Below are 144,179 nucleotides of genomic sequence, written 5' to 3' on the forward strand. Positions count from 1 at the left end.
CAATGCAAGAAAGCGAAAAGCAATGTAGTAAAATTTGCAGGAGGACATATGCAAACCACAAGTTGAAGTCATCTAAAGGTGTTAAAGCTTCCCTTTCATTCTGTGTTTGTCGCACATTATGTTGAGTGCATGACACTTGTACAACATTTATCTGTGTCCTGCAGAAGTAGAGGACAGATAGGAGATGTGTATCTGTTAGGACATTTATATCACTGATCTTTATTGATGTTAATTTAAATATACAAACTTTCTTATTGGCTGTGGCTTTTGTGATGTGCAGAGTGAGCCTGAAGAAATGCCACCGGAGGCAAAGATGCGGATGAAAAATATTGGAAGGTAATTTATCTGTCATATGTCTGGAATACTACACCCCTTCCTTTTCAGAAAATGTGTGACTTAATGATAGATCATTGTACAATACGGTAGACATCTTTTCTAGTATGTATGATTTGGGACTAAAATTTATTGAGGAGGAATATTTGGACTTCTGCCCTAGGGCTAATTGATTAGTGATTCTGTATTATAAAATGTTATAAATGGCTTGTAGTAATGTTATATGTATGTATACTATAGTACAATTCTCATGTTAAAGGAAAAACTTCTTTTTAAAATAGTGCAAGCTGCCCTTTACTTCTATTTATGAAATCAAAAATGTCATACTGGCTGGCATGAGTGTTACATTCTTAGCCGTTGCTGACTTGCTGTTCACATAATATTTCCCCATAGTACGCAATATTGTTCTGTTACTATTGAGAATAGAGTAGTTTTTGGTGTACTACAGGCTCTATCTTGTTATGTTTACTGAACCTGGCTATAAAGCAGTTTAAATACATCACTTTTATAAATATTAACTTATAAAGCTGGGGAATAAGAATTAGTAGAAAGTACATCAACTGTACATAAGAAAAGTAACTGCACTGTACATTTAGTCAGTATTGAAAATTAGGCACTTTTCCAAGGACAAACATTTCTAAGGATACATGGATACATTTTCAAAACCTGGGACAGAACTTGGAATTGAGAGGAAATTGTTTTTTTTTGTTTTTTTTACACATGCAAATGGATATGACTTTAAAAATCATAGTTCCAAGTGAGTCCATATCCATTTGCATTCTTACTTGTGTTGCAGATGGTTGTGTTTTTTTGAACACTAGCTATATCGTTTTCATGTGTTTTGCTGCTTTTCAGCGCATTTGAAAGCATACAATTATCTCTACAATGCCAGTATACACACAAGTAAAAATGCATAATAACCCCATACATGTCTGAAATGTTTCTACTAGCGTTAAAAAAACAAAAAAACGCATATCAGACACCAGTGGGTGTGTAGGCTAACAGTATTTACAGTTTCTACAAACAGTAGATTTAACATGGACACAGTTATATGTTCATCAGGAGGTAAAGGTAGAGCTTTTCAAAATGGTGAACATAGCGCAGTGTAAACTGCCTGTGACTATGTACCCTTAAGTTGTCTTATTTGAAATGGGTATTAATAAGGTACACAAATGTTTCACAAACCCAACTGAAAATAGATATCTCTGTGGGTGGATTGTGATTTTTTCCTATAATCATAATACGTCTGGTCTTTGACCATATAAAATTACAGTAAGGGGCATTTACAGAACTGCAGGCCTGCTCTACAATTTTGTTCACGTCATGCACCTATATTTATGCAGATGCACCAGATTTTACACAACATGCATAAAGCTTTGTAATCAAAATGGCTTTGTTTGAAGACATCCAAAATTTTGCACATTCTCCAAAAGAAGTTGAAGAGAGTGGATAACTTATCCATCCTCACCCCCACTCTCCTGCAAAATATATTTTTGTCAGCAGCCAAATAACCTGTCAGTGTGTTTTTGGACTGCAGAAGGATGCTGGAGCACCAACGCAACTCGGGGTGAACATACAAACTCAATATGGATGGTATCCTGGTTAAAATTTAACCAATGGTCACAGTGCTGTGAGACAGCAATAACTAACCACTCTACCACCATGCTGCATCACATTGCTAGTGACTGCCTGTATTCATATCTTACATCTGCACAATATTCACTATATATTCTGTTACTTTCACAGTAGGGGCATTTATGAAAACTGGTCAGCAGATAACTTAAAAAATGCTGTAGTCCATAGCAACACAACAGATTATTTATTTTCTCCATTTGCAGTAGGGGAACACAAATAATGGCTTATAGTCCACCCCATTTAATTCTGCCACAAAATTCAATTACCTTAGTGGTCCATATTTGTATGTGCAAAATGACAACCAAATCTCCTGTAGGACCATCCAACCTCCTCTGTTGCACCTTCTGGGGGAAAGACCTAAGTGATGCTAGGGCCTGAATCATTGCTCAATATATAGACAGGTTTTTTTCTACCTCCGCATGCTTGCACAGGAGATTCCATGAGTGCAGCAAATGCATGCATCCCAATAGCCACCATGGGCCAGATTCCCCTGTTGGTCCATTGAAGGCCTTCAGGACTTACACTCTTTAAAGCTCAAGCTCCCTTCCTCCTCCAATTAATCTCTTCAGGAGTCTTTCAGATAAGTCAATGGAGGATCTTTCCTTAGGAGAGTGAGACTATGGATGATGACAATGGGGCAGAAAATAAGTCTGCACCATTGGAATCCAACAAGTCTTTTCCAGCCATGAAATCTGTTGACTATATTATTTGGACAGAGCTTCCTTTTCTGAACTCTTCAGTATGTTGTGATCTGGTTAAAGCAAATTTTATGTGAAATAGTTTTATGATTTCTTAGTGCCTTTCTACCACTAATGTTTGCTAATTTCATGGACTTTCCAGAGATACACCGACGTCTGCGGGACCAAATTCATTCAATAAAGGCAAGCATGGCTTTTCAGACAGCCAGAAACTGTGGGAGCGGAATATTAAATCTCAGCTAGAACGTGTTCCAGATGACTGAAATATTTAAAGGGCATATGGGATGATCTGACATTTTTTTCTTCCTTTTTATGGATGGATACCTTTGCAATTGGAACAAGTTATGGTGTTTTTGTTTTTTTGTTTTGGAGGTTTTTTCTTTTTTTTAAGGAACTTCTATGGCACAGAAATAAATTTGACAGAAATTATTATTGTTTTGTTTCCAGTTTCCAGGTATTATGCTGTTTTTGTCTGTAGTTTTTAATTACCGTAAGTGAGAATAAACGCAATTGATTTGTCCATGGAGGTGTGTACACTTGTTTTTAGCCACAATTTTCCTTGACAAATTTGGAGAGATTTCTGTTTTGTGGAAAAATACTTTTTTATCAAATTTTGAAACAAGATTATTATGGATCAAATTTAAAAATTCTGCAGTATTTTCCATATTGTAGTTCAGTGTCATTCATATCTGCTGCAGTATGTCATTAAAGGCACAGGACATTGTCTGAAAATCCTGTTGCGTGTGTGTGTGGTTCTTAAAGTGCATTTTGACTAGTGTCTGAGCCGTTTATTGTATTCAGTCATCTCCTGCTTGTCGAGGTGGTCTTCGCTTTGAAGGGTACAATAGTAGAACCTGCAAGCAATGCAACTAATCAGAATAGTCACAGCAGTGGGAAATCTTGCGGTAGGCAGTGACCTTTCCACTGTTATGTTATAAGGGTAGTGTCATTAAGCAAACTAGGCAACATAAAAACACAAACTTGGAGGTAGTAGAAGTAGCTGGTCCCAAATAGTACAGAGTAGTGATGTGAGACTCCTATCACAGTGATGCAGGAAGACTTCAAAGTGGTTCCCTCTTATGTGTAGTCAACAATGCTTATATTGGGGTGTTTGTATTTACCTCCACTAAGGTGACATCCATTGTAAACCAGCTCCCCACTACTAATCTATTAAGAATTCAAGTATATAAATATACAGGGTTGTCCAAAAAAAATGTTTGCACTTCAATTTCTGCATGATTGTATATCTTCCATAGGGTATATGGTTAGATCTTTTTGTGGGTTGAAGGGGAGTAGAAGTATGTGAAAGAAAACAAAGGTGCTTCTTTAATTCGTGTGACATGTAAGGTAATCAAACATGTAATCGGCAGGTTCTAAAATAATATTATCTTCTTCAGGACAAAAGTAGGCAACTGTGGGCCCCATAGCAAAATTTTGTAAGCGGCTTTGTTGGGAGGCGGGCTCCATGGCAGCAATACACCCTGCAACTAGAGCGGTCATCAATTACACTGATGACATTGTCCACCTCTCTACACAGTGCAAGTGTCAGCATTTAGTGTGCTGATATTTACACTGTCTGAATAATGACTGCCACCAAAAGAACAAAGGGTCAGTTATTTGTAGACTTTGACTGACAATCAGACCTGAGTTAAGACAGCCCTGCCCAGCTGACTAATGTAGTATCAGTATGGAGTTGGCACACAGGATTTTCTTGCACATCATGTCAGGATCAAAATAACTTTCTGAAGGTTTCACTTGTTTAATAGTTTATAAAGATTTACAATGTTCTGGGATTATACCAGACCCTAATCTGAACCAATTCTTCCAAAAGAAGAAAGCTTGGAACAATAGTTGGGCTTCTCAAGAAGAGTAGCTCTCCTGTCAGCATCTCTTCAAAAGCAAGGTCTGCAGAACTCTTTTGCCTTGACTAAGGTCAATATTCAGGAAAGAGATCCATGGCAGTGTAACACGCATGCTTGCCTTAAGTTTCTCAAAATGTGCCTGGATACTAAGAGTTTTAGAGCAATGTTTCTATGCAGAGATGATTGAAAACTATAACATTTCAGTCACCATAGCCCTAGTTATGGGTGGAGAAAAGCTAAACGTTTATTTCACAGCAAGAAGCCTCACACCTGTGGTCAAGCATGTCAACGCCATTGTTTGGATATGCTTTCCTGCATCAGGACCTGTACAGCATGCCATAACTGAAAGAACCATCTTCATCACAGGAGAAAGTCAGTCCATGTATGTCACAGCTAATGCCATGCAGCATGCCCGTAATTCAAAACACAAAAGCAGGTCTACTTCAGAATGACTGAAAACGTATAAATGGTGCACATATAAATTAACACGACTTTTCCTTAAGTGGCTGCCGAACTTAAGGAAGTGTTTTGTGGTGTTCAATATATGAACTCTTTCTAGACCTGATCTTTGAGTTGAGCACCTGCATTTTTGTATGACAATAAATTTTATATATATACAATGTATAAAGTTTTGGGTTTACTTAGGTTAGAGCGTGTTGCCAATGATCAAGTTGAATGGACCTACCTGTAGCAGTGCTTAATCACAAACCTAGGCCCATATATATATATATATATATATATATATATAAAAAATTTTTTTTTTTTTTTTAAATGGATCCAATTTCTACACTTTAAGGTCCAATAGTAACTACTCCACCTTCCGTAGCAACAGTATCTGTGTTGTTTGCAGTATGACCCACAGCTAGTCTTGTTCAACAGGCTAGGGAGGGGGAGGAAGTACTAGTCATCTCAAATTTTATCCCCCTAAATCTAACTTGTTTTCTCCGTAGTGCTAATCTCAAATGCCATTTTCAAAATGGTCCACCTATCAACGTATGTTTTCATATGTTGTCTATGCATTCCCAGTGCTAAGCCCATGCTCCTATTTTAAAACCCTTGACAAGCTATTCAGACCCAGAGTGTGGCATTTGTACTAGCTGCTGCACCGATTGGCTCTAACATAGCACTTGCTGAATTATATGTTTAGGTACCAAGTAGGTAAGAGATAAATGCTTCCCCTTTGATGCCATTGCACATGCCTGGACACAACTGAATCCATTTCACAACCAGCAGTCTACCCTAAAGTAACCCAGTTGGTAATATAACATTTTTTCACATTTGTTTTAATTTTCTTGGGTTAGGACAGGCATCAAAATATGTTGAACCTATTTTTATTAATTATGTCAATTTTCATGTTTAAGGATGTATGTAAATTGTCTAATGCTGCTTTTTCTTCATTATCTGAAATGGAGACGTACAATTAGACCAGAATCTAACTCCCTGCACTACTTGGTGGGGTTTACCTATCTAGAGGACCGGTAATCTAGTGAAAGTTCTTACACACGTGTATGCTGTCCTCCAGGATTTACTCCCCAACCACTTTGCTAGAAGCTTTCAGAAATGGCAAGTGGATGTGTACGTTTTACCTGAAAGGACTTGGAAAAAATAACAGAATCCTTCACTGCATGGCAAATCATCTCCAAAGATCTGTATTAATAAAAAATGTATTAACAGGACATCTACTCACTTGCGACTTTTTTTGTGTACACCTAGCATCTTCCTTGTACCTCAGAACAGCCTGAATTATTTGTGCCATTGATTAAACAAGGTGCTGAAAACATTTCTTAGAGATTCTGGTCCATGTTGACATGATAGCATCACGGAGGTACTATAGATTTGCAAATCTCCCGTTCCAACACATCCCAAAGCTGTGCTTTGACATGGTGCATTAGAAAATGGGTAGACTGGCCATAAATGGATGCACATGATCAGCAACAAACCTCAGGTAGGCTGTGGTATTTAAACGCTGGTCATTTGGTATTAAAGGGCCCCATGTGTGCCAAGAAATATTTCCTCACACCATTATACAACCAGCAGCCTGCACCATTTCGGACAAAGCAGGATGGATCCATGTTTATGCCAAATCCTGACCCTCCCATCTGCATGTCTCAGCAGAGATTTGTCACACAGGCAACATTTTTCCAGTTTTGTACCATCTAGTTTTATTTAGCCTGTGCCCACTGTAGCCTGTTTACTGGTGTTAGCTGACAAGAGTGAAATCCAGTGTGGTCTGCTGCTGCTGCAGCCTTTCCACTACAAGGTTGGACATGCTGTGCATTCAGATAGGTTTTGTTTTTTTTGCATACCACTGTTGCAACGCAAGGGTTATACAAGTTACTGCAATCTTCCTTTCAGTTTAAACCAGTCTGGCCATTCCCCCTGACCTCTCATTAACAAGGCGTTTTCACCCACAGAACCACAGCTCAATGAATGTTTTTTGTTCTGTGCACCATTCTCTATAAACTATAGAGAATGTGGTGTATGAAAAGAGATCAGCAGTTTCTGAAATAGTGCCAGATGGATGGTTTGACTAACAAGCATTCCATGCTCAGTCACGTAGATCATGTAAATTCTGGTTTGGTCATTGAGTTGCTGTCGCATGATTAACTTATTGAAATATTTGCATAATGGGGTATACCTAGTAAAGTGTATATATTACATACCAGTACACAGATACAAAGTGGGACTTGTTTTGTGTATCAACTCTACTTTAGTTGCTATGGGGAGACTTTAAAATATATTTTGCGTCTGTTCTAAAATGATTTTCTTCTGGTCAAAGACTCACCTTTACTAGAATCATTACTAGCACCATCCTCACTGGCGAGTGTTAATGTTCTTCTACACAATAAGCTATGTATTATTCAGGACATCAGTATGAAACCTGCTAAGTATTCCCTGGAGAATTGTTATTCCAAAAATGGAAAAGTAAAAAACAAAAAAATGATAATACAGTATATACTGCTCTTGTGGTAGCACAATATCCCACAACGCTGTATGTTCAGCCATGTGCTCTTGATGGCACCTGTGATCAGTTTATCAAATCTAACACATTTACTTCCCTCAGAGTTTGCTCAACATACTCCTATTATGGCATTCTGGAGTACTTGTCCCTTGCTCAGGCCCACAGCTGTCAATCAAAGCAACATTTAATAATCTTTAAATAACCACAATTTGCAGTTCAATAACTTCTATACATTTAGGTTTAATTGATTATTCGCATTTTATTGCCAAGTTTCTTTCTATGTGAGGTATATGAAGGCTTCATATACATTTTTCCAAGACAGTGACTGAACATCTAACTGGATGAACTCAAGTTATTCTTTGTGACTCACTAAGGCGCTAGAAAGTTTGTGAACCCTTTAGAGTTTTCTGAATTTTTGCATAAATGTGACCTTAAAATGGATTCAGATCTTCTTCTAAGTTATAAAAATAGAGAAAGCAAACCAAATACATCAAACACCCCCCAAATTACATACTTTTCCATTCATTTATTGATCAAAGTGATCAACATTAAATTATTTTGTCAGAAATAGAATGTGAATCTCTAGGATTATCAGTTCAGTTAAGGTTATAAATTAGAGTGTCAGTCAACGGGGTGACAATCAGATGAGAGTTTAGGTGGCCCTGCCCTGCCCTATTTTAAAAAACATAAATCCGAGTCTTCACTAACAAAGGCTGGTTTTCACCACACAGGTTTGTGAAGGCAGACCATGCCTCAATCAAAGAAAATTTCTGAGGACTTCAGAAAAACAGTTGTTGATGCCCATCACACTGGACAAAATAGCAAACAGATTTCTAAAGACTGGGCATCACCAATCCATTGTGAGGCAGATAGTGTACAAATGGACAAAAGTAGTGGTCGTCCAACAATCATCACTCCAAGAGAAAGACATATAGTATTCCAGGAGATAACATAAGACCCCCGGGTAACATCAAGGATCTCTCTATTAGACCGACTAATGTCAGAGTTCATCATCATGCAGTCACTGAACAAGAACAGTGTACATGGGAGGATAGCAAAGAGGAAGCCACTACTCTTTATAAAAGAACATTGGTGCCTGTTTAAAGGTTCCTAAAGACCACCTGGATGATCCAGAAGACTATTAGAAGAATGTTCTGTGGACGGATGAGTCAGAAATGTTGTTTTGGGAAAACCAAACCTTTCTATTTTAAAGTTAAACCAATCACTGCATTCCAACAAAGAACCACATGCCAACTGTGAAACACACTGGTGGCAGTATCATGGTTTAGGGCTGTTTTGCTGCCAAGGGCCTAGGATGGCTTGTCATCATTGATAAGGGATTGATACCCTGACATTTTCCTGTACAATTTGCTGGTACAGTCTGTGAAGTGAAGCTCAAGAGAAGGTGGTTCAAAACAACCATGCCAAACACAGAGGAGTCCGTTTACAAAAGAATGGTTAAAGCAGAAGAAATTTCACTTTTTGAGAAGCACAGACCTTAATCTAGGCTAAATGAAGTGGCAGGACTTAAAGCGGGATGTTCACCGCCATCCATGAGTTTATATACACATACACTATAATTTGGATAAACAATATTTTCTATATTCTGTTCTTTGTTTTAGAAAAGGAAATGCAAGCCAAATGCAAAAAAAGGAAACTACATTTATTTCCATTATGTCCAACGAATCATCTAAAAAGAAATATTACAACTTGTACAGTATGTTTTGTAATCACAACTATAAGGGTGACACTGCAAATAGGGATATATGCATACACAAAATAAACAAACAAACCATAAAAGTATTTGGTTACACATAAGCGTTGCATACTTTATTGGCATGGAGTAAGTGCTACAATATATACAGCTCCAGCTAATTGCACATTTATGTCATAGGACCTCTGACACATGACCAACTTCCACTTCCACAGTCTCTAGGTTATCAGTCCCTTCTGGAAGTTTAGCCCCTTGTTGGGCCAGTACATAATTTACCACCTGCATGATGCTTTGGTCAGTAAGTGAAGACACAGAAGCGCCATCCTGGCTGCCAGTAACTGCTTCAACTGAATCAACCACATCTCCCGATACTAAAACAGTCTCAATTTCTTCAGTTATAATCTCCGATTGCGACTCTTCAAGCTCATTTGGCACAAAGCTCACAGCATGTTCAACCTGGGTTCCTTGGTGGTGGAACTGTAGACTGTCTTTCTCCAACATAATTTTGCAAGGTATATAGTTGCTATGATACTTTGTCATGTGTTTGCGTAAATTGCGAGCATCGATGTAGGCTTCATTGCACACAGGGCAGACATAAGGCCTCTCCCCCGTGTGCGTCCTCACATGGCGTTTCAAAGAACGGGCATCTGCCCATGCTACTCCACATGTCAAGCATTCAAATGGCTTTACCCCTTTAAAAAAAAAAAAAAAAAATTAAAGATTATTATTATTTTCAGCAAGCAACTGAACCATTGAATATTACAAGTGCCATATCTGAATTATTCCCAGGTCTGACATTTAAACAAAACATAACTAATTATTTGAACAACAACATAGCTAGTAACATAGAATGATACCTAGGCCCCTGAGCCTATATAAAAACAAATAAACCTCAAAATCAATATTTTCATTTTTGAGCAAGAAGGTATAATATATTGTTCAGTTTTACCCCAAGTGTCCACTGCAGCCCTCTTAAAAAAGTACATTGGGATTGTGCAATTGCTCCTCCTTCAGATAAGCGTTTCTTTTTAGGCTTCCCTTGGGTTCATTGATAGATGGCACCATTTGGATTATTAATTAGCTGGGCAAGCAGTTAATATCCAAAAGCATTATACAAGTACTCTAAAAATAGTCTCCTCTTTTCACTATTTTAACTTAAGCACAGACAGACATCACGTGCATTCACAACCCTCAGTGAAAGTACACACATCTTCTTGTTAACAAAAGTAGGACATAGTAAAGACCATGAATATTTCCTATTTCATACAGAAATCTATGTAATGGAGGAAAATGTATGTAACAGATATGAAGCGGTGTCTGCGACAATGGGCAGTGCATTATGAACAGAGGAACGGCGTTTATGTAAACAAGGAAGCATTATAGATGTGATTACATGCTACAACATGGTGAATGAGGAAAACTTAACGTATCTGATTAAAGTGTACAGGTCATGCAGTTTTGGAAAGTCTAAGGGGTATATTTACCAAACTGCGAGTTTGAAAAAGTGGAGATGTTGCCTATAGCTACCAATCAGATTCTAGTTATTTATTTTGTACAAAATGACAGCTAGAATCTGATTGGTTGCCTAAGTGTGCCTGAATCATATAGCAAAAAAAATTATAGAAATTTGTTTAAATTAGTGGCACAAGCACCAATTTATATCATTGCAAGTATACGGATTTTTGATATGGTGTTCAAAATGTACTTATTTCTGTGGTAATGGGCATATGTGTAGAGGAAATGTGTTTTCTGCACTGTCTAAAGGCAGGTAATATCATGTTAATTAGACCTTTTCATCTCAGTGACCAACATATCCTTTAGCCTGAAGGCACAGGAGAGGGTAATATACTTGCTGTTGGGTTTCCTATCTCTGTAAGACTAAGGATACAAGTGATTCAGAAAATCAGATTGATGTGAATTTTGCAAGTTAAATTGTGTTAAATGCAAGATTACAGATTCTCTCTTATACTGATGGTAAACATTTAATGTAAAATCTCAGATATTACGGCACCAGCTAAGGCAGGTGCTGGGTTACCTCCTGCCAGGCTAGGACTACAAAACTGTATAAAAAGAGCACTGTTTTACCATGTAATGTATCATTCATTCTGTAACTTCTGGATGATCACCAGCACCTCAAACTGGTGTGTAAAAGTCCTTGAGCAATAAAACATCACTGCTTGAAGATTCTGCCTGAGACTATTGCCTGCTGGATCCTGTGACCAACAGATAAAAGCCAGTACGTTCCACGACTGTCCTGTGTTGAACCAAGCGTCTGTGTCAACGCTCGGTCTGCTACCCAGCAGTCCTGGTCCATAGTAAGAAGTCAGGTGGTACCAGCCAGCCCACAGCAAAGATGCATTACAGCAGCTATACCAGCTTCCCAGCAGTGGGAGCCTACAGCTATTGCGCAGTTAGCATTTGCAGTCAGTGAGTGGTGGCAAGGTGACAATACTAGCAGTGGTCGGTAACAGTCGGTTACCGACGGTGAGAAGGAAACAGAGAAACTATGCAGGAAGAACATCCCTCAGTTTACTCTTGCCCCTACAGACAGGGTGTCGAAGTAAGCTCATTCAGTCACACAAACATTAAATAGTACAGCCTCAGTAAAAGCCTTACAGCAATGTACAGTGCAGATAAATCAGCTATAAAAACATCCATGTCAGATGCCTTTGAAATTATTAAAATGATCTGTTGTGTGGGAAATAGTTCCTGTGATAGTGAGCACATGTGCTCCTTCCCTTATACTGAAAGCAGGCAGCTTGATAACATCACAGGCTGTATATCTGGAGTAACCATTTCTAAACAAATGCAATTGATTTAAAATATCCACAGTGGGCACAATATTCAGAATACAACACACTAACAAGATACATTTAAGTAAAAAAAAAAATAAAAAAAAAAATAAATTTTAAAAGATCAGTCCTAATAGGATCCTATATAGAAATAATGTTATACAGCAAATCATAGCAGGCCAGGTATGGTTACTGTGACATTAGCGGCCATGCCCCTCTGTACGTATTCATCAATCTGAAGCCTGTACAGAACACTTCTCTACATTGGAGACTTCATAGCTTTGACCTTGCACTGCTGGGTTGTAGAGAACTACTTCCCAAGCAATTGTGGACAACTTAGTTAACTGGAAACACATTAATTAGTTTGAGTATATTAGTTATTCCACCAATATAAAATTATATTGTTTGTATTATATACATACATAGATTCACACATACTCAAGAAGTGTATGAACTCTAGGCAGAGAGTCAACTGTAATATGACAGAATAGCTAGGATAGATTCACAGGAACAGTTTCCTAGATAGCAGGGTTAAAAGGAGGACTAAGCTTTGAACTTTCCTTAAATGTGAATAGTACTGGGGAATGTGGATGCCTACAGGTTTGTTTTTTTATTATCCCGCTGTAGGCTATGAGCAAACTCAGAGGTTGTGTCTGCAACCTCTTTGCCCACACTGGGCACGTGGGTAGAGGACTGAAAATGTAAAAATGATATTATACCCAATAAATTCAGAAATCCTTTGCAACTAGGTCATGTCCTCAAGCTATTGTATTGAAGAAGATCTAGTTTTGATGTGACTAAGAGGAAAGCTCTGGTAAAAATTAAAGCAATTATGGTGGGTGGGTGGGGATTAAATAAATTATGGGACTGTAATAAATGATGAGACCTACAAACACAATCATAGAAACTAGGTAAAGTACTGTAACAATAGTTTCATAGTCATCCCTTAATATTTACATTTGACAAATCCAAGAGACAATGTTAAAGAAATAAATCAAGAATCCATTTAAAGGTTCAGACATCAGTCTCTCAAATTCCAATGGGATCAGTACAATAGATTGCTTTATTTCTTTATCTTCTACAGTAAAAATGTTAGTTTACCAAGATTTTATATTTACAAAGGTTATATATATTTACCTTCATGATTGTTAACATGTCTTCTAAATTCTCTCAACTGGGTGAAAGTTTTTCCACAATGGTCACAAACTCGTTCAATATTTCTCTTTATTCGTCCTTTCTTGCCATGGGTGGCTTTATTCACATGTCTCCTAAATAGTGACTTCTCATAGAATTCCTTTCCACAAATATTACACCTAAAATAATTTAAATGGTTACACAATACACATATTGATCTCTACATAACACATACATCTATATATGTTTTTGTGCTTTTCTTAAGACCAATTGCTTCCATCTCTCATTGCCCAATGTCAGATGTGTCTTTAGGAATTTTCTATAGCTGGTTCTCTGCAACTCTGCCTTACCCTAGACTCTTCTCCTTATTGTTAACCTTTAAGGACGTCACCTAAAAATCACATTTGTAGAAAGCCTGCTTGATTATTAGCAGCTAGTGATTCCATCCCCCCTCTGTCCAATTAACAAAAAAACAGTCCACCCCCACATTTTATGTTGCTCTTGTTCCCTTACACTGTTAGATTGTAAGCTCTAAAGAACAGTGACCCTGTTATAATTTCTCTTCCCATTTGTACTTGTATGAAATGCTTATACATATTTTACCAATTGTATAACTACATTAAATACTGGATGATATTTATATTGAAATCATAAACATCTGTTGTATAAAACTAAATATAATTTCCCTCTGTATGCGATTTAGATCTGACGACTATACCTTTCATCATATGCATCATAGTTTTATTCACCAAGTAAAAGCCTTGTGTGTATTTTACACAATCAATTGAAACATGCATTTTTAAGAGTCTTTTTGTGCAGAATGCACAGTAATATCCTGCTAGAAAAAGGAACAATGTGCTCTCTTCACTTTTATCGCACACACACACACACACAAGAATGTCCTCACCTGTACGGCTCTGTGACAGAATGAGATTTTACATGTGAATACCAATCTTTCTTCCAACTGTAGCACTTTCCACAAATCTCACACTCAAAAGGCTTCACTCCAAGGTGTTTGTTCATGTGCTGTTGCAGATCCCGAGCTTCACTGAAACTTCTTTCACACCTGTATTCAATATGAATTATATGCATGTTACAAACTTCAAAGACTGTCCACCTAAATATCAGTGATTTCTTTGCTTCCAGCAATTATGTTAGTACTAAATCTGGCTACCTATAAGCAGGACCTAAAACAAATTATATATATAAGGTGTTAAAAAGGTTCTTGTCATGCATTTGGGCCATAGCCCAGGCCTCTACCACCAACCACTCCCAACTGTCACTTCTCCTTCAAGAAATATATATATATATTTTTTTTAAATCTTTATAAACACTTTTAAACAATTAACAAATTAAATTAACAAATTAAAAACATCTTAGTATACCAAATTTCAGCCCTTTCTGAATTTTTTTTCACACACACACACACACAGACAGACTAACACACGCCACTAAACATTTATAATATATATATATATATATATATATATATGTCCTCTCTACCGAACCCCTACCCACCACCCCCTCTCTTCCTCCTCCCTTTATATAAAGCACAATAAAAAACATAACATTTTTATAATTTATTAATTAATTTTATTATATCCACTGTAGCCCAAATTAAAATATTTTATTATTCTTGCTTGATTTGCTATAGACCAAATAAATAAAAAAAATGCCCAGTAAAATAAAATGATTGCATCTGTCATTCAATGTATTCTGTGGTTATCACTGCACATGTACACACTGTCTGTAAATAGAGGTAAAGGCATTCTACAATAAACGAGAAAGTGCTGGTCTTCATTTCTCGTGACACTTATGTGCAGTATATATAAACAAAAAGACCAAGGTAGGGTATTGTATTTCAAAAACAACATTTCAATATATAGGCAATGGGGGAAGAGAGGAATATAATGGAGTGAGCTGCAGCTGCAACATGAAATGTCAGAATATATATTTGTAGTGCACTTACTGTGTGCAATGATATTCCCGAACTTCAGCTTTGGGTCTGTGCTTCTTCAGGTGCTTACTAAGTCCTGATGCTCTATGAAAAGTCTTGCCACAGATTGTGCAAAGATACTTTGTTTCACCTTAAAAACCATTGAAAAAATATGTTAAATACAAATGAACTTTGAAAGATGCAGAAAATAAAACTACAGGAAATGGGTAAAATATTTAAAAATAGTGATCATGATCATCATCCATTTATTTATATAGCGCCACGAATTCTCATTGGCACATAAAATCCTTGGGGGGGGGGCGCTTGGGGGCGGTTGGATGGGGACACCCCGATCTGGCACAATACTGCATCGCCTGAACTAAACAAACTGAGCAGTGACAGCTTTTGGTGTCGTCTCTGGGGTGTCTGCGTTGGGGCACCTCTATGAAGAGAATATGTTTGAAAATCTTGCTGAAGCTGCGATAAAGACTCAAATTCCTCATAATGCATTTTATCGCTACTTGCAGCTTAGGCATGCCACACAGTCGCAATTTGGCAGCTCCCCTCCCACACTTTTAGTTTCCCCCATTAGAACACTTTTGAGAACCATGGACAAATGTAGTCATCTCCATAGTATACACAGAGCTTAAACTACCACTATGCCACTAATAGCTAGTTACCACTTAAAGCTAAATGGGAATCCAATGTTGGCATGCTAGTGGAGGAGGACTGGTGTCATATCCTGAAAAGCATAAGAGATGCCACCTCATGCATAGGGTGTAACACTACCCAACCATTGATTGGAATCGGTGGGAGACAAAATACTGACTGCCATGAGTGGTTTGTTGGGTTGTGACTTTTGGCACCTGTTGTGGGAGTGTCGGGGGGTAGGTGCCTTCTGGGCTAAAGTGTGGGAATGTGTTGATGATATTGTCCCTAGGATCATCTCCCCCCCCCACCACCACCTTTGACATGTCTATTTGGTATATCCCTGGAGGATAGTTGGAATAAACCACTTTACAAACTTGATTTTAACCTTATAACCTTAGCAAAAGTTAGCACTTGGCTCGCAGATGTAAACCCAGATTTCAATAAATGGAGGACACTGGTAAATGATACTAATGATACTAAGAATCATCATCATTTATATAGCGCCAACATATTCCATCGCGCTATGAGGGGTATATGTACAATGAGAGGAGGGCGAAACACAATTGTCACAAAATATGGTCTCCATGGTATGAATCAAGACACAGATTAAACGTATCAGGACATGATCGCAGTCATCCCCACCTCACATTAGATTCGTCCTCTCTCTCTCCCCCCATGGTGACGCCTCTTAGCCTTGGAGCTAGTACCCCTTGCTTTTGCTTTTACTCTTGTTCAAACTCCATTCTCATCCGTGTAGTGAGGACTAGTGTATTAACCAATCTATGCTTATCACAAGTGTTGCTATATTTTATTCTGTAGGTTTGTATAATCTGAGACTGCATTTTGTATTGGTCAATGTTGCCATGTACTCATCTAATATACCCGAGACAATAACAACGGCTTTGTATTGATCCCACAGTAACCAATTGTTTATGGCTATTCTTTCTTTGTATTTTTCTTTTTATCTAGTCTGTCTTGTGTATCTATGTCACTTGTGTATGTTTTAAAAAATGAATAAAAATTTACTTGATTACAAAAAAAAAAAAAAAAAAAAGGTGATCTCATTACACATTTGGCCACAACCACATCACTCAGCAGAATAAACTGACCGTTGTCATCCCAACTTTATGGAATCTATTCATAGTGTATCTCCAGAACCTTGCATAAGCCTCTTCTGCCACCCTACTGTATTCGCACAAAATTTCACCACAATGTCACTGGCGACTACCAACCGTATAATCTGATGTTGTTTTAATGCCAATAAAGAGTAGAATTGTAACTAACAGACCAAAAGGTAGATAAGCAAGTTCAATAGCAAGTTACCTGTATGTGTGCTCACATGTTCCTGCAGACTGCGGTTTGTCACAAACGATTTATCACACATATCACATTTGAACTGTTTGTGTGTTTCATGTAAGGCCTGGTGCATCTTTAAACCATGCTTGTGGGTAAAGGTCTTCTCACATAGCTGAGAACGAGCAAACACACGATAAAACATACAAAAGAAAATAGTTTAACACTTAATACAGTCTTTCTAAAGTTCTAGATATATGTTATTTGCTAATCTAATTAAATGTAGAGTCAGTTCTATAGAAAACCTTTTTTGGCAGAATGATCACTTGATATATACACAAGATATGGACATTATTATGTACAACATTACCCCATTCCCAGAAATACTATGCACACCAATGCACCCTCACAACTGTCCCAATCTCCACTCTAAGCCACACTCGCTCCTCTTCTTTAACTGTGCTCTCTTCCACTTAGAATAATGAGCAGGGTCCTCCATACCCTTTGTTTTGAGGTCTGCATTTATTTTGTCTACCTTGTATGTCCCTGTTTTATATAGTGTGTGTGTGTGTGTGTGTGTGTGTGTGTGTGTGTGTGTGTGTGTGTGTGTGTGTGTGTGTGTGTGTGTTTATGTACTGTGGTGATTTACAATTTATTATTATTATTATTAACAGCATACAAGCCGCCATGTGCTTTACATTGTGCCAAAATTGTATCTGTTCAGTGGTAGATCCGTTCCCAGGAACATCCACTGCCCTGCATATGGGCACCAGGCTGCGAGACTCTGCAGGACAGAAGGACTCTATGGGACAGGAGATTCAGATTTGTATGGATGTGGAGGATGTGCAAGTTATTGTGACTTAGACATTGTTCTCTTTCTGGCACAAAATTCGGTGTGGCATTACCATCCAAAGTGCAAACTTCCTGCAGGGTCGAAGACCCTTCTTTCCTGCTTTGTAAGTTACCCAAAATAATAGACAACACACTTACCTGGCACGCATGTGGCTTCACACCAGTATGTTTGAGCATATGTAATCTCAAAGAGCACATTTTAGGCAGAGTTCTTCCACAAATATCACAAATATATTGCCGTTTGGTCCTTCCTTTGGTCATTTCGAAGCCTGCTTCTACAGCAGCTGGTTCTGTTTTACGAGAGTGTCTGATCAGATGAGCACGTAAGGATGCTCTGTATTGAAACTCCTTCTTGCACAACTACAAGATACAAAGCAAATGGTCAGTAACTGGAAATAGACGTATACATCTGGTTAATAAGCTATATGCCTATCTATTGCTCACAAACATTACATACACATGCTTGCCGACTCAAGATATTTTTGCAGTATTGCCAGGTCAATATATGGCAGTTTACATCGCACCTTCCTAAATAGGAAATAGCTGTTATAGTCATTGCAAAACAATACTTACTAAGAACATAATTGGTTTACTTTAATATTGAGAACAATCTTATTTTAATCCAAGCTGTTTCAAATAAAAAAGTAACTATTGCTTTATATTGACCACATTTATTTCACTTAAAACTTCTGCATTCTAGCAGCAGAAAATGTAGTGTGATTTTGATTGTGAATATCCTTAGCCCATGACAAGAACACCTTTCCAAAAACTGAGATTTACCGGACACTTGAATTCCTTGACGCGGTCATGCTTCACACTGTGCATGATCAGGGCATATTTGCGCTGAAACACCATTCCACATTCTTTACATGTGTGCTCCTCCTCTTCTACCTTTGCAACTTCTTTTTTGGGAGGCAACATTCTTTTTTTGCCTCTCTGCACCAGTTTCCTAGCAGCCTTTTAAGAAAAAGAAAAAAAATAAGACATCATTGATATAATCACACAAACTTAGGGAGTTGTGTATTACTGGACTTTTCCGGCTTTCTTACATTTCCTAACCCCGGCCAGCCCCCCCATGACATCAGAACCACCCCTTCCACAAAACCAAGCTGTTCTATAACCAAAGGATCATCACATCTGAAGACAGACAGGTGTCCTTACGAATAGATAAATGGGTTATGGACAGAGACAAAAATGATGTCAGTCTGATGACTGGGAAGCTCTGCCAGCAGTTCTTCCCACATTACTAATTTTTTTTTTTTTAGAAATTAAATCTGGTATTATCTACATTAAATACATTAGATAAATAGTATAAGTATGCCTTAACATAGCAAGTATGCACCTGTTGAACTGCAGACATAGGATTTGACTGTCTATTTAAATGCTTCTTTTCTTTTCCTCTGTGCATCTGGATGTATCCACCCTCTCCCACAGAGCGCTCTCGCAGCTTGCTTTTATAAGGGCCCACATTTGAAGAGGCTGGAATCTCTGGTGTGGACATACTCATTCCGACAGATTGAGACCCCGCAACTGATGTACTCTCTTCAATGGCAGTAGTCTCCTGGGCTGATGAGCTAGCGTCACCAGCTAGAATTCCCAAAGCAGATGCGTCTCCCCCAAGAGCTGGTGACTTTGGAGACTTAGGGAGTCTACCACGCTTCCTTTTCAAGGATTCTCTAGTTTTTTCTTTGGGTTCTTTTTCCACAATGTCCACGTTAACATCCATATCCATATCCTCAACATTTGGTGAGCCTGGAAGAACAGCAGAATTTGTTAGTCCTGTCTCCAAGGTATCTCCACTTAAACTTGTCTCTTCTGGCCTTTTGTAATGTCTTGTGCCTTCCCCTTCAGTTTCACAGCCTGTCCTCGGTGACTCAGGTGCATGTGCATTAACAACGGATGACATGGAATTTGAACATTCAGTAGCAGATGTACTAACTTCTGGCGTTAATGCTACAGCTTGTTGAGGCTCTGTCTCAACTTGGGCAACTTCGATAACTGCAGGAACAAGTACTACAGGCTGCAGGTCTGAATCTGCATTTGCAATGTATATAGTTGTGGTGCCATCAACAGAGCTGGATGGAATATCACTGTCACTAGTTAGCTGTATTGTGGGCTCCACAGACAAATGTGTTGAAATAGTTCTTGGCTGTGAAGTTGACTTTGCAGTTATGTCCTTTCCAGATTCGATTCCTTCTGCAGCCTGACACTCCACGTTGTCTTGATTTAAAATCTGTTGGCCGATAATTACTTCTTCCACCAAGGACAATGTTTTATTCCCTACATTTGCTGGCTCTTCCATATGGACATTATGCAACTTCTTTTCCGAAGCTACAGTTTGAACATCCCCCTTTTGATATAAAGTAAGCTGCTTTTCCTCCATCTGTTTATGAACAGTTTCACAGATTTCCAACACTTCATGCATGTAGAGATGTCGAGCAAGCATTGCAAGTTCAGCCATACTGCAGAAATCAAAGCTAAGATCCGAGGTGTATGCAAATTCCAGTAGTGGCAGGAAACTGGCCTTGCAGAATCCTACCAATCAAGACATTGAAGAAAAATTATACAAGAGAACCCATATAATCTGTGGCATCATAGTACTTGTTAATACTCACTAACAGAAAATACAATCTTGAAAGAACAGTAGCAAAGTAAGTTGTTGGATATGAAAAATAACTTGAGGATAATGGTCGGCGAAACGCTGCATATGTGAAACACTGTTACAATAGTGTAATTATAAAACAAACCTATTAACTTATTTCATTAAGTTATTCTAAATTCTATTTTGGGTGCTAACCACTCAGATGCATTCAGGAAGCTGGGCAGAAGATGAGCTAATGCCATTATATTCTGTTAACGTAAGTAACTAAAGATTGAAATCTACATCTAATTTAATCAAGACTAAAAGTAACTAAATATGGCTCTTACCGGAGAGATCTACAAATGCTTCATGGCTAGAGACTGCTCCTTTTTCAATGAAAAGCTCTCTGAAGTACTCGCTGCTGGCCGCCAGGACTGACTTGTGTGCCTTATATTCCTCGCCTTCAATGAGCAGTGTCACATCACAGAACTGATTAGCAAGTCTTTGTTGGTTCAACTGATCCAGCACTGCCTGGCCATGCTTCAGAGAAGACTGCTTCACTATGCCTTTACTATCAACCTGAAGGATTAAGAGGAAAACATGTCTACAGACTTATAGGTCCTGAAAGGCGACACATTTTATAAGAATGTGGCTTTTAAAAAGAACTCTGTAGAGATGTTTAGAAAAGAGACAACAGCAAACTATAGCTATGATAATAAATAATAATTAAATCTGATAACAAATAATTATGATGAAACAAGCATGTAAAATTAAGTTAATAAAATCAGAACACATACAAAAACCAATTCATGTTTTGCCACTGGCTTCTTTCTAGTAGGCTTAAGAGTCAAATTTGCACTGGATACAGGGTTACTGCATTCATCATCTGTCTCATTGCTGTCTGATCGCACTTCAAGCCCAAACTCCTCCAACATGTCTGAGGGATCTGTCACAGAACGTGAACGGTCTGTCTTCTCCTGGCATTTACTGCACTCCTTGATGTAATCTTTCATGTGTTTCAAAATACCTGATTGAATGAAAAAGAAACAAAATCATTGATGCAGACTGTTTTCCCTTCCATCTGTTATCTATGTATTATTGGTGTGATTGTAACATATTTAATTAAATTATTTACAGTAAAGTAGTAAATTTAGTAAAACTCGTTATTAGCAATGCCTGTGCAAATAGGGGAGGAGGTTTTGCCAAAAAAGAGCAGATCTCATCAACAGCCCCAGTGACTTGTTAACTATAGATGGGGTTTTTTTTCACTTAAAAACCAATGAGATTAAGGCACTTGTCATATGCTCTGTCAGACCTGGTGTAATGAAGACTGACGAAAACATTTTGACAAATGTAGAGGATTCTTCACAACCTAACTGATCCACAGTTCATTTTTGATAAAAGTGTGCAACAGTTTTTTTTAATGAAGGTCCCATAGAGTGCTTGTACATGTGCATAGTGAGTGAATGTCATTCACAGTGACATTTTACACACAGAGATGGCGAATCACTTTCCTCACTACACATGTTCATTTTCCAAGAAGCACTGACACTGTATCTATACTATCTCTATCTGGAATTATTTATAATTGCATGTGTGTGGGTCCAAAATATGTGGTGCTCAATAATAATCTGACCAAATCGATCACATTATATTTTGGCATGTTGGGTAAATCTGGTCGGATGAGGACTCAGGCCAAAAGCCGACATCTTCCGACAGTAGTTAAAAGCTCAGTTAAGCCTTTATCCAGCCAACAAGTGTCGCAAAACTGGACACTGATCCTGTCGAATGGACCTACCAGCAGGTTTGGCCCACTTGTGTCTGGCCTATAATATATGTATATAGAAGTGTTAGGAGCTTGTCTGAAATGCATAAACTTGAGTTAACATACTGATCATAAGGGATATCTTTTTATACAGATGGTAGACTTCTTGATGGTAATCCAATTGAATGACACTGCAATTTCCTTCTTATAGCCACCTTTAGCCAAATATGGCTGATTAACGATAGCTGGTGCTTAGCTAAATAGAAAATGTAAATACAATGTCGGGTATCTCAAGTTCTATCATGGTATAGGTACTTTTACACACACATTTACCAAACCCACCACAGCACAATTTAAGACTACGGCTCCATCAAACAAAACAGTTTCAATAACAAGTGAAACATAGTTCACAATATTATGAAAACACATGCAAAGCATGAACATTGTAACATAATGGATGTATCTTCTCAAACGATTCTAAAAATCATCTAGTTGTAGAAAAGGGCTAACTCAATAGACAATGCTAGACTATGATAAATCAGTCAGCAAAATTTTGCAGAAATTAATGTTACTATATAAAAAGACATGGAGAGTTGTGATTGAGGGACAGTGCTGTGTGTCTGAATATATTTATGCAATTCCTGTTATTAAACAATATTAATGATCAGAAATTATAGTCTTGCAAAATGTACTAACAGGAGTACAGCATAGTTATATTAGGCTGTGCAAACAAATCATTGTAGAAAACAAGGCTGGACAAGTCCTAAGAGCCAGGCATCCAATGAGTCTACAAAATTACTACAGGAGCCCAATGTTAATAATTTGTATTGATGCCAATGGATACTAAGGGGCATATTCAATTCTGTTTTCCGCCGTGCAAAAACTATTACCGTTATTACGGTAACTACAGCAGGATTTCAGCTCGCAGCTCCCTGAGCCGCGAGCTGAAATCCGGCGAGAATAGTACCGTAATAACGGTATTTACGCGCACTATTGCCGTAATGACGGTAATAGTGCGTGGGGCACGTTACGGCTGTAACGCCAACAATTGAATATGCCCCTATGAGAGTACCTGGATATCAAAATAAAATTGGACATGTTATCAGCTTTACTACATTAGCTAGTTAAAAAGGTATCCCTTTCTGGCATATACATTTTTCACCATGATATCTTAGCAGCTTTGTGGACCATCTCTTAGCATCAGCGAGGTCAAATCTAGATTGGATAGTATTGTGATTAATGAGAAAATAGCCCATATTACACTCCCTAACAATGTTTTTCTAATCTGTAGACTCTGGATGAATCAGAAAAGTAGTGTAGCATATCTTATACCAGCCAGGGGGTGTCAGCGTTCTTATAAGATTTGCCATGTTTAGGGTGATCCCTTTTTCCAAAACACTATACAAACACCCTGGGACGATAATCACAGATTTTCCTTGGTATAACAAGCACCCTGCAGTGATGCATCAAACCATTAACAGCAATAAACATGTGCAATTACAGCACATACACAATTTGATTGTATTAACATAAAAAAATCCCAAGTCAACCTATTGGACTCCATACAACTGCATGCCTTGTACACGCCAAAATATTTATGTACAATTTTTTTTTTATTATTATTATTATTATTTTATTTTTTTTAAAAAAAAATAAAACAACCTGCATCTCCCAATTGAAACATGAGGAGATCTACATTTTCCTCCAGCATCAAATTTAAGGGTTTTTTTTGTTTTCTTTTTTTAAATACAGGCAAAAACTAATTGAGGTTTTTACTCTGTGTTACATATTTATGTTAAGGTACCCAAAAAAGTAATCAATAATTTTTAAAATAAATGTTTGAAACAGCTTTTGACAAATTATTTTTTCATTGAAAGATTTGTACAAATCTAATAAATCGTGTTAAATTGAGCATGCACAGAAAAGAGATAACTTAAATATGATTTGACTGCAGAAATAAACTATAGGTTCATACAGTCAGACCCTTTTATATGTGCTTTTTATTAAAATTTCTAAGTCTAGTCAATATTTCCCATCTTTCTTCTCCAATTTGAAAGTGTCCAGTTGTAGAAATCCTATAATATATACACGCATACACTGAAAAAGCAATCTCATTTTAAAAGGAGGACTTTTCTTGTTTTTAACATAAATCATTGTGGCATTTGTCCTTGCTACTATTCATGATTTATAATTCTGCACAGTATCATGGAAAACCATGGCATCCATAGTCACATGATGTAGTGAGCAGAAGGGCATTACATGTGGGGAGCCATGAGCCTGTGTGTGATAGGCAGCCATACTTTGTTCCCTGTAGAGATATTTTACAATAGGACAGAATGATTTGGAGGATAGCCAGGAAAAATGACAGATTAATTGCTTTAAAAGTGTACTTAACTTGTTATATAAAGCAAAAATTAACATAAGCCTTCTATTTGGGATTGCAGATGTAATACTTTTTATATCTTATTTTAATGTTCCTATCATATAATCTCTGTTTCTTTCCTAATAAGTATTGCTGTGTCTGCCATTCGTGGAATTGTTTCTATTGTATTTATGCATTCTTTTAGACTGGGCTTCTCTGTACACAGTACTCAAGGTGAATTGTTACCAGTGATCCATAAAACAACAAGACCTCCCTCTTCCTTCTACAAATACCTTTTCTTATACAAACAAGTATTGTTCTGCTTGATTAACTTCACATTTGAAATCACTCCATGATTACATTACCATTGATTTTGTATTCTGCTTTTGGCTTTGTGTGTGCAACATGTATTATTTTACTGTGATTATTTCAATTTAAAATTAAAAAACAAAAAAAGAAAACAAAATGTAAAGCCACCCTTGAAGCAGAGCAGAGTTGGACAAGCGGAACCTTCATGGGGACCACAGGATTGCCTTAGAGATGAGCGCATTTGGATTTCAGAAATCCGAGCCCACCCGAACGTTGCGGATCCGAGCCGGATCCGAGACAGATCCGGGTATTCCCGCCAATTGCAAAACTGAAACCGAGGCTCTGAGTCATAATCCCGCTGTCGGATCTCGCGATACTCGGATCCTATAAATTCCCCGCCATCTTCACTCGGGCATTGATCAGGGTAGAGGGAGGGTGTGTTAGGTGGTCCTCTGTCCTGCTATATCTTGTGCTGTTCAGTTCTGTGCTGTGCTCTGCTCAGTCCAGTGGTGCTGTGTCCTGTCCTTCTGAGTTCAGTGGTGCTGCTGGGTCCTGTGCTGTGTCCTGTTCAGTCCAGTAGTGCTGTGTCCTGTGCTCTGTCCTTCTAAGGGCATTGTTATTTCCCCATTATTCCCAAATTATAAAAAAATAACAAAAAAAGTAATTATACAAAAAAAAAAATCCCAAAACAATCCTGCAGTATAAGTCCATTGGTACTGCTATATTACAAAGTTCACTGATTCAGCAGTATAAGTTTAGTGGTACTGCAATATTACAAAGTTCACTCATTCTGCAGTATAAGTCCAGTGGTACTGCAATATTACAAAGTTCACTCATTCTGCAGTATAAGTCCATTGTTGTTACTGCCATATTACAAATTTCACTGATTCTGCAGTATAAGTCCAGTGGTACTGCTGTATAACTCCAGTCCAGTGGTACTCTCCTGTGCCGCATATAATTTTTAAAGGCTTTGCCGAGTGTGTGTGGCTTCGGGGTACACTCTTGTGCTACATATAATGCAGAACAAAAATTTGAAGGATAAAGTAGGGAAAGATCAAGACCCACTTCCTCCTAATGCTGAAGCTGCTGCCACTAGTCATGACAGACGATGAAATGCCATCAACGTCGTCTGGCAAGCCCGATGCCCAATCTCCTAGTACAGGGCATGTAAAATCCAAAAAGCCCAAGTTCAGTAAAAGTAGCAAAAAGAGAAACTTAAAATCTGAGGAGAAACGTAAATGGCATATTGCCAACTTTACGACACGTAGTGGCAAGGAACGGCTTAGGCCCTGGCCCGTGTTCATGACTAGTGGTTCAGCTTCACCCAAGGAACTAAGCCCTCCTCCCCCCCCTACAAAAAATTTAAGAGAGTTATGCTGTCAGTAACAACACAGCAAACAACTCTACGTTCTAAAGAGAAATTATCACAAATCCCCAAGGCGAGTCCAAGGGTGTTGGTGGTTGCGAAGCCTGACCTTCCCATCACTGTACAGGAAGAGGTGGCTCCTTCCACCATTTGCAGCACGCCCTCTGCATATGCTGGAAGGATCACCCACAGTCCAGTTACAGATTTAACTAATGAAGGTGTGAATGTTGTACACCGGGAGGAGGATATTGATGTAGCTGGTACTGAGGAGGATGTTGATGATTATGATACAGACAGATACCAAATTGCCTTTCTGAATTTCTATTTATATTCTAGATTATATAACGGCTGAATAGTTTTCTATTTTACTCCTAGTGGAGAGGGGATCTGATGCAGGCAGATACCAAACTGCCTTTGTCCATTTCTTTGTATATTTGAATTTCTAGTTCTACAGTCTATGCAGGCTGCTTTTTTTATATTCAACTACAAGTGTAGGGCGGGGGGGCATAGATAGCCACCAAAGTAACGTGGTTTATTTAATTTCACGTTCTAGCTCCAGTGTCTGTGCAGCCTGCTTTTTTTTATCTTCAAAGTATTTACAAGCCTTGCAATCTAAATTAACAAGAGGTAGTGACGTGCTAGAACTCCACCCTCTATATGCTGCAGAGGATGGAGGAGCATCAAAAGGCCATTCAAGCCTACACTGCCACCTACGACATAGGAAAAGGAGTGGGGATGCGCCTGAGTCAAGCGCACTGGAGAATGATTTCCGTGTTGTGCAAGGTTCTGCAGCCATTTGAACTTGCCACACGAGAAGTCAGTTCCGACACTGCCAGCTTGAGTCAGGTGATTCCCCTGATCAGGCTTTTGCAGAAACAGCTGGAGAAAGTGAGGGAGGAGCTGGTACACCATTGCGATTCCACCAAGCATGTAGCTCTTGTGGATGAAGCCCTTCGTACACTTTGCCAGGATCCGAGGGTGGTCAGTCTTTTAAAGTCAGAGGAATACATTCTGGCCACCGTTCTCGATCCTCGGTTTAAAGCGTATGTTGTGTCTCTGTTTCCGGCAGACACAAGTCTACAGCGGTGCAAAGACCTGCTGGTCAGGAGATTGTCCTCTGAAAAGGACCGTGACATGCCACCAGCTCCACCTTCATCACTGTTTGTGCGGTTCCAAAAAAGAGGAACTGCCATTTCTATTGCTACCTTCTTTCTTTCTGTATTTCCTGTGTCCTGTGGTCTGTTCTGCTAAGGGCATTGTTATTTCCAAGTTATTCAAAAGTTCTAAAAAAACAAATTTAAATTTATAAAAAATTATAAAAAATTAATTTAAAAAAAAAAAAAAAAAAAAATTTCCAAAAATAATTGGAAAAAAATATTACAAAATTTTTAAAAAATCTAGCTTGTACTGCTATTTAAAAGTCTAACTACGATCATTCACTGTTGCTGTACCCAAAAATAATAGGTACTGCTATTAAAGTACAGTCCAGTAGTACTCTCCTGTGCCGCAGATAATTTGTAAAAGCTTTGCCGAGTGTGTGTAGTTATGTATCACAGGTTTTAAGAAGAGGCACAACACTGACAACCTGTTAGAGAAACTGAGGGAAATAATCTCTCTGTGGCTCACCCCACTTAGAGTCTCCTGGGGATTCGAATAACTGCCATTTTTATTACTACCTTCTTTCTTTCTCTATTTAAAAAAAAAAAAACTGTCATTTCTATTACTACGTTAATTGTTTGTGCAGTCACAAAAAAGAGGAACTGCGCCCTTAACTGCTATGTTGGTTTTAGACGTCCATCCGGTGTCCGCCATCTGTGCACTGGAATTCAGACCAGTTGAGGGTTTTATTATTATATTGTGGCCCCGGTACCAAATTGGGTACCAGGGCCACTCCACTACGCAGTCCAGATACTTTTTTGGTGGAATTCAGACCAGTTGAGGGTTTTTTTATTATATTGTGGAGACCACTCCACTACGCAGTCCAGATACTTTTTTGGTGGAATTCCGACCAGTTGAGGGTTTTTTTATTATATTGTGGAGACCACTCCACTACGCAGTCCAGATACTTTTTTGGTTGAATTCAGACCAGTTGAGGGATTTTTTATTATATTGTGGGGACCACTCCACTACGCAGTCCAGATACTTTTTTGGTGGAATTCAGAACAATTGAGGGTGATATATTGTGGCCCCGATACCAAATTGGGTACCGGGGCCACTCCACTACGCAGTCCAGATACTTTTTTGGTGGAATTGAGACCAGTTGAGGGTGATATATTGTGGCCCCGATACCAAATTGGGTACCGGGACCACTCCACTATGCAGTCCAGAAAGCTACCTCGGTGAAACGTTTTGGACTAAAAACAATATTGTGAGGTGTGAGGGTGATCAGAATAGACTGGAACTTAGTGGAAATGATTGTTATTGAATGTTATTGAGGTTAATAATAGAGTAGGAGTGATTTGTCCGACCATTATGTACAAGTTTTTAGGCAGGTAGAATGAAAAATACATGACATAAGATTCTGATCATGGCTGGAAGGTGCGGTAGTTTTATTACACTTAGCAGACAGAGGCAGATTCAATAAAAAGTGTGCTTGCCAAAATTGCAATCAGCCCCTCCTGAAGTGGTGTGGGTGTGTGAAGCGATTGCATCACGGAGGCCATGCCCCCTTCTGTGCAATGCAAATTGCATTGTCAACCATCTACTCTCACTTCAATAGAAGCGGTGGGATCCAGGAGAAGAAGAGTAAGCGAGTGTTATCAGCAATGTACTGTCAGAGGCAAGTTCAGACTGAACATTGCTTGTAACTAAGGCTGGGTACACAATACAGGCTTGAGTCGATTATCGTGCCGATCACACGATAAACAACTGTTCGACCTGATATTGCACTAGTGTGTACACGGAAACGATGATCAATCCAAAGCTCATAGTACTGTTTCATGTGATTTTTAAACCAGACTAAAAATCTTGTTCAATGATGGAACGATTCTGCAGTGTGTATTCACTCACAATCAGGATTCTCCAGAAAGTTTAGAGTCATGATCTTTTCAGCTGGTGGCTATCAGATCCGAAGATAAATCTTTTAAAACATATATGGTGTGTACACACGAATTGGCACTTTTTATTTTTTTTCAGTTGTTTGTAAAATCGTTACGGATATGACATCGAGAAATTTTTCGTATAATGTACCCAGCCTTAATCTGCTCCATGTCAGTAATCCTGCTGAAAAGATAATGCAGATAACCTCTTTAGTGATACCCAGAAATCTGCTGGGCACTAGGACCCAGTGGAACAGGACTGTCTCACAACATGATATAGGCGAGACTCTAAGACCCAGAAAAAGTTCAGTCTGTAAGACTGCTGGAATGTTCCAGGGTTTTGTGGCAGAGATTGTTGAAAGGAGGAGCCTCAAAGTGAATAAAGACTGAGGAGACATTTTTTGAAAAGAGATGTTTTTATGCTATACTGTTGTAAGGAAAAGTAAGGCAAGTTTTGCTGAGAGATAGAGTGCTGCAGAGGGCTGAGGTGTGTGGTCAGCCAGAATACTGCATGTAAAAAGACTTGAAGACAAGGGCAAATACCAGCGAGTCAGATTGGAGCTGACAACTATCTACACAACAGGAAACAGGTCTGTGTAATCACACCAACTATATATTCTCTCTCACTACCCATTATATCCTACATTTTAAAGAGCTGCGAGCTAGATTTACAGTGACATTTGCTTAACAAGTGGAGTACCTCAACCATCCTTCCAGTACCACCTGCAGCACATGATCCCAGTTATAACTGAATTACAGATTTAATCACCAGTGCCCACTCTGATAGTAACCTGATATCTTCAGCATCCTGCAACCCATCATAACCAGTATATGCTAGCAAAGTAAAGGCATTATTCGCGACTCTTCTCCTGCAAGATCAGATTAAAGCAGTGATAATAGCCTTGACAACACATTGCAGTGTGTTATACGTGTAATATAGTTACAAGACTGCTATTATAATTGTGTGCCTCCATTATAATAAAAGTGCCTCCTATCCAGTTCTAACAGTCCCAAGGAAACATTTACGCTAATATATATGCTAATTTGCTCTACTGAGGATGGACTTTGTTTAAAAGGGGATTCATTAACTCTGATATTATTTGCTTGTGATGTATTGTTTGAAATGAATGTTCTTTATGATAGTAGGGAATATTTTAGTGACGTATTGTTCCTGTATATTAAATCTGATGTCACTTCATTCATTTGGTGTCCTTAGTTTTCAAGAAAGACAACTATGCCTGTATGATATTACATTAGCTTCTTGATGGCAACAATTTTCCTATACCCAGCCCTGTAGAACAGGAAGTCCTATTGTCAAGCACAGCAGGAAACCACTGTGCCGATAATGTTATCAGAAAAAGAACTAAAGCTGCCACACTCAAAGCTATTTATTTACTTTAATCGTTTTATTTATAACAGCAGAGTACAATTAAGTACTGGTCACAACGAATAACTATACAAAATGTATGAAATGTACACAGGTTATAGTAGCTAAAAAAACATATTAGGGCTAATATACAAGATGTGTCCAAATGATATGGGACTAATTTTGAAAAACTGCTGTTTAAAAAAAATAATAATAATAATTATAGATGGGTGGGAGTGAGAAGGGTGCTGGGACTCAGGTAAACAAACAATAGGCAAAAATAAAGAAAGAGGAGTAGGAAAGGATGGTTGAATTGTCTCTGTAGCTAGTGGGGAGGGAGGAGAGTGCTGTAAATTATTCTGAGGGGCGGCACTTGTATACGGTTGAGCCATGTCAAACATGCGGCCCAAATGCATTTTTGTGGCCCCGCCGTGGCTCCTCTCTGTGCAGTGAGGAGCACCCGGAGTGGAGCCACAAGAAGAAGACAACAAAACAGAAGAGAAGAAACAAGGCAATAGAAAGGCAAGTGAAGGGGAACTAAAGCAGTATGGAGGGTATAGTGTAAAACAGGAGACAGGTGAAGAAGAGCAAAAGCAGCATGGAGGGCACAGTGTAAAATTTTATTTTTTCTTAATATACCTTACAAAGCTGCATAGGAGACTCTCTTGTTCTAGCGGCCCACACAATCTTAAGCTGGGTACACACTGAAGAATTTTTTCCGACCAAGGTGTTATCTCAAACGATTATACCTATGACTGAAGGTCCGATCAGTCTGGCGATTCATGCATATACACTGACACCATTTACCTTCAGATCTGTGCTCTTCATCTGGTCCTCTAGTCTGGAGAATGACAGCACAATATTCATTCATTCACTACTGTCACACTGATTAAAACCGCCTTATTATATCCAGCCACATGTCCTAACGAATTTCGTTAGCTTCTGTGACTCTAAAACAAAATATTCTGTCTCAGAACGAACAAATGAATTATTCCTTCTACAGCACTTTCTACATTTATTTACTCTGACATTCAGTGCTAACATCAGCTAAAAAGAGCCCAACTCTGTAAACCCTATGGAGATCGTCAGCATGAGTCCTTACACACTACATGATCGTTAGGCGATTGATCAGAAAATATTAAACGGAACGACCAACCAAATGCAACGATGATCAGCACATTTACAGACCAGCCATGTAAATCAAGACACACATGAAATACACATGATGTATGGCTTCATTGCTATTAGTTCACTTGTTCAACAGAAAAAGAAAGTTTATGTCATAAACAGGAATGCTTGCCACCATAATTGCCATTTCATCAGTTTAACAAGGGCATTGCACCACTAGTCTGTTTTTAGGAATCCTTCTTCCTTCACATTTGTTCTGTGGCTTCCCACTTTACTCCGTTCCCCTCCTCACAGCAACACTATCCCTATCACATGCATCCCTGTCCTCACTAACAATCACATAAGTCAGGTCATTGCCTCTGACAAGATCAGCACACTCCTGTCCTGAACATCTTTACTGTTGTGAGCATTATCATTTGGCTACATATTGTTCTAGTGCACCAACAATAAGATATTCAGACTAGTAAAATACACCTTAAAAAACAACATACAGGTGAACTAATGGCCTTGCAGCATGTGTACTTCACACAAATCCACATTTACATGGCTGATCTTGTAGCCTTGGTGAGTGTGGCCAAATTACGAAAAACGTTTAAGTAGTCTGGAGTCCATGCTAGATAACATCATGTCAGCAACTTGATAGTTAACGATTTATAATATTCTATATTATTACGGATTATATATACTATAAAACACATGTTTAACCTAGAGTAAAATATTATATTGCATTTCATTACTGAGGGGATAGAGGGGACTTTTCTTCTATCCACATCAAAACTTTTGACACCAAGCCAAGAAACTGACTTGGTGACACAATACATGGAACATTTTAGAGCCTGAAATGGCGGAGAATAGAAAAAAAAGTTTGCAGTGAAGTAGACAGCAAGGCCACACGCACCGTCAGACAGCAAGGCCACACGCACCGTCAGACAGCAAGGCCACACGCACCGTCAGACAGCAAGGCCACACGCACCGTCAGACAGCAAGGCCACACGCACCGTCAGACAGCAAGGCCACACGCACCGTCAGACAGCAAGGCCACACGCACCGTCAGACAGCAAGGCCACACGCACCGTCAGACAGCAAGGCCACACGCACCGTCAGACAGCAAGGCCACACGCACCGTCAGACAGCAAGGCCACACGCACCGTCAGACAGCAAGGCCACACGCACCGTCAGACAGCAAGGCCACACGCACCGTCAGACAGCAAGGCCACACGCACCGTCAGACAGCAAGGCCACACGCACCGTCAGACAGCAAGGCCACACGCACCGTCAGACAGCAAGGCCACACGCACCGTCAGACAGCAAGGCCACACGCACCGTCAGACAGCAAGGCCACACGCACCGTCAGACAGCAAGGCCACACGCACCGTCAGACAGCAAGGCCACACGCACCGTCAGACAGCAAGGCCACACGCACCGTCAGACAGCAAGGCCACACGCACCGTCAGACAGCAAGGCCACACGCACCGTCAGACAGCAAGGCCACACGCACCGTCAGACAGCAAGGCCACGCGCACCGTCAGACAGCAAGGCCACGCGCACCGTCAGACAGCAAGGCCACACGCACCGTCAGACAGCAAGGCCACACGCACCGTCAGACAGCAAGGCCACACGCACCGTCAGACAGCAAGGCCACACGCACCGTCAGACAGCAAGGCCACACGCACCGTCAGACAGCAAGGCCACATTCATTGTCAGACAGCAAGGCCACACGCACCGTCAGACAGCAAGGCCACACGCACCGTCAGACAGCAAGGCCACACGCACCGTCAGACAGCAAGGCCACACGCACCGTCAGACAGCAAGGCCACACGCACCGTCAGACAGCAAGGCCACACGCACCGTCAGACAGCAAGGCCACATTCATTGTCAAGTTTCCTAAACGTTTATGCAAGTTTCAGGAACTTGTCACCACTGAAAAAAGAACACTTGGTGAAAACTATTATTATAATTACTCATCAGACATCTTGTGTGAAAGTAAACTGAAAGAAACTGCAGGAAGATGCTCAAATCCTCCAAAGGCTAATGATATAATGTGTACTCAGCAAGATAATGTGATTACACATACATGGCCTGATTTAAGCTTGGACGTAGGTCCGTTTGCGTATTGTAGCTAGCATGAAATAGCTCTGCGCATGCTCAGGAACCGATGTAATGCCAATAAACGCATTTGCATGCAATTCATGTCTGAACAAGTTACACTTACGAATGCCTACGACTGGCACGGGGAGGAAGGGTAAGGATGAAGGTAGGCCATGTACAGTAAGGGTGTGTTGATGCAGATGTGGCTAATTCAAGTCGTGTTTCTCCCAAGCACGCTTGATTTCAGCTGTATCACTTGCACCAGTTACAGAGCCATAAGTGCTGAATGGTAGTGATGAGTGGCATGGCACATTCTTTGTATTAAAAACTACACGTATGTGTGCCACTAACTAGCAGAGAACATGTGTATGAAAGGAAGACTGATCATATAGACTCACCATATTTACGGTATGCATTAAAAGCATCTTGATTAGTTAATGTAAAAAAAAAAAAAAAAAACAACAAAATTATATTTTTTTAAATCCACATTTTATTATACTATTAAGAGTTATTCACTTATTTTATTCTTGTTTTTAAGGTTTTCTGATGTGACCTTTAAGTGAACAGATGTTTGTGCGTATACTGTAGTCTATTGTGTGTGTCCTACATATGGCAAGATCATTTAGGCAGAGCATACTTACACCCAGATTCAAATGCAAACATATCTTGAGATACACTTGGATTTGAATACAGGCGAATTTCCGCACAAGTTCCATGCTCTTTTATATTTATTTAAATGCAATTTGCTTCTGAACATGAATCAAGACTATAGAGGTTTTAATGTACTACAGAACCTAGTAGTAGTACTACTAGTAATAACACACACAAATATTGTGGCAATGGAAGAAAAAGTAAAAACTAGACTGCATATGAGGAGGATTTATATAAATCGGGATATTATAGAATTATAAATACTTATATATATTATATATTCTTGGGAGAGCACGCTATGCATTGGGTCAAAGTAATTTCACCTTAAAGCTATGTACCCAATGGCATTCAAAATTATGTGTTTAACAAGTGTTTTTAATGTAAATGGATGTAACAAATAAATAAAATAATTGTATCAAATAAGACAATGGTACCAAATAAAACACATATGTGTTTTTATGTGCATATAATTTGCTTTGCCTTATTCTGAACACTTCTTGTTCCATTGTAGTGCATCTGATGCAGTCGAAAACTTACATTCCTCTCTAAAAACGCATATCAGATGTACATAAATGCAGTGTGCTTTCAATGTATTTTTACTTGCATTATAACATGCATAAAAAAATGTATTTTTATAACCAGTGTGTACAAAAACCTTAGCATCACAATTACCAGATTTTTTTCTTCTTCCATGCACAGCAGACTTCCTGTTTATTAAAAGTACCCAGACAATGGGCAACTATCGGTCAGACATGGCTGATAATTGTTGTGTGTGTAAATGTTATTAGTAACTCTTTTACATAAAGCCAGATTAAAAGGACAAATAAAATACAAGCTGTCATTTAGATAAACCCTACTAATAGCATTTACATTTACAAATATACCTGTAAAACGCCCCCATTCCTTGATAGCACATGCCATTGTCTTTACATTTCCTATGCAGTACAAGCTTTTGTTTATGTTATCAACCTTTTACTGCATGAGGTACCAACTCCAATGTCCTTCAATGGGATTACAGACAAGAAGTCGGCCATGTATAGAACCATTCTCCCTACATGCACAACTTTACGTCATATTTACAGTTTTCATTAGATTCTGAAACTTTTCCATATCTTATTGTCAATGTTATTAGCAGCTCTTTTATAGTAGGCAACTAGTTGCTTCAAAGGGCCTAAAATACAGGTGGATTGAAAAAAAATTTTTTTATATATATATATATATATATATATATATATATATATATATATACACATATATACATACACACACACACACCTAGATATCTATATAGCATCATCACCATTTATTTATATAGCGCCACTGATTCCGCAGTACAGAGAGCTCATTCACATCAGTCCCTGTCCCATTGGAGCTTACAGTCTACATTCCCATATCCCCACTGAAGAACACTGCAGCCAACAACTGTTAACCACTTTTATAAAAGTTGTTTAAAAGTAATAGTGGTTCTTTTATTATTAGTATTTCAACAGTCTATGAACTAAAAAAAATTCTAATAATTTTATATGCTATGAAACAATGGGTAGTATGATCTTACCCTACCTTATACCTGTACAAAAGGTGCTTAATTCCATGCTCATGAAAGTTAATGCTTATAGATATACAAACAATAAAATAATGGTTATTGTGCACATAGTATAAACAGATATTTTAAAATATAAGATAACCCAGGATTCAACTTTAGTATAAAAACACATGTATAAAACATGTCTGCAACTGCAAAAAAAGATGCTGACTGTAACCCATGGTAACCAATCAGACGTCTGCTCTCATCTTCTAAGCTGCAGAAAAAGGAGTTGTGATCTGATTGGTTCCCATGGAACCAGGCTCATTTTTGCAGTTACCTGAGCACCGCTGTCCATGACGCTGCCCCAGTATATCAGTGATCTCACCTCTCCACCAGTAGCGCTGGGACAGGAGGTGCCATGTCTGGTGCCGGGTCAGATGCTCCCCTCCCGCCCCGATGTGCGCCTCCTCTATCAGCCCCTTCCTGCGCTCGGGCTGCAGCACCACCTCCAGCTCGGTGAAGCGCTCTTTGTCCCGGTGTCTGCGCTGATAGAACAGGGTACCCGACCTCACCACATAGCAGGCGGCGGCCTTGCGGATCTTGCGTTTGACATTACCCTCGGTACCCGGGGCATAGGGCTCTCGTTCGTTGGTCAGATAGCGAAGGATCGCCAGGTAGCTCTCCTCACTTGACATCTTCCCCGGGTAGCTGTCCTGACAACACCCACTCCTTCCCAGTCATCGGCTATGAAACCCACGGACCAGACCCCAGCTTTCCCGTGCACCGCTGCCAATGACAGCTCCACGAGGAACTGCAGATATCGGAACGTCTGGCGAAGTCACTTCTCACGGAAAGTCAACATGGCTGCTGCACCACCGGAAGTGACGTACGATGCGAGAGGCCGGTCCTCTATTGACAAGGGATTGTACGGACAAACTGATCATTTTCAGAAAACACATTTAAAAACTGTCTAATGTGTAGGTTCAGGAATATTCGACTGCGGCCATTTTATCAAAGACCAACTATGTGATTGAGAATGAATTATCTGGCTCCGATATAATGAGTCCTTTAGTGGTTAGAGCCTGTACTCCGTTTGACCTCTTGTTTCACAAACTGTGATGAAGTGCAAACAGGAAACAGATAACTGAGCCTTGTGTTGGTAATTATGCAGATATAGTACGCTGAAGGCAAGGTAAATTTCAAATAATGTGTGTTTATGGTTGTATAAAGGAAGTGTAATGCTGACTTTTATTTTCTTAGTTTTCAATTATTATTAACTTGCATGTAGTAATTAATGTGCAATATCTGTCTGGATCAATTTTTAATAGCTAAAATAACAGTTAATTAAATACTGATATCTTTTTTTTGGGGATTTTTCATTTTAATACTGCTGTTCCTTTTTGGATTATAATTTTATATGTTTGTTTTCAGAAAATTGTATTGTCAAATTTTAGTTATTGATCTTTTCCCAGTAGCTGTACATTTTTTTTTTTTAAAGTTTTTATTAACTTTAAGCATAATCAGAAAGGTACAAATACAATACACTATAATAGTATCAGATATTCAACGAAGGGATATATTACAGAGAGTTTGTTATATAGACTAATCTTCCTCGTCCAACGTCCAATCCCAAACTTTAACATGAGAGGAGATAAGACCCTTGGACAAAGAACTGCCAAGACAATATTGTTCAAAAGTAGAAAGTGAGTTGGCAGAGATTATAGGGAAGCTATTTGAAGAAACTGATGGAAGGCAGTAGAGGGGAGTATATACATGTCCTGGAGAGTCACAAAAGTGGGAAATACTTCTTTGCCAGGCAGTTTGTTAAGCAAATGGAGGCCTGATGCTAGTCAAGAGGAGAAAGGGTGTGGATTAAGGCCTGGAGGAAAGTCAGGATTGTATCAGAGCTGGACCAGAGGAGAAAGGGAAGGAGCCTGTTTGTAGACGCGGTTGCTCAAGTCCATATGGTGAGAGAGAAGTGAATGACCAAATGCAAGCGGGCTTCAGGCGGCTAGGAGGCTTGCTTGGACCAGAGGAGCACTTGGAAATAGAGTGAGAGGAGAGCGAATTTGATTCTATATCAACCCAGCTCCTGAAGCCGGGAGGGGAATGCCAATGGATACGTTGTATCCGCTGACCCACATGAAAGTATTGCCTAAGGTTAAGGACCACCGACCAGCCAGGAATGTTGCATAATCTGTAAATTAACTTGAGGTTTCTTATCAACCCAGATAAATTTGAACATCTGCTGTAGGTTGGAAAAGGTCCTAGGAGGGATGTGTATGGACATTGAAATAAATACGACAATCTGGGAAGTATGTTCATCTTTACGGAGGTTATGCAGCCAATCCAAGAAATAAGGAAAATAGACCAGAATGATGAGTCATGTTTGATAGTAGCCAGAATAGGTAAGTAATTCACCATAAAAAGAGAGTCCAGGGTCTAGATTTACTAAGCTGCGGGTTTGAAAAAGTGGGGATGTTGCCTATAGCAACCAATCAGATTCTAGCTGTCATTTTGCAGAAGGTACTAAATAAATGAAAGCTAGAATCTGATTGGTTGTTATAGGCAACATCCCCACTTTTTCAAACCCGCAGCTTAGTAAATCTAGCCCCAAGTGTCTAGTAATAACTATACCCACGCAACAAAATTTTTGAGGTTGCCATTGAAACTGGAAATTAATTTCCAACAATTCTTTTTTTTTTTTTAACTGAGGGGTTTTGGAAAAAAATCAATGCTCTCCATTTTATCCGTATTGATTGTAAAGTGTGTCCCAAACTGTTGTAGTTTGTCAAAAAGATTGGGAAGAGTGGTTGAGGATAGAGAAATAGAGAGAAAACAGTGCTGCCTACAAATTCGGTACAGAGTGGAAACACTAGATCAAAAGACTACAAGAAGCGCATCATGAAGGACCAAACAATGCAACCAAAGGCTTTTTCAGGATCCAAAGCCATCATTAATGCAGGAGTCTTGGTGGCATTAATATGGTGGATCAGATCGATTGCTCTCTTGATGTTGTTCAGGACCTAGCGCCCAGGGATAAACCCACGAATATGTATCTTTTATCGAAAGGAAGTTAATGTTTAATGCCCTGCGATATTCTGTAGGAATTAACCTCAAGTTGTATCCATATTCTGATAAATCAGTTGACATTAGCAGTGCTGACAATGTTTTTTGTTCAATGTGTATGGTTATCTTTTATTTATATTTTGCCAAAAATGTAACTAAAACCAGAGGAATGATATGAAAGACACAAATGCATGTGAATGTATAGAGCTGAACAATGTTAATAGCTCAGGAGTAGTGAATTGATCAACTACACAGCTGGTTTCTGTTGATAAAGAAATAGTGATTTTAGGATGGCATCAGAGGCACTATAAGATCAAGGACACAGTACAAACAAGTTTGGTGGAGGTATTCTGTGCTGTATGTGTTCATGGTATTGTTGCCTCTCTCTGCGGTTATATTTTGGACCTAATAATATGATTTATTGATCACTATGATGAACACTTTGTACTTATTGTCCCTCTATTACTCTCCACATTGTGCATAGAAACACCCACCTCTTCTCATTTGGTAGCTGTATTTCGCAGAGAAAGACCCACCTTATTGCTAGTCATATTTAGTAGAAAAACTGTCTGCTTTATATTGCAGGGGATGTACAATGTGGGTTTGTATGTATCTGTGTTGTTTTTAAAGTGGGGTGTGTTTTTTTTTTTTATCTGATCACTGATTGATAAAAAATAATCCATAATAACAGCCGAAGATAACACATCCTTAGGACATTATACACACTATTACCACAATAATACGCAATTAAGATGAAGGTTATATCTGCTAGCTATGGATCACAGAACAACATAGTGACAATATAATGATTAATTGATGTTAAGTTGATGTCACCTTATCTAGGTACAATTTGTTAAATAGTAGATGTCTGGTCTTTTTATGTTTTATATGTAATGCGTTATGGATCGTTGCTCTCTGTATTTTATACTGCTGTAAATTTCATGTACAGCACTGCAGACCTTTTTGTGGTGCATTTCTAAATACAAGGATAATAATAAATATTCACAGTATGATCGTCATTGTGACAAGTGTGACCAATACAGATTAGAATTTGCTATCCAAAACATTTAATTGGGCAAAACAAGTTACCATCTGGTTGTGATGTGCACAGTTGCTACAAGGGGCTAAGAAGGGGAATATACTGGGTTTAGGTTTTGGATTAAGTACAACCATGTGTACAGCTAACTGACACTGTGGTTAGACCTTTTTGTTTTAATTTTTTTTGTGGATGAGGTTAGAACAATCTGTAGCTTTCACATTGTTCATGTCATCGAGGCAAAGTATTTCAGTTGATATCGTGGGAAGCCATGATCTATTCCTTCAACTGATTGTTTTAAAAAACATGTCTGCTTGTGTCATGGTCAGTTTCAAGATGTGGGGAGGGGATTGAAGGGAACCTAAATCCAGAGGTGAAGATATAGTTAGCTCAGAGTAGTGATGTAAGGTTTGGCTAAAACTGATGCAGGAAGAGTGTTTAATGTCGCTGTGTTTGATAACGCAAATTTCATACATTCAAGTTGTTGAGTGATGATCTAATTTTCCCTACAGTTTTGTGAACTCAACATCTGCTCTGACACCTAGATAAAATGTCACAACTAATGTCCTTTCATACGTGTGCCTAAAAATAAAAACTTACCGTAAAATACTGTAGTATTCTGGATAACTAAACTATGCTGTTTTGTCTGATTGTAGAACATGGCACATCAAATTAAGGACAAAGAAGCTTTTCAACGACTCAACTTTCTTTACCAGGTGGTATTTTCTTTAAACCTGTTCTACCATGCTAAAACAGTAACAGGCCCATTGCGGAAAAGCACTGCCAGCCACATAATGGCCACAATGTAACATTTGATTTAAACATTCATCACGTTCACATCAGTTCATGTCCCATTAGAGCTTGGTCTAAATTCCCTACGACACTCCAAGAGTAGGGTACACGTTGTCAGAAGCCAGTTAACCAACCAGTATGTTTTTATACTGAGGGAGGAAATCTGAGCATCTGGAGGAAAGCCACACAGGCACTAGGTGACCATGCATACAAACTCCACGCAGATAGGGCCCTGGTCAGAACTCGCGATCCATCGCTGTGAGCCAGTAGTGCTAACCACTGTGCCACCCACAATAAAAATACTAATTATGCTTGATTGTCATTAATGTGTACAGTACAATTTTAACTATTTTGTGCTACAAGAGCTCTTACAACAGTGCTAAAACTAAATGTGGGAATAAGTAGTCTTTTTATTCACAGAATGACTGTTGTAAGGAAAAGTCTTGCTGGTTTCAATGAGCATTGTTATGTTAACCAACATAAGATTTTTCAATGAACACCACCATGTCTTGAATACATTTTTTTTTTTAACATATATTCCATGATAAAACATGCACAATGTTGCTTTTGAGACATTGAGTGAGCAAGCATTATGACAACAACTGATGCCTGATGATAATCAAATTCTATTCGTATTGGGATGGTGTTAAATGCGTTGAGAAGATGACCACAAATCACAGCTATCAGCCTGTGTGTACAGTCCTCTTTCAGCCATATTATTGGGCCCCAATTGTGCCAGATGTGACCTGACTGGTTGTTGGACAATAACCATATCTCCCGGCATTGTTTTGTATATATTTTCTTGCTTTTCTCTAAATAACTTTACCCTTTCCTGTTCCAAGGCTGCTCATTGTGTCTTGGCTCAAAACCCTGAGAATGTGGAACTGGCTCGTTTTTATTGCCATACAGAAAAAATGATTAGCAAGCGACTAGTGCTGAGACAGTAAGTTTGCTATGTATCTATATTAATAAAATTTCCTAGGGCGCTGTGTTACTAATCTTTTCCACTTGCTCATTGCTGGGAATAGCCACTGGGAGCTGTCTTTTACAGCTCTAAAAGATCCTGGCACCCTGATTTGTTCATTGTTTGTACAGATTCCTGTTAGTTTTCTTTCTGACACTAAACCAGTCTGTGCTGTGAGTGGTTAGCTACATGTTACTAACAGCTCTCGGTGACTCCCCATGGCCTCCCCCTAGCGTAGAACTGTAGTGTAGTCTTTGGAATGAAATATGGGGTAGGTAGGGTCTATCAAAGCTTTTCTACGTTGGCCTGAAAAATGTAAATCATTTGAATATGAATAAGTATGGCTTACATTGAGATATGAAATGCTTTGATATTTGTCATGAATAATGCTCTCTCTGGATGTATAGGAGCTGAGCTGTAGGGCCATAGTACATGAAAATGTCTAATTCATATGCAATCAAATTGCTTTTTTTTTTATCTCATTGTATTACTGCATAAGTTGATTGACTCCATAGTATGTGTGACTATTTTCAGATCAATATAATAAATTGATATTTAACATAAAAGTTCTTGTCCTCAAAAAGATAATTTAGTAACTGTAAAATCTGCAGACTTGCAATGCTTCATGTGCACCTACTTGTCTGCTATATGTACTTCGGGGTGCTCACTCACTCCATGACCTTTTAAATCTGTGCTCCGTGTTGAGGTTGGACATATGATCTGCAAAATGCATGGTAAACAAAAAAGTACTAACTCCCTGCCACTTCACAACCCGAGCCCCTCCTTATTAATTAAAACATTAAAAAAAAAAATTCTTAATTTCTGCTCCGTTTAGCTTCATTTATGTCTAAAATGACAGTGAGGATGCACTGGGATTGTCGTTCTTATGTGTCATTATTCTGTTTTTGAATATTTTATCACATTGGTCATATCCAATTCTATGTATAGGGTTAATAGTTGAACTTTGGAGCCTCAGAGGTGGTTTACAATTTAAATCCTTTTTTGGAGGAAAACAATGTGCACTAACTCACAAAGGACTTAACCCTGCTGTAAATACATATTTTCCACTCCTTTATCCAACTAAACACGCCTAATCCGCATTTTGCATCGAATGCCCTCAATCAACCCAGCCCACACCATCTGCTTTTGCAAACATTTGCTCCCCCGCATATGCTGCCATCTTAGCCCACAGATACATGCACTTCCTCACAAAAGTAGACTTGTTACATCACAAACAAACTTTTGTGCTGCAGTTTTTCCGTTGGTAAATGACCTTTTTAAATGTTCTTGATTGCGAATGCAACTCTGCAGTTACTGTAGACTCACACAGACATCACTTTCTCAATAATTTGTTGTCTCATGAAATGTTTGCAAAATATGTCTTTTCAATGTTTCTCTAGAGATCCATCTATCAAAAGAACGATTTGTAAGAGATGCAGCTCCCTCCTACTTCCTGGAATCACATGTACTGTCCGACAAAAAAGTAAGTTCAAGTACAGTAAAGGTATTATGAGCCAGTGGCTCCCAAAAATAGTTCTGTTGCTTAACACTAATTGAATGTATCAAACATAAACCTGTCCTAATCTCTGATAACAATGTGTTGATTTTTTACAGTGCACTTTATATTAGAAGTATTGCCCAGGTGTTTTTAAATAACAAAAAACGTTACTTTCCACACAGAACGTCGAGGGCAGCGGCAAACTGTTGTGAGATGTCTGAGTTGTGGTCTTACTAAACGTTTCCTAAATAACCCAAACTACAAGCTGTGGTGCGAGCAGCCAGAAGCACTACTGGAAAATCAAGCAAAACCAGGTAGATGCTCTCCCTGATGCCATACTTGTACAAAATGTTCTTTCTCCTTGTCGGGTCAGTTAAATATCTGATGTGTATGACATTTATTAATTTCTAGAACCTGCACATAATTGAAAATCTAATTAAAGGTCAGGGGTGTTTTCATATAAATGCTTTTGCACATGGGGAGTTCACTGCTGGCTTAAACCGCATACTACATATTGCAATAGGAGGAGGAAAATATAGGACACAAACACGTGAAGGGAAGTTGTTAAAGGAGAGGCACAGCCGTTTTAAAGTGGTACAGCCATGATAGCCAGAGGTTTGGGAATATTCTGCAACATTCTTCCCATGCTTAGGAGGGGTCTCTCTAGCCCAGTGTTGGCTAACCTGTGACACTCCAGGTGTTGTGAATCTACAAGTCCCAGCATACTTTGCCAATATATAGCAGTTTATTGCTGGAAGGGTATGCTGGGACTTGTAGTTTCACAACACCTGGAGTGTCACAGGTTAGCCAACACTACTCTAGCCCAACCATCTTCACGCACCACACCCATCCCAGAATGGTTGCAATGTATAGCTCCATTTTGAAGTTTGCAGGATAGAAAGGATGGATGGATAGGCTACATTGTGTTGTTTGTTTTTTCGTTAAACTCAGGTAAAACTGCATTGTAATTGCGTTTGTTAAATGCTTTTTTTTACTTGTGTTTTGGGGGGGGGGGGGGAGTCATAGGTCACCTACGCTTCCCAGTGTATTAAATGCATGTATCCATCACTTCAATCCTGACTTAGCACCTAAGCTTCTATTCAGAACCAGTAATTTCTGTTAGCCAGATTAGTAATGCTGTGTATTAATATTTTCATTAAAATAACAGGTTGAGTTTTGGTTTTTAACATTTATTTACCTTCTATAAAATAACCCAAAAGCTCATAAATAAAAATGTACCTGCACTTAAATACACTTTTTTTAATCACTCTCTTCTGTCCTTTATAAATAGATGTAAATCTTGGATCACAACACGACCTAGCGAAAGAAAGAGGACATTCTGCCAAAACAGTCAATGAAAAAAAGATGACTTAATTTCTCATGTTCATTGTCACCTGTTGCAAATTGTTGGTTGGCTGTAAAGAGACCCTGTATCCACTGCATGTGGCTGCATCAACGTGCTACATTTGTGATTCAAGCCTTTTTTTAAATCTATCCTTAAAATCCAGGACTCCTTGACGAATGTAAATGGCGCTTTAAGGGGGACCTATAATTTTCTGGTGAAATATTCATGTGTCTGTTCATGAATTAAACAAACTGTTGTATCTACTAAATAAACATTATGCAAACTACCTTCCAAACAGATTTTGGATTAAAATGTATTGAAGAAAAAAAATAGTGCAATCAAATTTGGATTTGGTTTTCATGTTTCATACTCTCTTCCTGAGGAAGGTCATGAGAGCAGTCGCGAGTGACTAGAGCATTTTAGGTAATAAATAATTCTAAATAATTGCAAGCAGGAATCGCAGAAAATACAACAGATGTGCTGCACATATTGCTCCCCCAAACCGCAGCCAGGACAGCATATATTTACTTTCCACACCCCATTTACTTTTTATATCTTTCATGAGATAATATAAATTGTAGCCTCACATTTTGACCTCCCAATTTCTATGTTTGGTGATTTGAAATCTGTGCTAGACTTTAAGCTTGATAGATTCAGAGAGTCTGGCACAAGATGACAATACCAGGAAATGGAAACAATAGGTATAATAGGGTTCACTATGGTGTAGAGGTCTGCAAGATATTGAGGAGCCTAGGTGGTACAGAGGCCTGCAGGGGCCAGATAGTGCAGAAGCCTATTTGGACAACATCAAGAATGGTGCATGGGCCATGTTGGTGTCCGGGTCTAAGTAGTGTAGAAGCCCAAATGATTGTAAGGGAGGCATTACAGCAACTATGTAATCAGTATTAGAATAGGTGGTAAAACAACAGGCAATATTTTAACACAGCAATGTTCTGGTAGTGCAGTACAATAATGGTAGAGTTCTGACCAGTAATAACAAAGGTAATGGGAATATAATGTGGAAGGGGGTATTAGTTGCAAGAAAACAATGAAAAAAATGGGCAGGAGTGAAGTGAGAGTCTGATAAAAGCATAATTAACAAGTGGAAGAGTAAGGGTCAGAAAGAGAATAGGAGTTGAGCAGCTGGTTGGTGACAGTGAAACAGGGAAATGGAGAGACAACATTAATTACCAAATTACAATGTCCAGGACAGAAATAAAAACTGGAGGGGCAGGCTGCAGCAGGTGAAGCTTGTTACTGACAGGTATCTGAGGTGTTCCCTGTTTGTTTATGCTTTGTATAGAATACCGAAACTTGTCTCCCCTTAGAGTGAATGTTCAGCTATGGTTGGGATGATACAAACTAGTTACAGCTCTGCTAATTTATCAGCTTATTTAAAAAAACAACAAAAGATAATAACTATTGGCCTTCGGCTAGATGAGACCTAAATGGTGTCATAATATATGCTTCACTGATCAGCAGTTACATAAAGAAAACACAGGTGTGAAGGACAAGATACAATAAGATGAGTTAAGGCTCAGATTAGAAGAGTGTCACGAACACGCTCCCAGCTGTCGTGACTTTAGGTGTTTGGTGTATCGGGTTGCACGCGATTCCAGCCCGCAGTCTCTACCTATCACACAGGTTATAAACCTAATGAATCGCCCCCAGACAGCGCTCACACACTTCAGGTTTTGCCACCACCTATTTGAATACAGGCAATAGAACCCCAATATACTGGCACACAAGGCTTCTAGCTAACAAGACCCCTACCAGCAAAGGGTTAACTCACTACGTTTATTGATTTTAAGTGGCATATTTTAAAACTGAATTATTTTTGTCTGTATCACATATAGCTAAGTCAGCACATGTGGAGCGGTTCGTAAAAGTCTATTCAGGTGTTAAAACTCCATCCCAGGCCAGGATAAATCTCACAGCATGGGCTATTTGAAGCTATCACAGGTGACACTCCTATATTCTCACACTGGAATGTACAAAGCCATCAAATACACATACAACAGACATTCACACTTACACTTTAGTAGTTCAACTTATCAATGGATTCAATTATAAATGCACAGGATAGTGTACCTTGGGTGCTAAGACCTCACAGTCCAAGAGGGTTACAATTTGTCTCGCATAGATTGCAAATGACCCTGATATGGAGAAACTAAAAGAAAGCTCCAAAAAGTACATACATAGGGTAATATTGCATGGATAAAATAACTGATTAACCCACACAAACAAATGTCCCTTCACCAAGTGCACAGTGTCCAACAATATAGTCTCTCCAATGCTTTCACTACGTGTAGAGCTCCCCTAAAGAGAACTGCTTACTAGATAGATGCGTTGTGTCAGCCTATCAAATCAAGTACAGATGAATGATACGCTGAGACTTCTACTTGCATGGAATCATAATCTCCTTGTAAGGCAAAGAAGGAATGGAACACATATAGTGTAATACCATTTATTTGAACATGAATAAGATAAAAAAAAAAAAAGCACTCTTAGGCTCGTACCAAATAGACTTGTAGATGGCACATATCACGAGGAAGTCTATGTTAAAACCCGCGTGTAAGCTCCGCTCGTAGATACATGCAGCTTAGTTCAAAGAGTAATCGAGCTCACCCCACTCTGCCGACCTGTTTCAATTCCTGTCCCGGAATCTTTGACAAGGTATTGGGCGATAGCGTGTAAAGATGTTAAATAGACCTTTCATCCTAGTCAGCTGTGTCTCATTCAGTTCAAACCCAAGTTTTTATTCACCTCAACCAGATCCTGATTTGCGCTGTTCGCGCATATATAAGCACATCAGACTCGCCTTTATCTATATGGTCCCTGACAACCAAAGCAATCGTTGTGACTGGCCATATAGCCGATGGAAACCTCCAGATGCCAGTGACATGTAATAAAACATGATAAATGAATAAATATAAATGACAATAAAAATACATAAAATATCATATAAAATTACAAAAAATTAACAGAAACTATAAAATTACAATATCATGTGATCAAACACATTAACAAAGGCAGGGACAATTATTTAAAAATATATTGCAAAATCCTCAACTATAAGAACCAGTAATAAGACCTAAATGGACCAATACTGGCTATAGTAAAAAGCTCATAAATAAACCATAGCTGTAAACATGATTATAAAAACCATTTGAGCTCAAAATCTACATTGAGTCCATTAGGAACTAATGTATTAAGCTCATGAATCCATCGCATTTCTGACTTTGCCAATCTCGTAAGTGTATTCCTACATCTCCAGTTATGTTCAATTCGTTCCATCCCCCAGAAACGTTTAATTCCCCCAGGGTTGCAGCCATGGAATTTCTTAAAATGCTCAGAAAGGGTATGTGTAGCCAGACCTTTCTGAATGTTATAGATATATTCTCTTAGCCTAATTTTCAATGATCTGGTGGTCCTACCTACATACAGTAGGTTACAGGTACATTCAATGACATATACAATGTTAACCATACAGCAAATAATGAATTGACTAATGCAGTAGGATTGTTGATTAACAGTAAAACTTATCCAATCGGTTGGAATCTGAAGTGCAGCTCCTACACATCATACACATACCGCATCTGTAAAACCCAATGCTTCTCACCAAAGGTTTCTCAATATCAAATGCGATGCTTATAACTATCTTATCTCTAATAGTGGGGGCCTTTCTACATACAAATTAAGGTCTATCAGGTAGAGTAGTGCCAATGACTGGGTCCTTCTTCAGGATGACCCAATGATTGCTAAAAATACTCTCTATTTTCTTATGGGCCATATTGTATTGTGTAATGAACGCCCATTCATAATGACCTGAAATACCTTCTTTCCCCTTTGTATCCTTTGCAATGAGGTCCACGCTGTCTACCTTCTTCAAAACATCTTCACCTTTTGTCAATAGTTTCTCACTATATCCTCTGTTCTCAAAATTAGCCCTCAAATCCCTCAATTGTTGATCTAGTACTTCCGCTTCAGTACAGTTACTTTTAAGACGCTTCATCTGTCCAAGAGGTATATTAGAAAGCCAGTTTTCATGATGATGGCTAGTGAAGTGTACATAACTTGCTTTATCGGTGGGCTTCTTATATGTCTTAGGGATATATTCAATTGTCCGCGTTACTCGCAAAAGTAATGCAGCTTGCGTACTATTACCGTTATTACGGTAATAGTGAGCGTAATTATCGTTATTACGGTACCTTTAACGCCGGCTTTCAGCTCCCAGCTCAGGGAGCTGCGAGCGGAAATCTGGCTCAGCATTCCCGTAACACAGGTAATACTCTTAACGCTGCATTACTTTTGCGAGTAACACGGACAATTGGATATGCCCCTTAGTATGGACCACATCGTCCTTGATGTATATTGTAATGTCCAAAAAATTAATGGACATCTTACTGGAGTCAAAGCTTAACTCAATATGGGATGAATTTGAATTTAAATACTAGCAGAAGCAAGCTAATTCACATTCTGTACCATCCCATACAAAAAAGATGTCATCGATAAAACAACACCAGAGTACCAGGTTTGTCCCAAAACCATGCATCCCCCGGACCCATTCTTCCTCCCAAAGGGCCATAAAGAGGTTAGCATAGTTTGGGGCGAACCTGGTACCCATAGCAGTTTGCAATGATAATATATGTACAGTTCATATGTGAATCTCCTGTCTCCTCCTACACAGTTCTTGAATTAGTAGCACAGTTGCAGTTAGTATGGATGTTAATAGGACAGTTCCAGTTAAAATGGTGCTCTAGCGTACATCCATTGTCTCTCAGCAGTGTTTCACTCATCCCATTTTGCGATGGTGACTTCACTCACTCGGCTCTGGCACAATCCTTCCTAGTGTTCTCTCATCCCTGCTCACCCTTTCTCTGTCATGGTGACACTTCAGTGTACTCTGTCTCTCTGCTCCCAGCAGAATGTCTCTGCGTTTACTCATTTAGATCCTGTAATTCTCAGTCATACCATTATATTCTGAGGTAAGGCGGTATACTCCCACTGACTGAGCTCTCCTATCTATCATACAACCACATTCTGAGGTAATTTCTCTATCATAACAAAATAAAAATCCTTCTGGGGACACACACGAAATGTCAATAATTAAAAATGAAATAATACAAACCCAAGTGTTGGGATGAGTCAGTACCGCTGCTGTACAAGGGATATGTGTACTATCAAATTGTTGCCATGAACAAAAAAAAGTTAAATAATGCAGTACAGAGTTGAGTCTCAACATTTGAGTTTAAATAAACATAACTAAAATGAATGTGTCGGAATTTAGAACGAAGTTGTTACAAACTTCTTGGTATCTATTTAAAACAGATGACACATAAAATATTGATACATGAATTGCTATTAGGATAGGAACGATGAATCTTTTCAAATAAACACTTGTATGTCATAAATACATACAAACTACAACATGTCTGCATGCAAATTTAAATGAGATATAATATGCACACAGGCAAATTATAGCAACTGGCAACAAACTACTAGGTCTGCAATCCGATGTTGAAAGAAGAGGATCCTCAATTCAACTCCGCTGGCAAAAGGTGAACGGAAATAAATTTCCACATAGCTAAAGGGCACACCGGACCAGATATATGCACATACAGCAAATTTCCCGACAGTCTGCGAAAACTGCAGACTGAAGTGCAAGGTTTGTTAGCAAATGGCAGTAGTACATGTTTGGTTGAGTTCCATGTTGTTGTAGTTCTTTGGTTTTCCACAAGATGGCAGCGGCAGAAAGTATTCGTCCATTGCGCCTGCGCAGCTGCCGGAAGTGAGGTTTAGGCTGCTCCTCCGTTGCCGGGGAGCTGAGAAGCTTCGTGAAACATGGCGGGGGAGGAGGTGATATCTGCTTCAGTAGAGTCCACCACCGGACCAGGTAAAAATGGTGAAATCTGGTGTGATAAAGGTGGCTGGATCCTCTGCTGGGTGCAGGATGGTTGGTCTGCCCTGTCGTTACTGAAATCGTTTCTCACTGTTTTGACCCGCGGACAATAGCGGGCTCGTCCCTGCCGCTGGGATTTCTGGGATTTGTGGTCTTTTCAGGCACATAATTGAATTCTCTGTCTGTGTGTTTGGACTCTATTTCCCGTCAGTCAGTGTAACTAAGTGAGTGACGGTTTAACTGACAGATAAAGCCAGCAACGCATTTATAGATAAACATTCAGACATAGGCAGAGTTCTGTGTGACATTTATACAAGAAATAGTTTGCATATGTTTGTATTTAACTACATGTTGCAGTATGTACTAATCCTTAATTTAGAATCTAATTTGCCAGATCTTTCAACATAATTGCAAATTCTCCTTTATTTCCAGGGATAGACACTTCTATTTTAGATTTGACCCTGGATATGTCCCTATTATGCACAATTTACTAATCTCCATACTATGTCTGCTTTATAGGTTAATATTGAGGGACGTGAAACAAAATAAGCCACAGGCGCTTAGTGACAATAAAATTAGAAATATGATACTTAATACTAGGGATGAGCGCGCTCGGATTTCTGAAATCCGAGCCCACCCGAACGTTAAGGATCCGAGTCGGATCCGAGACAGATCCGGGTATTGGCGCCAAATTCAAAAGTGAAACTGAGGCTCTGACTCATAATCCCGTTGTCGGATCTCGCGATACTCGGATCCTATAAATTCCCCGCTAGTCGCCGCCATCTTCACTCGGGCATTCATCAGAGTAGAGGGAGGGTGTGTTAGGTGGTCCTCTGTGCTGTTTAGTGCTGTGCTGTGCTGTGCTGTGCTGTGCTGTGCTGTGTTCTGCAGTATCAGTCCAGTGGTGCTGTGTGCTGTGCTCTGTCCTTCTGAGGTCAGTGGTGCTGCTGGGTCCTGTGCTGTGTCCTGTTCAGTCCAGTGGTGCTGTGTCCTGTGCTCTGTGCTTCTAAGGGCATAGTTATTTCCCCACTATTCCCCTGTGTTTAAAAAAATAAAAAAAAGTTTTTTTTATAAAATACCAAAAACTACTTTAATATTTTTTAATTACCACAAAATTTTCACAACCAATCCTGCAGTATAAGCCCATTGGTACTGCAATATTACCAAGTTCACACATTCAGCAGTAAAAGTCCAGTGGTACTGCAATATTACAAAGTTTACACATTCTGCAGTATCAGTCCAGTGGTGCTGTGTCCTGTGCTCTGTCCTGCTGAGTTCCGTAGTGCTGCTGGGTCCTGTGCCGTGTCCTGTTCAGTCCAGTGGTGCTGTGTCCTGTGCTCTGTGCTTCTAAGGGCATAGTTATTTCCCCATTATTCCCAAGTTTGTAAAAAATAAAAAAAAAGTAAAAAAAAATAAAAAATTAAAAAAAAAAAAAAAATATAATAATTATAACCAAATTTGCAAAACCAATCCAGCATTATAAGTCCATTGGTACTGCAATATTACCAAGTTCACACATTCTGCAGTATCTTGTGCTACATATAATGGAGAGCAAAAATTTGGAGGATAAAGTAGGGAAAGATCAAGACCCACTTCCTCCTAATGCTGAAGCTGCTGCCACTAGTCATGACATAGACGATGAAATGCCATCAACGTCGTCTGGCAAGCACGATGCCCAATCTCCTAGTACAGGGCATGTAAAATCCAAAAAGCCCAAGTTCTCAAAAAACAGCAAAAAAAGAAACTTAAAATCATCTGAGGAGAAACGTAAAGTTGGCAATATGCCAATTACGACAAGTAGTGGCAAGGAACGGCTTAGGCCCTGTCCCGTGTTCATGACTAGTGGTCCAACTTCACCCAAGGATCAAAGCCCTCCTCCCCCCCCCTACAAAAAATTTAAGAGAGTTATGCTGTCAGCAACAACAACAAAACAGCAAAGAACTCTGCCTTCTAAACAGATGACATCACAAATCCCCAAGGCGAGTCCAAGGGTGTTGTTGGTTGTGAACCCTGACCTTCCCATCACTGTACGGGAAGAGGTGACTCCATCCAGCATTTGCAGCACGCCCTCTGCATATGCTGGAAGGATCACCCACAGTCCAGTTACAGATTTGGCTAATGAAGGTGTGAATGTTGTGCACTGGGAGGAGGATATTGATGTAGCTGGCGCTGAGGAGGATGTTGATGATTATGATGCAGACAGATACCAAATTGCATTTCTCAATTTCTATTTATATTCTAGATTATATAACGGCTGAAAAGTTTTCTGTTTTACTCCTAGTGGAGAGGGGATCTGATGCAGACAGATACCAAACTGCCTTTGTCCATTTCTTTGTATATTTGAATTGCTAGTTCTACAGTCTATGCAGGCTGCTTTATTTATATTCAACTACAAGTGTAGGGCGGGGGGGGGGGCATAGATAGCCACCAAAGTAACGTGGTCCATTTAATTTCACTTTCTAGCTCCACAGTCTGTGCAGCCTGCTTTTTTTTATCTTCAAAGTATTTATATTTACAAGCCTTGCAATCTAAATTAACTAGAGGTAGTGACGTGGTAGAACTCCAAAAGGCAGTTTGGAAGCCCCTGTACAAACTGGCTCTATTTTTTAACTGAGTTGTCCCCCCACCAGTGTGTACTCGGAAAGAGTTTTTAGTGCAGCGGGGAACCTGGTCAGTGAGCGGCGAAGGAGGTTGCTTCCTCACAACGTTGAAAAAATGATGTTTATAAAAATGAATAATCAATTCCTCAATGAAGTACAGCACTGCCCTCCAGACAGTACAGAGGGACTGTGGTTGTGGAGTCCAGCGGGGACGAATTGATAATGTGTGAGGAGGAGGAAGTACACACTGTAGGGGGAGAGGAATCAGAGGTTGAGGATAAGGACGACATCTTTCCTCAGTAGAGCCTGTTTAGTTTGTACAGGGAGAGATGAATTGTTTTATTGGTGTGGGGGCCCAAACAAACCAATCATTTCAGCCACAGTTGTTTGGTAGGCCCTGTCGCTGAAATGATTGGTTTGTTAAAGTGTGCATGTCCTATTTCAACAACATAAGGGTGGGTGGGAGGGCCCAAGGACAATTCCATCTTGCACCTTTTTTTTTGGCATTATGTGACCATTCAACAGTCGTTTGCCATGTTCAAAAAGTAAAAGAAAATGCCAACAAATTCAATAAATTAAATCAAAAGTTAAATGCCCTGTCATTATTTAAAACAAGAGGTTTTGACGTGCTAGAATTAGTGTAGTGTTAAGATGTTATAAACACTACACTTGGAAATTGGAGGAGGTAATGTGGCCCCGGTATCAAATTGGGTGCCGGGGCCACCCCACTACGCAGTCCAGATACTTGTTTGGTGGAATTCTGACACGTGGAGGGTGTATTTATTTTATTGTGGCCCCGGTATCAAGTTGGGTACCGGGGCCACCCCACTACGCAGTCCAGATACTTGTTTGGTGGAATTCTGACACGTGGAGGGTGTATTTATTTTATTGTGGCCCCGGTATCAAGTTGGGTACCGGGGCCACCCCACTACGCAGTCCAGATACTTGTTTGGTGGAATTCTGACACGTGGAGGGTGTATTTATTTTATTGTGGCCCCGGTATCAAGTTGGGTACCGGGGCCACCCCACTACGCAGTCCAGATACTTGTTTGGTGGAATTCTGACACGTGGAGGGTTTTTTAATTATATTGTGGCCTCGGTACCAAATTGTGTACCGGGGCCACCACACTACGCAGTCAAGATAGATAGATGCGTATCATAGATAAAGTACATTCAGTGGTGTGGGGCAAATTGAAAAATATTCAAAATGCACTGACATTATCAAAAACAAGAGGTTGTCACACGCTAAAACTCCAACATGTATATGATGGAGAGGATGGAGGAGCAGCCGTATGTGTAGTGCAATGCAGACCTGTTGAAGGTTTTTTATATATTTTATTGTGGTGCCCAGTGCCCACTCCTCTACGCAGTCCAGGTACATTTATTGGTGCGATTCATAAAAGTTCAGGGTTTTTAATATATTGTGGTGACCCACTCCTCTACGCAGTCCAGGTACATTTATTGGTGCGAATCAAACAAGTTGATGGTTTTCTTATTATATATATTGTGGTGACCCACTCCTCTACGCAGTCCAGGTACATTTATTGGTGCGATTCATAAAAGTTCAGGGTTTTTAAGATATTGTGGTGACCCACTCCTCTACGCAGTCCAGGTACATTTATTGGTGCGATTCATAAAAGTTCAGGGTTTTTAATATATTGTGGTGACCCACTCCTCTACGCAGTCCAGGTACATTTATTGGTGCGAATCAAACAAGTTGATGGTTTTCTTATTATATATATTGTGGTGACCCACTCCTCTACGCAGTCCAGGTACATTTATTGGTGCGATTCATAAAAGTTCAGGGTTTTTAATATATTGTGGTGACCCACTCCTCTACGCAGTCCAGGTACATTTATTGGTGCGATTCATAAAAGTTCAGGGTTTTTAATATATTGTGGTGACCCACTCCTCTACGCAGTCCAGGTACATTTATTGGTGCGAATCAAACAAGTTGATGGTTTTCTTATTATATATATTGTGGTGACCCACTCCTCTACGCAGTCCAGGTACATTTATTGGTGCGATTCATAAAAGTTCAGGGTTTTTAATATATTGTGGTGACCCACTCCTCTACGCAGTCCAGGTACATTTATTGGTGCGATTCATAAAAGTTCAGGGTTTTTAATATATATTGTGGTGACCCACTCCTCTACGCAGTCCAGGTACATTTATTGGTGCGAATCATACAAGTTGATGGTTTTCTTATTATATATATTGTGGTGACCCACTCCTCTACGCAGTCCAGATACATTTATTGGTGCGAATCATAAAAGTTCAGGGTTTTTAATATATATTGTGGTGACCCACTCCTCTACGCAGTCCAGGTACATTTATTGGTGCGAATCAAACAAGTTGATGGTTTTCTTATTATATATATTGTGGTGACCCACTCCTCTACGCAGTCCAGGTACATTTATTGGTGCGATTCATAAAAGTTCAGGGTTTTTAATATATTGTGGTGACCCACTCCTCTACGCAGTCCAGGTACATTTATTGGTGCGATTCATAAAAGTTCAGGGTTTTTAATATATATTGTGGTGACCCACTCCTCTACGCAGTCCAGGTACATTTATTGGTGCGAATCATACAAGTTGATGGTTTTCTTATTATATATATTGTGGTGACCCACTCCTCTACGCAGTCCAGATACATTTATTGGTGCGAATCATAAAAGTTCAGGGTTTTTAATATATATTGTGGTGACCCACTCCTCTACGCAGTCCAGGTACATTTATTGGTGCGAATCAAACAAGTTGATGGTTTTCTTATTATATATATTGTGGTGACCCACTCCTCTACGCAGTCCAGGTACATTTATTGGTGCGATTCATAAAAGTTCAGGGTTTTTAATATATTGTGGTGACCCACTCCTCTACGCAGTCCAGGTACATTTATTGGTGCGATTCATAAAAGTTCAGGGTTTTTAATATATTGTGGTGACCCACTCCTCTACGCAGTCCAGGTACATTTATTGGTGCGATTCATAAAAGTTCAGGGTTTTTAATATATTGTGGTGACCCACTCCTCTACGCAGTCCAGGTACAATTATTGGTGCGAATCATAAAAGTTCAGGGTTTTTAATATATATTGTGGTGACCCACTCCTCTACGCAGTCCAGAAAGATACCTTGTTGCAACGTTTTGGACTAATAACTATATTGTGAGGTGTTCAGAATACACTGTAAATTAGTGGAAATGCTTGTTATTGAATGTTATTGAGGTTAATAATAGCCTAGGAGTGAAAATAAGCCCAAAAACTTGATTTTTAAACTTTTTATGTTTTTTTCAAAAAAAATCCGAATCCAATACCTTAAATCCGAACCGAGACCTTTCGTCAAGTGTTTTGCGAGACAAATCCGAACCTCAAAAATAACGAAAATCCGGATCCAAAACACAAAACACGAGACCTCAAAAGTCGCCGGTGCACATCCCTACTTAATACCCTCTAATAAAGGCAGCTTCTTGATCATATGATACCTATCTGCAAGTATGCACCCTAAGATCAAAAACAAAAAAGTGTGAAACATAGCGTAACTCAATGGGCTTCGTTAATTCCAGGGCAATGTCTTAAATGTGTTTTCTTACAGTTTAGGTGTGGTGCTCCACATTATGCTAAAACCCCATAGGCAGAAAATGGCCATGTCCCAAGCATTCTCAATTCTAGGGGGTATATTTACTAAACTGCGGGTGTGCAAAACTGGAAATTTTGCCTTTTACAACCAATCAGCTTCTAGCTGTTATTTTGTAGAATGTGCTAAACAAATGATAGCTAGAAACGTCTCCACTTTTTCAAACCCGCAGTTTAGTAAATATACCCCTAGTTCTTCTACCTATATATTTGTTAAGCAGGGAGAGGGTACTTGATGCATCTAACATCACTAATTGTTTCATTGTATATATTTTTATTGACTTGAGCATTCAACAGATTTTTCAAGTGATAGTGGAATTTTTGTTCAGAAGTGGTGGGTTATCTTTCAGTGCTGGATAGATTTCTGAGTCTTTACACTCTTCGATATAGAAATTTACCTTTTGTTATGAAAACTACATAAGCAGAAGAGGTGCAGGTACAACAAAGATAAGGATAGACAACATGTAATAGGAAGAATTTGAGAAGGGAGAATGCATTTTGTAGGGAGAAGAATGAAAGATTGTTATGTAAATTAAAGGGTACACAGCTGAAGAATTCATAATACAAGTGGCTAGAAAAACAACAAGCATGTGACAGTTGTGATAAGGAACAGGTAACCATATGTTTAAGATTTCCCTTCCCCACTCTTGCATTTTCTTAACCTGTTTAAATATTACATTATTGTTTACTCCTAAACTGCCTAAATTTTGGTTTCCTTTTATTTTATCGACTGTAGTGGATCTATCCGGGCAGGGTCTTCAGAAACTAAGTGCCTCGCTACCATGTAGCGCTGATACCCAAACGCTAATTTTGGACAAGAATCAGATTATTAAATTGGAACACCTGGAAAAATGCAAAAATCTCACACAGGTAAGTAAATACCACCCCCTTTCAACTTGCCAAAGGTCTAAATGTGTAATACACACAATATGATATTAGCAGGTGACATTTACAATGCTGGGAATGTTATTATGTGTGGGCTGCCCTCTACTGCCTTGCACTTACTGCCTGGAAACATGGGTTTTTTTACTAATTTTTCTCATCTCTCTCTAAGTTGTGTAGTCATAAAGAAACAGTATTTTCACCCACCACAGTGCTGGTGTGTTATCATGGTAGCCTTATCAAACTTTCCCTCAATGAACATTGTTGAAATTGTAGTTGTTAGCAGAAATTCACTGTATGTTATGTGCTGAAGTCTAGCCATCCCTAAATTGTTTTGTCTTCCTCTTGTCAGCTATCCGTTGCCAACAATCGGCTTGTTCGGATGATGGGTGTTTCAAAATTGCTCCATCTTCGAGTACTAAATCTGCCTCATAATAGTATAGGATATGTGGAAGGACTCAAAGACTTGGTGCACTTGGAATGGCTTAATCTTGCAGGAAACAATTTAAAGGTATATTTGTGATTTTTATTTCACTTTTTTACTACTGCTACCACATATGCACATACCATTTTGGAAATAAAAATAGATGCAACTGTTCATCACAGAGAAAGTATATTTTTGATTGTTAACACAACGCACAGAGCTTACATATACTTACTGATCCACCTGGAACCTTCTTGATTAATTTTCTGTTTCAAACAGCCTATACTTTGTGTTTTCTGCTGGGGATGCTTCTTGAGAGATAAGATACATGAAGGATGCACTCGTAAGAGTATTTTCTTGTATCTTGGGTTAAACTGTTCATCACAGACCAGTGGTCTTATTGGGCTGTTATATAGTGGTATGACATGACACCACTTCTACTGCCTTCATCGTAAAATTATCATATTCCATTTTGCAACTTCTACATTTCCACTTCGACCTTTGGTGCAGACTCGCAAACATTTCCAGGCTTCTCTGCCCGGATGAAGTGAGTTATGGTCACCAGCGGGGGATTTGGTGGTGGCGGGGGGGAAATAGATTCCAGACATATACCTGAAAGAGGTTGTCGCAACAAACATAAATTGCTGGCAATAAAACCGTTGAATCTCATATATTTGATACTTAAATATAACCTAGGTAAAAACCTATTATAAGTATATTTATGTAGTTCACTATATAATGTAGTTTGTGAGAATGTATTCCTAGTCATTTTACATGCTAAAATAGTCTTGTCTTCTTTAAGATTGTTGATCAGATAAACAGTTGCACATCACTTCAGCATCTGGATTTATCAGACAATAACATATCCCAAATTGGGGACTTCTCACAACTATTGTCTCTCAAGGTAAGATCATTAAATCGAATACTCCCAAAGTGGCACAAATACAGTTACATATGCTTATAATGACAAATTATCGTCCTTTATGTACAAAGTGGCATCATATTACACAGCAATGTATATAAAGGTATCATGATAAACCTTAGTTTTTTTTCTATGTTTAACTTTTATTGCTTTTGATATGTCCATGAGCAGATGACTAAAATACAGTTTGAGATGTTGCCAAATATAGAGGGATAAAGTTCAGAGGTGGAGAGATAAATCTGTGTATACAGTGGATATAAAGAGTCTACACACCCTTATTGAACTTGGCAAATGTTGGTGATGTAAAGCCTAAAATCAAGATAAATCATGTCAGACTTTTTTCCACCAAAATTCAATTGAAAAACAAATAAACATTTTGTTTTTTAAGAAAAACTAAAATAAACTACAATACACTTGTTGCATAGGTGTGCACAACCTTTCATAATGGGGCTTTAACTGTGTTCAGAGTTCACCTCTGCACATGATTTTGAATGTGATTTGGTAAGTATCATGCACCTGTCAGCAATCACCATCTATTTATTTATATAGCGCCACTAGTTCCACAGCGCTGTACAGAGAACTCATTCACATCAGTCCCTGCCCCATTGGAGCTTACAATCTAAATCCCCTAACATACACACACAGACCGAGAGAGACTAAGGGCAATTGAATAGCAGCCAATTAACCTACCAGTATGTATTTGGAGTGTTTGAGGAAACCGGAGCACCAGAAGGAAACCCATGCAAATATGGAGAGAACATAGAAACTCCACACAGATAAGGCTGTGGTCAGGAATCGAACTCCTGACCCCAGCGCTGTGAGGCAGAAGTGCTAACCACTTAGCCACCGTGCTGCCCAGCAATGAAAGTGATTGTGATTAACACCACATAAAGATCAGCTGTTCCTGTAGGTTTTCGTAACTGCTTCCTACTGGGATTGCCATGGTGTGCAGTGAGCTTTCAAAACAGCTACAGGATCTCATTGTTAAAAGATACCAATTAGAAGAGGGGTGTAAGAGTATTGCAAAGACTTTACATTTGCCATGGAACACTTTGAAGACTATCATCAATAAGTGAAGAAACAACAGGGACACTGCCAAGATCAGGACGTCCCTACAAAGTTGATGACGGGACAAAGAGAAAACTAATCTGGGGGCTACCCTTCAGCAACAAAGGAGCTTTTCACTCCCTACATTATTTACAAAAAATACAAACAGACAACAAAGCATAGCAGTTTCTTACTTTCTATTTTTAACTCCCATTGTGCAATAATCACATTATTGATTTGGTTTTATATATCTTAATATTTCTCTACTGTGCAAGTTATCAGGATTAAAAAAAATGAGACCTAATAAAGATTGAATATATGTTAATTATATTATACATCCCAGAGTGACCCATTCAAAACATATTCTTTTAATCGTTTTTTTTTTTCCTACTACATACTATGGATATTGATAGGCATATGTATGCACCTCCCAGATGGAACTGTTAAATACTGTTGGTGGATATAATTTCTTAAACAATACCAGGGGATGTTGAATACTTGGTGCGGTTGGAATATTTCTTGTTTTCTACACTCCCTACATTTGACAATAATCTTTCATATTCTGCACATGTCTGTTTTATGGTGTAGGCTAGAAAGACGGAAGCCATGTCACACAAAAAAAAAAGAACATCCAAGCCCAAAAAATGTATTCAGTGACTTCAAACTATGTGTGAAAACGTGTAATGTCCCAATGAGACCAAGGTTGAACTTTTTGGCCTTAGTTCTAAAAGATATTTTGGGTGGAAAGACAACACAGCTCATCACACCAAAGAACACCATACTTATTGAATAGCGTGGTGGCGGCAGCATTGGGATTGCTTGTTTTCAGCTGGGACAAAATGCTCAAGTCAGGATAGAGTGCAGAATGGATAGCTCCCAATATCAAGATATTTTAAAAGCAAAACTGCTGACCTCCAAATGATCCAAAGCAAACAGCCAAGTCAACCAAGGAATGGCTTCATAAAAGGAAGATCAGAGTCCTTGAAATGACCCAGTCAGAGCCCAGACCTCAGTCTTATTGAAAACCTGTGGAGTGACCAAAAGAGGGCTGTGCACAGGAGATCTGTTCGCAATTTGATGGATCTGGAAGTTTTTTGCAGGGAAGAGTGAGATAGAATTGCAATGTTCAGGTGTGTGAAGTTGATAGATACGTATTCAAAAACTTTCACTGTTATACTAAAAGAAAAAGGGGACTTCCACAAAGTTTTAGTTTTGTTTTTTTTAATGTACACTTTTTTTTCCTAAAAAAAAAAAACCAAACAATTTTTCACTGGCATTTTACTGGTTGCAAGCTCATATTAATGGTGGAATTTGATCTGACATTATCTTGATTTAAGGCTTTACATAACAAATACTGGCAATTTCAATAAGTGTGTATAGAATTTTCTAATACCCACCGTAAGTGTTATTGGTTATTAATACCCTGAGAAAGATTTGGATGGGGTGAAGTTAGTAAATAAAAATGTGTGTGTTTTATATATATATATATATATATATATAATTATATTATGCTGTTTTTTTTCTGTTTAATTGCATCTATATATGCACATTTTTATTTGTTTGATTAAGTTGAAATTTTATTTTCTAGTGTTATATACTATTAACAGATTTTTTTTTTTTGTAGCTTAAGATAACTGTAAATGAGGGAGACATGCAAGATAATTAAGTTAACAGATTGTTCTTTTGTAGACTCTGCTCCTGCATGGCAACAACATCACCTCTTTACGTACAGTATCTACCTGTCTTCCTCAGAGTCTTGCCATACTATCATTAGCAGAGAATGAAATCAGAGACCTGAATGAAGTAAGTGTGCATCTCTTAGTTGGTTTAAGTACATGTTCCTTATGTAATGGGAGGGGGTGTTATTGGGCTAAGAGGCCTTACATTTTGTACCATACATTAATAATTAGAATTTTCAATTATTCATGGAAATAATGCAGAATATATGAAAAAAATACTTTCCTTGCATTCGCCCATAAAATGTTTGTGTTAAATATTTTTCTTGGGACACAAGAAACACTGGTGAATAGAGGAGCAGTATAGGCACTTAGGCACTTAAAATTTCCCTCCAAAAGTTCAAGCTCATCTCCCACTGAACTTACAAGTGTATCCCGAACTTTAGTATTTTTTCTACCAAAGACAGAAACAGGAGTACAATACCACAAGTGAACAAGGTTCTCCGTCAACAGTTGCAGGAACCAGAATCTGTCAAGGAGCACAATCAAGAGCAAATAACAGAAACAAAAATGTAAAAGGTGTGCATTGTGTGTCCTCCATTGGACTAAGAAAAAGTGGATTTTTATACTTTCGTTAAATCCTTTTCTATCACCCACTGCCAGGGCCAGATTAACCCGAGGTCTAACTGGGCTATAGCCCAGGGGCCTCGGGCATCCAGGGGGCCCTTCAAAGTCCGCAGCAGCATTATTGATAGGTCCGGGGGCGGGGGCGCCCCCATCCCGATCAATGCTGCTGAGCACAGTCAGTCCAGTCCTCCGTCCCCGGCGCTCAGTACTCTGCTTACTGAGGAGATCTCGCGAGTGAACTCTCGCGAGATCTCCTCAGTAAGGAGCTTACAGCACACCGGGGACGGAGGACTGGACTGACAGGTAAGCACTTTGGGGGGGGCGGCGGGTGGCTCACAATAGGGGCCTCAAGGGGGAATGGAGGCGCCCTTAGCCCAGGGGCCTCCATCTCCATTCCCTTAATCCGGCCCTGCCCACTGCTGACGTCCAAAATCTGTCCCTACACTCAGAAATAGTTGTGTGTAGCGCCTTTTATGTCCAAGACTTGCATCTTTTAACCCAAATGTAAACTTTTTTGAAAATGTAGTAAAGACTAGGTGCCCGCCCGACACAACTTCTCATCTGAGGCTTCCACCGATCTGGTGGAATGTTGAATCATATTTTCAGGAAAACGTCCTGTGCCTATGTAGGCTTGATAAATTGCTGAAGGCACCAGCCAACCTCTCCTGTGAGCATCATAGAGGACCAAGACGTCATCTGTCCTACACACTTCACAGGCCCTATGGACATAGGTCCTCAAAGCACTGGCCATCTTTAAGGATATGAAGAGGGATATCTTCCACCTGGGACTTAACCCAGTCTAAAGCACAGTGTCCTGATTAAAATGGTACTTTAAGACCACTTTGGGCTGAAAAGAAGTTTTAGTCTAAAGGACAGCCGTGTCTTCATGTATGATGAGTAACCGCACTCGGCTCTTATACTCTCCTGGCTGTGGAGATGGCCAACAGAAATGTAGTCTTTCAAGTAAGAAGCATCAAGTCTTAACGAATCCAACTGTTCAAAAGGAGGGTACCGTCCGACTGACCACACCAGATTAAGGCCCCAAGGCGCTACTGGAGGCTGCACATGCCTCACTCAATGCAAGAAGGTCTGCACTTCCAGCAAAAGTGCCAGTTTTCTTTTTTTCAGGGAGCAAAGTTTCAAACTCCAGGCCAGACTATCCTAAAAGAAGATAAATAAATGTGCCAAGCGAAAAGAAGACATGGGAAAACCTTTTTTTCACACCACGAGATGTTGGTCTTTCAGTCTCTGTAATAATTCCTTTCAGAAACCAGCCTTCTGGCTTTGAGCATTGTCTGAATCCTTCTGTTCGGAGATGCCCTTCGTTCTGAGGATAATGGGTTCAATAACCACGCCGTTAAAGCCAGGCAAGGTAACTTCTAGATGATGCAAAGGTCTCTGAGTTAGTAAGTCTGGGTTTAGAGGCATATACTGCGACGAGCCCTCCACTGAATGTCCATGTACCACAACCTTCTTGTTAAGTCTCTTTTTACATTGTTTAGCACTCTTGGAAGCATTGTAACCAGAGGAGATGGGTAAATCAAACAAAAGTCATGGTGTGTATCAAAAAATGCCTTTGGATCTCTTGACATGGAGCAGAAGCGCTTTACCTTGTGGTTCAACCACAATGCCATTATCTCAAAATCTAGATGACCCCACCTGTCAACTATCTGTTGGAAGGCCTTCAGGGGAAGGGACTATTCCTTAGGGTGAAGGGGCTGCCTGCTGAGAAAATCTGCTTCCCACCCCCACCTGGGATGAGCACTGCCATGATGACTGGAAGGATTCGCTTCATTCATCGCATGATTCTACTAGTTTCACTCATGGACTGGGCACTCTTTGTGTCTCCCCAATGTATACTACCGCCGTGGCCTTGTCTGACTCTATCTTTATGGCCCTTCCTTGCAAGAATGGGAGTGCTCTGACTAGGATGTTGCAAACCACTCTGAGTTCCTGCAGAATATATTGGGAGCTTTGATTCCTATGTAGTCCAAAGACCCTGGAAACGGCATTGAAAAGTTACAGCAACCGGGCCATGTAAACTGGCATTCGTAGTCAGCACCGTGCGTGCATTCCAAAATGGTGAAGGGGTGACACCTGTTTATGTTGTTGCTCCTCAGGCATCAGAGGCGTGACTGATACACCCTTGAAGACAGTCTGATAAACTGGCTAGTGAGGCTATGGTAAGATTTGTTGCACATCGAAATAAGTTAGTCTGGAAGCCCCTTGAGTGAAAAACCATGCAAATTACACTTCCTTGAAGATGGAGACGAACTTGTCTAGGGTTTTCACACAAAAGTGGACCGACAGCCGTCTGCAAGCTAACAGGGACTTCACAAGTCTTTTCTCCATTGGCAAGAACACTCTCTGCTTGCAGTCCAAGCTAAGAAGGAGTAAGGTTGGATTTCTTATAGTTGATCATCCAACAGCGAGATTGTAAGGTCTGGGCCCTTTCTCAAACACACCAATTAGAGCACTCGGCAATAAATACAAATAACACCTGCATTATTAAGCAAGTGCATAAATAACATCCACAGTGATTAGAAAATAGAATTCATTAATGTTTTGCAAACCGTCATTGCAAAACTGTATGAGTAATCACTTTATTCAATATAACAAGCATGACACTCTGAATCATAATAAGATAAAAACACTTGACACATTTGTGTGTATGTACAAATACTGGGGTGCAATAAGCATATGGCATAATAAAACCTGGTTTAAACAAGTTATAATGACTATTATCACAAACTTAAGTTCTCTGACAAAATTGTGAACAGTTTTATTACTGATCATATTGGGATTCAATTAAGAGAGCAGACTTTCTAATACAGTGAATCCCTACACTATAATGTTTTATTCCCCTTTATGAAATGGAATTCGAACAAGAAATAATATTACATTTGAGAAATAAATATTGCAACAAGGGAGAGAAACTCGCTACCACAAATATCTTGGCTCCACATGTCTGTTTTTCTCTGAGAATTAAAATAAGACTAGCATGTGAAAAAATAACTAATTAATCACCTTACACTCATTAATGCAAAGGACGCACCTTATCGGTTACATATATGAATATAAAGGAAGTTTTGTTTTTACTGGAATAATGTTAGATTAAATACTTGTCTAAGTACTGGTTCAAAATTGACAGTGCCTCCAATACCAGAACTGTCTTGCTTTATTTTCTTGCATAGTATATTGAATATTGTTCTATTTTGTTTTTGTTTCAAGCCCTGCTTCTCTTTTGGGGTGTCCTTTTGTGTTTTTGTAGGAAGGAATGAGATCTAGAAATTGCCTCTCATGTAGGTTGCTGACAGTTCTCAGGGTCATTATCTATTTGATAAATGAGGGATGTAATATTTTTGTAAAGTTGTACGAATGTGCCCATCCTTCCTGATCTATGCATTGTAAATGGCTAATTGTAACATCTATATGGATTTATTTATTTTTTATACCAACATTTGTAGTAAATGTCCAGGGATTGATTCAGCATCTGGTTGTTTATGTCTACGCAACTCTCCGCTCATTTGCTAGTTGTGTTCACAGATACATAGAGGTTTCTGAGTCCTTTCAGCTCTCCCACCGACCTACTCTTGCACATTGGTCTCGGTGTAGATGGTTGAAGGTATATAAATTACCTTTATCCTTCTTTTTTTATCCAGCAGTTCTTTGTTGCGGAGACTAGATGGCTCTTTAATTTTGTATTGACAAGACACTATGGGAAACCTTTGTGGTCCTCCTTTATTGTCCCACAGGATAGAGTTTACTTTCTGCAGGTGTGTTAGATAAGTGGGATGTTTTGTAATAATTGTGCATGTACAGGTGGTAACTATGTTTTAGCAGTGGAGAAATAGGTCACAGGCTATTTTTCCATTGATGCCTATGTAAGATGATCTTTCCCCACATAAGCCCAAAAAGCTGTAAGTGTTGCTAGCACCATTCTCACCTAATTTGTACATATTTTACCATCTTGGCACACATATTCAGGTTATACTGTGTTATATATAGTCTGCCTGTGAAGAGAATGAGGGATTCGTCAACAGATATTTTTGGGAGGGCATATACATTTCTGCAAATGTGTCCAATAAATAAACAAGAAGCAGTCTAAGTTTATATATAAGCAGTCCTCATGGTTTACAAGAGTGCTCTTACCTGCTTTAAATACTGTGGCTAATCCTCAGCCAGTTAAATACCATTATCTGTACAAGTAAAATGTGAAATCAAATGTGCTGATGCACTTTGCTAACCCATGCACCCCCCCACATTAATCTCATGGGTCATTCCACACATGAGACCAATCAGCAGACAGAGGGGAAGACAGAATACAGTGACCAACAACCATTGTTTTATCTAGCCATAAGTGCTATCCCTGGTCTGCTATAACTTTCTCTCAACACTCATCTGTCCTTCAGGAGCAGCATCAGGAAATGAGCTTGCAGTGACAGATATAGAGCCTGTTGTCTTGTGAGCAGGACCAACCACACAAATCCTGGGGCAGATATTATACAGAGCCCCTCTGATGCAAATCTCACAATCGCTGACCTCCTCTCCCTGAATTCTGTAATATTGATGTTGTAGATTGTAAGGTCTAAAGGGCAAAAGATCTTATACATTCTAGTACAACAACTTAATTTTCAAGCAGGCTCTGCAGCAGCATCTGGCATTACTCAGAACGTTACTCTGTGTAGATCTGGTGTAAGTCACCCATTCTGCAGCCCTACCAGTTGGGTAGTCTGCCTAGCACACTCCGGGACAACCTACACTATATCTGCAAAGAGTAATAAGAAAAAATGTAGTGCGACCACGGTGGCTTAGTGATTAGCACTTCTGCCTCACATCACTGGGGTCATGAGTTCCCGACCATAGCCTTATCTGTGTGGAGTTTGTATGTTCGCCCCGTCTTTGCGTGGGTTTCCTCCGGGTACTCTGGTTTCCTCCCACACTATAAAAACATACTTGTAGGTCAATTGGCTGCTATTAAATTGCCCTTAGTCTCTCTGGCTGTGTATGTTTGTTATGGAATTTAAATTGTAATCTCCAATGGGGCAGGGACTGATGTGAAGGAGTTCTCTGTACAGCGCTGTGAAATTAGTGGCGCTATATAAATAAATAGATGATGATGATGACGACCACTGGTGCTACTTCAAAAATGTCTTAGAGTTTTGTTTTCTGCACCTTTTCTAGTATTTACTATGTAGGACTAGTTTGACTGGAACATTTCTGCTCTTTGTTGACTAACTGCGTTAAATTCCTGCTAAAAGCACTTTTTTAGAACTTGTTTCACAGTTGATATTTCCTGTTTATAGGGAGGGTACCTGACACTCTCACTGCTGTACCTAGGAAAAATACTTCATAACCTTCCATTGTTGCTTTAACTAGATGTACATTGTGACTTTTCCATCCCTCCCAAAACAGGAATTCGATTGCTAAATTAGTCTAGTGCATGATTTCATGATGACTCCTGTAATTGTGCTTAGTGGTGTCATTACTTTTTATTATTATTATTCAGTAATGCCACTTGTGACACTTTACTCATTTTGCAATTTTCCATGATGGAATGTGTACACGTCATTGAAGGCAGATGCCCAAAAACTTTGTTTACTCTCTTATAAGAAATATTATAACTGTATTATAAGAAATATTGTGCCTTTTTTTTTTTCTTTTTTTTTAAATATATTTATGCTTTATATGACCAAGTACTTCCTTTATACTTTTAGTGTGCTGCAAATGCTCCACTCTGAAAGATGTTCTTAGTACAGCAAGTGATAGATAGATAGTTAGATAGATATATTCCTGTCACAATTATTCAATATTGCAAGTTTAATTTTAGGAAGACATGTATATTTCTGTCAGTACTACCTCATTGATTATCCATCTGTCAGCTGTAATTTAAAGACATAAGACTATCATTAAATTAGAATAATATAGTCTAGAGAGCGTGACAGGGCCTTTACCTCCCTTTATTAAAGACCATTTAAACAACTGAACTTGACAAATTCTAAGGAGATTACTGTAGATGTTGAAGAGGTGACTGTATCATTCAGTGCCCTACCCTTCTGAAACATGTGATTTATGTGTCTGTTATGCTGAGATAAAATCCTGCTTTGCTTTTTTTCCAGGTGTCATTCCTTGCAGTCCTTATTGACCTGGAGCAATTATCCATCATGAACAATCCTTGTGTGATGGCCACTCCATCTATACCTGGTTTTGACTACAGACCTTATACTGTCAGCTGGTGCTTGAACCTCAAAGTTTTAGATGGATATGTGGTTTCACAAAAAGAAAGGTAAAATACATGTGTAATATGAAACTGTTCCCCTCATGTAAACACACATAAGATGAAATACCTAATTAGATGGAGGCCTAATGTCACTGCCTGTAGATCTAGTATTATAATGCTGCGTACTGAAAAACGGAACTTTACAAACCAATATACATTATGGGGCATATTCAATTAGCCACGTTACTCGCAAAAGTAACGCGGCGTTAAAAATATTACCGTTCCCTGAGCTCCGAGCAGAAAGCCGGCGTTAAAGGTAACGTAATAGCAGTAATTACGGGCACTATTACCGTAATAACGGTACGGTAATAGTGCGCAAGCCACGCTACTTTTGGCAGTAACGTGGCCAATTGAATATGCCCCATATTAATAATTATTTCGAATACCTTAACTGAAAGACAGTGGGAGGAGGAGCTATAGACAGGGCCTTCAAAATAAGCCATACACAACCAGGGATTTTGACAGTTTTAGATAATCCAACTAATGCCACAATCCAATATGTGTTTGCATTAAGGCACAACTTGTGTAAAATAGCAAAAGGATGATTAAACATCTCTGCCTGCTGCTCTTGTCGACAAACTGTTCAGTAGCCCAGGGTTATGCTGCAAGTTCACTTGAAACGCTCTTAAGTAGTGCAGCAGGGGATTGACATTTGTAGTATCCCGCCTACCAACAGGTTCTTTGTAACGGTATTAGCGTCTGGTGTTATTTTCTCAGTGCTAGTCACATGAACAAGTATTATTTTTTTCTTATTTTTCTTAACCTGCATGGGAGTGAACATACCTTTTTAATAATAATTTAATAATTAGTTCGTAAAACATCTGTGCGACATCGCACATGCTGTCAAATTGATATGATCGTGATGTCTGCTTCATATATAGATTTTTATTTTTTTTGGTTGGGCTGGGGGAAATGTTGCCCTCTTGACTTTTAAAAATATCCCGTTCTACATGTGTCTGACAGCAGCTAGGTGATCAGTTGCTTCGTTTTATAAAAAAAAAAGTTATATTTGTTATTAGTGTTTGTTGTCTTGGATATATTAACTCTTTGTTCATGTCAACGCAGCTTGAAAGCAGAATGGCTGTACAGCCAGGGTAAAGGAAGATCATACAGGCCCGGTCAGCATGTGCCACTTGTGCAGTACTTAGCATCTGTATGTCCTCTGACTTCTGCACAAGGTCTTCAAACTGAGGAGGATGCTAAGCTGGAGAAAATATTAAGTAAACAAAGGTATATACGTTTCTTTTCTGGTCTATAAAGAATTTGCTGAATTGATGATCGTGTGTACACCTTGTTCAATAGTTTTTATAATAATATCAAACATTTCTGTCAGCTGTCAAATCTTACATAGTGCAGCATTTTATTATGGGGTATTTTAACTATAGTGGTATAGCTTCAGCAAGTAGTTCAAAATGTATGGAGCGCTCTTCCTGAATAAGTGCCAGCTGGCACTGGCAGGCATAGCATTTTGTTGCAGACACTAGAGGATGTCTAATTTGGCATGTTCTCTGCTTTCTTACGAACGCTGTGGTTATTGTCCTTGGCATGGTCTGTTACTTCAGTCATTTAAAATCCACACGTTTGTGAAATGCACGTGTTGCCTGGCTGCAGTGATGCATGCTCAATAAATATAAATGTTATAAAGCTTGCAATGCACCATTTGTGTTTGTCTGGTTTTAAATTTTCCAATCCTAGCAGTGATTCACATTACCTCATCTGGAATATTTATTCCCACTGAACAATGACTGCATTATAACACATTGAAGCTCCAGTTCACCAGGCTTCAGTTCAAACTGATGATGTCATTCAGTAGAAACCAAAGTTGGACTTTTGTATATAGACTTATAGGGAAATTCCCTTAAGTTTTAGTTACAGACAACCACAACTTTCTACTTGTATAAAATAACTACCATTCTGTTGAATAATAGCATACTTTCTGTTTGTGTTTAGATTACATCAAAGACAGTTAATGCATCAGATTCGCAGCGAGAGCCATCTCTCCTCCACACCAAATAAAAGATCGTTTTCCTCATCTGAAAATCAGAGCCCAAGTCTGCAGCGTTCTAATAATAGTGGTACGTGGACACATTGCTGCTTCTTCAAATAATGCTCTGTTTCTCGTAGAAGACTATTAGACGTGAATGCTTGAGCACCATTTTATAGATTTTATGTTTGGCCAAATCTTTACTACCACCTCCTTTCACACTTGGCTATATAGGCTCCTACAGTGTTAGGGGCATATTCAATTCTTTAGAAGTCCCACGGCGTTAAAACTATTACAGTTAATACGGTATTTTGTAGCTGGATTTCCAGCGAGTAAATTACTGTATTAACTGTTTTTTCGCGCATGATTACCATAATAACGGTAATCGTGCACGGACCGCGAGATTTTCTGAGTTTCCGCAGAGAGTTGAATATACCCCTATATATTCCTGTGTGTTAGTGATAATGAAATGGAGAAACTGGGAAAAATGAATTAGACAAATATATGATAAGGTAGACTGTCTTTAAGATATTCTAACATGAAAGGTTAGACATGGTTTACGATCTTAAATAATGTATTTATGTATATAGTGTATATGTGTGTGTGTATATATATATATATATATATATATATATGTGTGTGTGACACACACACACTGTTAGAGCTAGTGGGTGTGGTTTAATTGCATAAGTTGATACAGCTTGTTAGTGCAAGCTCTATTTAACAGGAGGTAGTAAGCGATTTCATTGAGCTTGTGATTTCCACTGCTGCTTGATTTCAAGTGCTGTTTGTTTAAAGTGTGAAGTTAGATCCAGTAAGGATTGCTATCCAGTAAGGGGTTTAATCTGGTAAGTGGCTAGCAAAGGTTGGTGCTCTCAAGTTCACTGTAGGCTATAAGAAGTTAGGTTAGCCATAATAAGATCAATGGTAGCAGGCTTGATGATCTCACTCAATGCATATCAGTCAATGTATGCACACATGGAGCAAGTGTTCCAAGATTTATACCTCTGTGAGAAATGTGAGCAATTGGTCTCTTTGGAAGCCCAGGTAACTGATCTAAAGCAGACCATTGCAACATTAGTGATGAGGTTTAAATTCTCCTTTTAATATGTGATGGTTTCAAATATGATTGCGAAATTGCCACCATCTGTACCTGCACTTCATGTTTTCACTTATGATATCATCTGTTTGTTTGTTTTTCCTAGAACTTGTGGTAAAAGTAGACGCCTGGCTAGGTACAAATGATTCCAAACACTTCTACACTTCAAGAAAGGTTTCTTCCAGTCCTGCTCAATCTGGGACATCCCATTATAGCAACCTTTATCTTGAAGACATTCAGACTGATGAGGACAAATTGAACTGTAGTCTCCTTTCCTCGGAGTCCACTTTCATGCCTGTAGCTCCAGGTTTATCTCCGGTGTCTCCCACCATAGAACAGAGGGTACCGGGCATGTCTGATGAATTGGATGCCATTGAAACGGTGACAAAGTTTAACAAAGGCAGTTTTGAGAAGTTCACCACATTAACAGAGGAGGACCTAAAAGGATCGGCAAGATCTGAATTTGTCATCTCAAATGAGAATAATAAACAAAGTAACAATGTTTACCAAACCTCTTCTGATGCTGTTACAGACAGCATCCCACCATCAAATTCTGCCCCTCATTACAGTATTATAGTAAGCAACAACATATTGTGTCCTGAGGATAGAGACACAGACCAGCTAAACGGTATGAACAAAGCAGCTACAAAACTGCAGTCTTGCTGGAGAGGCTTCTATGCAAGAAAACATAACCCCAAAGTCAAGGATGTACGCTGTGAAATCAGATTGAGCAGAATGCAGGAGCACATTGTTTTCCTAAGTGAAGAAGTCTCCAGGTATATGAGCCATGGGTGAAGCTGAGCCATTTACAAGTTGAAAGTGTTTTGTTTAAAAATAATTGTTTCTTTCACAAGTACCATTTTATTACAATACGTTGCAGAGATTACTGCTAACCTGCAGTTCATTTCAGCCAGTCCATGTTGTTTCTTACCCATAATATAATATGCCTTGGTAAGTCATAATAAGCATTTTTTGAATGGTCTCTATTCTTGCTCTGAATTAATTTCTCAATCATCTCCTTCCTCTGACCAGTTTTGCTCTCATAAGAGTCTGGTTAATTTTGCTGTTTTTACCAGCAGTGGAAAATATACTCTACTTGCTCTTTTTGTTCCATTACACTACATATAATTGGACAGTAGAGGGCACTCAAGTCCTTTTTTTGAAGATATATTGCTGCATTGTTGCAAAAGGGCTTACAGGTGTCTCATTCACATGACCTCTTGCAGAGGTTTTGTCTACCTTGTATATCCCTGGTTTTATGTATGCTCTGGTTTTCCCAGTGAACGGTACTGTGGCACCTACCAAATGAATGATGATAATAAATAGGTTAAGGTACACTAGGGTACGTTGTCAGACTTTGATTAGCTATTTATTTATTTTTTATGGCTGGAAGTGGAGGTAATCCAGAGTATGTAGAAGACATTGAGCATGACAAACAACCTGCTGCTCCATCCTTTATTTGGATGGGGGTGTACTCCATATGTGTGCACAGCTACTGACATCAGCAGGTGACGGTGGACTAACCAACGCACTATTATCTTATGAAGACATGCACATTGTTTCTGTTATTATAGACCAATATATTCTGTAGCACACACACTCAACAGGGAAAATTTGAGTCAAGAGCCAATTGGCTAAAAATCTATATTTTAGACCATGAGAAGAAACTGTCTGGGACACACATACATGTTTATGAAGATATTGCTTACTGCAGCTATTATCTCTCCTTCCAAATTAAGCAACATTTCCGTTCTATTTTTAGTAAGAGTGATAAATATAGAAATGTGAATGCATGCGCGAGTCAACTATTTTTAGTTCAGTAATCTTTAAAACATGACATTCTACAGTTTATAGATGAGTAACACACAAGCTAAATATAGCAACACAGTAAAACAACTAGTTTAACAGGCTTTACAGTGTAGTTTCTATCTTTGTGATCTTGGGTATTTTTTTTACTGTCAACTCACATGCCTACTACTAGCTATTTATTGTCTCTAGGAAAATTACGTGTAGGTATGTGGAAAAAGAATTTGCTGAATAAAAATATCTGACCCCCTTCCCCCCACGCACGCACACTGCCCTGCTGTTTCTCTCTTTCCCCCTGTCTCTTTTCCATCTCTCTCCAGGTATCTATAATATTATTCTGTTATAATGATGGTATTTATCTTCTGTGCTGTAGGCTGAAGAGCGAGAGAGATGAGGAGCGGATGCAAAGACTTGTACAAGCAGAAGCTCTAAAATATCTGTGGGATCAGGTAATATTAGACAGTGAATGATGGACTAATTATGATGCAACTAATGATAAAATTGTGATGGGAAAAGCTGTGAATGAAATCAATGTCCTATGTTAATTTTTACTGAATGTCTTAAATTTACACACAGTGCAGCACCTCTGGATCTAAAGCAGGCCTGTCCAACCTGCGGCCCTCCAGGTGTTGTGAAACTACAAGCCCCAGCATGCTTTGCCAGTAGACAACCTGTTGATAGCTGGAAGGGCATGCTGGGACTTGTAGTTTCACAACATCTGGAGGGCCGCAGGTTGGACAGGCCTGATCTAAAGCATTAGCCAAAATGTTTCGTACTCATCAACTTGAGTTACAATAAAGTATATTTAGATGTAAATATCTCAAGATGAAGGTAGGTTGCTTTGGCTATTCTCCTGTCTCCGGTGCCGCATTACACTGGTCTTTTGCTACAGGTTATGCAGATTAACGGGACATCAGATTGAGGTCAGCTTGTGTGAAGAGGCACTACAGGTACCTTGCAGTTAGAAGGAGGTGCTGGAGCAACATTCTCTAGATTTTAGGAAGTTCTCACATTCTGATGAGCTACAGGCAAATGTCCACATACTAGCAAAGGCATGACCAGTGCCAGGTAGTCAGTGAAAGAAAATGCATAATTGGTTGCTATAGAGATACCAATATAAATGTAAAACTGCACCTAGTAGATATAAGTAAAAGTCCTATAAAAGATGGCTCCCTCATATTCTGCTATCACTGGAACTGTCTGTAACAATGTTTTCTGGTCACATGATCCCTGGTCAGAGCATTTAAACTTGCTATGTGCACTTCTGGATTAGTATAGGGAAATTGTGATATTGTCAGGAAGGAAAGCCCAGTGGGGTGCAGTGCCCTCCATTGTAGTCCTGTACAAATAGTCCAGTACTGTAAAGTACAAATAAAAGGAAAAATAAAAATTTCTTGAGAAATCTTATCATTTCTGTGGCTTGTGTAATTTGGAATTCATAAACATATTTATTGAAATAATGCACTTGAAATAAAAAGATAATGTAATATGTATAAAAATATAAGTAAAATAGAATTAAATAATTGTGCTGTTCCTTGGGCAAAATTTGTGACAATAGAGTATTTGCAGTTTACTTATGCTGTTCCATGCCAGTTGTAGATTTGAATTATGGCCGATATATTGTGAGGTTCTCACAGGTTTAGGTTTAGAATAAGTGTATATTTTCTGTTTTTCAGGTTCGTTCCATTCAGGAGTGGCAAAATGAAATAAATGTTCAGGTTGGAAGTATTTCAAAGTCTAATGTGCTTACATCAAGCAAATCATTTCCTGATATCCCATCCTGTTTGTCTAAAGCTCTGGACCAGCATTCACCTTCTAATGTGTCTATTCCTGATAACATAAATAAAAAAACCTCCATTGACATCCCAGACTCTGGTTTCCATTCCATTAATATAGACCAGAGTTCTCATCAGGAAACAAGTAGTTCTGAAAAGAGCTCTACTGAGGTAAGTGCATCTTCTGTGCAATCCCTGGAAACTGTAAGATCCTACCATCACCAATCACCGGATTCCCTTCTGGACCAGGAGGCAGCAGCCAATGACCAAAGTAAAAGCAGCAATGATAACTCAAGCAGTGAACAAGACAGCAGTCTCCTGCAGCAGTATTTATATAATGTTGAACAACTTGCACAAGTAGAGGATAACACAAGTCAAAGTGATATGCCTGAGGAAAATAGACCTGAAATCATCAACAGTTCAGTAAGCTCGGACTTCCTATCTGGTAGTATCTCCCATATCACTTGTGAAGATGATAACCAAATCATCCTTGAAACGCATGACAACACCTTTCATGTGTCAGACCACTCACAAAGCTTGCAAAAATCATGTGACACTTGTATGGAATTACCGCAAGGGGACTTGGTGCTCTAGTGAGAAGCATCCATATTGTTGCAGTCTCAGATGTTCATATATTCTATGAAGTAATCCATGAATTGCCTTCACTTGTGGTTGGTTAGGAGGTAGTGCTATAGTTGTTGCTACTGTTATGCACTTTGCTACAGTGAAACTGTAAATGTTCCTTTCTGTGAAATGAACAGCTGATGCATCCATCATTAAGGGGAACTGTATCTAGCTTATTTACAACACTGTATTTACTCATATACATGCATATTGTACAAATAAATCCAACATACAGGGCTGTTATGTAAAGGCCATAGAGACCGTGATAAGCAAGCCTGGGCTACATAGGTCAAGGAGTACAAACTGTTACAGCAAGTGTAGCAATACAGTATATGCTTACTAAACATATTCTATGGACATTTAGAAAGCGCAATGTGCACTCCATTGTAAATACTTAACTTTTCAGTTATCTATGCTTTGTTTGTGTGTTCCTAAACAATGAGATACATACAACAACTATAAATGCGGTAATATCACAACAAAAGTTACATATATTTTTAAAGCCATTGTCCAACGATGCTTCCAGTACCTGAACAGTCCCTTTAAGATTGATAAGATGTGAACCGTATTAACTCTTAATACTCGGCATCTAGTCTGGTTTACGGGGTAACCCCACCTTTTACATGAGCTTAAGAGAACTCCAACTTCTTAACAGATGTTTCCACAATCTTTCCCTTCTCCCAGATAGTAGGCGATGGGGTCCTTTCACCCAGACCTCTTGGTGTTTCTTGAGTTAATAGCCCCTAGTATAGCCCCCACTCAGTCTGTCATCCATGTTTCTGTGCCTGAAGACAAGATGCTGCTGGCTGGATGAACTGCAGCATTCCCTCCTTCTGTTTTAATATTTAAGGAAAAAGGAAGTGTTTGGCGGAAAAATCATTCGGAGATAGAGTTCAACTGATCCATCTGTATATAACAGGCTAACTTATCATCAAAGCATCGTTCTTGTATTATGTTACTGTAAACGTCACACAGATTGTGCTAGTAGGAAAAAAACAACAATATCATCTTTTTACATGCATGGAAAATGAAGCAGATATTGTTTACATTGCAATGGAGACATTACATGTGGGCATTATAGCTGTGTTTTTAGTTCACTATGCTTACCTCTCAACATGGATTTTTATTGTTATGCTAAGTACCATGTACGTTTATTTTTAATGTCTGTTCTATTTCTTGAATCTGTAGATTAATCCTGTCATCTTTTACTTTATAATAATTGGACAATAGGTGATATAGTCTGGTAATGGAAAGAAATACTCTCTGGCCAACCTATTTTCCAATACTTCAGTACACTAAAACTACTCATAATGCAAAAACAAAAATTTGAAGCTCATCTCCTATATAAAATACAGTACCAGCTCTATAAGTGTTTAGTGTTTGAAAGTAGTTTTCATTGCATGTTTTTTGGGATTAGTAATGAGATACTACTGACCTATGTCAAAGATCTGAAAACACACCAGCCATCTGTGGCCAATAGAAAAGCACTCGTAAGCATTTTGTCACGCTGCTTGCATAGAGGTATATCGCATAATGTTATTTTTCTGTTATCTATATAAATGCCTCTAGATGAACATGCCTTCAACAATTGTAAATGTTCACAGAACTACTTTGTTTCAAATACTACCTGATCTTTGTGCTCATGTAAAATTGATGCAGTACCATAAACATGTGAGATCCTGATTGGTGAAGGAAGGTGGAGAAGCTATTTTATTATTTAACATTAACATTTGAGGGTGTTTACAAACAAGCATTGGGCAATGTGATGATTATCCTCAGCAAGCCTAGCTATTAAACAATATAAAATGTGATATCATTAGTATGTTTAAAAACACATCTGCACCAATAAAAAAAATTATTGACATAGTCCTATTAATTGATATTGATCTAGCACTTGCTCTGTTAAGCTAAAATTAACATCATCCATAGACTTCAGTGGACCAAATTATCATAACAAATTGATAGAGCACATCCACAAACTTATCAAGCCACCTGCATTCAATTAAAGAATCGCCCACAATCATAACTGTTTTGGATTTACCCATCAGCAATACCAAATAAAGAAACTTGGGTTGATCACACTAAAGGAATGCTCATACAGTCCAAAACTTCAGACCAAAAGTCCCTTGTTTAAGAGGAAGTCTAAAAGACATATAACAAGTTTACTGTAATAAACCATAAGTCTGAATAATATGTAATTATTGCTTGAGAGTAAGCTGGCTCTAGCATACACTGCTATAATGATTAGTAGGACTTTTGCCAAGCTACTTTTTAACATTTGAGACATTTTCAAATAACATATTAATAATTACTTATGTTTGGGCTACTCACCAGAATCTCAAATTTCTAAATAATAATTTGTTTTGCTTTTTCCATTGCATTGTATATTTCTGATTGGTTTATTGTAAAATCAAGTTTTGAGAAGATTTATTTTTTTGTAAGCGCCTTGTTGGCCTAACTTCTTTACATTAGGTTCTTGGGAGTCTGATCTATACAGTTTACAGCCTTACACTTCCAATGTATAAATCCACAAGGTTAACAGACATAAACATGGTATTCTTTGTTCTAGATAAATATAAATTGTGTGCTCGTTGCTAAGTATATTATTTATTAGGGGGTATTGGGAATAATGATTTCAATCTTATCTAATAAGAAATTGCACAAAACAATTCAGGTGTGGATTGAATGCTTGTATTTAAAACCATATTTTATCATAAATGTGTATTTTTTTAGAGTGCAAAATGTTTGTCATTTTCAACCATAAATAAAGCTCTTAACTATAACTGATTAAACACCATTTATTGAATGAGCTTTTTTTTCTTACATTTTATTAATTGTTTTCTATTTTTACATTTTAGTATGCTTCATTTTGTTTTTAAATGAGCGAGACATGCATCAGTATACAAAAAGTAGAATATTTAATTGAAGCAAGAGTTGCAGTAACCCTATCGCCTTTTTCATTGTTATTCAGTTGCTGTTCTATCACTAGGTATAGTTGTGTGAGTGATTTAATGTCTGGCACAAATCCTCCACACAAAGTATGATGTCTCCTAAACCAAGGTTGCTTTAAAAGCTTGAGGACGTTTTATGCTCTCTTTCTGCGCATGATTCCCCCTTCTTTCCTCTTTCTGGTCATTTGTTCTCAATTACCTTCCTATCCATTCTGACCTCTCCCTTCTCTTCTCCCAATCACTGTGAAAAATGTACATCGCTGTTACATTCTCTGGGATGTCTTTCATTTTATTTCGGTGTTTTTTTGGGCCACAATTTGTTTAGACTTAATCTGTTTTTTTTTAACATTGTTGCTTGTCCTGTTTGTTACCATCACCTGTCTTGTTTGCGATGTACTCAATAAATAGAATTTTTTAAAAACAAAAAAAAAGCTTGAGGGTAAACGATGACAGAGCTCAGTCCCTTCTGCTTCTCCAAATTGGGTTGAAAGCATATTTGTTTCGAGAAAGAGACTAATAACTCAGGAATGTCTTAGTTGCCCTTTGATATGGGGTGTGTTTAATTTTTTATAGATTTTTAAATCTTTCATTAAAAAACAATTTGTAAAAACAAAGTTGACTATTTAATCACATATTCTTATGCCTTTAGTAGGGAAGATATGGACACACAAATTAAATAAGGTGACTTACTGACTTTCATCTTTAAACTACAGAATATTGGATGCAGCCCAAGGTACCAGATAATGGAATAATTTGAAAGTTTGTACATTCTCATAAGATGCGGTAAGAGAAACGTCAGAAGCGCTTAGGTGGCACATTTTATTTATTTTTATTTTCTAAAACCTTTAAACCATACAAATTAATACAATGATAGTGACTTAGCAGAAAAGAAGTAACAGGAAAATTGAAAGCATTAAGCTGTCCACACATATAGGTCAAATGGATGGAATGGGTCTGAGCAGCTGGATCATTTTCACTTCATTGGTGCCTGTTAGTTCTCACTGAAGACAACCCCATGTATAAACTGATAGGGGTCATCTAATGTCATCCTCTGACTGTAGTTACAAATATAACCCATGACACTGTTCAACACTCGTTTACTGCCAATCATAATAGAGTGTTTTTGGGGTGCTGATTCTGAATAGGACATCTATTTTGCTTGCTTGGCTCTAATTTTTGAGATAATTGGTACCCCATTGAAAAACATCAAAATGCATAAATGTAATGGCCAGAGAGAGCCTACTTACAAATCACATTGAAATTGTCTCAAATCATACAAAAGAAAACACATGAAATGTATAATAGCATTTTATTCGGTATAATAAAAGATAAACATAGTAAACTGATTCAAATAATTAGTAGTTGTACGATTTTCTTTTATATGGGTTATCAGGACAATCACGTTGGAGGCTCCAGCAATAGTCAGCCATCATGTGTCTGTCCCATCTTCCTTGATACCTTTCCTCCATCACCTTTATATCTTGATGAAACCTCTCCCCTTGTTCCTTACTAAAATCACCAAGATTATCCGGAAATCTGTGTAAGTGGCTATGGAGAAAATGTACCTTTATGCTCATATTAGTACCCACATTTTTAAAGTTTGTGACCATGTTTTGCACCAGTTAGTCTGCTTTGTGGTGACCAAAGAAGTTCTTGAAAGCGGAGACATAACTGCACTAGGCAGAAGCTTCAATACCATTCATAAATTAGTATCCTTGATAAGTTTACAAATTTGAGGGCCATCAAATTCCAGCATTTAGTTTTTCTATAGTTAGTCCAGGGAACGATCTGCAAATGTAAAGCAATCGCCATCTTCGTCCAATGGCTTAACAAACTTTCATTAGTCTCCGCTTGATATGGGGTGGTGATAGAATGATATATATATTTTTTTCCTCCCTGTCAATCAAGGGCTTGTTAATGATGTTCGCTGCACCCAGTCATGTTTTCTCTTGAAGCACTCTGTACCACTCTGTATAAAACTTGACTTAGTTACACTAATTATAATGTATACAAATATTGCACAGATGAGAAACAAGAAAAACAATAGACAATGCTAACTGCTCAACTGCTGGTTGGGTGACCGATCATTTAAATATAAAGCAGGGAAATATTCTAGAATGATCGTCGAGTGAACATCTAGAATATTTACATGTCTTGCCTTCTAGAATGTACTGGTAAATTCCCACATGCACTCATTATGGCTAAGTTCCCTGTTAATTGAGGGTATCCATTATCTCAAGTATTAGAAAAAAAACTTTTTTTTTATTCAGTAACCACAAAATTCTCTAAATTCTTTCAAATATCTTTAGCAACTAAATAAAATGTTTTGTTTGTCTGTGTAATGAGCCGAACAATTTCTATAGGATTATAAACTGATATTTTGGTAGGCAAATGCACTTTAAATATATATCTAATATGTAGTTAATGCAGTAATTCTAAAGCAGTGATGAACTTCAAGAACTGCATGTGCAGCCATCTAACCTTCAAAAGGATCTCATATACAAAATGCTCACAGATCCCACATGTGCACCAAAACTTCCTTCAGGCTACCTCATATGTCACGCCAATCCCCAACATGCCTCTACTCACCATTTATTGGAGGTATCAGTCAACACCCATATTAATGTAATGACCACTAATTAGTCAATAATTACTTTGTCACTTATTAGTGGTTATTAGATCCATAGTGAGGGGGTCACTGGTAATTAATGAATGTGAATGAAGTTGTCATCTACCTTAGAGGAAGAGGGGAGACACAGGGTGTAGACTGCATTATTATTATTATTATTATCATTTATTTGTTGGCCGCCACAAGGTTTCCACAGCGCCGTACATAGTACAAACAGTAGACCATACAGGGTTAAACAGTACAGAACGATAAACACAGAGTACCAATGCTTCAGTAACTCCAGGACAGCCATATGGAATAAGGACAGAGCAGACGAATAGGTATGGAGACACGAGGCAGAGGGACCCTGCTCATAAGAGCTTACATCCTGAGGGTGGACAAATCAGACAAGAGAGGGAGCTGGTGATGCCAGGGGAGAGAAGAAGGGGCCAGGGGAGAGAGGGAATATCGAGCAGAGTAGATGAGGGGTTAAATGGATGGTTGATAAGCTTTGAGGAACAGGTGAGTTTTAAGTGCTCGTTTGAAGGAGCACAGATTGGGAGCGAGACGGATGGAACGAGGGAGGTCATTCCAGTGCAGGGGGGCAGCTCGGGCGAAGTCTTGGATTCTGGAGTGGGAAGTGGTAATTAGATTGGAGGAGAGGCGACGGTCATTAGCAGAGCGCAGGGACCGGGCAGGAGTGTGAATGGTGAGGAGGTTGGAGATATAGGGAGCAGTAGACAGGGAGAGAGCCTTGTAAGTGGTGATAAGGATTCATTTATCCAGTGGATTCCAAACTTTTTCAGTTCAAGGCACCCTTAGGGTCTCCAAAAATTTTTCAAGGCACCCCTAGGCCAAAATACTTACCAAGTAGTCCCCCGCCATGCTTACTACTGGCCCTGGCCGAGGCACCCCTGTGAGATCTTCAGGGCACCCCAGGGAGCCTAGCCGCACAGTTTGGGAACCACTGCAGTAGGCTATAAAAACTTGTATCTTTTGTATCAATAAATCAGATACACTTGGTCTGTGTCAATTCTCTCCAGCTGAGTGAAGCGCTTCCAGATATACTTGACACCACAGGCAAACTTAGATCAGAATTTTAGATCTTACAGCTTCAGTAAGAATCAAGATCTCAATCTTATTGAGAAGGACTTAGAGGGCTGTTCCCTCACAATTTGAAGGACCTTGAACTTTTTTGAGGCGAAGAACGGGATAGAATTGCAAGGCCAAAGTGTGCAAAGTTGATAGAGGTTTATCAAAAATACTCCCTGCTATAAAATACGAACAATAAGTGCTTGCACAAAATGTTAGTTTAGGTGTATGCACAAATATGGAACAGGGTATTGTAGCTTTTTATCTTTTTTTTTTTATTATTTTCACTTTTTCCTAGAAATTGTATATTTGTTTTTCACTTTCAATGTGTTGGTGGAAAGGTTACATTAAAAATGGCAAAAAAGTCTGGACTGGGTTGTTATATCACAATAGTAACACCAATAGATATGCTAATTTGTGTAATTAGTCAATACGCAGATACAATGATTCTTTTGGGTACATTTACTAAACTGCAGGTTTGAAAAAGTGAAGATGTTGTCTATAGCAACCAATCAGATTCTTGTTACTTATTCAGTACATTCTACAAAACGACAGCTAGAATCTCGTTGGTTGCTATAGATAGCATCTCTACTTTTTCAAACCTGCAGTTTAGTAAATGTACCCGTTTGAGTAAGTTGAAAGTGATTTGTTAATGCACCGCATCGCTTCTGTCTTATTTTATTTATTAATCTTTAACTTATTGTAGTCATAGCAAATATATAGCCCTAATTCTAGCATTATTTTATATTTGACAGTTTTATGAAATTAATTACATTTTATTAAATATTATTTCACTGTAGGAGGTGAGCAAAGCCCATACAGGTACATTTTGGTGCATTTAGTATTATTATTGATTCATAAGGTGCCACAGTGATCTGTAGAACTGGACAGTTGTAAAAACAGGACATACAAAGGGGACAATATAAATGCAGACATGAAAACAAAGGTCCTGCTCATGTTAGAGCTTACTGCTTCCTCAAATAGTATTCTTGTACATTGTCCATTGTTCTACAATCCCGTATGTTTTCTAAACATATGAGATATATATATATATATATATATATATATATATATATATATATATATATATATATATTATAATATATCATAATACCAACCATACTGAAGAGGGGGGCATTTTCCGATGAGGGTCTATTATCATGGAATCCTCACCAGAGATTGCACTCCTATACTTCTATCCTGAAATAATTCCTATACACTCTAGATATATATATATATTGGTCTGCATCCTCACCCTAACCCATGTGCCCATAGTTTAAAATGGGAAAAATGCAAACTTGTACTTTAGAGCAAACCAAATAATGACTTTCGAGGAATAATGTTTTTATTTCTGAGATCTCAAAGCTTAAATAACCTGGGGCTAGATTTACTAAGCTGCGGGTTTGAAAAAGTGGGGATGTTGCCTATAGCAACCAATCAGCTTCTAGCTTTCATTTTGTAGAAGGTACTAAATAAATGAAAGCTATAATCTGATTGGTTGCTATAGGCAACATCCCCACTTTTTCAAACCCGCAGCTTAGTAAATCTTGCCCCTAGTGTCATAAAGTCAGCAAGATGTATTTGTATGTATTTAAATGTCTTCCAGACTTTTCACATAAAAAAAAAAACTAACTTTTTTTGCTTGAAATGTAAGATCTATTTATAATAAATGTATTAATTATTATAATGAAACTGCATCTGGGCCGTCCAGCATTGTCTGCTATAGGGTAGGCTGTCTGTCGCTTACAGCATCCCATTGCTACATTTACTTTTTTGTGTCAAAGCCATTTATATAGATGTAACTCAGGGGTTTTGTTGTAAATATTTCCTGAAATGATTGGGGAAGTTATACATTCCCTAAAGATTTCTAGTATTAATATTATTAAATTAGTCTCACTGACTACATGAGAAAAGCATCAAAACACCGATTTGGCAACCGAAATCCACCTTTATTGACTCAACAGGTTGCGTAAGAATAAAAGTGCCAGGAATCCTGAAGGTAAATATAACAAGGTGGATCCATGACTTGTGACTCATGTAGAAGTTTGTTTGACACCACAACTTTCCTGCGTCAATTTACATCACTACTATTCTTCCATTGCATAACCTAGCTTGTGGCTTCCCTCCAATAATATAAACTCATCACACTGCCCATTTGTCATTATTGGAGGACAGAGCTACATTTGACAAGTGGACAGCTCACTGCCTTCAACAAGATTAACACACTCATCTCCTCAAGTACTCAGTGTTACTGTGTACTTAATTAGGCTGACTACAGGTTGTTTTATCCCTGCCCACTACACCTGGACGAAAAGGTGAATGAATGACATGAAAACAAAAATGGTGCTTAGAGTCAAAAGCACCAGTAGAATATATTCTAAAACAGCTAAAATGTACCAATAAGTAAATACTAAAATGCAAACTTATTACATATACCCACTGTCAAATTAGTAATTAACTGATAATCCAAATATTTATATTATCTTTTATGTAGCATCGACATATTGGTAGATTATTATTAACATTTATTTATATAATGCCACTAATTTCACAGCGTTGTACAAAGAACTCCTCACATCAGTCCCTGCCCCATTGGGGCTTACAGTCTAAATTCCCTAACACACACACAGACACAGATAAACACACAGACTAGGGTCATTTTTGAAAGCAGCAAATTAACCTACTAGTATTTTTTTGAAGTGTGGGAGGAAACCGAAGCACCTGGAGGAAATCCACACAAACATGGGGAGAACATAGAAACTCCTCACAGATAAGGCCATGGTCGGCAATTGAACTCATGACCCCAGTGCTGTAAGGTAGAAATGCTAATCACTTAGCCAACGTGCTTATATTTTAAAAAAATGATGAAGGTAAAACAAAGGGTAGAGATATGCTGTTAAAATATCTCTAACTGAATTAGATCAAAAGTTTTTTAACAATAAAAAGTCCTATCCTATTTTATTATGCTAGATTGTCAATTATTATTTTCACCAATAGGTGGTGCACCTCAGAATACAATACTAATGTCAAGCCACCAAAGATAAGGTTATTCCAATATGGGGCACTCAAGGGCTAAGAAAATAAAACTTATTTTTTATTGATATGCATTAAAAAATTCACCCCATTAATATGCTGGGTGAAATATAAAAAACAAATAAAAAGTGCAAGTGTTGGTGAATAAACATTTAACAAAACAACATGAAAAAAATGAACTCATTATTGTGACTGGCATAAATCTAAACTTTTACAAATGTCTATCGGCAATAATAATATTTATTTTGATATGTTACAGAGGCTTATTTGCTGTCCCTCTGCTGCATAGGGACAGATGAGGTCCCAGGGAACCTGCAGGTATTGGCTGCAGACAGGGTTAAGTCCCCGCAGAGTAAAACTCCTAGGCCGGAGGTATTTCATAAATATTACACAAATACATATAAGTCACAGGTCAGATATGACATGGATACGTTACAGCGGTATTTGAATGGTATCTCCCTTCCTGTCCTCTCCGATGATAGTAGGGAGTTTTTGGACTCACCCTTTACTCTTGAAGAGATTGATATAGCTATTATGTCATTCCCTAATGGTAAAGCCCCTGGAGTAGATGGAATCCCAATTGAATTATATAAAAAACACCGGCCCTTTTTTGTGTCTAGGTTGTTGGATACATTCAGCGAGCTGGGTGAGATTGGCGCTCTTTCCCCTTCATGGGCAGAGGCAATAGTGGTGGTGCTGCCTAAGTCAGGGAAAGATTTGTTGTACCCTGAGTCCTACCGCCCGATTTCACTTTTGTCAAATGATGTTAAGATTCTAGCAAAATTACTGGCTTTGAGGTTAAGTAGAGTGGTGCTGGAATTAATTCATCCGGATCAGACGGGATTTATGCCGGGCAAGTCCACGTCTATCAATCTTAGAAGGCTGTATACTCTCCTGCAGGTGCGGTCACCCTCTTCTGAGAGCGAAGTTGTGGTGTCCTTGGACGCAGCCAAGGCGTTTGACTCGGTGGAGTGGCCATACCTGTGGGAGGTATTGTCCCGATTTGGAGTGGGCCCGGAATTTATAAAATGGGTTAAACTTTTGTATTCACATCCAGTGGCGCGGGTCTGTGTCAATGGGCATCTTTCTCAACAATTTCAATTAGAGCGGGGTACTAGACAGGGATGCCCGTTGTCTCCGGCCCTGTTTGCATTAGCAATAGAGCCGCTGGCCTGTAAGATCCGGCATGATAGAGAAATTGTGGGACTTAGATCAGAGCACAGAGAGGATAAGGTGGCATTATATGCAGATGATATGCTGTTTTTCCTTTCAGATCACGACACTTCCCTAAAACATTTGCTGCGGGTGGTTGATGGATTTGGTTTTTTTTCCGGCCTAAAAATTAATTGGGATAAATCTAGCGTGTTCCCTCTGGGATGGGAGTGTCCCGTGACAATGCCAGAAGGCTTACAGTTAAAATGGGCATCGAAATTCAAATACTTGGGAATATGGATCTCTAATACCCCCGCTGAATATGTAGAACTTAATTTGCGGCCCCAGATCAAATACATTAAAGAAAAAACTCATGTATGGAAGAAGCTCCCACTTTCTGTCTCCGGTAGGATAAATTTAATTAAGATGATGGTGCAGCCAAAGTTTTTATATATACTCCAGCAGTCACCTGTATATATTCTACCCTCCATTTTCCGATGCATTGATAGCTATTTGATTTCATTGGTTTGGGGAGGGGGAAGGGCTAAGGTCAAGCTCAGCTCGCTGTATAGATCCAGATCTTCTGGTGGATTTGCACTTCCTAACTTGAAATTATATTATTTTGCCTCTCAATTGGTCCACCTTAAGGCATGGGTTTCGGACCCCGATTACCATGAGCTACATTGGGTGTTGGTACACCAATTTAATTCTAATCACACTCCCTTACAGTCACTGCTGGCGGGGCGGCTTGGTATGCGGGCTCCTCCGCTCCTGATTCAGGTAGTTAAGATTTGGACAATCTGTAATAAAATAATGAAACAAACTGACATTGATCCATATACTCCTATCTGGGGGGCAAAGAAATTTGAGAAGTTGAATACAGTGAAGAGGGCCAGGGAGTGGTCTCGGTTGGGTGTGGTGTCGGTAGGTCAGCTTTATGATACAAATGTACTTAAATCCTTCGAACAGTTGGTTGGGGAATTCTCTGTACCCAGAACAATGTTTTATTCTTACCTTCAGTTACGACACGCCCTAAACACACAATTTAAAGGGGAGACTTTGGTGTTTGGGGTGGATCCACTGAGGAAACAATTACAGGCCTTGGGTTATAGAGGTCTGATCTCTCGAATGTATTCATGTCTTCTGTATGAATCCACTGCAGATGATTTGGATGGTTTGAGGAATCAGTGGGAAATAGATATTGGTCCTTTATCAGACAAGGAGTGGGAAATGGTTACAGACAGTACTAAAGGTTATACTTCATCATTAAAATTTCAACAAATACAGGTGTTTATCTTACACAGGGCCTACTTTACCCCTATTAGATTGGCAAAATTTCGCCCGGATGCTATCCCTAACTGTCCGAAATGCAATTCGATCAATGCTAACTTTTGGCACCTTCTATGGGAGTGTTCATGTATACAAATCTTCTGGTGAAGGATCAGGAGATGTATTCAGGTTACTGAAATTGAAGTGTCTCTTAGTTCACCGGCCACTTGTCTCTTTGGGCTCCGATTGAAGGGGAAAGTTAATAAACTGACAAAAATGTACATTTCACAGTTATTGATGTTGGCTAAGGTCTGTAAAGCGAGGCTGTGGTTGGCCCCGACGAGTCCCACGGTTAAAAATTGGAAGGCACTGGTCAATACCACCATAAGGCACGAGAGATTTGTTTATACTAGCAGACAGGCTCTGAAGGAATTTGAGAATATATGGTACAGATGGTTAGAGTCTCCATTCTATCCTATGTCATCTAGTACAGATGCTCTATCTACTTAAATGTATGGCTACCGCAGTTCTTATAATAAGTATCTGAGTCCATGTAATAAACCCTGCATGTGTAACATACTTATGTATAAGCATTTACGATGTATGATCCTGAATGAATATAGCACATTTATTATTATTATGCTTTAATGTAATCTTGTAAATTCCGTCATTTAATTCCGATATGAATGCGATTGTTTTTCTTTTTGTTGTTTAGTATGTTTATATTTTAAAAAATTTCAATAAAAATACTGGATTTAAAAAAAAAAACTCCTAGGCCGAACACACACAGGTGGAGGACGTTGTCTAATAAAGTAATTAGACCAAAGGAATGGGTTTTGCGCATTTAAACCTTTATTGAGCATTTGTGTAGCGTGACCAATATGATCTAGTTGGCCAGTGACTAGGCAGGTGAATTGTGTCTGACAGTCTGCTTCTTATTTGTGACGTGAACAATAAAAAGTGTTTTTCCAAGTGACAATTGTTTGTGTCTGTCATTTGCTGAGTCAGTATCACCAGATACAAAGGTGGTGAGTGAAATGCTTCAATACCACTATTAAGTAACAAACTGTTATAAAGCTTTCAGTTGCATTGGGGGAGAAATTGCTGTGTTGCAGTGAAAGCAAAACATTATTTTCTGTTGTGCAGCTGTCTGTTTTGCAAAGCAAACAAACGTTTTAAAAACTGCTGGTTATTGTAGTGCCACATCTGCTGATTCACTAAGTTGTGAGTTGGGACCGAAAAAAAAAAGAAAAACATGTGCAAGTAGCTTTATTTGCCTTTGAATGCTAAGGGAAGCAAGATTACTCTTCCCAGCCCAAACTTCTGTGGAAATGGAAGATAATACAGCAATAAAAACCTTGGTGAAAATGGCAGCAGCATAGGAGGAGAATTCCCATCTTCTCTGCAAGGTCATTCATGGGAGATTAGACAGAGAGGTTTCAGCTGCACCAACGTTGCAGAAATTAACTTCTGACGGTGATATGGGAGCATATCTGGTAGTGTTATCTGAACGTGCAGTCCCTGAGCCAAATGGCCACCTGAGAGATAAGTAGTTTATTTATGGTGAGTGACATGATATATAGGGAGCGATTCAACTTTGCATGGCTTTGCTTTGTATGACATTTATAAACACAGAATGCCGGGGGTGCTAATCAATACCGGGGCACATGGCGCCTGGAAATAGGGATGGATTACACTCCTTTTCCTCAGTACTCCATTTTCTGTACATAAGGTAGTAGGAGCTGAATTATAAAAAAAAAAATGGTCTCTAAGTAATTTGAAAATGTATCTTTTCAGGAATGAGGTGTTATGTGCGTATTGTCGCTAACCAATAACGATTGTCGAACCTCGATTTGTGTTTCCAAAGCACAAAGATTTATTCGCAATAAGTAGAATAATATGCTCAAGCGAAGTAATAGTAAATACAGCCGTTACTTATCGCAGGCGCTCTGGATCCAGTGCAGTCATTCAATCCTGAAGTCTGGGGACAAGATGTCTGCACATTGGATCACAAGCTGCTGCTTATATACACAATCAAATACAGTAATACAATGAAGATGCTATAGCTTGCATCTATTGGTCCAGGTCTCAGGAATGTCCAAGGGGTTGTCAATCATTGGCTGGTTCATCCTAAGGAATCCAAAGGAGGGGGTCATCTCTGCAGGGGGTATGCTCTGCTCTTCCCGCCAAGATTCCCTAGTCTTAAGTAGTTCATAATTCCCTATCATTCATAACTTGTGTATGCACTCTGCGATTCCCTCGCAGAGTGAACCAAACAGTAGGATATGTAACAAGGTTCATTATGATACCACTCATGATGTTATTCCTTCAACCCGTCCCGTGTATTTCACTAATATGCATGTAACTCTGATATAACATATAAATACTACTATATCTCGACATAACTGACTATGTGTTGTAACTACCATTAATGTGTACTATTTTATTAGTATGCGTGTTTGTGCGAATGTATGGTAAAAGGCCAATTACGGTTGCTGCCACGTGTAGAGGATGCGTACGCCCTTTCACGCCGTAGCGTGCCCTTGTACGTCGATGCGTACCATACGCATCTTTTCAGACAAAGACAACCAAGTTTGCTAGACTTTAATTGATATGACTTTATCCAATTTGCTGACTTCGACAGCTCCACCCTTTGATAGTGTACTAAACTATCACTCAATCACCGTTTCAAGTTCAGGATTATACCATACTTCTTCACAGACCATGATCTCGGTATCTGGTACCACCCTTTCAGTCTCTTTCTCAGTGTTATTCCTATGAGACCGCTTTCCACACTTCAACACAGTAGGAACACATTTGACAACTAAACCAATTGCTAAGATGACACCCAGTATAAGGAGAAGGAGCTTACCTACACTAGCAACCATTTCCTGTACCCACTCCACCAGACCGGAGAACCATTTCACAGGGTTCAACCACGAGAACCAACCCGCCACCTTTTCCCCGACCTCATATAACGAAGAATTGTGACTCTTTCGAAATTCCCATTTTAGCTGCAAAATTTCGTCCATCTTCCGGTCTATAACCTCTTTAGGGTCATCTGTATTATTAGTAATGTACGTGCAACATTTGACACCGAACTGGGTGGCCAGTGTCACACAGTACCCACCAGTAATAGAGGTGAGATAATTTAGTACCAGTCTATGTTGCACCAACTCCTTCTTGTACGCTTGTAGCTCCCTTCCAGTATACCTGAAAGTGTCATCATACATCTCGGTGATATTATCTAATAATTTAGCTAGGTCTTGGATATATTTAAAGTTTAATGTTCCCCGAGCGGTCCTGGTGAGATCTAGAGCAACCATAACTTGGAAACCAGCAGTTTCACTAATCAATTTTGTAGCTATGGGTTCCTCACCAGGAATCATATTTCTCTTGCCACGGTGTTCATACTGTGTGTGTATGTATGGTGGTGATGTAGTCTTGTGAATACCAACCATTTCTTCATGAGTAATAGTCATGATTTCAGGCACCAGTTTAGCTAAGAAACACAAGCCTTTGGAACTCGGAGTCACCCAGGAATAAGCTTTCCTTCCACAAACAAAATACACATCATCAGGGAGAACATAAGGAGCAGTATGCCCATGAATTATATCACACAGAGTTTTGATAAAACTACCCATGCCTAGTGTCTCCATTTGTTCTAGACACGTGTCGGCATTAATGACATTTTTACATTTATCTGTAGAGACTTTTCCAATGGATACCTTCTTATGTTTGGTTATACGCCCTAATTTGTGACCTCCATCAACATTCCTGCCTAGTAGTGACCTTGTTAGTCTCCCTCTAAAATGAGTGTGACGAGCCATTGTCTGATCTGATAGGTCAGCCTCCCAATTCTCCAGGCGCTTTGCATGAGATATGTTTAAGCACAGCAAAGATCTGCCTATGGAGTATTGTCGAAGCGTCAGACTAGGGGACCTAGTGTTATTGTACCTCCCTTCTATGGGCCTCCCACCCCTCAATTCGAGTACTTCAGATATGTTTAGAGGGAATGGCACTAGTCCTATATTATGCTGCCCTTGAGGCACGTGAGAGCACACCCAACACTCGGTTTGGTTTAGCACCTTACCCACCAGGGAGTGATAATCCTCCAAAGGATGCCCGCCTATATTCAGAGTACTGGGGGACTGGCATCGTTGGATGCATCTCTCTTCAACTAGGGAGTCGCAGAACTTGCAGATACAATACTCATCAGACAATAGCCCCTCACACTGCCTCCGAGTTCCTGAGCTAGCAGACCTTTTCATAACCCCTGGACCAAGTTTGATAATGGGCTGCTCTGTGTATCCTATTAACTTTTCTTCGGCCTCCATTTCATCCGTATCACTCCCAGAACTCTCCTCCGTCCTCCATCCTCCTTCACAAAAATAGAATGTCCTAGAAAGAGTAAAAACAAGGAAAATCCTGGAACAAAAGAAAAACAAAAACCGCCACTCCATCGCTGGAAAGATAGTTCTGAGGCAACGTCTCTGGTTCAGGTGTCTCGACTGCAGGCTTTAGGTCTCCCGGAACAGGCTCACAAGTGACAGCTCTATGTCGTCGGTCTTAGTTTTATCTTGCACTTTCTCCGGATTATGGACTCTCCTGCAGTGGGTGGAATGGACCCAAGTGTCTCTCTCTGCAACCTTCAGTGATGTAGTACTGGTCAGCAGCACTTGGTACGGGCCTTCCCAACGGTCTGTTAAACAACCTGAACGTAAGAAATTGCGGATCATAACATAGTCTCCAGGTTCAACATCATGACAGTTCGTCTCTGGCATACCAGGTGACAGCATTTTTAGTTTTTGTTGTTGTTGTTTTAGCGGTCTACTCATTCTTATAAGATATTGTACAGTCACTTCATTATTACACTTCAAGTCGTCTTGTGGACTCACGATCAAATGAGGTTGTCGTCCGAACAGTATCTCAAAGGGGGACAGATTAAGAGGAGGTCTAGGAGTGGTTCGAATGCTTATGGAGGACCAACGGCAAAGCCTCAGGCCATGCCAACCCAGTTTCAGCCATTATCTTACCCAGCTTGTTCTTTATAGTACCGTTTACTCTCTCCACCTTACCACTGGCTTGTGGTCGGTAAGGGGTGTGAAGTCTGCTACTGATTCCCAAGAGTTTACACATATTTTGGAAGATATCACCAGTAAAATGGGTACCCCTATCACTTTCAATGATTCTAGGGATACCGAACCTACACACAAAGTCTTGTACAATTTTCTTTGCAGTGAACACAGCAGTATTAGTGGCTGCCGGATATGCTTCTACCCAACCGGAAAACACATCAATACATACTAACACATACTTTAAATTCCTGCACGGTGGTAATTGGATATAGTCAATTTGTATTACCAGGAAAGGTCCGTCTGTAGGAGGGATGTGGGATGGCTCAGTTGGAATAGTTTTTCCAACATTTTTCCTCAAACAAGTAAGACATGACATTGCTTTCTTACCAGCCTGAGAGGAAAATCCGGGAGCACACCAGTATGCACATACCTTCTTTACCCAGGTGAGTCAGGCCGTGTGCTGCTTCAGCCAGGCTTGGATAGTATGTTCGGGGAGCTACAGGCTTACCTTGTCCATCCCTCCAGAGTCCTGAGGACTCTTGATCACATCCCTTCGCCTTCCAGACCGCCTTCTCCTGCAGGGAACACAAATCTTGCATTTCAATTAATTTCTGCGTGTCTAATGTCTGAAAAACCATCATAGTCTCGGTTGATACAGTCATAGGTTGCCCTGCTGCCCATTTAGCAGCTTCGTCTGCCCTGTTGTTGCCCAATGACATTGGGTCTTCTTCAAAGGTATGGGCTTTGCACTTTATGATGGCTACTGTTCTGGGTAACTGTATCGCTGTCAGAAGTCCTTTTATGTGTTGTGAGTGTGCCACTGGTGTACCTGCTGCTGTCGTAAAGTTTCTAAGACGCCAAAGGGCCCCAAAATCGTGCACTACCCCGAAGGCGTACCTGGAGTCAGTATATATATTGGCTGATTTACCCTCTGCCAATTCACATGCTCTCCTTAGTGCTACTAGTTCCGCCACCTGGGCTGAGTGAGGTGGACCAAGGGGTTCAGCTTCTACCACATCCTGATCGTCTACAACAGCGTAACCAGTACATAGCTCTCCTGTCTCTGTCTGTCTATGGCAACTTCCGTCTGTATAAAACGTAAAATCTACATTTTCTAAGGGGGTGTCACGTATGTCGGGCCTTGCAGTAAAGGTCTGATTCAGGTGTTCCATACAGTCATGCGTGTCAGAATTCTTGCCTAACTCATCATCAACCAGGGTCTCCTCACCTCCCACCCTTTGTGTCTCTAGAGACACATACGGAAGGTGTGTAGCTGGATTTAAGGTGCTACATCGTTTGATGGTGATGTTTGAGGGTGCCATCAGGGCTAGTTCCCACTTTGTGAATCTAGCTGAAGAAACATGTCTGGTTTGGGCTGAATTTAACAGAGCTGATACAGCATGGGGTGTATAGATAGTTGAATTATGTCCTAATACTACGTCCTCGCTCTTACTCACCAGAAGAGCCGTTGCTGCTACACTTCTGAGACATGTTGGGAGTGATCTTGCCACATTGTCTAATTGTGCACTGTAGTATGCTACCGGTCTGCTAGCGTCACCATGTTTCTGTGCGAGGACCCCTGCTGCACAACCATCAGCTTCTGTACAAAATAGCTCAAAAGGCTTTTCATAATCAGGTATTCCCAATGCAGGTGCTCTAGTCAGACTATCTTCAAGATTAAAGAACGCTTGCTCTAACTCTTCTGTGTGTACAACACGTTCTGGTTTTGAGGAAGAGACTAGCTCCTGCAATGGTAATGCCAGAATAGAAAAACCTGGGATCCAGGATCTACAGTATCCACACATCCCTAAGAAAGTACGAATCTGCTTCTGGCTCTGCGGCAGAGTCATGTGTTGTATGGCCTCAATTCTGTCGGTTGTCAGGTGTCTTAGCCCCTTAGTGAGGCAGTGTCCTAAGTATTTGACCTTAGTCTGACATGGCTGTAATTTATCCTTTGCCACCTTGTGCCCTGTTTGTGAAAGATGAAGCAACAACAATTTAGTATCATGACATAAAAGAATCAGAGCACAACAACAAATCGTCCACATATTGAATTAGAACAGACCCATTGTGGGGTTGAAAGGATTGCAAACAGTCATGTAAGGCTTGGGAGAAAATACTGGGGCTGTCAATGAACCCCTGGGGTAGTCTGGTCCATGTGTATTGCACTCCCCTGTAGGAGAATGCAAAAAGGTATTGGCAGTCAGGGTGAAGAGGGACTGAGAAGAAAGCAGAACATAGGTCAATGACAGTAAAATGACTGGCAGACAGTGGAATCTGCATGAGGCTGACAGCTTGTTTCGGCACTACGGGGAATTGGCTCTCGACAACTTTATTGATTCCCCTTAAGTCCTGGACTAATCTATAGCCCCTCCCCCCATTCTTATTCACAGGGAAAATGGGACTATTTGCTGTACTGGCTGTACGAATTAAAATCCCTTGTTGTAACAGCCTCTCAATAACAGGATATACCCCTAGTTCCACCTCCGGTTTTAATGGATACTGTGGGATTTTTGGAGCTATCCTACCACTTTTTAGATTGACCATGACAGGGGCTACGTTTGCCATCAGTCCAGTGTCCTGTCCATCTCTGGTCCATAGGGAACCTGGTATTTCCAGCAACATCCCCTTTACTTGAGATGGACTTTGTTCTATAACAGGAGAGTGTAACATTAACCTTTGAGGGGTGTCTAATATATCCTGTACCTCATGTGCGACCTTCTCCGGTATATCTAAGAACACACCATCAGAAGTACAGTATATGACACATCCCATTTTACATAACAAGTCTCTCCCTAGCAAGTTAGTAGGAGCCGCTGCAGCTAAGAGAAACGAATGCTTAGTATGCAGAGGCCCGATAGTAACTTCAGCGGGTTTAGTTAGAGGATAATGTAACACTTTTCCTGTTACCCCCATAGCTGGAATGGTTTTACTGGTCATCTGTAGATTGAACGGAGAGGTTATCACAGATCGGGTCGTCCCTGTATCTACAAGAAAAGTTTGTTTCCTACCAGCTATGTCAATTATCATTTTTGGTTCTTCACTCTGACTCTCAGTTAACCTCACTGGCTGTAGACTACAGGTATGACCTGACCCCTAGCGCTGACTATTGATTTCCCGTGTAGCATTTGCTGCTGTAATAAGCGCGGGTAAATGTGAGTCTTCTAGTCTATGTGAATCCCTCCTTGGAGGATATCTATGTGACCCTTCATTAGGATTATACCTTCCCTTTGTACAATCTTTTCTCATATGTCCTTCTTCTTTGCAATTGTAACATCTGAACATTCTGCGTTTCCCGTTATGTGGGTTATATGCTGGTGGTCGTGTATGCATTTCCCCTAATGCCTGTATACTCACCGTCATCAACGTGTCACTCTTTTCTTCCCTTTTCCTAAAGATATTTTTGTCATGTTCCACAGCAACTTCTCTAAGAGAATCTACCGTGCTGCCTCTCCAACCAGGGGTTGAGGTTTGTACTCTTGTTTTTAGATTTTCCTTTAAACCATCCATCAGTACTGTTACCGCTACTTCCCTATGATGTGGGTTCTCCCTTATATCTGATACCCCCGTAAACTGTGTCATTGATGCAAGAGCTCTACCAAAATAATCCGCTGCAGTTTCACTGTCTTTTTGTTTTATGGTGAAAATCTTACTCCAATTTACCACTACTGGAAAATATATGGCTAAGTGTTTGACAATTCTTTCTATATTCTTTTGGTTAATCTCATCAGTCAAGGTGTCATCTTCCTCCAACAAACAATCTTCAATAAATTTTTGTATGTTAGTATTGGGAGGAAGACACGCCCTCAACACTACACGCCAATCCTTATTGGTTGGTTCGTGGGCATTTCCTAAGTCTTTAACAAATTTCTGACATTTAGCTAACTCATTTCTAGGATCTGGGAATTCAGTCATAATGGAACGTAATTCTGATCTAGTCCAGGGACAATGCATTGTAACATTTCTTAAAGGAACTACACCATCCTTATCCGGTTTCCCATTGGGAACTGATATTGTGCGGACTGGGAACGCACCCTCTGGTACACTGACTTCAGGGGACACTACAGGATTTGCTGGTTCTAGATTTAGAACGCTTTCACTCCTAGTGATCACGCTACTCTCACCTATCTCAGCCATTTTCTCATACCTGCGCTGAGCCTCTAGTACACTAACGGCATGGGCAATGGCCGAAATCACAGTGGGTTCATCTTCATTTTCAGATACACTTGATTTAAACTGGCTTAAAACAGGATACAACTTAGCAATTTTTCTATTTTCAGTTTTAACAACGGCTGTACTTACCCCTCCCGCCACATAAGGTGGCGGGGGCGCGCTTGCGCTGAGTTCGCCACGCTTCTCAACGGTTACATCCGCCTTGCGCGCGCTTTTCGCCACGCCTACTTCCGGTTTGCATTCGCTGCTCTGCCACGTGTTACCTTCCATTTGCCACAATTTTAAACAATCATTATGTTTATTCCTTACCTTCGTTGAGGTAATCAACCATACTTTAGCTTTTACAGTATTTAGTACCTTTGCATTAAAACTCCCTATTGTTGGGAAAGGCCTATGACAACCTTTGGTCATCTTGACCCACGTGTCGCAATACGCAGTTGCGTATGCACCATATTTCTTACACATGAGAAATCTCGCTGAACCAATAGGACCTTCCTTAGGCAGTACCTTGGCCTTCTCTAGCGTTTGCTTAGCACCCATATTGAACAATAGGGTCCCAGAAATATCACAATATCCTGCCACAAAATAGGGTTCCAGAAATAACACAATATTCAGCCACTAATTTTCAACACTACCGCTAAAGATATTTTACCGGCCTGTGGACGTATTTGCTACAAGCCGCGTCCACTCGCTTCCTCTTGTATTAAACAAGGACCCCTAATACAGAAGTATCAATGCGGACTAAAAGGTTATCAGATTCCTGATCACCCCTGACTCTCCAACAAAATCTGTTGAGTTTATTACAACTGGTAGCATCCGGTAAAGTCAATTACCAGCCTTAACAACGTAATTCCTCCCCGTTACTCCCAAGTCACAATCACGGCTTTCCTTGCCGTGCGGTGCAATCGCAACGCTTAAAGCTAATCCGTAAGCGATGCGATTACCCTTGGGTGCACGTCGCGAAAACTTATTTAGTTTCCGCCCCCCGGTATACTTGCCTTGTATACCGTACACCAGTTGGGCACCTGCCTCGTCAAACAGCAACTGACACTCTATTTTGCAATAGATAAAACCTTAGTGTATTTAAAGTCAACAAATCACACGACATACACCTTTTCTGCGCAGAAAATAAAAGAATTCCCAACAATAGTAATAATGTCCCAGAGGTTTTCACAAGTAATTATATTATGCACATATAATAACTATCAAGACGATTGTTTAACCACGTGGCAAATCTACCGGAAGTTTGCGTACGCACAGCAGGAAATACACATACGCTAAGCAATGCAATACAGTTAAAACGCACAATGACAGAAAAAAGAAACAGTTTTCTCTTTTGTCCCTAGGTTCTAGTTAGCGTGCCCTAGATAATGTAAAACGGACATTCGGTTTCGCAACACAGAGTAAAATTCAGGTTTTGAACACCATGCGTTCTTACCCGTTTATGACGCGTCTCCACCCTTTGTTGAGGAACCGAAATCCGTTGGTCTTGCGTATCATCGGCAACAAAACCTCCAAAGCTCACGAGCCCCCAAATTGTTATGTGCGTATTGTCGCTAACCAATAACGATTGTCGAACCTCGATTTGTGTTTCCAAAGCACAAAGATTTATTCGCAATAAGTAGAATAATATGCTCAAGCGAAGTAATAGTAAATACAGCCGTTACTTATCGCAGGCGCTCTGGATCCAGTGCAGTCATTCAATCCTGAAGTCTGGGGACAAGATGTCTGCACATTGGATCACAAGCTGCTGCTTATATACACAATCAAATACAGTAATACAATGAAGATGCTATAGCTTGCATCTATTGGTCCAGGTCTCAGGAATGTCCAAGGGGTTGTCAATCATTGGCTGGTTCATCCTAAGGAATCCAAAGGAGGGGGTCATCTCTGCAGGGGGTATGTCCCGCCAAGATTCCCTAGTCTTAAGTAGTTCATAATTCCCTATCATTCATAACTTGTGTATGCACTCTGCGATTCCCTCGCAGAGTGAACCAAACAGTAGGATATGTAACAAGGTTCATTATGATACCACTCATGATGTTATTCCTTCAACCCGTTCCGTGTATTTCACTAATATGCATGTAACTCTGATATAACATATAAATACTACTATATCTCGACATAACTGACTATGTGTTGCAACTACCATTAATGTGTACTATTTTATTAGTATGCGTGTTTGTGCGAATGTATGGTAAAAGACCAATTACGGTTGCTGCCACCTGTAGAGGATGCGTACGCCCTTTCACGCCATAGCGTGCCCTTGTACGTCGATGCGTACCATATGCATCTTTTCAGACAAAGACAACCAAGTTTGCTAGACTTTAATTGATATGACTTTATCCAATTTGCTGACTTCAACAGAGGAGTCTCAGCAGTAGAGCATGTCCAAAAAGTGTATACACCTGTGGCTAGTATGCCATCTTTTGAAGATCAGTTCTCGGCTTTTTGTATCAAGTGTAGTATCTGTTCATATCAGGCCAAACACCCGGTGGTCCTAATGCTGACTGTGTCTGGATCCATCCCATAGTCTAACATTGCTGACAGTTAAAACTGGTCTGTCTGTGCTTCATCTTGTCTCTTGTGCCGCAAGTTGTCCTTTTAAGGACTATTTATATAACATTCAATGGCTGTCGAGGAAGCTTGAAGAAATTGCTGAGGAAGAAATATTTTGGGGAAAGAAGCACTGCGGAGTGCAACCAGCAGGAGAAAACTTAATTATCCCAGTGGAAGAACCACTCTTTTCTACGGAAGAGCCTGCTCTTCTCTGCCCAGCAGGAAGAAATCTGCATAGCTCCACACCCTTGAAAAAGACCCTCCTCTAGACCAGCTTTCAAGCCCCTTCTGCTCCAAGAAAAAGCCAGAAATATGGCTTCAGCTCCTGCCTCCACCTCTACTCCTGCCCCTTGAAAGAAGGGAGGAAAGAACACCGAAAAGACTCTGAGGATGGAACCTCTCCCTTCACTGCCCAAATGGCTTCAGGACAAGGGTAGCCCAGCCAGGATCCCCTTCAGAGAACTCCCAGCCTGGGTGAGGCAGAGTGTCACCAAGCTGTAGGAGATGGAAGAGTTCCAGACCTGACTGTTATTGCCGTGTCTATCTGTTGAGTTTTAGAACAAGACCAGTAGAGGTCTTCACCTTTAGCAGTCACCTTTTCCATAGAACAGGATGCATTTGGAGTTACTCACATGCCCCCAGGACTTACTCCGTGGTAGTAGAAACTTATCAGATTAACCGCAGCGCAGGGTAGGAAATTAGAATACTGGAGGCTGAAACCAGGGACAGGCCTAAGTTGTTGGTGTGTAGCAAGCAGGAAAGTCAATACATAAGCCGAAGGTCAGGTCAGGAAGCAAACATGGAAAATTCAGGGTACAAGCAAAAGGTCAAAGGGCCCAGGCAAACAAGCAGGATCCAGAAAACAAGTCACGGTCACAACAGGGAAATAGGTCACAGTTAGCCAAGTATCTAGGAGGTGCAGGGTAGCTGGTCAGCAACTAGTGTCACAAGTGCCCTCCCTGCCTTATATACTAATGACAGCCAATGAGCAGGCAGGGTGAACACTCCTCCCATGTCTACAGGAGGAGTAATATATATATGGTGCCTCTTACCTCAGGAGGTAGGTAATAATAGATTAGTATTAAACAACTGAGCTTGCTCCCAGCTGCCTATGCTGGGACGTGGCACTCACTGACGGGGTGTGCCAGTCACTGCCATGGTGATGGCCAGGACGAGCAAACAGAAAGGGACATCCCAACTGTTGCCATGGCAGCCTGGACGCAAGAGGAAAGGAGCCGCAGCGCCCCGTGGCTCGTAGCAGATGGCAGAGACCTTTGGTAAGAAGATCGCCCTTGAATAGGTCTTCTCGAAGGCTGAAACTCTCAGTATCCAGAACTACATCAAGGGCATCTGGGAGGCAGTAAAGTCAGCAAGATCTGAATCCCCATTTGCTTGATTTATGGGTCTCCATAAGGAAGCCTCACACACCTGACAAGAACACTGTTACCTTTCTGCGTCGTATTTGTGCAGTGATCAAGGACCCCTCAAAGATTCTGGATGGTAACAGCTTCTGGACAGGCAAGTGGTCCATCATTGTCAGGCTGAGGAAAAATTAAAACGCTACAGATGGTCTCCAAACCTGCCACAAAGGTTTGCCTTGGGTGGCTTTGCTGGACTCCTCCACTACGTTGATCAGCCAAGAAACTGCTGGAACTGTGGGGGAGATGACCATATGTGGAGGAGCTGCAAAGTCTCAGCCTGCAGGAATTACAGAGTGGCAAGACAAAAGACCAAGGATTGTCCCAGAAAAACATCTTGCAACCGCTGTGGTCTGGCCAGCCTCATCTACAATGACTGCCCACAGAGGGCCAGAACCTAACCTGCAGTGGTGGGAAATAGACTACTTGAAGGCGGACCAGCTCCTACCCTGCAGCCCAAGCAGGATAGGCATGTCATGGTTCCCTACTTCTTCTCAGACCACAGAGCAATTTTCTTTCAGGGGATCGTGGGCCACTTTTTGCCTCCTGGCCCAGACTCCTGGAAGTTGAGTTGTTCTCTGCTGGTAAGTGAGGATGTGGTGGATGAGTTAAGGGGAGCATCACGGATCCCCAAATTGAGTAGTTACCCTGAATATAATTGAATATCTATGGCTCGCTTTGGAAAGGGGGAGGGAGCATCTGTGATGAAAGTAATTTGCTGTGCAGTACCATATGGTCATTGTTTGGACCTTGCTCATTCAGCAATTATTGCTGTAGTATTTATGTGTAATCGTTATTACTCTATGCCCCTGTTGTCTTTAGTAACACCACTAGGGGGGAGATTCAATTGCCGGCGATATAGCTCACGGATATCATGCTGCGCACATTGCCAGCATTTACAGTAGGAAACTATTTTTCCTCGCACCTCTATGGGGTGTGAGGAAAAATGAGCGGAGAATCCAGCCAGAATATCGGCAAGAGGTGTCCTTGCTGACTTTCTGGAGACAGTCTGCGCTGAATTGATTCTTCCCCTAGGTGTCCAAATCTTTATATAAGGAGCCGCTGCTAAGCAAAGACCCCACCAACAAAAGACAAACACAATCACACCAAAATATTTATAATTAAAAAAAATAGAAGTCTATATAAATGTGTTCTCTTCATCAAATGGTGTTTTCCAAGTACCTCACAAATAGAGTATATGAAATGTAAACAAAAGAAAACAAAAATATAGGGGTAAATGTATCAATATGCGGGTTCTTCAACACCCGCATGTTCAGCCTCTTTCGCGATTAAATTTCAAACGGCGCTGCATTGTAAAGGGAAGTTAACCCTTTACAATGCAGCGCCGCTTGAAATTTAATCGCGGAAGAGGCTGAACACGCGGGTGTTGAAGAACCCGCATATTGATACATTTACCCCATAGTGTAGTATTTCAGTAGTTTTTCTCATATTCTGACTGTACCCGCATTGTTTAAGTATGATTGCTATGTTTTACAAGCCTAATCAGGCGCAGGCTGGGAGAGGGAAGCCCGGGGGGCACACAGGTGGCCGCATCCCATGACACGGGATGCGGCCGCGTCATTGATGACGCGGCCGCATCGCCCCCCCCCCGGGCCAGCCCGCCCCTGAGCATAATGGAGGAAATATCGCAAAAAATCTCCTCCGTTTAGGCTAATACAGTACAGCATCACATTTCCATTATTGGCTAATGGAACTGCGATTATAGCAATCAATGCATGACGCTACGAAAAGCTAATCTTATTGTACTTTTTCCCTCTTAGCTAACAGTGTTAGCAGTACAAAACAAGGGAAGAAAGACCTCTTACCTCAGATTTCTAGCCACGCACGATCTCTCCTCTCTCATCACCTTGAAACTCCTCCTCTCATTCCTGCTTATTCATTTGCAGGATGTCACGAAAGCCAGATAATGGGAATGGTTCTGACCGCTGCTAGAGTGACAGCTTACCCCCAGAGAGGTGCGGAGTCTAACGGTGGAGAGGTGTTCACCAGGGATTCCCGCAAGGGAATATGGCAATGATTGCTCTCCACCACAGATCGCAGTCCTCTAGGGGGTGCAGAACAGAGAATGCGCAGAACCACCAAGTAGTTAGGCAGAACCGTAGTTGTTGTGAAGAGATGCACGGCAGAGAGCTGGAGCACTGATGTCTACACAGGTGTATAACACTGGAACAGGACCGATGATGAACGATGCTCTGCAGTGATAATGCTGGGAAGCAATGAGCTGCACAGGTAACTGTTGAGAAGCAATGAGCTGCACAGGTAGTCACTGAGAAGCAGTGAGCAGCACAGGAATTCTGAGCTATACAGGTAATGCTGACAATCCGTGAACAGCACAGGTATTGCTGAGAAGTGGTGAACTGCACAGGTAGTTGCTGAGAAGCAGTGAGCAGCGCAAGAATTCTGAGTAGCAATAAGCTGCACCATCCACAATGTCAGAAACAACAGGAGTCAGAGGGAATGCTTCCTATCAGGTAGAGAGACCTGATGATCTGACATCCATTAAAGGGAGGAGGGCCCTTATAAAGGGAACTGGCTGCAGATGATCCAATCACTGCGGAGCAGAGGTTTTGAAGGTTCCCAGGGAAATGCATGCGCAGACCACAAGGCAAGATGGTGTCCGATGATAGAGGAATGCCATGCTGAACAGCAGATAGCAGTAACCAAGGGAAATCAAAGCACACAGTGAACCACATGGGGCGAAACTGGTGAGATGCGTGATACAGGAACACAAAGGAGGTCAGGACATTAGATGAAAAGGAGAAATTTATATATAAAATAGTGAAATGAAAGTATTTCTAAGAAATAAGTATATAATTTAAAGCATATTATTTTAATTGGTGATTAATATATGTATATATACTTCATATATTTACACAATTATATTTTATAATTATTAGAATTATATATAATACTAACCTATTATTAATATTTATAATTTATTATTGTAATATGTATTGTAATATAAAAAATATAATATGGTTATTAATATTTATATATTTATGCACATGCACGGACCTTTGCTGGTGCATGCGCATTTGCGTTTTCTAAAATCGCATCAGCCTTGATGCCTTCTGTGAGAGTGCAACCTTCTCCTTTATCATGGAGGTGGTGGTTTTGTCTACTATTTGAAAAGCAGGGGGACCCTTGATGCATTCAGGCAGAACTTCAATATGTAGCTCTGCAGCGCTACATATTGATAGCTGCCGCAGCTCCACTGTCACCAATAATGCATAGACCCACAAGAGAGCAAAGTAAAAAAAAAAATCTCATAGCAACAGTTGCAGAGACTAACTCATGATATAATTGCATGCTGACATCATATGCACTCAGATGCAAGACTAAGGGGCATATTCAATTGTTTGAATATCCCGCCGCGTTAAAACTATTACCGTTATTACGGTAATAGTAAGCTGGATTTCAGCTTGCGGCTCAGAGAGCTGCGATCTGAAATCCAGCGAGAAAACCACCGTAATAACGGTAATAGTGCGCGGAGCGCAAGATTTTTGGCGTTTCCGCCGACAATTGCATATGCCCCTAACAATGCACAGGACCAAAATCAGGTAAGTTGTATATTATTGCAAATATACCCTTGAGTTACAGTACAGACAACAGGATGTAATATTTTTATTTTTTAAGTTAATATTTATATATTAAAAGCAAAACATTTGCCTCATTTTTTTTACTGTCAGTAAGCTGCATGCACAGCATTCCCTCTCCCAGCCAATATCCTTTCACTGTACTCTGTACAATGTTTTGTACACTGAGTCGGCAGTGAATGTGTTACAATGCCTGTCGCCACGCCCCTCCCAGCATCGCTATATATAACCCATTACCCACAATCCTCTCTTTCTTTTCGCCATCTTTGCCGGCGCCATGAAGTAAGATGGAGTTGTGTTTTGTGAAATGCCTTCTGTGAATCCGCTGCCATCCTCTTTCCCGGCCACGTCCTCCGAGACCCCGGGATGGGGAGGCGGTGGCGCCGGGTTTCTCCCCCGCTGACCGCTCTTCATTTTGTGTTTGCAGGGTCGAGTTGTGCAGCTTCAGCGGCTACAAGATCTACCCGGGGCACGGGCGGCGGTACGCCAGGACTGACGGGAAGGTGAGCGCTGCGAGGCCCGGATGGAGCCCGCTGCTGTATGTGTGGTAGAGGAGCCGGGCGGTGTGAGCGTACACAGGGGGAGCCGTGTGAGTGTATGCAGGGGGGGGGGGCCGTGTGAGTGCTCAGTGACAGGCCTCACCTCCCCGGCCTCTTCCTGCTCACAGCACCGTGCTCTAGTAATGTCCCATGCTCACTGCGAGCGCCTATAGCCGAGTGTATCCTTATCGTGGGTGCTGTATAAAGTGTGTTTTGTTGTATATGGTGGACTTACTGCTCATCACCTGAGCAAGTGGTCATGTTGACTACAATCTAGAGTAACAGTATGAAGCGCAGTCCTTGTATGTTACCAAATCTTTCTTTTTGTTTCAGGTTTTCCAATTCCTGAATGCAAAATGTGAGTCTGCATTCCTTTCCAAGAGGAACCCACGTCAAATCAACTGGACTGTGCTGTACAGACGAAAACACAAGAAAGGACAGTCAGTATGTATTAAGTGGCATAGCAGACATATATTTTGTTAAAATAGCTGATCTGTATATGGTTTTCTTAACTAAAACTGCTGCTGTTTATGCTGAAGTTGTATAGCGGTTATCGTTGGGGTGTGAGATGGCAGATAGAAGTGAGAGTAGCCCCAATAAATGTTTAGACACCAGAATTTTGCATGCATTGCCAGACTGTATCTGTGTGAAATTTGGGTTGGTGAGCTGTGTCCAGTAGAGACCTTGTGGTTTGGGTGTCTGGGACAAACAGCTGGACTGTAAAGTCTGAATAACACTTCCTGGTTGGCCAATTACATTACAAGTGCACTCCAGATTGACTGAAAAGCTTATACATGCTGGCCAATCAAATGTGAACCACATTTAACAGAAGAGCAATTTGTGGCATGATAAACTGAGATTTGAGTTTGGACAGTATTGGTAAAATGTTTGTGTCTTCCAGAAGTCGTCTTCCTTAAATCTTTGTGCAACATGTTTATTTTCAATACCAGTAGTGTTGTCATTTGCTACTACATCACATATAGGTTTAGTTAACTGGTGTTGCTATTGGTTCCATGTAAAGACTAGTGAATGCTATCTAGTAACTTTTTTTCCACAGATCACTTTAAATCTGTTTTTCTTATTAGCTGTCCTTTTAAATGGGACCCATATATTTAAACTCAAAATTCAGACTAAATCTATTTGCTTGGGATCTTGCATTAGTAATTACATTTGCGAACATGATTGTTGTGGGTGTATGAAAATCAATGCATTCACTTTTAATAAGTCAAGAAAATTGTTTACCTATTTAAAAATAAATAAAAATCCCTGAAAAGTTGGCTCTTGCTACCAAGGTTCTGAAGTGACAGGCCTAATGTTTGCAATGTGGAAATGTCAAAATGAGTAATTTTTGCACCTTTGACCCATTTGCCAAGCCAACACCAAATTGTTTTTCAGATTGGTCACTTTTCTATACTGAGTTTTATAGAGAAGTTCTAATTGCCTTAAGTATTTGCAAAATGTAGGTCATAAGCACATTGTGAAGTCCTATATGCCTGGCAATGCATGTATTTCTACTGCTGCTTGGCACAATCAACTGTATTGGTGCCAGATTTGACCAAATGCAGGTGACCAAATGGGACAGGATTTGTTCACGTCACCAATAGAGCATCCAGAACAATATCAACCTGTTTTGGTCTCTTATTGTGATTGAAAATGGACTGTGCACACAAGCAGTCCTCTTCCAACCACATCTAACTTGCATTTTAAAGGGTCAGTTGTTGGTTTTTGTTTTGTTTTTTTGCTGTTTTTAGGGCTTAAAATATCAGCTGTAGTATCAGTGTGTGGATTTAGACTTTCAGTTAGTCATGTGGATATTTACAGTGGTGTGTGGTAGCCCACCCGTCAAGCTTGTGCATTGACTTTAGTAAATGGTGAAAGACAAGTGCACTGACACAAAGCAACTAGACACATGACTTGCACTGAATCGGTAAAAGCTGACTAGGTTACTGCACTTTTACCTGTCTGTATGTATTCACATTTGATTTTCTCTAGCTGAACTTGCCTGTATGCTGTACAGTATTGTACACAAATCTTAGAATTGGTCAGTTCTAACTTTTACTATATGGGTGGGTAAAAAATATGCAGCGAGGGAACTTCAATTTTGTACCACTCACCAAACGGGTTCTAAAGAAATGACTGTTTAAGGTCTTCATAATGGTGATATTGCGTAATTTTACCATGGCTAATTTCCCCACATTTTTTCTTTGCTCCCACTTAAGCCGGAGAGCATTCTCCCAGCAATTTACACTTGAAGCAAATAGAATGGAGAACCTGTTTTTTAAAAGCTTTAAAGGGGTATTCAATTAGAGAGATCCCCGAAAAATGAGCGCTCTAAAAATATTACCGTTAATACGGTAATATTGCGCGAGAAAACCGTTAATACGGTAATTTACTCGCTGAATTTCAGCTCGCAGCTCAGGGAGCTGCGAGCTGAAATTCAGCGAGTAATTACCGTATTAACGGTAATACTTTTAGACCGCTCGTTTTTCTGCGGTCATGCCAAACAATTGAATACGCCCCTTAGGGGGGTATTCAATTGATTAGTGAGTTACGCTAAATACCCGCGCTCTAAAGCTATTACTGTTCATACAGTAATATCTCGCTGGATTTCAGCTCGCAGCCCTGAGCTGCGAGCTGAAATCCAGCGAGTAAATTACCGTATGAACGGTATTTCCGCACAAATTACAGTATTACCGGTAATATTTTTAAAACGCAAGTATTTTTCGGAACTCTCTAACAATTGAATACCCCCCTTAGTGTTTAAAATCAACACAGATTCTCTGGACAAGGACTATTTATTTAAAATTGTCTTCACATTTCAGGAAGAAATTCAGAAGAAACGTAGCCGTCGTGCAGTGAAGTTCCAGAGGGCTATCACTGGTGCCTCCCTGGCTGAAATTATGGCCAAGAGAAACCAGAAGCCTGAAGTGCGTAAGGCTCAGCGGGAACAGGCAATTAGGTGAGTCCTTATTTAATTTGTCGTCTTTACAGCAAGTGGCAGTTGGTGTGAAATTGTTTTTTTTTTTTTTTTTCCTGATATCCAAGAAAAGTGATCTTCAGTGGCCTTGCTTCATCCCTCTGTCCCTAAAAACCATTACAATGTAAAGCCATATGGTTACTGTCATCAGATCCTTGTTTCCTCAAGCATTTTGAGGAGTTGATTATCACTATTGAGTTAGATCAAATTATTACCATTTGGGTACACTTCATGTTCACAGAATTGAGATTATGGACCCAGTTTTAACTTGTAATGAAAACATGATCTAATTATTGCAGCTGAATCAAACTCATTTACTGAGATCATGAACATTTAGTTGTCCGGTTCAGCTCTGGGTGTCTTATGGCGCTGTTCCTTTACTGTCATACAAGATGGACCTTTATCTGTAGTACAGACTACTAAAAGTATTAAGTGTGCCTAAAGATATAAAAACTTAGTTTTGTAAGTTTGTGATTTCAGATAGTCCAGACACTAATTTATACTCTGCAATTTTCAGGGCTGCCAAAGAAGCAAAAAAGGCTAAGCAGGCTACTAAGAAGACTGTCCCTGCCAAGGTAAGGAATGTCCTTAACTTATGTATGGTGCATATGTATCACGGATCAGCAACTCTCTAATTTATGATGCCCCCTAACTTCTGCCTGATACTAGTTGTCAGTCTGGAGTTGTGTATCCTGGAGTAAATCATTGCTCATTTATTTCAACAATCTCAATGTTAACCAGAAACCCACGCAGGATATTTATTTGATTTGAAGCACATGGTCCATTTTATGTTTTGTAAATACAAACTGTTGTCTTATGTGTACACAGTGCCTCAAAAAATCTCTATATATTTTAATGTGATTTGCACACCCCCTTTAATACTTTTATATTAACATTATCAAAGGGGGAACATTATCTATCAAGGAGGAGAAGTCTGTCTTTGTGGTGGTTAAATTGCACCTCGAGTAGGAGTTACTTCACAAATCTAATGGCAGTTCCTTAATGATATTCCCTCTTGCCCTAACTAAATATCTTAGCTGCACCCATCACTATGCTATAGACAACTCTTGCAAGTTAGATAGTGTAAATCATTTGAGCTTTGTACAGGTATTGTCAGGTGACAAGTCAACTAGACATGAGGAATATTTGATTAATATCCAGTTTAAAATCATGGCTTTTTTTTTCTTTTTTAGGCACCATCAAAGTCTGCACCCAAGCAAAAGATTGCCAAGCCTGTGAAGATGCAGGCCCCACGTGTTGGTGGAAAACGCTAAGCATTGTGATGCCATTGGACGTGCTAATAAACTAGTTTTGAAAATCTGAGACTCTGTGTGATCAGCCTATTTAAATGGGGCACTGCTGCTAGTGGATTTAGTTTGATAAACTAAAACATTATGTAATGGTCTAGTGAAGTCCAAGTATATGTGAAAAATAAAAAATTGCTCAATCTTGGAAGCACGAGTGTTCTGCTAAAACTTGGTACTGCCAGGTCCTTCCCAGCGATTTGTTAAGACATCAGTGTCTGGTTTTATTGCTGCTTGTTGCAAGGAATCAAACCCATTAAGTGCAATTTGAATGCAATTTTTCATCCTAACATCTACAGTTTTTGACTTTGATCAAGGTACAGAAGCTAAGATGGCAAACTAGTTGAAACTGCACATTTTGCTGTGGCTGCTTTCATGCAACATGGGGGAAAAGGTGCGTGCGTACAGAAACATTGTTTAGTGGTAGACTATAGAGCATTATGTTGCAGTAATTAAAATATCAGTACATGTCCTAATTTAAAACTTGGTTAAGTTTTGTATGAGAAATAGATACAAGATCTAATTTAAGATGTAGATTGCAGGAATTTGCAGCATGAATGTTGAGTTTAGTGCACAGCCCAAAAATACCCCTAAGCAGCAGCAGGCTTGGGGAATAGGGGATATTGGTATTTTATTAACAGTGATTGTCGTGCAAAGTAACATATTTAGAAGGTGGGAAAATGACAAGTTTAGTCTTGCCCCTAGTATGTTTTAAGCAGTGAGAAGACATAAGATGAGCAGCAGCAAGGCATCCAGGAACACCAGCCAGTACAGAAGAGAACAAGAGCTGGGAAATCTAACTGTATTATGCATATAGATTCAGTCTTAGTGTTGCAGTTTAATTTGCTTATTACCTTCTGTATAGATGGAGAGAGACACTAGGGTCAATTTTGATAACAGCCAATTAACCTACTAGTATGTTTCTGGAGTGTGGGAGGAAACTGGAGCACCTGGAGGAAACCCACGCAAACACAGGGAGAACATACAAACTCCACACAGATAAGGCCATGGTCGGGAATTGTACTCATGACCCCAGTGCTGTGAGGCAGAAGTGCTAACCACTTAGCCACCTTGCTGCCCAATTCTGATGAGTGGGAAAGGAACTGTGGTCTATTATGAGGTGAAAAGTGAGGGAGAACAACTTGCTTGCAGTAGTTGTCTGTTTCATTAGTGATTTTAAAATTGCCTCATCGTGGGAAGTGCCTATTGCTGTCCCTTATTACTTGGAGGTGTTTTCAGAAGACTTCTTTCCTCTTGTCCCTCCTAACAATAGCTACACATTACAGGTTTTTCACCAAATTATCATGCTGGTCACATAATAAATGACACTGGTTTGATATCACAGTAGTGTGTACGCTCCTCCCAAACATGTTTTAACGTACCAAAGCACATTGTATCTTTTTTTATAAACTGACTTTTTAAAAATTGCTATGAACAATGAAATGATGTCGGGCAAATTCTAAAGTGTGTATGAACTCGCTACCAGCTGTGCAGGCAGATCTCTAGAGTGTGCTGAGTCACAATCTGTTCAGCAGATGGTTGACCAATAAAGTGCACTGATCTGAAGGTAAATTGTGTAGGTGTGCTCACTGGGAATTTAAATATTTGGTAAAATCTTTAGATACATCATTGGGAGAAATTTTCAGTAGTGTACCCAGTATTTCATGCTAAAGTGAACACTTTGAGGTCTGGATATAAGGGCTATACACCATGGTTGTCCATGTTGCTCAGAGACTTGATCATTCCAGATGAAGACGAGTAGTGGCTCCCACATTGAGTTTACCCATTCACTAATTGTCTGGATATTTGGGGTTCCAGACCTGCTAGCAGATTACACTGACAAACTGCTAATACACAAAATCCCTGTAACGGTATGAGTAATTTTATTCCATGCTAGGAGTACCAGAAGGCCTTTAGGGGAGCACAGTCTCAGGATGGCTACAGCGCTTTCACATTTAATAAGTTAAATAAGCATTTTATAGAAATGCCACATTGTGATATTTAAGAAATGCAGGGGAAGTGCCACCTGTAGTATTCTGGCTGGGGACGGGGACGACACAGGTTGGCATTAAAATTTAATGTTGATGCCTGGTATCCTGCTCATCACACTGGACTATTAATAGGGGATGCACTAATTGTGGTAAATCTGTAGGAAAGACTAGTAGAAAGGTATTGTATGTCTATTTTGTTGATGCAGGCCCAGAAGATAAAAAAAAAATACAAATGACTCCAATATGCTATCTTGACAATACTATGTCAAAAAATAACAATCATTTGCATGGATAGGCTAAGGGCTCATACACACTGGCGCTGAAAACGAGAGTAGGCAAAGGTTAAATTGTTAAAACCATGTACAACATTAAAATAAGCTTCCCTGCCAGCACAGTGTACTTAATGAGCTTTCCCGTAGAACGCCACCGTATTTTACTGATTTAACGCCTCTGCGCTTGAAGTGCAAGTGTCAATTTGTATGTCTATTCGCTTTCTTTAATTTTTTATTTTTTTTTGTATTAGTTACAAACTGCTTTATAGGTACGGGTCTATTTCAAAAACATCCGTTTAGTCTATATTGTGCCTGCCACAGGAAACATTGCAGCATATTAGAAACTAAAAAAAGAGGCTTTATGTACTTACGTTAAATCCGTTTCTCTGATTCCATCTGGGGGACACTGCTTACCATGGGGTTGTGGAGGGAGCTTGGGGAGTTGGCACCTAAATAGTTAGCTTTTAGTACTGGCGACAGACCCCTCCCCTCTACAATGCCTCTTCCTCTTCTTGTCAGTTAATTAAAAAGCCCCAAGGAGAAGAGGCCAATGAACCAAAAGCACACAGAAGAAAAGCAGAAGGGAGAGATCGCAGTGTCCCCCAGACGAAATCAGAGAAACGGATTTAACGTAAGTACATAAATCCTCTTTTCTCTTTCATCCAGTCTGGGGGACACTGCTTACCATGGGGACGTTCTAAAGCAGCCCCCTAAGGGTGGGACTACTCTGAAAATCCTGCTCGTGAAGCATTACGAGCTAAATTTGCATCCGCAGATGCAAATACATTAAACTGGTAAAATTTTGTAAAGGTGTGGACAGAGGACCAGGTGGCTGGTCTGCAGAAGCCCCCTTTCTTGCTGCCCACGATGCCCCTACCGATCTGGTGGAATGGGCCGTAAGTCTCTCCGGCACAGGACGGTTAGCCTTTATGTAAGCTTGCTTAATGGTTGCCGTAATCCATCTTGCTATGGACTGTCTTGAGACTAGCATCATAAAGAACAAACAGAATCAGTATGTCTAATCTGAGAAAGTTCTCTTGACATAAATACGGAGAGCCCTAACCACATCTAACTTTTACATAGACTGTTGATCCGAATGGGAAGTAGATGAGAAGACCGGAACTACAATTTCCTGGTTCAGAGTGAAAGCCGAAACTACTTTTGGAACGAAGGAAGGGAGGGTTCTTAACACCGCTCTGTCCTCGTGGAAAACCAGATATGGTTCCCGACAAGACAGAGCTCCTAATTCCGAAACCTTACGTGCAGATGCAATAGCCAAAAGGAAGAGGACCTTCCAGGTCAACCACTTCAAATCTGCCACAAGTAAAGGCTCAAAAAGGAGGCCCCTTAAGCATATCCAGTACCAGGTTGAGATCCCATGGTGCTGTGGGTGGAACATAGGGAGGCTGAATATGCAAGACTCCCTGGAGGAAAGTCCTAATATCTGGTAAATCCGCTAATTTCAGGTGAAAAAATACTGACAGAGCCGAAACCTGAACTTTTAAAGAACCTAACCGAAGCCCTGCTTCCAGGCCATCCTGAAGGAACGCCAACAAGCGAGGGAGGTAAAAAGAGGACGAGTGACATGTCTTATTTTCACACCATCTGATGTAGGCTCTCCAAATCCGGTGATAGATGCGAGCTGAAACTGGCTTTCTGGCTCGCATCATAGTATTCACTACGCTGGAGGAAAAACCTCTAGCCCTCCAGAGGCTGGCTTCAACAGCCATGCCGTTAAATTGAGCTGAGGTAAATTCTGGTGACGGAAGGGACCTTGCAAAAGAAAGTCGTCTTGAGACGGAAGACGAAAACCTTGTCCTTCCGCCATAGAGATTATGTATGCGTACCAGACTCAGCGCGGCCATGAGGGAGCTATTAGAATTACTGGCAGACCGCCCTGCCTTACTCGTCTGAGTACGCGAGGAAGCATGGGAATCGGAGGAAACAGGTATCCCAACCTGAACACCCATGACATTGTCATAACGTCCGCTGCCACCGCTAAGGGGTCTCTTGCCCTTGAGCAAAACCTGTGAACCTTTCTGTTGTTTTGCCCAAACCAAAATTTGAGCTGCAATATTCAATGACACTGCACTCCTGGTACCTCCTTGCCTGTTGACATATGCCACGGCAGTGGCATTGTCTGACTGAACTCTGACAGGGTGGCCCTGAAGGAGGGACTGGTCCCCCCCGGAGGCCCAGAAGAATAGCCTTCCACTCCAGCACGTTTATTTATAGGGCTCATTCCTGAACCGACCAAAGTCCCTGGAGCCGGAGGTGCAGAATTACCGCCCCCCAACCTTTCAGGCTGGCGTCCGTCGTAGCTATGATCCATGGCCATGGAGCGAAGGACCTGCCCACTGTCGTGATCCTGAATCAGCCACCAATGAAGCGATTCTCTTGCCCTTGGAGATAGAGATCCTAACGTAGGTGGGATCCTGACCATTTCCTCAATAGATCCCACTGAAAACAACGAGAATGGGCTCGACCGAAGGGGATGGTCTCGAAGGAGGCCACCATCTTTCCCAGCAGCTGCATGCACAAGTGCATTGAGGGGTTGGGAGAAGACAAGACCTGAGTTGTTATAATCTGAATTTAACTGATCTTCTCGACAGGTAGGAACACCCTTTGCTGGCTGGTGTCCATAACAAGCCCTAGGAAAACCATGCATTGACATGGAACCATCTGGGATTTCTTTAAATTTATTAGCCATCCATGGCTTTCGAGAACCGCCAAGGTGAGTGATAAGTGATGATGTAAGCAATTCTCTGTGGAGGATTTGATGAGCAGGTTGTCCAAATAAGGCACGACCTGAACTCCCTGAAGGTGAAGACATGCTGCCATTACTGACATGATCTTTGTGAAAAACCCTTGGTGCTGTTGAGAGGCCGAAGGGGAGGGCCCGAAACTGATAGTGGAAGGATCCCACTGAGAATCTTAGGAGAGACTGATGGTGGATCCAAATGGAAATGTGGAGGTATGCGTCTTTTATGTCTATAGACGCCATAAACTGATCCTTCTCTAAGCCGTTTATCACCGACCTTAGGGATTCCATCCGAAATTCGTCCACCCTTAAGTGCACATTGAGACCCTTTAAGGTTAGGATGGGATGAAAGGAGCCGTCCGGCTTCTTGACCAGAAACAGGTTTGAATAAAAACCCCTGTCCTTTCTGGTAATCTGGGACCCTGCAGATAACTCTTTGAGAAAGAAGAGAGGCGACACAATCCTGTATTGCCTGCCTTCTTGATGGATCTCGGGGTAGCGGAGTTAGGAAGAAACGATGTGGGACCGGGCCCAGCAGGTCTATCCTCTGATATAATACCCCGAATCCAAGGATCTTGGGAGGACGCTGCCCACTGTTCCTGAAACAAAGACAGATGTCCACTCCGGAACAGAGTGGTCGTCAGGACGCAGACGTCTCCTGGGTCTTGGAGGCCTGGCGCCTAGCTGCAAACGAGGATCTCCCCCTGGCAGAGGAGCCTCGAGAATTTGGCTGTCTGCCTCTAAAAGACTATCCTCTAGGTAAGGAGGTCCCCCGAAAGGGCTGACGAAAGGAGCTGACCCGAGGGTTTCGGCTCCTGCTAGGGAATACCGGCATGGAAGTGCTTTTGCCCCCCGTTGCCTGTGAGATCAGGGTATCCAATTCCGGGCCGAACAAACCTGCTGCTGAAAAAGGAATGGTTTCCACTGACTTTTTTGATTCCGCATCTCCTTCCCAGCATTTCAGCCATAACATTCTTCTTGCTGAAATAGATGCAGCCTGAATAGAATAGGATACAGCCGCTGAGTTCTGCGCCGCCTCATAAAGGTACCCCGATGCCTCCTTCAAATGCAAAGCCAGGGGAAGTAAATCAGAGTCCTGCAAGGCCTCTGCCAGCTGGTCTGCTCATGCTTCCATGGCTCTAGCCACCCAAGCTGAAGCAAATGTGGGCCTAAAAGAAGAACCCGCAGCCGCAAATATAGATTTTAGCTGGGATTCCACTCTGCGGTCATTGACATCCTGCAGAGATGCAGAACCTGGAGCTGGAAGTAAAGTGTGCTTGGCCAATCGGGCTATTGGAATATCCACTTTTGGAATACTCTCCCAGCAAACCACATCTTCCTCCTGCAATGGATACAGGGAAGAGAACCTTTTGGGAACAGAGAACCTCTTATCAGGCTGTTTCCAGGCTCCTTCTGCAATATTCTTAAGTTCTACGGAAGGGGGAAAACGGATAGCCTTTCTTTTGGCCTTCTTAAATAGACTTCTGTCTCTAGGAGTAGTATCCTCCGGTTCTGGGAGGTCCAACGCTTGTCTCACTGCTAAAACCAAATCATTAATAAATTGGCTTTTAGAGCTTTCTTCCTGTTCCAAAGGTTGAACCTGGTCAGGATCAGAATTAATTTCCCCCTCTTCCTCTGAAAACTCCTCAGAGTCTGAAAGGACCATAAGGGTATTATCAGATCTAGGCCTCCTTCTTTTAGCAGGCGCAATGTTTGGGGATTCAAGTAACTGCTTTAGTTTATCCAAACCCTTTATAAATGCTGCAGACCATGCCGGTTCTGTGGGAACAGGGGCTTTGTCTGTATGAGAAGAGGAAGGTCCTGGTATAGACGTTCCAATAGAACCTGTGGTAACAGGGAGGCCCAACTGAGTACTAGTATTATTAGCCACCGAAGTAGCCACAGTAGATAGCAATTGATTAGATTGAAAAACCATCTGTGCTAAAGAGGAAACCGACTGTGACAGGGAGGTCACCCAGGCCGGTTCCTCCGTCAGTGGGGCTGAAATATGCTGGGCTTGCGCAGGGGGGACCCCTGCCTCGCAGACAGAGCAGAGCGCCAACGGGTCCTGCCCACAGGGTAATTTAACATTACATTTAGAACATGTAAAATATTTTGCAATAGGGCCCTTTCCCTTATCTGACATTTCTTAATAAAGGAAGGCACACCAAACACACAGACTTAAATTGTTAAATTTAGCTGAGTAGAGAGAGAGATATAAATGTGTGGAGAGAAAAGTGTAAACTACAAGTAATCAACTAATCTAGATATAAAAGTTGTACTTGTAAAATTTTAAACACAAAATAATACTTAAGCAAGTAGGAGAACTATAATATAACCCCTACTAGCCCACTTGTACACAGCAATACAGAATATGTGTTTAAATAAATCAGATACTTAGCCCATAGGCCAAACAGGGGAGAAGTCCAACAGCAGTTCCTGGTGCCTGCTCCCTCAGATCTGTTCTCTCTTCCCGGGCTTCTCCTTGGTGCCAGAAGACTGGGATAAACCATCTCTCTCTCTGGAAGGAGGGGGAGCTCTTTGTGTTAGCTCCCCCCCTTCAGTAATGCTGCCTCTGTTAGCGATTCTGTGTCTGAATAAAAAATTAAAAGTATTATGTGGCAGAGTAGTGGAGACCTCCAGGGGAGGTCTCCGCAGCGGATAATACCAGATGCCCCCTCCTATGTATGAGGGGGGATCCTGGTATAGCCCCCTTCTCCTCTCCTCCGAATCCAAGATGGCCACCGTCAATGCAGTATCTGATAACCGGCGCTCTATGCCCGCAGTGGCAGCGCCGGTTATCGGGGATGCTCCAGGAGTGACAGCGGTCCGTGAGACCGCTTGTCACTCCTAATTCAGGCACCAATTTCTTCAATCTCCTCCTGTCCCTGTCAGTGAGAGCCGCTGGCTCTCTGCTGACAGGGGAATGCCTGCGCTGCCCTGCTGTGAGTGTGTTCTCTATATTAGAACACACTCCAGCTCTGCCACCTGGAAAAAAAAAAAAAGTTAAAAGAATAAAATAAAAGTTTAAAATTACCTACAGTACTAAAACACTGCCCAACTCCATGGGCACCTAAAAAAAACTGACAGGAAGAGGACGAGGCAGGGGGATTGTAGAGGGGAGGGGTCTGTCGGCAGTACTAAAAGTTAACTAGTTAGGTGCCAACTCCCCAAGCTCCCTCCACAACCCCATGGTAAGCAGTGTCCCCCAGACTGGATGAAAGAGAAAAAGCATTTTAGTTACGTATAAGAATGTATATACAAATGTATAAGACTGCTCCATGTATTGTTAAAACTGCACCCACTCACCTTGTCTGCAACTCATTACAAAAAAAAGCTGTTTTTTTTCATTTATACTGCTAGCAGCTGTACACATAGAGCCACACAGAGAGGGGACAAGTGAAGCTATTCTCTAATTTCTTACCTCTCCTGGGGAACTCGAGTGGATATCTTGTTAGACGTTAAGGCCTGGTGAAAAGCAAAAGCTTTTCACCGCTTTATAAATTGAGTAGTTTCACAGTCCCCATAGAGGTCTATAGGAACATGAGTTCAGGCAGAAATGCTGATAGCACTTACATAAATTGACCCTGCAATGCTTAACATTAACACCTGGGGATAGAATTTACTAAACTGCAGGTTTGAAAAAGTGGAGATGTTGCCTATAGCAACCAATCAGATCCTGGCTGTCATTTTGTAGAATGTACTAAATAAATAACTAGAATCTGGTTGGTATAGGCCAGTGATGGCTAACCTTTTCGGCTTTGTGTGTCAAAAATCAGAAAAAAGTGTAGCCTTCCTCGGGTCGCGTGTCACTTAAAATATATATATATATATATATATAAAATGTAATAAAAACATAAATATAAAACAACACTACATAATATTGCTTGTGGCCAGTATCTGGTTTCACCCTGTAGCCCAATGACAAATTATATATATATATATATATATATAATTTATCATTGGGCTACAGGGTGAAACCAGATACTGGCCACCAGCAATGTTATGTAGTGTTTTTATTTGTAGACAAAAGACTCCATTTCTGGTGAGCCTGCAGGGTATGCATATATAAATATTGTATTATAAGATAAAAAAAAACTTTTTTAATCCTATAATACAATATTTATATATAATCAGACAGCTCTGCATACCCTGCAGGCTCACCAGAAATGGAGTCTTTTGTCTACAAATAAAAACACTACATAACATTGCTGTTGGCCAGTATCTGAGGCTATTTTACTATTAAATATTATAAATAGCCTTTACAAGCCCTACCGTGCTCCAGGGAAGCGCGCCATTGAAGTAATGCCGGGAGATATACACAAGCTCCATTTCACCGACGGGGAGATGTACAGCAGCCGCGGCGCTGTCAAAGAAGCGTCCGCGGCTGCTGTACAGAAAAAATATTTGGTATGTTTAAAACAGGCAGTTTGACTGAATCGCCTGGCGTGTCAGTCAAACTGCCTCCGCGTGTCACGAGTGACACGCGTGTCATAGGTTAGCCATCACTGGTATAGGCAATATCTCCATTTTTTTTTCAAACCTGCAGTTTAGTAAATGTAGCCCTTGAAGTCTAGAGTGTTGCATGGATGAACTTAAAGGAATTAAGGTGCCTATTTATAAAGCCCTAAATCATGCGGAAACTGCTTTTTCGCCATGATTTACCCATTAGTAAGTTAAATTCCTAATTTACGAAAAGCTTAATGCAGGAATTATTAGAGATTTGCTGCATTAGGCAAAGTTTTGTATTAACCTCATTCCCCATAATTATTCACTGTTGACTGGTTTGGGGAATTTTATCAAGCTTTAAAAGGCTTAGCTTTTTGGAACTTGTACCTGGTGGCTAATGCTATCGTTAGTGGCATTAGCCATTCAATTCTATGGGAAGAGCATTGCAGTAGAGATCTTCAGATCCCTCTCACCAGTCTTCCCACTCTGCCTTTATGTTAATTTATGTAAATGATATGCGCACCAGCAGTAAAGACTCCAGGGGGCCTATTTATGAAACTAAAAAGTGTGTTCAATCCCTGAAAACGTCAAAATTCTTATTAACTGTCACTGCATTGCAGCAGATACTCTAGATATCTGCTGCTTTGCATATCTCTGTTTTACTGAGCAGTGTATGGGCACTGCTCAGTATCGCTATTTACTAAAGTTTGATAAAAAAAAAAAAGTATCCTTTTAGCATGTTAATGTACGCCAGGTTCATTATCATAATTGAAAAGTTTCAGTGCTGTCAGCTCTGCTCAGAAGAGCTGGGCATCGCATGTTTTGGAGGGATCACATGATCCCTCCTTCACACACCGCTCTCTCTGCCACTGTATAGTGCAGGGATATTTGTGCGCATACCCAAGGTTTTTAGTCGGCGCATGCGTAGCGTACTGGAGTGAGAAAAGGAACCCGTGGATTGCATACTTCTTCGGAAGTGGGGAGGAGGTGGTTAGTAATTGTTGCACTCCACAGGAACAAGTCTTTCGGAACTGCTGTTCATGTTTTACTTTTTTCATAAATATGAGGAATAGTTCAATTCTTATCAATGCAATAAGGATTGAAAACTATTTTTCATTTAATGTGGTGGTTGATAAATGTGCCCCCAGGGCAGTACCCCATGTTAATGTTAGAAAGAAGAGGTCACAGGGACAGCTGCCTATCAGGTGCAGTCTCTACAGGACTTCAGTAGTAAAGTGCCATGTTAATTCATCTGTCATAGGTGCGATGACATAATTAATAGGGCAAATGTCTGAATAAAAATAATTAGTCCTCTGAAACGGTACAGTCATTAAGCAGCTACCTAGGTGCCATGTTATAATATGTGTAATAATGTATTACACACAAAATTAGCAGGTTTTTTTTTTTTTTTTGCTCTTTTAAATCGCCATGCATGAAGCTTTCCAATAAACTAAAGGTCCAATTTATTATGCAATACATTCAATGTAGCAATCTATCACTAAATGCATCCAAAGTCTACCGTCAGTGCTGTGTTCCCTTTTTATATGTCACAATAATCCCTTTACCCCGTTTCCAGCTCCCTCCACCTCGCACTCACACAGGGGAGGAGTCTGTTCCCATACACTGCCTGCAGGGCCTGTGTGTCGTGTGCACGACCGCTAAGTGTTTATTGTTTTCTTTTATTGAATGAACTATCGTACGTACTGAGAGCGGTCCAGTTCTGCAGGGTCTCATGTTAAGACACCGAGCAGCGCCTCGCCGAGCTGGAGGTGGTGCAGCAGCCTGAGTGCAGGAAGAGGAGCATCTGACCCGGCACCAGACATGGCACCTCCTGCCCCAGCACTACTGGTGGAGAGGTGAGCAGGGGCTCTGTGATCACAGCTGTAGTGGCACTGGGGTGCAGCCTTCACATGCTGATGTTTGGATTGGTAAATACACCAACTCTTCATTTAATTACATTTGTATCTTGTTACAATTCATGGTTACTCCGTATTTCTGCCTAGTTTTTATTGGAATTACTATCAGTTATGATGAACTCAAGGAATCATTTCCTGGAGTTCTTTCGTTTGTCTTCAGTAGGGTTTGTTATCTGATCGTTTGTGGATTATGCTGAGCATTACTTTTTTTTTTTTTGTAATCTTGGTCGGTCATTTGTGAAAATCAGTAGTGTGTCTTTGCCTGTAAAACTTGATAATTGAAAAAGGGTTAATCCCAATAGCATGGGAACTGAAGATAATAGAAATAACACTTTTGCATTGTCAGTGATGGAATAATTGAGGACTTGAAACTTAATGATTTCCTAAAAGCATTATTCACTTAACCATGCTTTCTAAGCTCCAGTCACTATTCATAAATTGTAATATTGCTGTGCATATTTATAGCAACAATATGCAGGGTGTTGTAATCTAATTATGGATAACTGACTAAAGAATATTGCCAAAAGCTGTCTTCCTGAGGCGTGATTTTTATTTCTTAAACCCAAGCACATATTTGCTATGATAATTTTACAAGGAGGTGCTATTTTATTAGGTTATTTCTAATATTTTAATTTAATCAAGAAGCAATATGATAACCCCATTCATGGTAGTTTTCATGGTTGGAGGCCCATATAGTCTCAGGAAACCAGTTTAGCATATGCATGTCACAGACCTGACACAGGAGCTTTCAGCTTTGTGGGTCCTGTCGACGTACCTTCCATAGTGTAAGCCAAGGACTGGGTTGCCTACCAAGGGAGCCCCTACCTCCGGGACTAGACCAGATCTGTGTATAATTCAAATGGTATGCGCAAGCTGCATTAGAGGTCACGGGACACCAAAATGAAGGACCAGGTGGAAATAGGACTGGGAACTGCTCAAAGCATTCCCTGTTCCTGGAGGAAAGAGGAACTGTCCTTTCAGTACTCCTGTAGAGCCTGTGGAAAGGAAGGAAAGCAAAGCACAATAACATAGTCTATGAAGACTGTTCAAAAGGCCTCCCCTTTGGATTCAGTTGTTGCTATTACAATGTGTACTTTTCAGACTAAGGGGAAAAAAAATCAGTGTTTCTTCTGCGTAACTGACGCTGCTAGCATGTCTCGTTGCTGGTGTACCTGGGCTGGTAACTCTGGACCTCTTACTATGGATCCGGGTTTCTGTGAATGGGGGGCCCTTTGGCCTATCACATTGACCAGGGCTGCTGGTTAGCAGGCAGAGCGGTGGTACTGGAAACGCTTTGGTCCAAACCTCGGAGACTGCCGAGAGCGGAATAGATTTAGGGTCTAATCTGTAGATCACAGTAATACAGCAATATTGAAGATGTTTTCAAGCAGGTCTTGAAGCAAGATGTTTATTTGCTCTCACACTGGAAGGTACCAGTGTGATCGGGTCAAAATAAAATCAGAATGAACACTTTTCACATACAAGCTAGTTCCTTTTATACATTTCAGACACAGCTATTTTTAGCATCAGGATATACTCTATTTACACAAACATGGATTTACATGCATCACAAAGCTAACAATATTTGCGCTTATCTATGAAATTCAATCTGGACAACAGGCCACACAGTAACGACCCCCTGCTGGGCCTTTGGCCCGAGCAGGCATGACACTTCATCCCAAAACTTCGTTAGCACTTCCTGCTATCAGACTTCCTTGCACATATGCCTAATTGGAGGTTTCCACTAGCAACCTTACAAATCCTAAACAATGACACTTCCATACTAAATACATCCCAATATACACAAGACCTCCATCCACAAAGGCCTATTGTATCAGATATATGCATCAGAAATAAGGCATATCCTTCAGTAAGGTGAAAACAGGAAAAAACTGTTTCTACCCTGGTCTCAGAAATAACGATTTCTTATCTCAGAATATATACAATATTAAAAATAAGTGCATTGGCAATTTATATAAATCAGCGCCCTACGCTATTTCCCTTAAATAAATTGATACCATAAGTTATTTTTGAGTGATCCATTCACAGACACCATGGATAGAAGGATGGAGAGTTGTTTTCATTGGGAAACACATTGAAGTCCGATGTGGCCTCGCTGACCTGAGCGCTCAAATTGTGGGGAGAGACATTCCATCCATATGTCCAACAAAAGGTGAACAGCCAATACCTGTAAAAAATAAAAAGTATTGAGGTTATGTAGAGAGCCATTGAGCACTTGTGTGAAGCATTTTTGGAGACCATTGCTTTCTCAGCAAGGTCAAGGACAGCAGCAGTGACAAGGTGAGCCCTCTGATTCCCTCCTTGGGCAGCAGATGCGAAGTCAAAAATTAGTCTAACCAAACTCCCATTTCAAGGGTCCCTGCTCTTCGAAGACAACTTAGACACTGTGATACAGAAGTCTTCTGGGGGTAAATCTAACCGCTTGCCACAAGATCGGAGGTCAAAATACTTCCACTCTTTCTTGTCTCGTCAACACTTCAAAGAGGTGAAAAATTAGAAGCCAGGAAGAAGTTACACCAGACAGAACATTGCTACTACATCCAAACAGCCTTTTTGAGCATTCAGAAGAAGGGAAGACAAATCGGAGGACTCCACAATGACTATTGTCAGAAACAGTCCCCATTAACATACTGTAGGTAGGGTGCAGAATTGCACATTGTGCAGAAATATGGACACCCTCTATCACAGATTAATGGGTTTTGGACATTGTAAGAAAGGGATACAAGATAGTTCCATCAGTATTCCAGGGGAAACTTGTTTGTTCAATCCAAGACCCATCAACCCCAGTTGACTTGGGAGTCTTCTACAACAACCTGCAAACTTTAAGGAAAGCTCATGGTATTTCTCTTGTTCTGTCAGATCAGCAGGCAATAGGTTTTTATTTCAGACTCTTCCTCATCAAAAAGTCTTCAGGGGCCTTACGCACGATTCTAGACTCAACAGTTTTGTCCATGCCAGACACTTTTGTACGGAGTCTGTGAATTCTGTCCCCACGGCCTTCAGGGATGGGGATTTTTTTTACATAGACCTTCAGGATGCCTATTTTCCTACTCCTTTTTTTCCACAGGAAATTCCTTAGGTTTTGGGTCACAAGGGAACACTCTCAGTTCACCTGCCTGCCCCGGCATAGCAACTCACGAGAACTTTTACAAAAGTGCTAGTTACAAGAACATCTTTAGATTGTAATCAGGACAAAAATAATCTCATGCCATCACAAAAATAGAAGTCTGGGAGTCCAGATAAACAAATTATCTGTATCAGAGAAAAGGTGTATTAAGATCCAGTCCCCTAATACAGAGCTATCACCAAACAACGATAAAGAAATGACATTGGTGGTTCTTGTTATGGTGGAGAAAAATATTCACAACAATCAGTCTGTTAGCTGGTGGCAAAGTCCAAAATTAAAGACAACATGAGTGTCAGTTTAACTACCACAATGGGTAAAACACAATGGATTCTGGTATCGTAGACTATGGAGCTCACCTTCAAGTACAAATAAGATTAGGAACGTGGTCACGAAACACAAAAAAACTCACATAAATGTCTCAGAATAGAGAGCAGCGTGAAAGGCAGTTTACAGAGGAAGAACAATGATTTCAAGCACCACTCTCCTTTTAAAGCTTCCAGTATTCTAACTCAATCAGCATGACAGTGTTCTCCAGCCTTGTTCTTGTCAATGTTCCCACCTGTGTTAACGAGAGACTCACTGACCTGATGTCAGCTGGTCCTTTTGTGGCAGGGCTGAAAAGCAGTGGAAATGTTGTTCATTGTCATGGCAAAGAGGGACTTTGAAATTAATTGCAATTTATCTGATCACTCTTCATGACATTCTGGAGTATATGCAAATTGCCATCAAAAAAACTGAGGCAGCAGACTTTGTGAAAAATAATATTTGTGTAATTCTCAAAACTTTTTGCCATGAGTGTACATGCCTTCTTAGATACCTAGCTAGCTTCAGAGGAATTGATTATTTGATTCTGTGACGAAACGAGTTTAACACCTTAGCCAACCTGTCCTTCGGTTCTCACAATATGTGGATTATAGCATGTACATTTTATAGCCATTGCTTTTGTTCCCCAGCTCAACAGGGTATAACTGCAGTGTCTAATTACATGTGGATAAGTAGACATTGTAGCTCATTGTAAATATGTATATTGTTTATTGTATCTTGTTGATATGGCAGTGAAGTTGTTATTCATTGGGGGGTATTCAATTGTTAGCGTTAACGAAAAAAATCGAGCGCTCAAAAAATATTACCGTTTATACGGTAATATTGCATGCGAAAAGCGTTAATACGGTAGTTTACTCGCGGAATTTCAGCCTGCCGCTCAGGGAGCAGCGAGCTGAAATTCCGCGAGAATTACCGTATTAACGCTAAGATTTTTTGAGCGCTCGTTTTCCCCCGTTAACGCTAACAATTGAATACCCCCCATTGTGCTTAAAGTGAAGCTAGGTGGGTTATGGGTAGGGATCAGGTTGCAAGATACTGGTGAGTGGGAAGGCTAATTAGTATCCATTGTTCTCCCAAGACAACTCCAGGCATTTGGTCTACGATCTAGAGTTTCTGAGGAAGTGCACCTTCCATAGAAACTGGGGGGGGGGGGGGGGGAGTGATGTTCATTCTGGGTGGGAATTGATGGCTGGAAGCTGCAGGGTGGCTGGTGGCTCTACCAGTGAAATACATCGGCAGATCCATGGGTCGTTAAGTCTGTATAGCCAGGTGATTGTGACTCCTTGAACTATTGGGGCAAGGGACAGAGTATGTGGTAAACCTGCCTGTCATTTATTTACTATGTGTACGTAATATTCTAGTGGGTTTTTTTATTGCAATAAATGTACTGTTGTACTTTTCTAACTGCATTTGTCTTAGTGACTAATAAGAACCTTAGAAGGTACTGAGTAGGCTTCCCTGACCTAGGAAGGCACCCGGGGGTGGCCAGCCAGAGTGAAGTGGGTAGAATTGGGCCAGAAACCCCAGTATCTTCATAGATTCTTCCAAGCAGTGAAGAGGATCAATCCCTCTTTTAGGTGATATGTGGCTCTGAAGGACCTCAATTTAGTTTCAACCCTCTGATATCTGATCTTTGTGAACCACTCCAAGAGGTTCCTCTGAGATTGATGACACTGACATGGAATTCAATTAGTCACAATGTGTCTTCAGTCCGCAGAGACACATCACGTCAGAGTTTTTACAAAAGTCACTGCTCATTTTCTTCTCCGTCCCATAGCGATGCAAGGAGAAAATGAGCAGAGATTTGTTACCAAGTTGGCCGGCAATGTGCGCAGCCAGACATCAAGCTGATGTCCAGTGGCAAATTGAATTCTCTCCTAAAGGTGATGTTTCTAGTGATTAAGGGTTCTGGCCGCCCTAGGCTAATACGGCCGCAGCCCCCCCCCCCCTCCTCCGAATATATAGGTGTATAGGAACACTCCTGAATATGAATGTTCAGGTGTATTCTCCAACATTCAAATTTAGACAGATTGTGCCATTGTCTCTTACCTGTCCTTGCTCTTCTCTCTTGCAACTTTGTTATCCTCTCGTTGGCTTCTGGAAAGTTGGCGTCCTTTTTTGAAAATGCAAAAATGTATTATAATGCAAACCCTGAATGATTAGGCCCTTTAGTTAAAACAAAACACTCCATTATGGCCAGCTAAAAGTACCCCATTGGACAGGCATATATAAGCAATATCTGAATATTTGTTGTCAATCAAATACAAACCTCTACCAGCCCCATCTCACTAATATTTAGTATTCTAGTGATTGCTGAGACCACCCATGTGACCACCACACAATCATGAGATTCTGCCCCCCAAAGCTGCTCTATTTTTTAAAAAGCCCCTGCAGCCATTTTCCTTAACCACAACCCCCCCCCCCACAGCCATTTTCCTTAACCCCTGCTGCAGCCATTTTCTTTACCTCCCACCCTGCATCCATCCCCCTTGCAGCTATTTTCCTTACCTCCACTCTGCTAGCTAGCTATCCCCCCCGTCACATCAAAACTCCCCCAGTCACATATATCAGCCCCCCTCCTCTGCCCTCCTTCATACATATCAACCTCTCTACCTCCCTATAGATTTTCATGGCAGCCCCCCCTCCCACCCTATAGATTTGTATGACAGCCCCCCTCTCCCTCCCTATACATATGCATGACAGTCCCCCCTTTCCTTCCCTATAGATATGCAGGGTAGTCCCCCCCCCTCCCTATAGATATGCAGGGTAGTTCCCCCCCTTCCTATAGATATGCAGGGCAGTCCCCCCCCTCCCTATAGATATGCAGGGTAGTCCCCCCCCCCTCCCTATAGATATGCAGGGTAGTCCCCCCCCCCTCCCTATAGATATGCAGGGTAGTTCCCCCCCCCTCCCTATAGATATGCAGGGTAGTTCCCCCCCCCTCCCTATAGATATGCAGGGCAGTTCCCCCCCCCCTCCCTATAGATATGCAGGGCAGTTCCCCCCCCCCTCCCTATAGATATGCAGGGCAGTTCCCCCCCCCTCCCTATAGATATGCAGGGCAGTTCCCCCCCCTCCCTATAGATATGCAGGGCAGTTCCCCCCCCCCCTCCCTATAGATATGCAGGGCAGTTCCCCCCCCCCCCTCCCTATAGATATGCAGGGCAGTTCCCCCCCCCTCCCTATAGATATGCAGGGCAGTTCCCCCCCCCCTCCCTATAGATATGCAGGGCAGTTCCCCCCCCCCCTCCCTATAGATATGCAGGGCAGTTCCTCCCCATAGATATGCAGGGCAGTTCCCCCCTTCACTTACCTGTAGTTGTGTCAGCGTCGCTCCTCTCCTCAGATCAGCAGATAGGAAGTGAAGACGTCCTGCTTCCTGTCTGCTGCACAGAAACAGGCAGCCTGGCGATTGGCTGTGTGTTGCTAACCACTGACCACCAATGCTTTTGATCGTCGAGCCCTCCACCCCCCCGCGGTGACCCCCCCCCCCCCCCCCCCCCCGCGGCGATCCCCAGCGGCGACCCCCCCCTCCCCCACCCCGAAAAAAAATGAATGAAGAAAAAAAAAAAAACTAAAAAAAAAAATAATAATAAAATTTTTTTTTAAAAAAATAATAAAATAAATACCCACAGTGCAGCGCCCCCCGGGACCCAGCGCCCCAGGCTGCAGCCTGGTCAGTCTAGTGGTTAATCAGGCCCTGCCTTCACTAGTCATTATCGCCTGGATGTCTTATCTTCTATTAACTCCGTTTGCGAGGCATGGTCTAAAAATGGCCATTGAATGCATTCGTGATTATGCAGCATACATGGATGATCTGTTATTTTGTAGCCCTCCTTAATTTTGCTTGGGTACATCTCATTTATAATGACTACCATGGAAGATTGAAGAGGAAAAATAGTGAAATATAGTTACTATTAATTTTTATTCCTTGAATTACTCCATGGCAGCCCAGTTTTCCATTATATATGGTCTCGGGGCATAATTGTTTTTTTTATTCTGTCTACCTAAACTAGAAGGGGACTTAATTATTTTTCTGTGACTGTGTAGAATTATTGTATTTCTAAGGCGTCCTAAAGAAAAGTACTTTAAGCTACCAGAGTTGTAAACCCATTTATTAGCACAGAAACCCTTGTAAAACTATCCTTGGGTGTCAGTCTTTTGGGGAGTGGACTGAGAAACTGTCCACTTCTGCTGTTTCCTGCCACAGAATATACTACGTAAGTGTTCTGTTTTCTGTCACTTTTATCCCTCTTATTGTGTAATTGTTATTGCATTTATTTCATGTCATTTAGTTTTTTTCTTATATCCAAAGTGCTGTTCTTTTTTAAAAAAAAACCCATAACATTTTATTTTATTAACAGCATCAGAAGTGTACAAACAAGACAAAAAACCATGTACCTTTTAATATTAAATATACAATATAAGTTTGACCTTGTAAGTTAACAATTCCATAAACCTTTTAAAATGAGAAATATTGCTTGGCTGTGCTAACCCTTTGGTAAGTGTTAACGCTTTAGTTACCAGAGAGGATAGCGTGTGCCAGTGTATACATTTGTGTAACAGTGTTATATTGTTGTGTATGTATGTGATAGTACGGATGTGCTTATATGGTTGTGTATGATGTGCTATGGGGTATGATTGAGCCAGATCTGTAACCTGTGTGATGGGTGAATGTAAGATTGAGTGATGAATTTATTTTTTTTAACCCTTTGCAGTAGTATCCAAGTCACAGACGTGTGTTTGTGCCAGTAGTCAGTGCATATGAGTTAATGTTTTTGCACATTACTGGTATCTGACACTCTGACAATACATTTGAATGGCTTTTGTTAACATTCCTGAAGCAAACATCACTCACTTCAGAAAAGCGTGGGTTACGGGCCTCATATGAATACCATGGGGAAGTTCTGTTTCTTGCTCCAAGTAGTGTTACTACAATCTAAGCTACAAGTATACTTGACAAAAAAATATTTTTTATTCAGAGACTTGGGGTACCCACACAGACCAATTTTACCACCGCCGACTCATTGTGATGACTAACACAGCAAAGTCTTTGTTTTAAAAACTGCACAGATGCATGCCACTAGATAGCACAGAACACATGTATGCAAGTAAGATAGACTATAAAATGGCACTATATGTACGGTAAGCATTAAAAGCAGCTCTATGTATTTAATGTTACATTTTTTTAAAAATCCATATATTTAGTAATAGTTATACTGTTAAGAGTTGTTCATGTACTTTATAATGTACATATTTTTTCTGATGTGACCAAATTGCACATGTGCTTGTGTGTATACTGCAGTGTGTTCTGTCTGCCTAGGTAAGGCAAGTACCGTTTAGGCAGAGCGTACGTAGAGCGCACCTAGATTCAAATCAAACAGCATCTTGAGATCTGCTTCGATTTGAATACGGTCGGAACTACGCTCAAGTTCCATACTTTTTTTTTTTTTTTTTTTTTTAAATGCAGCTTGTGTGCAATTCTGCACACACAATTTTTCTGTGTTGCTGTATTACACATGATTTTTACCAGTAAATGTTCTGGTTCAATTTAAAAAAAATAAAAATTATGCTTGCATCCAGATTTTGGGAGTCCTTTCTGTTTAATGTTCATGTATGCACATTTTCACAAAATTCCTAAAATTATATTAGTTCCTGAATTTTATGGTCTTTGTTCATCTAAATTTTACTTTATCATTGTTTAAGTAAAGTTGGAATGTTATTAAATCCCTTTTATCGGAAAAAAAAAAGCCAAAATCAATTCTATTATGGTCTCTCATTAACAGATTAAAAGGCATCCGAGAGACAAGTTTGGATGACTGGAGCTATGACTGAGCCAGGCCATGTCCAACCTGGAGTATAATATGGATGCGGGAGCAATTACTGGAAAATGTGGTGCACCTTGTACATGTTCCAGATATGCTTTGTGCTTCTTTCCCTGTTAGCTGTCCTGGTGCTGGTTAGTAACATTCACATGGTAGAGGTAAGTGGAAGGGAGGCTATTTTAGATTGTGAACAAGTTAGTTTAACTAACATCATACATTATTCACATAGTTCCTCCATGTGATCTAAATTAGGCTGTGAGGATAGTAATGACTCTGTAACATATGTCCCGTTAGTTTAAGAGGAACATGGGGTGTTGTGGCCAACTTTTGTCCACAAAGGGGCGCAGTATCCAACAGAATGGGTAAGAATAACAATACAGTCACCTGGACAATAATAAATTTAGTAGTATTAATAAATCGTGCTTAAAAACAATACACATCTATTAGTTAATACTGACTAGGCGCCCACCTATGATATGAAGATCACAATAGCCTCAAACATGTAATAACAACATAGATTGTATATATCATATACACTGTGGTCCGGACCACATACAGAGGCTAAAAGATATAATCTGTGTATCAGCTTCTTGATACAGACAAAAATGTTGTACAAACTCCCGGACTGTGCCGAATCAACTCCTTATGATAGTGAGTGCTCCTCACGCATATAAATGCATATACAGGCTCATATATCTCTTGATTGAAGCACTGGCAGTTATGCTAGCCTTGCTAGCTAGAGTCACAAATCAATAAACACGCTCAGGTGTGTAGTTTAACATCCAGTTGGTAGTACAATGGAACAAACCAGTTTAGACACTTTAATGTTAAGCGTCTCTGTAGGAGTTATCTCGATTTGTTTGGTGTTAATAATAATGAGCCTCATAAAATGAATCCTGATTCTGTGGTGCTCGAATTATCTGCAATAATAATTATTATTCCATATTACTTGTTTGTTTTTCGGTAGATACAAATATTTACCATAGGGAGCTTCGGTCAAACAATACATACTATTGATTTATGATCCTTAGCGCCTGAATACATTTTTTGTTGTTTTGTCACACAAACATGTATCTCCCTTCAACCGCATGCACCCATTCACAACACACACCTTGCTTCCTAAACCTACTGTGTTCTATACAGTGCCCCATGCAGTTTCTTCTCCCACAGCTCCAGTGCACCAGCTGCCCACCTACTACCTACTCTGTACCTATCCCTCCTACAAAACTACTGAAATGAAGTCGTACTATAATTGAAAAGAATGGAGTTGTAATTTTCTTGTCCGTAGGGTTTGATTGGTGCACTTTACTATTAATTTATTATCTGTAAAATGTTGGATGAATAGTAGAATAATTGATAGCATACCAGTTATATTTATGGATAATTATTACCTTTTTTTCATTTGCTCTGTTACTTATGGCAAGATTAAAGGAAATCCTGGTAACTTAAAACTCTAGATTTCAGGATGGTTCTACCAGTTGCCGCAGGTAGTGCTTTAACCAACACACATAGAATCATTACAAATAGCAGAGATGTCAGAGCACTGCTTGTACAGACACATACATATCTGCAGTTTGTCACCATAGTATAGAGTGCTTTGCTAATTAATGTCAACTTCCTATCATCGGTGTGAACTGTGGGTAAATACTTTAAATCCCTTATTTGCATTATAAATACTTCTTTATAGGTAGTGTGAAGATGTTCATGGTTTTATTACTATATTGAATGCCTTTCAACATCAGATTAATTTTCTTTGGCAGCATCTTAATCACAGGTCAGACCAGGGGTCAGGATGGACCAACGTGGACGGTAATGCAATTCATCCCCTGTCGCCAGTAAGCAGAAAACACTTTTGTGACTATCATCATCAAATCCTCTCTCAGTCTGAGCATGAAGAAGAACAATACTTACTTAAAGCTGTAGAGTGGCCTGGTCCACCACATGGCAAAATCATTTTCCTAAAGAGCTCCGATGCTGCACATAGCCGCTTTGTAATCTTACAGTCTCAGTCACAGTTTAAGGTGGGGGATGTAATGGAAGTGCTAGTCAGAATGCATGATTTTGAAGGGAATCCAAAGCTATACGGAGGAGACTATTTGCAAGCAAGAATTTACACCCCTTTCCTTAAAGCTGGTGCAGTAGGAAAAGTGACGGATCATAAAAATGGATTCTATAGTGTGTACTTCACTTTACTTTGGCCAGGAAGCGTGACTGTTTCAGTGACTTTGGTTCACCCAAGTGAAGGGATCCAAGTCCTTCAACGCTTACGTGAACAGAAATCAGACAGAGTCTACTTTAAAAGTTTGTTCCGATCTGGTAACACTTCAGAAACCAAAATGTGTAATGTTTGTCTGCCTAAGAAGCTGCCAGTGTGTAACTTCACGGACCTGAAGACAGGTGAACCATGGTTTTGCTACAAGCCTGACAAGTTACATTGCGCAAATCGAGTAAATCATGCTAAAGGAGGCTACTTGAAAAACCTTTTGACCTTCCATGAAAACATGTTCTTTCAAAGGTATTGAACTAAGGTGGTGGTATACATTCCATTGGTCTCTAAAGCTATAGGGCCTGATTCATTAAGGTACTTAGGCAAGAAGTTTCTTACTTATGTTTCCTGGACAAAACCATGTTAAAATGCAAGGGGTGCAAATTAGTTTTCTACTATGCACATAAGTTAAATACTGTCTGTTTTTTCATGTAGCACACAAATATCAACTTTAAATTTCAGTGTACAATTAAGCTATCAAGTATTTGTGTGCTACATGTAAAAACAGACAGTATTTAACTTATGTGCAAAATAGAAAACTAATTTTCACCCCTTGCATTGTAACATGGTTTTGACCAGGAGACTTAAGTAAGAAATATGTTGCCTAAGTTCCTCAATTAATCAGGCCCATTATCACTAATTGCATATGATGTACATATGGATGGATATATCATGGTAAAGCAAGGAACTTGATTTTGGACAGTTTTGTAAATGTAAACACTAGCCAACCGGTTATTTCATTCCTTTACATGCATTGCTTAATTCCAATGATCTGTTTTGTCTATTCTACAAATGTTTAAATGTTCATCTAAAATAGTTACATTTTTTTTTAAATTATTATTATTTCTTTAAGCGGCGTGAATATCAAAGTACCAATTTGGGCAAGTGGCCCTGATACAGTGTCTGTGCACCCTTGGAAAATCAAAGGTAAATTAACCTATTATTAATAATTTCTTTTCATAACAAGTTTATTTTTTTTATATACTTTACACTTTTTTTTTTCTTTTTCATGGAATAAGTGTATGTTTTATATAGTTATATTAGTAATCTAGTTATTTTAGTGAGTTATTTGCTAGTGTTTATCATAATTTTATGTATTCAGCATAATAAGATGTTTTGTTTTTTTCATTTTACTGATTTAGGTAGCTTGCATGCTTGTTAATGTTACTTATTACCTAGTATATGAATTTAATTAATGGTTTGGTTATCTAAATATGTCTCATGTACATACATTTTAAAGAACTCTGTACAGCAAGACCAGTGGCACAGTCACAATCTCTGTGTATAAACCTATAGATGAGTAGCATGTCCAGAGTCCCCTCAAATAACTACAGTTCAATAATAATTAGGCTACCAACAAAACTGCAGATGCCAAATACTAGCAGAAACGTGAATATGTACAGCGCTGTGGAATTAGTGGAGCAATATAAACAGCTGATGATGATAATAGTACAAAATGTACTGACCTACACATGTTTAGGAATGTTTCTTTTACATTGGCAGATGTGGCTTAGTTTATAAGTATTGTATCTCCAAATATTAAGTAAATTTGTAAAAGATGTTTGTGAAGTACAAATCGAAAGTTCCTGGTTCTTGCATGAAACTCTGTAGTTGAAAGAGTACCGTATAACTCACCTGGTGAAACATGGGTGAGTGACCTTGGCTAACATCGTCCATAGTCAGAGTTTAGGGAAATATACATACAAGTTTCATGGCAGAGCTTGTTATAGATGCATAACTGCTGGTCCTCAGGCAAGATAGCAATTTATAATAACTGAATTTATCAAGTAAGGAAGACTGGGCAAGCAAGGAAGTAGGAGGATCACTCACATGTCTTGCGTATCAAGGTTTACTGGGCAGAGATATAAGTCAGAGAGAGGGAAGATACTCCTGATTCCAAAAGGCAATGCATCAGTTATCAGATGAATACAACATAACATTAGAACTGTTGCTATAAAATATATAAATGATTTAGTTTAAAGAGTACTCAAATAAACGCAATAATAACAGTTTGACTTTACAAACTGTTTTTATATAATTTTATAATATTGGGTTTCATTAGCTTAGGTCTCATTTCAGGAATTTAGTTACAGTATTTTACTACGAACCTTGAGACTGTTCACTTATATTATTAATATTAAACTCCATGTTCTATTAATCAGAGCTCTATACGAATGACCAACATGACTTCTGAGCTTGAGAACTGGTAAGGAACAATGTCATGAGATGCCGAGTATCAATGGTCAGCAATAGCTATTTGTGAAAATTCTTATTTAATATAAAAGGGAAGATGCATAGTCTGTGGGTGATGGAAGAGCGGTAATAGACTAACAAGATAACTAATCTGTGGATACTTTTGGCGCAGGACCTCAGATAAGCCACAGCCAGAGTTAAGTCTATCGTAATTGGAAAAAGCATTTTAGGGAATGCACTTTGAATATTAATATATCTAGCTATTGATTACTAAATGGAGAAGGGACATACAAATTGACAATTACCAATATCGGTAAGAGGAAGAAGAATAGTAGGAGTAGGTGGAGTGTAAGCACCAATTCACACACAGTTTATGGGTAACTCCAGTCTAGCCAAATAACTGTGTTTTTTACAAGAGAAATAATTATGTACAGGTCTTAAACAATATGGTATCATAAAACAAGAGAGAATGTAAAACATTTTCAATCATTTATGCCTTAATATTATGAGACGATGAAAACAATAATCAGAGCAGCAAATATGTAAACTTCTGAAAAATAAGCATTCTCCAGCCCCACACATCTAGGTATGGACAAACAGCTGGACTACCGCTTCTATTGTCCAACCATTGATGTGCATTCATAGCAGGAGAAAGAGATGAAGTGTGATTTGCTGTCAGCAGGAAACCTTCGCTTAGCAGTGTATTACATAGCATTGGGCAGCTGCAAATCAGTTATTTCTTCACCACTTGGAATTTCTTTTAGACCTCAGCAGTAGTGGTGTAGCTCCTGGTCTGGAAGGCACAAAGCCATAATAGCTAAGTGTAAGATGTTATGGGGGATTACAATACCTAAGGGTTTGTCTGTGTACATTCTTAGAGACAACAAGACAAATATACAGAGTACGTTTCCATTCCTAAGTGAACTACTGCGGTAAAAATTGTAGTTCCCTTATTTCCTCTCTACACTGTAGAAAGGAAGTAAGGGAAATTACAGCTGTAATTTTTGTACATTTGTAATTATATCTGTGAAGTGGGTACAAGAAATATATGCTCAATAATTAGAGTTATTTCAACTGCAGGCCCAATATCTCTAAAGAGTAAAAAAAGAAAAACAATTGCCCACACATTCAAAATAAGAATGTCAACGTAAAACAGGGAAACTCGTAGTCACCACTAACAGTCCCATTAGTTCTGCAAGTCATGCTGTGACAGTGCCTCTTTTTTACATTTGTAATTATGGACTGTTTGTTACATAATAACTGCAATAAATAGCACTTCCCAACATTGACACTTCCCTGGTGACTAATTTCTATATCTAAACAGTTGCACAAAGAACATGGAAATAAAATGTGTATGCTATTAATTGTCATACTCTCTCTTGATTTTTAGACAAAGATTTCCCACGTAGCTCCAAGTTTCTTCCATCAGGTTATTATTACAGAAATCAGTGGGTGTCTGGGAGATCCGTTGTATGGCAGTTTGACAATCCTTCCGATGTCACGGATTGTCTACAAGGGAAAGTGGTGCATTTGTTTGGTGATTCTACAATAAGGCAATGGTTTGAATATCTGACCGATTTTGTGCCAGGTAATTTTATTGGCCTGTTTTTTTAGTTGTCATTCCTTTTTATGTTTTCATTCTTTCAGTAGTGAAGTGAACAGCAGTGTAACATTTATTTTGAAGAGCAGTGATAGACCCAAAAAATGTAAATATAAGTTAATATGACCGAACATAGTTAAAATACGGCACATAGTCATCAATTCAAGACAATGTGTTATTTGTTTTGTTTTTCTTGAAGTTTCCAAATGTAGTATCAATCTCTTAAATTCAGTCTAGATAGTCAGGTGACACTCATGTTTTATTGAGAATTGCAAATGTCAGCTAAACCTATATTAGAATTCTTCTTAAGTGTGTTTTGCCATAGAGAAGACTAAGAAGATAAGTACCCAAGAACAGGACTTTCCCTGCCACTTACTGAAACGCACACATTTTAACCCTTAGTAACTGATTTCACTTTCATGTTTAGGAGAATTGCTGGTTTCACAGGGAATATCTTTTTTAGAATATCTTTTTTTAGGAGTACCAAATACTAAATGGAGTACCAAATATGTGATCTATTGCAAGTTATCTTATTATTGGAGTGTAGAGGTGCCTTTGATTGGCCACATAACTTAATGATGCCAGTGATTTGTGAGCATTGGGATCCTTAAGCGATTTTTACCCTTCGTACCATACAAAACAATGAGAGTACTGATCTAAGCCAGTGTTCATTTTGTCTGATCCTATTTTGTTCTTCTTTTGGAGTGTGACTAGCACATTTGTAACATTATACATTTGCTCTCATTGTAAACTATGCATGAGCTGATTGTTGTGGTTCAATGTCAATGTTGCAGCTTAATGTTAGCAATAACAGAACAGAGGTTATTGAACACTTCCCACTTAAACTCGTGAAGTCATGAATAGATGTCTCTATTTTATGCACCTAGTTACTTAAAAGAGGGGGATCTATTTGTGTTCGAGTTACAAAAATGACTAAAAAAAATATGTAAGGTAAAACTGAAAAATAATTTTATTTTCTCTTCTATTTTAGAGCTTAAGCCATTTGACCTTGGGAGCCCTAAAAATGTTGGACCCTTCTTATCCATTGATATGGATCATAATATAATGTTAAAATTTCGTTGCCATGGGCCACCTATTCGCTTCTCAACAGTTTCCAGCAACGAGCTCCGCTATATCGCAAATGAACTGGATGGTATAGTTGGAGGACAGAACACTGTAGTAGCCATAACCATCTGGTCTCACTTTAGCACCTTTCCCGTGGAGGTTTATATAAGGCGCCTCAGGAATATACGAGCAGCTGTCCAACGCCTACTGGAACGTAGTCCAAACACCGCTATTATCATTCGCTCTGCCAATGTCCAGGAACTGGGACCTGAAGTGAGCCTTTTCAATAGTGACTGGTATTCATTGCAGCTTGACACTGTAATGAGATCTATGTTTGCAGGACTTCACGTAAAAATTGTGGATGCCTGGGAGATGTCACTTGCCCATTATCTCCCACATGCTTTACACCCTGATCGTGTCATTGTGAAGAATCAGATAGATGATTTTTTGTCATTTGTGTGCCCCAACTGAATATTCATTTCAGTTGAGTAAATACATTTTATTTTTCTAGTAGTAGTTTGGATTTTGGTCTAGAAAGTCCCCAGAACTTCTCCAAATATGTAGCTGTCCAAACTAGTACTTTAATTGTCTTAACATTTTTTTTTTGCTGTGTAGCACAGCAATTCTACAGTACAGTAATTCAATAAGAACTTTGATATTGAAAGCACCTTTCCATATTCTAAGTAGAGAAAGCAGTATTACAGGTATGTTTAAGGCAACAGTCCCAATTTAAGCAGGACAGTCCTGATTTTAGCGCTCTGTCTCGACTGGGCACATGTGTGTCCCGTGAGTGGGATTGCCCTATGGGGGCATGACATTACTGCCTTAACAAGGTGGTCATGCCCCCATTTTGCCATTGCCACTCACCTTTTCCCACTGGTGGGTACAGACTAGGGATGGGACATCGAAAGAAAACATTGGTTGTACCAATGTTTTAAACATTGGTTACAAAACATTATTTAGTCCTAAACATTGGTTCTAGAACCAATGTTTCTATTTTTTAAGTAAACTGGCTTCTTGAACCTATAATACACCAATAAACATCTGAAATCATCCTTATGTTTTAAATGTAGGCTTATAGTGTGTATATATACACAGATGGTGCAAACGTTATAAAGATGTGCACATTTTTTAGAACTAGAACATGTTTTTGGGGTAAGGCAAACCTGTTATTGAAGAAAAAACAACACGAAGCAGTAACAATAACAAGTAGAACTGTAATGACACAGGTGTGCTTATCAGTGTTTGTTTTTCCTGCAGATCAACCTGGGACAGGAGTCTGCAGCACAATAGGGTGTTTGCTCTCAAGGTGGCACTTTAAAATTTATGTGCTCGCTGCAGTATCTGCAAATAGCTGTCTTGTGCTCATCCTCAGCTTTCCTATCAAAGTGTTACCACAAATGACTTTTGGGTTGTGGAATTTTATTTTTTTATACAACACTAGTGACAGACTAACGAATAAAGTAGTGTGGTGGTTTGCACTTTACTGCTGGTGGATCCTGATGGTAGCAGCCAGTGGTACAATACAATACCTTAATGTCCTTCCTCTCCAAGCCCTGATTCGATCTCCACAGGCACAAACAAGTCACACTGGCAGACTCCCACTCCTCTCCTTCGCGTGTTTGAAAAAGTGTAGATGTTGCCTATAGCAACCAATCAGATTCTAGCTGTCATTTTGTAGAATGCACTAAATAAATGAAAGCTAAAATCTGATGTTTCTATAGGTAACATCTCCACTTTGCAAACCCTCAGTTTAGTAAATATACCCGGAAGTCTCACACAGTCTCTTTCTCTTTTCCTCCAGACATCACTCTCTCAGCCTGAGCCTCTTCTTTCATTTATTTTTTTTTGCTCTCTTCATTCATACACTTTGTATTCACTTTCCAGTCTGCCTCTCTTTCTCACGCCACTGCTCCTCACCAATGACGTTACTCCAGACTCACTGACACCGCCTGGTCTATCTCATGCAGCAAACACAGTGACTGACACTGTCACTAACTGCTTAATTACCAATAGCTGCCAGCCAGTCTGCCCCCATGTCCAATGTGCTGCTGCTGATTGGCTGACCAAAGAGTCTTTCACTCTCAGCCACCACCCCACCAGCAGCAGCCAGTTCAATATGTCTTTTGTCAGACTAGAGTCAGACTCACTTTAGTTGTGATGAAGACAGAGAGAGCCAGTCAGCAGGCAGTCCAAAGCACCACAGTGTAATTAAAAAAGACAACTAAAAAAAAATAATCTAGCGATGGTGAGGAAACATTGGATCCTCACCATTGCAGGATTAAACATCGAACATTGGAACCATCTAACCAATGTTATTGATGAAACATCAAATGATTCCCATCCCAAGTACAGACAGGAGGTATGTTTAAGTGGAATTACAGATGTCGCAGTTCCATTTGTAGCCAACAAGTGGTGACACAGAGCCAAACCATTGTGTTTGTTTTAGATCCTTATAGTGGTTTTCTGATGTAAAGAGTCAGTTTAGTTTCAGACATTGTGATGTGCAATTGCCCCTTAAAAACCCTGCATCTGCCTCAACTGCTGATTATTATTAACATTTATTTAGCACCAGCATACTCCGTTACACTTTACAATTGGAGACAAATACAGTAATAAAACAAGACTGTGTATTAAGTTAGATAAAGCAGTAAGAGGGTCCTGCTCTCAAGCTTACAATCTGTCTACAGTATTATTATTATTTATATAATGTCAACATATGCCACAGTGCAGAACAAATTGTTATGCGTCAAGAAAAATATGCAGATTAGGTTAAAGGGGTTTTACACATAAGCTGCATTATATGTCAGCCGCTGGTTTTGACAGCGTTTGGCCTGGAGAGCTTTGAAGAGGAGGAGTTCTCAGTAAATAGAGGAGCATCTTACAGCCAATGAGATGCTGCCCTTCAGGGTACTGACCTTATTTTGCTCTTCAGAGCTTTCCCTGACAAATGCTGTCAAAACCAGTAGTTAGTATATAATGGTGTTCATGTGTACAACCCCTTTACAGACAAAGTAGTTTTACACATACCAGCCTACTCTCTACTTCCGAATTTTAGGGAGTCCTCACGGGCTCCCGGAAGAGTGGGCATAACTCCTGAAATTTGGTGAAATTCACGGCAGTGAATGGGGGGGGGGGCTTAATCATGTCATTAAGCTCCGTCCCCTCCATTGTCACCACGCCCTCCTCCTGGCCCATGTCACAGGACTTCTTCCCCGGCTCTTAAAAGTGGGCATGTGTGGTTTTACATGGTGTTAATAGAGATCCATTTTAAAATAGGTTTATGAAGGCTAGTAATTTGTTATATGAATATTTTGTTTTTCATAAAATTGAAAAGCAAACAAACCTGTATTTTAGAAACATATACACCCATGTTTTGCAAAATGTTTAATTTGTTACTAGATTTATTTCAATATAGATATAGGGGTAAATGTATTATACTCCGATTTTTTTCAACTCGCCGGAAATCGGCGAGTTGACAGCTAAAATTTAAAGTGGCGCTGGCTTGTAAAGTTAAGTTTGTCTTTACAAGCCAGCGCTGCTTCAAATTCTAGCTGTCAACTCGCCGATTTCCGGCGAGTTAAAAAAATCGGAGTATAATACATTTACCCCATAGAATTACATAAATCCCAAACTGCATTTTTAATTAGTGTAATGTTAAAATAATGAATAGAATCAGCTGCTTAGGAATTTGTCTGCTTCATGATAGACCTTGACAACATTTGTATTCTGCAAGAACAAGTTGGGAGACATTTATGAAAACTGGTGAACAGGCTGTAACTCATTTCAATCAGTCAGATCTTTACTTTTATTGCTTAAAGCTGGGTACACACTAGAGAAAAAAAGACTGAAAGTCCTGATGAGCATGTAGATTTATGTGTAGACCTAAATTTACCTTCAGATCTGTGCTCTTCACCTCTCATAACCATCTGCAGAAAAGATTGTGACTCTGCACACACATTGTATTGAGCTCTGGCTACACTGCTGGTCATGAGTGCATACATTCTTCCACATTACATACGATGTGCTTTGGTGTGATAAAACATGATTGTGGAAGCGTGCACACTAATGCGATATCTTACAAAACAGTCGTTTAGGCTAGGTACACAATGGAGAATTTTTCAACACATCTGTTATCTACAACAATTATACCTATGTCTGAAGGTCCAACAGTCAGGTGATTCATGCATACACAACACATGATTTACCCTCAGATCTGTGCTCTTATTCTGGTCCTATAGTCGTTTAGAGAATGACAGCACAATATGCGTTCATTCAGTCCTGAACGACAGCCGGCTCTTTGGAATGGCTGTCGTTCATCATGTAAGTATACACACTAACGAGATATGTGGCAGAGTGGTTGCTTATCGGGTGATTGGCCCAATACTTGGCTGAACAACCTCCAGTATGTACCTAGGTTTATCATGTGATCTTCACAATAATTGAATTAAAAATCTGCAGTGTGTACAGAGCTTAAGCTGTATTACAAAAATCTTATTGGTTACTATGCACCATTTTCCTGTTCACCAGAGTTAATTTATGTCCACCATTAAAGAAAATGTTTTGATTTAAATATTTTTCAGGATGGTAGAAATGATATTTTTGTCGATGATGATGATTTAGAATGTTTTCTTTATAAATATGTTTCAATGAAATTTCTAGTAATGTATTAAGTGATAAAACTAAATACAGTGTTTTTGTATTTTTCTTTTTCTGTCATGATCTTTTTACTAACCATATAGATCAATACACTTTGCTATAAACAAGAGCATTTACATATGGTATCTCCCTCCTACAAAACTAGCATGACTCTTCACTTCCTCAGACTGCTCTTGCATACATGGCTGCAGTGATCGGGTACCTTTCTATCATGTAATGATGGTCCGGCCCAGTAGCATTTAGGTTCTGAAAAATAGATATACTTTTGAAAATATTCCCCATTCAAACATAGCCAACTATTTTCATATTGGCTAACAATTCACTCTCCAACCCTCCCCTTCCACCATAGATAAGCAACTCCGATCCTTAAATTAGACATTGACAAATTAGTGTCCCACTGGAAGAAATATGACCAAACTGTTCCAGAGTAACTTGCTGACAGGGTTAATTGGGTAAAAAGCATGGAGAGTAATTGATTTCACATTTTGAGCAGACAGTACCAGATTGATTGAAGTGGCTTCCTTGGTCTCAGTACTTGGCCTCATCTGTCCAGGTGTGTAGGACTCTGCTGGATTATTTTACTCACATATCCTTAAGAATGAATGTCACCTTCCTCAGACCGTTGAGCTCTTGTCAAATGCCCCCACCTTTCCTTTCCTTCTTCCTTGTATATTCTCCCAGTGTTAGATAATATATTGTGTTATATATTGTTGATTAGATATATCTTGATGAATGCCTACTGCTATCAGCATAATATACTGTCATAAGATCATATGTTATGTTATGCACTTCACTCACATCAGCCACTTAAATCACACCAGTCCAGTGCTTCAGTTTAAATAGAATCAGCTAGTTTTATTCACTAGCATGAAAGTAAAACAAAACAAACAAAATCCTTGCCGTCTGGCTTCTAACTAATACACAGGCACTCCCTCTCTAAAGTGAGGGAGTGTCCTACACATATACAAAATAATAGTACTTACAGATCTTAAATTCAGTAGCCCTCTGACCTCCTCCCCAATGAGAGAGAGAGTGAACTGCCTAGCAGCCTTTTACCAGCACCTCATCAGATGCAACTCCTGATTAGCCAGCAACTTGCTAGCTCTCTGGAAACACGAAATGGTTCAAATGAATGTAGCCCTCCCTTCTCTTTCCATTCAAACCCCCCAGGGAACCTTATCAGTATTGTTATGTGCGTATTGTCGCTAACCAATAACGATTGTTGAACCTCGATTTGTGTTTCCAAAGCACAAAGATTTATTCGCAATAAGTGGAATAATATGCTCAAGCAAAGTAATAGTAAATACAGCCGTTACTTATCGCAGGCGCTCTGGATCCAGTGCAGTCATTCAATCCTGAAGTCTGGGGACAAGATGTCTGCACTCTGGATCACAAGCTGCTGCTTATATACACAATCAAATACAGTAATACAATGAAGATGGTATGGCTTGCATCTATTGGGCCAGGTCTCAGGAATGTCCAAGGGGTCGTCAATCATTGGCTGGTTCATCCTAAGGAATCCAAAGGAGGGGGTCATCTCTGCAGGGGGTATGCTCTGCTCTTCCCGCCAGGATTCCTTAGTCTTAAGTAGTTCATAATTCCCTATCATTCATAACTTGAGTATGCACTCTGCGATTCCCTCGCAGAGTGAACCAAACAGTAGAATATGTAACAAGGTTCATTATGATACCACTAATGATGTTATTCCTTTAACCCGTTCCGTGTATTTCACTAATATGCATGTAACTCTGATATAACATATAAATACTACTATATTTCGACATAACTGACTATGTGTTGCAACTACCATTAATGTGTACTATTTTATAAGTATGCGTGTTTGTGCGAATGTATGGTAAAAGACCAATTACTGTTGCTGCCACGTGTAGTGGATGCGTACGCCCTTTCACGCCGTAG

The 144,179-nt window shown here is 40.0% G+C and overlaps 6 protein-coding genes across 12 annotated transcripts in view; 5 read left to right on the forward strand and 1 right to left on the reverse strand.

Annotated features, from left to right (window-relative positions):
* PCNP (PEST proteolytic signal containing nuclear protein) overlaps positions 1-3,398 on the forward strand; it is a 5,468-nt gene extending 2,070 nt beyond the window's left edge. For both annotated transcript variants that reach the window (XM_075194891.1, XM_075194890.1), the window contains exons 4-5: positions 281-336; positions 2,809-3,398. In XM_075194891.1, coding sequence (XP_075050992.1) covers positions 281-336; positions 2,809-2,929 — 177 coding nt within the window. In that variant the 3' untranslated portion in view covers positions 2,930-3,398. The remainder of the gene's footprint in view (positions 1-280; positions 337-2,808) is intronic.
* A 5,734-nt stretch (positions 3,399-9,132) lies between these two features.
* Positions 9,133-36,895, reverse strand: ZBTB11 (zinc finger and BTB domain containing 11). 2 transcript variants are annotated; one of them, XM_075194892.1, is made up of 11 exons: positions 36,379-36,895; positions 21,241-21,470; positions 20,791-21,022; positions 19,205-20,397; positions 18,643-18,819; positions 18,001-18,222; positions 17,041-17,185; positions 15,100-15,217; positions 14,038-14,196; positions 13,134-13,309; positions 9,133-9,896 (listed from the first exon to the last, which is right to left on the reverse strand). In XM_075194892.1, exons 1-11 carry the CDS (start codon positions 36,734-36,736, stop codon positions 9,379-9,381), a joined length of 3,528 nt encoding a protein of 1,175 aa, XP_075050993.1. In that variant the 5' UTR covers positions 36,737-36,895; the 3' UTR covers positions 9,133-9,378. The 2 variants fall into 2 exon arrangements, with proteins under 2 accessions (XP_075050993.1, XP_075050994.1); XM_075194893.1 differs by having other exon boundaries at positions 36,427-36,894.
* A 72-nt stretch (positions 36,896-36,967) lies between these two features.
* On the forward strand, positions 36,968-45,040 carry RPP21 (ribonuclease P subunit p21). The gene is made up of 6 exons (XM_075194894.1): positions 36,968-37,233; positions 40,803-40,862; positions 41,781-41,881; positions 43,303-43,385; positions 43,583-43,714; positions 44,692-45,040. The coding sequence occupies exons 2-6, from the start codon at positions 40,806-40,808 to the stop codon at positions 44,772-44,774; spliced, it is 456 nt and encodes a 151-aa protein (XP_075050995.1). The 5' UTR covers positions 36,968-37,233; positions 40,803-40,805; the 3' UTR covers positions 44,775-45,040.
* Positions 45,041-50,535: 5,495 nt separating this feature from the next.
* Positions 50,536-78,820, forward strand: CEP97 (centrosomal protein 97). Of its 4 annotated transcripts, none has more exons than XM_075194895.1 (12): positions 50,536-50,641; positions 57,614-57,747; positions 58,112-58,270; positions 58,986-59,087; positions 61,842-61,955; positions 66,118-66,231; positions 68,575-68,741; positions 69,801-69,965; positions 70,686-70,810; positions 71,925-72,594; positions 73,998-74,073; positions 75,301-78,820. In XM_075194895.1, the coding sequence occupies exons 1-12, from the start codon at positions 50,590-50,592 to the stop codon at positions 75,991-75,993; spliced, it is 2,571 nt and encodes an 856-aa protein (XP_075050996.1). In that variant the 5' UTR covers positions 50,536-50,589; the 3' UTR covers positions 75,994-78,820. The 4 variants fall into 4 exon arrangements, with proteins under 4 accessions (XP_075050996.1, XP_075050997.1, XP_075050999.1 ...); XM_075194896.1 differs by having other exon boundaries at positions 61,905-61,955; XM_075194898.1 differs by lacking the exon at positions 66,118-66,231.
* Positions 78,821-105,211: 26,391 nt separating this feature from the next.
* Positions 105,212-109,812, forward strand: RPL24 (ribosomal protein L24). Its single transcript, XM_075194900.1, has 6 exons — positions 105,212-105,255; positions 105,401-105,476; positions 105,846-105,956; positions 108,335-108,471; positions 109,007-109,064; positions 109,683-109,812. The coding sequence occupies exons 1-6, from the start codon at positions 105,251-105,253 to the stop codon at positions 109,761-109,763; spliced, it is 468 nt and encodes a 155-aa protein (XP_075051001.1). The 5' UTR covers positions 105,212-105,250; the 3' UTR covers positions 109,764-109,812.
* Positions 109,813-120,880: 11,068 nt separating this feature from the next.
* Positions 120,881-138,113, forward strand: NXPE3 (neurexophilin and PC-esterase domain family member 3). 2 transcript variants are annotated; one of them, XM_075194901.1, is made up of 6 exons: positions 120,881-121,194; positions 130,441-130,637; positions 132,240-132,994; positions 133,599-133,672; positions 136,329-136,526; positions 137,530-138,113. In XM_075194901.1, the coding sequence occupies exons 2-6, from the start codon at positions 130,545-130,547 to the stop codon at positions 138,072-138,074; spliced, it is 1,665 nt and encodes a 554-aa protein (XP_075051002.1). In that variant the 5' UTR covers positions 120,881-121,194; positions 130,441-130,544; the 3' UTR covers positions 138,075-138,113. The 2 variants fall into 2 exon arrangements, with proteins under 2 accessions (XP_075051002.1, XP_075051003.1); XM_075194902.1 differs by having other exon boundaries at positions 120,881-121,122.
* Positions 138,114-144,179: the final 6,066 nt, after the last annotated feature.

The sequence above is a fragment of the Mixophyes fleayi genome, chromosome 2 (assembly GCF_038048845.1).
Source record: "Mixophyes fleayi isolate aMixFle1 chromosome 2, aMixFle1.hap1, whole genome shotgun sequence".
Lineage (NCBI taxonomy): Eukaryota > Metazoa > Chordata > Amphibia > Anura > Limnodynastidae > Mixophyes > Mixophyes fleayi.

What these genes read in the sequence shown, in the direction of transcription:
- ZBTB11 (XM_075194892.1), bottom strand. Translation starts at nt 36,736, where the DNA reads ATGTCAAGTGAGGAGAGCTACCTGGCGATCCTTCGCTATCTGACCAAC. An exon ending in TCAAGGAATTCAAGTGTCCG is followed by an intron (nt 18,223 to 18,642) that starts GTAAATCTCAGT and finishes TGTATCTTGTAG; the next exon opens with TTGTGCAAGAAGGAGTTTCA. An exon ending in TGAAGCCACATGCGTGCCAG is followed by an intron (nt 17,186 to 18,000) that starts GTAAGTGTGTTG and finishes GCTCGTTCTCAG; the next exon opens with CTATGTGAGAAGACCTTTAC.
- RPP21 (XM_075194894.1), top strand. Translation starts at nt 40,806, where the DNA reads ATGGCACATCAAATTAAGGACAAAGAAGCTTTTCAACGACTCAACTTT. An exon ending in AAGCGACTAGTGCTGAGACA is followed by an intron (nt 41,882 to 43,302) that starts GTAAGTTTGCTA and finishes ATGTTTCTCTAG; the next exon opens with AGATCCATCTATCAAAAGAA. An exon ending in ATGTACTGTCCGACAAAAAA is followed by an intron (nt 43,386 to 43,582) that starts GTAAGTTCAAGT and finishes CTTTCCACACAG; the next exon opens with AACGTCGAGGGCAGCGGCAA.
- CEP97 (XM_075194895.1), top strand. Translation starts at nt 50,590, where the DNA reads ATGGCGGGGGAGGAGGTGATATCTGCTTCAGTAGAGTCCACCACCGGA. An exon ending in TTGCAGGAAACAATTTAAAG is followed by an intron (nt 58,271 to 58,985) that starts GTATATTTGTGA and finishes GTCTTCTTTAAG; the next exon opens with ATTGTTGATCAGATAAACAG. An exon ending in CTAAGTGAAGAAGTCTCCAG is followed by an intron (nt 72,595 to 73,997) that starts GTATATGAGCCA and finishes TCTGTGCTGTAG; the next exon opens with GCTGAAGAGCGAGAGAGATG.
- RPL24 (XM_075194900.1), top strand. An exon ending in AACACAAGAAAGGACAGTCA is followed by an intron (nt 105,957 to 108,334) that starts GTATGTATTAAG and finishes TTCACATTTCAG; the next exon opens with GAAGAAATTCAGAAGAAACG. An exon ending in AGAAGACTGTCCCTGCCAAG is followed by an intron (nt 109,065 to 109,682) that starts GTAAGGAATGTC and finishes TTTCTTTTTTAG; the next exon opens with GCACCATCAAAGTCTGCACC.
- NXPE3 (XM_075194901.1), top strand. Translation starts at nt 130,545, where the DNA reads ATGTGGTGCACCTTGTACATGTTCCAGATATGCTTTGTGCTTCTTTCC. An exon ending in GTAACATTCACATGGTAGAG is followed by an intron (nt 130,638 to 132,239) that starts GTAAGTGGAAGG and finishes TTTCTTTGGCAG; the next exon opens with CATCTTAATCACAGGTCAGA. An exon ending in GAAAACATGTTCTTTCAAAG is followed by an intron (nt 132,995 to 133,598) that starts GTATTGAACTAA and finishes TATTTCTTTAAG; the next exon opens with CGGCGTGAATATCAAAGTAC.